Source organism: Chiloscyllium punctatum, chromosome 22 (assembly GCF_047496795.1).
Source record: "Chiloscyllium punctatum isolate Juve2018m chromosome 22, sChiPun1.3, whole genome shotgun sequence".
NCBI classification, from domain to species: Eukaryota; Metazoa; Chordata; class Chondrichthyes; order Orectolobiformes; family Hemiscylliidae; genus Chiloscyllium; species Chiloscyllium punctatum.
In genome coordinates, this window is record NC_092760.1 from 24,568,613 (window position 1) to 24,712,791 (window position 144,179).

The 144,179-nt window shown below is 44.1% G+C and overlaps 2 protein-coding genes across 3 annotated transcripts; both read right to left on the bottom strand.

The window, feature by feature from the left end:
• Nucleotides 1-8,468: 8,468 nt before the first annotated feature.
• On the bottom strand, nucleotides 8,469-52,344 carry fnbp4 (formin binding protein 4). 2 transcript variants are annotated; one of them, XM_072591901.1, is made up of 17 exons: nucleotides 51,972-52,344; nucleotides 43,764-43,859; nucleotides 43,307-43,437; nucleotides 38,541-38,751; nucleotides 31,827-31,971; nucleotides 26,999-27,107; nucleotides 26,490-26,813; nucleotides 25,650-25,884; nucleotides 24,573-24,694; nucleotides 24,316-24,420; nucleotides 24,063-24,196; nucleotides 22,975-23,153; nucleotides 18,872-19,206; nucleotides 15,958-16,117; nucleotides 15,428-15,663; nucleotides 14,090-14,250; nucleotides 8,469-8,853 (listed from the first exon to the last, which is right to left on the bottom strand). In XM_072591901.1, exons 1-17 carry the CDS (start codon nucleotides 52,072-52,074, stop codon nucleotides 8,763-8,765), a joined length of 2,877 nt encoding a protein of 958 aa, XP_072448002.1. In that variant the 5' UTR covers nucleotides 52,075-52,344; the 3' UTR covers nucleotides 8,469-8,762. The 2 variants fall into 2 exon arrangements, with proteins under 2 accessions (XP_072448002.1, XP_072448003.1); XM_072591902.1 differs by lacking the exons at nucleotides 38,541-38,751; nucleotides 43,764-43,859; nucleotides 51,972-52,344 and having other exon boundaries at nucleotides 43,307-43,440.
• Nucleotides 52,345-81,336: 28,992 nt separating this feature from the next.
• LOC140493880 (maestro heat-like repeat-containing protein family member 1) lies at nucleotides 81,337-86,199 on the bottom strand. Its single transcript, XM_072592874.1, has one exon. It carries the CDS (start codon nucleotides 86,197-86,199, stop codon nucleotides 81,337-81,339), a length of 4,863 nt encoding a protein of 1,620 aa, XP_072448975.1.
• Between the last annotated feature and the right edge of the window lie 57,980 nt (nucleotides 86,200-144,179).

Here is a 144,179-nt window from a genome sequence, read left to right on the forward strand (position 1 = left end):
TCCTGAACGGGGAGTCGACTTTATTTATTTTTATTTTTTTTTCTCTTAAAGAGGGAAAACACCCGAGTGGCCAGTGACAAGCACTGCCCTTCACATCAAAAGGGGGGGAGTCGACTTTAAACCGAGCCCCGAGGAAAGGCATTTAATTGATTACTCGAATAATCAATTATCCAAATGAAATAGTGCCCGTCCATCTTGTTTGGATAATCGAGGTTCCCCTGTACTTGATATCAGTAACGGTTTCTGATCCATACCATTGAATCGATTGTGTCAGTTCAAATTCATGTTTACCTTCCAGGTACAGTCGTATACCTGGCCTTATCTACCCCCAAGGGTTCCATCAACTTTTCACAGACGGTTAGCCAAGGGACTAGAAAGGCTTTCTCAACCTGGCTGCCAAGCACAATATGTAGACAAACTATTTCAGAAGAGGAGCACATTCAGCTCCTAGATGAATTCCTCGATCTGGTATGCAGGCTAGGATGTAAAATAAATCTGAAAATGTCACAAACTTGGCAGACTAGGGTTACATACTTGGGGTCGATAGTCATCCATGAGTAAAAGGAGAGACACCAAAAGCGAAACAAGACCATAGAACGACTCCCGCTCCGCCGAGATGTTAGTGCACTCTGATCTTTCCTAGGTTTAGTGGGATACTGCAGGAACCACATTGATGAGTTCACTACCAAGGCAGCCCCACTCTCAAGAGTTGCTGAAAAATAACGCTGCCTGGAATTGGACATCTCAACACACAGAGGGAATAACTGATTTAAAACACGCCCTCGCAACAGCACCTGCCTTACTAGTTCCCAACCCTAACTTACCATACATCCGAGAAGTTGCAGCTGTTTTATTGCAAGACTGGCAGGGTAGAGCAGGCCCAGCGGCCTATGCCTCCAACGTCTTACAGCCTATGGAGCAAGGGCTTTCCATATGTGAGTGACATCTCCTCAGCCTTTTAGGCAGTCCAGTACTTCAATTACATTATTTGTTTAAACCCACTGACTATGTCAACTGATCACACCCCAATCCAGCTCCGACTAGACGGCCAAATCAAAGATGGCTCCCTGGGTCAGATTTGAGCCGCACAATGGACTCTACTGCTTCAAGGTCAGGACAACATGGTCAGACAAACCAAGGTGCCCACCTTCCCAGCTGATAACCTACAATATGGGAGAGAGCCACATGACTCTTGACACATGAAACTAGAAAGGGTTCAGAAAAGATTTGCAAGGATGTTGCCAGGGTTGGAGGATTTGAGCTGTAGGGAGAGGCTAAACAGGCTGGGGCTGTTTTCCCCAAGCGTCAGAGGCTAAGGGGTGACCTTATAGAGGTTTTCAAAATTATGAGGGGCATGGATAGGATAAATAGACAAAGTCTCTTCCCTGGGGTCGAGGAGTCCAGAATTAGAGGGCATAGGTTTAGGGTGAGAGGGGAAAGATATAAAAGAGATCTAAAGGGCAACTTTTTCACACAGAGAATGGCACATGTATGGAATGAGCTACCAGAGGATGTGGTGGAGGCTAGTACAATTGCAACATTTAAGAGGCATTTGGATGGGTATATGAATAGGAAGGGTTTGGAGGGATATGGGCTGGGCGCTGGCAGGTGGGACTAGATTGGGTTGGGTTTTCTGTGCAGCATGGATGGGTTGGACCGAAGGGTGTGTTTCCACGTTGTACATCTCTATGACTCTATGACTGCCAAATCATAGCTACTACACACCCCACTGCCCTTTATACTTAAGCAGCAGGAGAAACAAAGCTGAATGATCACCAGGCAGACACAGAATCTATGTAGATGGATCCTCCACCATGGAGGATGGCAGTTGGATCACCGGCTGTGGGATATATATGACCAACACTCAAGGACAGCCACTAGTTGAACCAGCATTAAAATTCCCCAGCCACCGAAAGTGCCCAGGCTGTGGAACTAGCAGCTGTAGCCTACATAGTTGGCCATCCCGATCTGTTCCCTTCACCCACGGATATATACTCTAAAAGCATGTAGTATGCAACAGCCTCATTGAATTTTTTACCACGATGGGAAGCTAGAGTTTTTACTTCTGCCAATGGGAAACTCCTATCCTTATTAAAGTACGTACTGCAGGCCGCCAGTGGAAGGAAACATGACATAATTAAGGTTAGAAACCACCACAAAACACCTCCAAAGCGGATGAGTTAGCGAAGAGAGGTGCTCATGTGGGAGAATTCTGGCAGCGAAGCGAGCAGGTAAATGCAGTCACTGTCAGCTCAGCAAACATTGAGGATCTTAGGCAAGCAAAACACGGTGATGATTCCTTAAAACACATTGTGGGAAGAGTCTATCCAGAGGCTTCTGCCAACTGGAGAGATATCCTACAGGTACAGGATGGCTTAGTTTAGAAGCAGGAGTCTATGTAGTTCCAATACAAGACAGGAACCAAATCATGTATTGATAACACATTGGGCATGGGCATCAGGGAATCAAGGTCACGACCGAACAATTAAAAGAACTGTGTTGGTGGCTTGAATTACAGACAGATGTAGTACTCTACATAGGGAACTGCCTTGTCTGTGCCCAAAACAACCTGGACAGGTACGCCCAAAAGGGAGGGAACTGAGGCACATCCATCTAGTGGAAAGGTCCTGGACAGATTTACAAATTGTCTATACAGGTCATTTTCCACCATGTAAAAATGGATATACCTACGTCCTAATCATTATAAAGACTTTCACAAAATGGGTCGAGGCTTTTCCTGTCAGGCCAAAAGCAGCCAAAGCAACCGCACGGAAACTTACGAAATGCGGCCTACACCTCACTATTGAGACAGGTCAGGGAGCCCATTTCACCAGCTGAGTCATGCAGACTGTGATGACTGCTTGGGATAGAGCAGAAATTCCACTTTGCATACCACCCCCAATCTAGTGGGATCATAGAAAGGATGAACCGCACCCTAAAAGGGATCATCATGGAGATGGTGCTGCAGAACATTCAAACCAAGGACACAGTACTTCCATTTGTCCTCACGATGGTACGCAACAACAGCTCGTGATCCACAGAGTGTAACCCTCACACCCTGACGGTACACAACACCAGCTCGTGATCCACAGAGTGTAACCCTCACATCCTGACAGTACGCAACAACAGCTCGCGATCCACAGAGTGTAACCCTCACACCCTGATGACAGGCTGACCCATGAAATGAGTTGACCGCCTGTTTGGTCTCGACCTCACAGAACCTGCCCTCACTCACAAAAAAGCAGTGCAGCAGCTCACCGAAAATATCAAGACTACTCGGTTAGCAGCAGCCTTCAGGAAAATGAATAAGGCTTATTTTGACAGTAAAGTTAATCCTGTTGTATATCCCAGAGATCCACAACCCAAGTTCCCTTCTCTCCCCTAAATATTCAGGTGCCCACATCGTGATGGATAGGGTGAGCCCTTCAGTGTACAAACTTCTGCTAGCCACAGGGAAAACCGGTTAGTACCATATAAACCAGCTAAAAGCCTATGGCACTCAACACAACCACTCTTACCACCTTAATATATATCTGATGGATGACCCTGCCCTAGAACAGATGACAAGACCAAGGATAACTCCTGAAACATCCTTGCAGTCAGACGAAATGTATATTCTCCCGTCACGGCCACCAACTGCAGTTTCAAAGCCCAAGGGACCCCGGACCCTTTAAATGACTCAATGGCAGACTAACAAATTGGAATGACTCGCTACTAACTAACAACACTCCCAACAGGCTAGACCCGACATGACTCCCTGATAACCTCCTGACAGACAGGCAGATCGAACATCCCCGACTCACTATAACTTGCATCCCAAACAACCTACCTGCCCCATGGAGACGTGACGAAACAAAAAGGCTAGTATGGACGATGGAAGAACAGTCTAACTCAGACTGCCAAATGGTAATTCCAGGTGTCACCACTAGAGGGAATGACAGGACATGAACATGGGAACCCAGAGGATTCAGTATTGCCCAGAGACCCGAGGATTCACAACACACTGATGAGTCTCTGCGAGGTACCTATCTGACAAATGCACTCATTCACTAATGCGGGTGATGAAACAGCTCCTGACAGGCACCCAAGGTGAGATACAACAGTTTCTGATGGTCCAAATTTACATACATCTCACAGGTCTTTCAATTTAAGCACTGCTGCCTCACAGCACCAGAGACCCGGGTTCAATTCCCGCATCAGGTGACTGACTGTGTGGAGTTTGCATATTCTCCCCGTGTCTGCGTGGGCTTCCTCCGGGTGCTCCGGTTTCCTCCCAATGTGCAGGTTAGGTGAATTGGCCAGGCTAAATTGCCCGGAGTGTTAGGTGCAGGTGTAGGGGAATGGGTCTGGGTGGGTGCGCTTTGGAGTGGACTTGTTGGGCCTGTATCCACACTGTAAGTAATCTAATCTAACTCTTATTCCTGTGCATGCTAATAGGCTTAACCAAGTGATAGCTCTTCAGTTTCCCTGACTTTTGTTCACTTTGTCTTCACTTGTCTTTAAATCATCAGTCGTGCTGACCGCCTCATCTTAGTGCTTCAGACAGGGCGCCTTCTCCTTCACCTTCACTTGTTTTAAAATATTGAACACTATCACCACGTTGTAAATGCTTGGCGACACTGTAAATATTTGGTTCAGCTTGGTGAATATTAGTTACCATTGTTTGTACAAAATAGTCTTTGGTTTTTTATAACATTGGTTTGATTGTTCCATTTCTCATTTTGTATTTGGTCTTTTCTCCAAAGTATAAAATATTCCTCAGTTTCATAATGTTTGTTCAGTTTTCATTATGAAAATTCTCATTACTATTTTGTGCTTTTATAACAATTGTTTCCGTATGTATTTGTTTTGTGTCTGTTATAAATTTTTTTTATTATTGTAGTTTTATAACCTTTGTTTCATTGTTCCATTTTCTTGTTATAATTTTTTTGTATTTGCTTGATCTTAGTTAAGTGTGATTTCCTGATATGCTATCTGTAGGAGTCGAGTTGTTTAAGTATATTTAGCGCGTTGTTTGAGCTTGAATGATAGTGCAGTCACCGCAGAGAGAATGGCCTTTGATTAATTGATCCAGCACCTTTCATGTTCGGGATCAAGAGGATGGACTGTGGCTGCTCAAAATGCATTGATGATGGAGTTGACAAAAGCGGTCAATGACTAAAGCATGCTGGGAAATTAAAACAAGCCTTGACCAAAGTGAATGTGCTAATAACCAGAATCCAGACAGGCCGTAGCTACCAACAGACAATATGCAATCAACTTGGTAGCTACAGACCCTACAATACACACCCAAATTTGGGTTTGAGTAGAGTCCTCAGGTGATCGGCGACATCAAGGTGTGTAACATACACGGGGGCGCCTCACACCGTTATTTGGAGGAGGCTATGGGCACCCAATACCTCCAAGGACCACCTTGCCATTAACATGCCAACACCTAGTTGGGTCTGATCAAACCTGATCATCCATTGGTGAACAGTAAAGACCCTCCTAAAAGGGCACGAAGACTTTCAGGTATAAGAATCACTGCTCACCGCGGTAACTCGAGACCAACCACCAACAGGAGAAGGTACCCAAGATCATTGGGAGAAGATGAGATGACATCACCACGTGGAAAACAGCCAACTTCTAGTGTGGTAGTATACGATCGTCGAGAGTCAAGTTTAAGTACAAGATGCATTGGTGATGTAAACAGTTAATTAATAGTGTATTTTGTTGTAATGGGATTAATTGTGTCAAATAAGTAAGCATTATTATTATTATTATTATTATTATTATTGAGTCGACTCACAGGTCTTTTGCTCGACATGAGAGTTAAAACCAAGCGTGGCAGGAGCAACACTGGGAAAATGAATATCACTTATGGCTTGAAGAGTCCACAGGATTCAAGAGGCACTCTGTCTCAGCCAACAAACGCTCACTAGAGTATAGACTGCGATATATAAACCACACCCTCGAGCAGATAGTGTTAGGTAAACAGCACCCTTAGTGAGGACAGTGGTACACAAACCACCCCCAGATCAGGGACTGTGATATATAAACCACACCCTGATCGGTGACAGTGATATATAAACAACACCCTGATCAGGGACTGTGATATATAAACAACACCCTGATCGGGGACAGTGATATATAAACCACACCCTGATCAGGGACAGGGATATACCAACCACACCCTGATCAGGGACAGTGATATATAAACCACACCCTGATCGGGGACAGTGATATATAAACCACACCCTGATCGGGGACAGTGATATATAATTCACACCTGATCGGGGACAGTTGTATATAAACCACCCCCTGATCGGGGACAGTGATAGGTAAACAACACCGCGGTGGGGGACAGTGATATATAAACCACACCCTGATCGGGGACAGTGATCTATTAACCACACCCTGAGCAGGGAGATTGATATATAAACCACACCCTGATCGGGGACAGTGATATATAAACCACCCACTGATTGGGGATAGTGATGTAAAAAACCACACCCTGATCAGGGACAGTGATATATAAACCACCCCATCATTGGGGTACAGTGATATATAAACCACACTCTGATCGGGGACAGTGATATATAGACCACACCCTGATCGGGGACAGTGATATATAAACCACACCCTGATCGGCAACAGTGATATATAAACCACCCCCTGATCAGGGACAGTGATATATAAATGACACACTGCTCGGGGACAGTGATATATAAACCACCCCCTGATCGGGTACAGTGATATATAAACCACACCATTAACGGGGACAGTGATATATAAACCACACCCTGATCAGGGACAGTGATATTTAAATCACACCCAGATCGGGGACAGTGATATATAAACTACCCTCTGATTGGCGACAGTTGTATATAAACCATCCCCTGATCGGGGACAGTGATATATAAACAACACCCTGAGCAGGGACAGTGATATATAAACCACACACTGATCGGGGAGAGTGATATATAAACCACCCCGATCGTGGACAGTGATATATAAACCACACCCTGATCGGGGACAGTGATATATAAACCACACCCTGATCGGGGACAGTTGTATATAAACCACCCCCTGATCGGGGACAGTGATATATAAACCACACCCTGATCGGGGACAGTTGTATATAAACCACCCCCCGATCGTGGACAGTGACATATAAACCATCCCCTGATCGGGGACAGTGACATATAAACCATCCCCTGATCGGGGACAGTGACATATAAACCATCCCCTGATCGGGGACAGTGACATATGAACCACACCCTGATCGGGGACCGCGATATATGAACCACACCCTGATCGGGATCAGTGATATATATACCACACCCTGATGGGGGACAGTGATATATAAACCACACCCTGATGGGGGACAGTGATATATAAACCACACCCTGATGGGGGACAGTGATATATAAACCACCCGCTGATCGGGGACAGTGATATATAAACCACACCGTGATCGGGGACAGTGATATATAAACTACCCCCTTATCGGGGACAGTGATAAATAAACCGCACCCCGATGGGGAACAGTGATATATAAACCACCCCTGATCGGGGACAGTGATATATACACCACACCCTCGAGCAGATAGTGTTAGGTAAACAGCACCATTAGTGGGGACAGTGGTACACAAACCACACCCTGATCGGGGACAGTGGGGTATAAACCACACCCTGATCGGGGACAGTGGGGTATAAACCACACCCTGAGCTGGGAGAGTGGGGTATAAACCGCACCCTGAGCTGGGAGAGTGGGGTATAAACCACACCCTGATCGGGGACAGTGGGGTATAAACCACACCCTGAGCTGGGAGAGTGGGGTATAAACCGCACCCTGAGCTGGGAGAGTGGGGTATAAACCGCACCCTGAGCTGGGACAGTGGGGTATAAACCACACCCTGAGCTGGGAGAATGGGGTATAAACCACACCCTGAGCTGGGAGAATGGGGTATAAACCACACCCTGAGCTGGGACAGTGGGGTATAAACCACACCCTGAGCTGGGACAGTGGGGTATAAACCGCACCCTGAGCTGGGAGAGTGGGGTATAAACCACACCCTGAGCTGGGAGAGTGGGGTATAAACCACACCCTGAGCTGGGAGAGTGGGGTATAAACCACACCCTGAGCTGGGACAGTGGGGTATAAACCACACCCTGAGCTGGGACAGTGGGGTATAAACCACACCCTGAGCTGGGACAGTGGGGTATAAACCACACCCTGAGCTGGGACAGTGGGGTATAAACCACACCCTGAGCTGGGACAGTGGGGTATAAACCACACCGAGGGGTTACTGTGGTAAATAAACTGTACCCAGAGGAGAGACAGTGATATATAAACTGCCCCTCGGATCGCAGACAGTCAGGGGTGGATCGTGACTACATTTGGCCTGTGGTGTAACAGAAGCATGATGGGAAATGTACTTGGTACACAACATGGACCCAGAGTCAGAACAAAGAAATCAAGACCATTGTTTAAAAAAAAAGTTTTTATTGATGTTATGTACAAATGTACAGCACAGATATGAATCTGTAAAGGTGGATTAGCTCACAGCACGGATGCAATCACTTTAGTACATGAATTAATTTGTCGCTCAAATCTTTAAAAAAAATTTTGGCTGCATACAGACCACTAAATCTATTGCTCATGCACCAAGCTGTTCACAGATCCAATATCTCAGTCACATTGATTTACACAAATAAACAGTTCTTGTAGAAATGTAGAAAAATAGTTTACACAAACAGTAAAAAAAAACCTCAAAACATTAAGAACTTGAAGCCAGTTTTCTCCTCTTCAGTCGCTCTCTCCAGTCTTCTGGCAGTGCTTCAAAGTTAGCATTCTTCTCAGCCTGGCCACTACAGGAGCAAACATACACACCGTATGGTCACGGAAATGTCACGGATCAGGGACACGGCAGGACCACTGGGAGATAACACTGATCAGGGACAGGGCAGGATCACTGGGTGATAACACTGATCAGGGACAGAGCAGGATCACTGGGAGATAACACTGATCAGGGACAGAGCAGGATCACTGGGAGATATCAGGGATCAGGGACAGGGCAGGATCACTGGGTGATATCACGGATCAGGGACAGAGCAGGATCACGGATTATATCTCCCCTTAATCTTCTAAACTCCAATGAATACAATCCCAGGATCCTCAGCCATTCCTCATATGTTAGACCTACCATTCCAGGGATCATAGAACATAGAACATAGAACAATACAGCGCAGTACAGGCCCTTCGGCCCTCGATGTTGCGCCGATCCAAGCCCACCTAACCTACACTAACCCACTATCCTCCATATGCCTATCCAATGCTCGCTTAAATGCCCATAAAGAGGGAGAGTCCACCACTGATACTGGCAGGGCATTCCATGAACTCACGACTCACTGAGTAAAGAACCTACCCCTAACATCTGTCCTATACCTACCACCCCTTAATTTAAAGCTATGCCCCCTCGTAATAGCTGACTCCATACCTGGAAAAAGGTTCTCATGGTCAACCCTATCTAAACCCCTAATCATCTTGTACACCTCTATCAAGTCACCCCTAAACCTTCTTTTCTCTAATGAAAACAGCCCCAAGTGCCTCAGCCTTTCCTCATACGATCTTCCTACCATACCAGGCAACATCCTGGTAAACCTCTTCTGCACCTGTTCCAGTGCCTCCACATCCTTCCGATAGTATAGCGACCAAAACTGCACACAATACTCCAGATGAGGCCGCACCAGAGTTTTGTACAACTGCAACATGATACAACCTCAGGACTCCGGAACTCAATTCCTCGACCAATAAAAGCCAATACGCCATATGCCTTCTTCACCGCACTATTTACCTGGGTGACAACTTTCAGAGATCTGTGTACATGGACACCAAGATCCCTCTGCTCATCCACACTACCAAGTATCCGACCATTAGCCCAGTACCCCATCTTTTTATTACTCTTACCAAAGTGAATCACCTCACACTTACCCACATTGAACTCCATTTGCCACCTTTCTGCCCAGCTCTGCAGCTGTAACCTGCCACATCCTTCCTCACTGTCAACAACTCCTCTGACTTTTGTATCATCCGCAAACTTGCTCACCCAACCTTCTAACCCCTCCTCCAGGTCATTTATAAAAATGACAAACAGCAATGGTCCCAAAACAGATCCTTGTGGAACACCGTTAGTAACTGCGCTCCAAGATTAACCTTTACCATCAACTACTACCCTCTGTCTTCTTCCAGCCAGCCAATTCCTAATTCAAACCTCCAACTCACCTTCAATGCCATAACTCCGTATTTTTTGCAGTAGTCTACCATGGGGAAACTTATCAAACACCTTACTAAAATCCATATACACCACATCTACCGCTTTCCCCTCGTCCACCTCCTCAAAGAATTCAATAAGGTTTGTGAGGCATGACCTGCCCTTCACAAAACCATGCTGACTATCCTTGATCACATTATTCCTATCCAGATGTTCATAAATCCTATCCCTTACAATTCTCTCTAAGACTTTGCCCACAACAGAAGTGAGACTCACTGGCCTATAAGTTACTAGGGTAATCCCTACTCCCCTTCTTGAACAAGGGACCCACATTTACTAGCCTCCAGTCTTCTGGCACTATTCCTGTAGACAACGAGGACATAAAAATCAAGGCCAATGGCTCTGCAATCTCCTCCATTGCTTCCCAGAGAATCCTTGGATAAGTGCCATCAGGCGCAGGGGAGTTACCTATTTTCACCCTTTCCAGAATTTCCTACACCTCTTCCCTACATACCTCAAAGCCATCCATTCTACTTAATTGTGACTCAGTATTCACATCGGCAACAATGTCCTGTTCCTGAATGAATACTGACGAAAAGTATTCATTCAGTGTCTCCCCAATCTCTTCAGCCTCCACACGTAACTTCCCATTACTATCCTTGACTAGACCTATTCCTACCCTAGTCATTCTTTTATTCCTGACATACCTATAGAAAGCCTTTGGGTTTTCCCTAACCCTACCAACTAAGGACTTTTCATGTCCCCTCCTTGCTGCTCTTAGCTCTCTCTTCAGATCCTTCCTGGCTACCTTATAACTCTCAATCGCCCCAACTGAACCTTCACGCCTTATCTTTACATAGGCCGTCCTCTTCCCTTTAACAAGGGATTCCAATTCCTTATTAAACCACGGCTCCCTCACATGACCCTTTCCTCCCTGCCTGACAGGTACATACTTATCAAGGACACTCAATAGTTGCTCCTTGAACAAGCTCCACATATCAATTACGCCCTTGCCTTGAAGCCTACTTTTCCAAGCCACGCATCCTAAGTCATGCCTCACCGCATCATAATTTCCCTGCACCCAGCTATAACTCTTACCCTGCAGGTATCAGGGACACGGCACGATCACTGGGTGATATCACGGATCAGGATCACTGGGAGATATCACGGATCAGGGACACGGCACGACCACTGGGTGATATCAGGGATCAGGGACACGGCACGATCACGGGGTGATATCACGGATCAGGGACACAGCACGATCACTGGGTGATATCACGGATCAGGGACACGGCACGATCACGGGGTGATATCACGGATCAGGGACACAGCACGATCACGGGGTGATATCACGGATCAGGGACACAGCACGATCACGGGGTGATATCACGGATCAGGGACACAGCATGATCACTGGGTGATATCACAGATCAGGGACACGGCACGATCACTGGGTGATATCATGGATCAGGATCACTGGGTGATATCAGGGATCAGGGACACAGCACGGTCACTGGGAGATGTCACGGATCAGGGTCAGGACGGAATCACTGGGTGATATCAGGGGCAGGGACATGACACGATTAATGGGTGATAGCTCGGATCAGGGACAGATCATGTTCACTGGGTGATTTCAGGGGTGACGGACACGGCACAGTCACTGGGAGATGTCACGGATCAGGGTCAGGACTGAATCACTGGGTGATGTCAGCGATCAGGGACAGCACATTGCTATCTGAAGGCTTCCCATTTTCCAGCCATCCCTTTACCTGCGAACATCTGCCCCCAGTCAGCTTTCGAAATTTCTTGCCTTATACCAAAGTTAGCCTTTCTCCAGTTTAGAACTTCAACTTTTAGATCTGGTCTTTCCTTTTCCATCACTATTTTAAAACTAATTGCATTACTGTCACTGGCCCCAAAGTGCTCCCCCACTGACACCTCAGTCACCTGCCCTCCCTTATTTCCCAAGAGTAGGTCTAGTTTTGCACCTTCTCTTGTAGGTACATCCACATACTGAATCAGAAAATTTTCTTGTGCATGCTTAACAAATTCCTCTCCATCTAAACCCTTAACACTATGATAGTCCCAGTCTATGTTTGGAAGATTAAAATCCCCTACCATAAACTATCTTATTATTCTTGCAGACAACTGAAATCCCTACAAATTTGTTTCTCAAATTTCCGCTTCCCCTTTACCTTGCTTGTTAACTCCTTAAAGAATTCTATATATCTGTCAGGTATGATTTTCCCTCTATAAAGCTGTTCTGACTCTGTTTGATCACATTATGCATTTTTAAATGCTTTGCATCCTTTATAATACAGCAACAATTTCCCAGCCTTAGACGTTAAGCTAACTAGCCCCATGGTTTTCTGAAGCGCCTTGTTAACTTCAAGTACCAGTAGTCTATCCAATACTCTGCTGTATCCATTTTTGAACCCTTCCAGTGACTAGGTTCCCTCCTCTGTCATCATGGTGAGTTGCTACCTCTCTTTAGGTCCAAAGTACTTGTTTAACACCTCAGCCATGGTCCTGGCCCCCAGGTGTAAATTTCCTTTTTGTTCACTAATTCGCCTTAATGACCTTTTTATTCCCACACTTACACTATTTATATGGTCAGAGAAGTCTTTATGTTGGCTGCTAGTCTATTATCAGAATTCCTCATTGCTTCTGTTTGATTTTTCACCTCCCCATGCACCTTTAATACGTCTCTCGGTTCACACTGGTACTTTCTGTGACACTGGCCTTCAGCATACTTTCACTATCTCCTTTGTCACCCAGGCTCCTCTGGGTTTGTTTGCTCTGTCTTTCCCATTTCAGTGAATACATCTCATCTGTACTCAAGCTATCATTGTTTAATTACTGGTTTTCCTCCAACCTCTTGTTTAAGTCAATTCTGCTCAGCTCTGTTCTTGCCCCCTCTCTGCTAATTGATTTGCCTCACTCTAATTTTTTTAAATTACCTTTGATGCCATACACTGCCTAACTCCTAAAGACTGAAGTTCTCTTTGTGACTAATTTGCTACTTCCAAACAAAAAGAACCTCAACACACTCAGATGCCTCTGTACTGTGATTGTTCAGATACTAAGACAGCACTCTGTTGTACCACAGTCATTCTAGTCAACTGCAAACTGGTCAGCATAGACTCCGTGCCCATTTTCCCACCTGACTTTGGAATAATCCTGCAACCAGTAAACAACACATTGACTGGCTGAGGGATTTGGACCAAATTAGACTGGTTTTCAAACAACCCAGCTTTTCTCCTGAGCCTGGAGAAATTCTAGCAATTTTTTTTTGTTTTAAACACATTTTTAACTATTAATCAGCTCAAACGACTGAGAAACGTCCATGCCAATTTGAATCCTCAAAACTTGTAAGTTCAACAAAAATGGACCACATTGCATTACAAATGCCAAGTGCTGGCTGCCTTCTGAATCCTGATTCCAGAAGCATCCTGCTGCAGAGTAGCCAAACGGTATGAAATACAGACCAGAAAGCGGTGCTCAGCCCACAACCTGGTCGGTCATGATATCGCATGGTGAAGTAGCCCAAACGGCTAAACGGCCTGTTCCTGTTACTCAGTTCTACACCCTCTCATGTTAGTTAGTGGAGTAGCTGAATGCTGAAAGGACACCCAGAGTGAATGCTACAGCCAGGAATTCAGTACGAGGGGAAGACTCAGACATCACTGGGAGAGTCACATCTAGCTCAAAGATGGGTCATTCTCAGCTTTGAACATGGGCCAGGAAACTGTTAAAAGGTGTAGTCCTCCCTGCCATCCTCCAAAAGATTCTCCCCTTGGCCTTCAGGTGGCGATGTAGCGCACAGCACTCACCTGAGAAGCTGCTGCTGCTTCCATTCCTCAATTCGCTTTTGAGCCAGAATCGCTCTCTGCTCATCCTCACTGGAGCTCGAGTGCTCATCATCATCTAACTCCCGCTGAATGCTCTGCCACTTCTTCACCAATGATGGCATCTTCATTTTGCTTTTCTTATTCTGAAAGAGGAAAGTTTAGGAGTGAGGAACCCTGAATACAGCTATACAATGGGGCCAACTCTGATCAAGGCTAGCTCGAGGTAGCGACTAGCAACCTACTTCACTGATTTCTCCTCCCAGGTCATACTGAGGTCAATTGTATAATGTACTAATGCTCCAGCTTCGCGTCAATGAGGCATGGGCCTTAAGATTGCTATGACCTGATGACTCAGTAAACAGGTAAGTAGAGGTCAAGGCATGACGGTCACCATTCCAGATTCAACTTTGGTTAATTTTACTTGCTCTGCCTATGGACAAGGACATTATATACAGTTGGGATGTTACATGATTCAGTGCAGTGACTTGGGTGGCATGGCAGCTCAGTGGTTACCACTGCTGCCTCACCCTCAGGTGATTGCGCAAATTCTGCAATCCTCCCTGTGTCTGTGTGGGTTTGCTCTGGTTTCCTCCCACAGTCCAAAGATGTGCAGGTTAGCTGGATTGGCCATCCTAAATTGTCCATGGTATCCAGGTTAGCAATGGGAAATGCAGGGTTACAAGGGTAGTAGTGCGATACTCTGCGGAGGGCTGGTGTGGACTCGATGGGGCTGAATGGCCTGCTTCCACACTTTAGTGATTCTATGATTATGGGGATGCTGTTGCTGTCTGAGCTTTGGGGACAGAGGGGAAAACAGCTTGATGTAAATGAACACTTCAGGAAACAATTCAAATGTGCCAATTCCACAGAGTCAAATTGATCAACAAGAGTTTCAAAGGTTATGAAGGGCAACAAGGAAAACAAGTTGCAATTGAATCAGCCAGGTTCTTGCTGACTGACACAGCAATTTCAAAGGGCTGAATGGTTTACTGATAAGATCTTCACTGAGTTGTGGACAGTGAGGTGCTGAAGTTAAATCAGTCTCCTCAGGGCAGCCTGTGTATTAGGATGTAGGGAAGTGGATGGCAAAATTACACAATGAAGGATCTGTAGCAGAAGCCAAAGGGCAGATGGCAGCAACACTGCTCAATATTAAGATTGTATACTACATCAGCAACAACAAATCCTTTCAAGTCCTTCAATGGGTAGGCACTGACAGGGGTTCGGAGAGAATGCAACTGATGTTGGGGAAATCTATCTGCTCTCCACTAATTCTCTATGGCCCTCATTCATTGAACTGAGACAGACAAGCATCTGCACCTTGTCTTTCTTCACTTTTCTGCTCTTTTCCACTGCTTGAGTCACCATGTTAGTTGGCAGCACTTCTGGCACCTTAGGGAGTGGTGGGTTTGCCTGGGCAACTGGTACTTGGCGTTGAGGAATATGATGTGGCATCTGCACTGGTCTGGTCAGCATGGGCAATAGAGGGGGTGTTGGTGCAGGTACAGGCTGGTGCATTGGACGAATGGGTACCATCGTGGCCAGCATCTGGGGACCTGCAGTTCAACAAAGATGGAAAGCAGCAATCTGTCAGCATAATTATTAACTTTGCAATACTTTGATCCCCTAAAGCTCCCGGCTGAATTACATCAACCTCTATGCTCAAAGCCCTGACACTGCACACTCAGCACCTCTGCCCACTTGTCATTTGCACAGACTGTGTCCCATGCAGCCACCCCCCCCGTCATGCCCACTTACCATCTTCGCTATAGTGATAATACTTACTAGAAACCACCGTGCAATGTGCCAGTCCCTAATAACAATCACAAACCAGCATGCAGCTGTTTTACCTGCAATCATGGCTGACTGAGTGTACAGGACAGGACTGCTCCCAATGGTGATGTTACGAGGTACTGGTGCAGCCGTCAGCAGTGCCGCCTTCCTCTTGTTGCCTTTTGCAGTCTGACACGAAGCTGGTAAGTTCATACTTGTGTTCGAAGCAGAGTTACTCTGAAAGGGATGATGATCAGTTCCATGTTTATTAGCATTGCTGAGACTTCACTTGTTCAACTTACAGGCACAATCTTAGCTGAGTGATAGCTGCTCTAAGAAGTCTACCAATAAAACAAAAGTACCTAATATAGAACATACAACACAGAATAGCAGAGCATAGGAACAGGCCCTTTAGCCTACCAATTCTGTGCTGACCATGGGGCAGCACAGTGGCTCAGTGGTTAGCACTGCTGCCTCACAGTACCAGGGACCAGGGTTTGATTCCTGCCTCGGGTAACTGCCTGTGCGGAGCTTACACATTCTCCCCGTGTCTGCGTGGGTTTTCTCCGGGTGCTCCGGTTTCCTCCCACGGTCAAAAGATGGGCAGGTCAGGTGAATTGGCCATGCTAAATTGCCCATAGTGCAAGGTGGATTAGTCAGGGGTATATATAGGGCAGGGGAATGGTTCTGGGTAGGTTACTCTTCGGAGGGTCGCTTTGGATTTGTTGGGCCGAAGGGCCTGTTTCCACACTGTAGGGAATCTAATCAGGATGCTATTCTAAACTAACCCCATCTGCCTGCACATGGTCTGTATCCCTTTATTCTCTGCCTGCTCATGTATCTGTCTGAATGCCCTTAAATGTTGCTATCATATCTGCTTTTACCAACTCCCCTGACAGAGCGTTAGGTGCCTGGAACGCACTATGTTAAAAAATTTGCACACACATCTCCATTAAACCTTCCTCCCCCAACATGCCACATGGAATGAAGTTACAGAACCTGTGAGGATAGTCTATGTCTGACTCTCAAATCCATTGCAAATGACTTTCTTTGGCCAGATAGAGCCCAGTTCAAGACAGCTAATGTTCCTTTGTCTGTAACTGATTTTGCAGAATAGCACACAAGCTGATCTGAGGTCTTGGGTTTCTCTGATGTAATCAAACAAGGCTCGAGGAGAAAAAAGGAAACTGAGAAGAGGGTAGGCCCACTCAAGAACAAAGGAGGTGACTTTTGCATGGAGCCAAACAAGGCGAGTTCAAGTCCTTAATAAGTACTTTGCACCAGTATTAACCAAGGAGAATGGCATGTCAATATTAAAGTGGTGGTATTAGGTGCCTTGAAGAACATTAAGGAAGATTAGTTATAGAGCCCAATGGGATTTATCCCAGGATACTGAAGGAGGCAAGGGAAGAGATTACTGGGGTCTTGACAGAGATCACTGGATCCTCTTTAGCCACAAGCAAGGTTACAGAGGACTGGAGAACAGCCAATGCTGTTCCTTTGTTCAAGACGGGCAACAGGGATAACCCAGGAAATTATAGGCCAGTGAGCATTATATCAGCAAATTATTAGGGTTAGCATTTATTTGCATTTGGAGAAGAATGGACTTATTAGGGACAGTCGGTGTGGCTTTACACAGTGGAGGTCTTGCCTTACAAACATTATAGAGTTTTCTGAGGAAGTGACAAAGATGACTGATGAGGGCAGAGGATGTTGTCTACATGGACTTTGGTAAAGCATTTGACAAGTCTCTCATAATAGGCTGATCCAGAAGATGAAGTCACATGGGATTCATGGTGGGTTAGCAAGTTGGGCACAAAACAGGTTTGGTTATAAAAGACAGAGGGCAGTTGTGGAGGGGTGCTTCTGCTAACTGGAGATATGTGATCAGCCATGTTTTACAAGGATCAATGCTGGGACATCTGCGGTTTGTAATATATTACAATGACTTGAATAAAAATGGGGTTGTTCTAATTACTAAGTTTGCAGATGGTGGAGCTATGGATAATGACGAAGTTAGGATACAGCAGGATACAGAAAGTTGGGCAGAGAAATGGCAGATGGATTTGGATCTAGATAACAGTGAAGTGATGGATTTAGGAGGTCAAATGCAGAAGGAAAGTATACTGTAAATGGCACGAACCTTTGGAACATTCATTTAGTGAGACCTTGAGGTCGAAGGCCGTAGCCCCTTGAAAGTGGCAACAAACGTTCATGAGGTGGTGAAGTCAGTGTATGGCATATTTTCCTTCCCTAGTTCAGGCACTGAGTATAAAGTTGGAAAGTCATATGGTAGCTGTTGCCTGGATAGCAGCATATTCGCTATATGGAGAGGTTGGACAAACTCATTTGTTTTTGCTGGAGCATTGGAGGCTGAGGGGTGGCCTGATAGAAGTATATAAAATTATGAGCGGCACTGAATAGAGTGGATAGTCAGAGTCTTTGCCCCATGGAGGAAATGTCAAATACAAGGGGACATAGGGGGAAAACACTTAAAGGAGATGTGCAAGGAGTGTTTTTTTCCCCACACAGTATGGTGCAGGTCGTTCTGCTATAAAGTTGACAGTTGCATTCCTCTGTAACCTCACGCTGCAGTAAATGAGCTGTGGAGAACTGCTACAGAAAATCACGCTGTAGTAGATCAGTGATAGAAAAATCGCTATACCCGCTCAGTAGAAAGTTCACGTTATCCAAACGATGTCCACAATTCGTCAGTCACGTTAAAGCCAATTCGCGCTGATGAAGCGTGTGTGAAAAGCAGGATGATCTATAGGTGTCTGGAATGTGCTGCCCGGGAGGGGGCAAAAGCAGAGACAATAGCAGTGTTTAGGAGGTACTTACCTGAACAGGCAGGGAGTACAGGAAGACAGAACATGTGTTGGCAGATGGGATTAGTGCAGAAGGTATCAGTCTATCTGTTTTAGCTATTAACCAATGCAGCCTTCAGAGTAAGAAGGAGAATTTTTTTTTCAATAAACACTGCAATTTTACCTTCTTTACTGCTGGAGGTTGAACTGCTGTCACTGGAATGATGTTAAGAAGGGATCTTTCCAAACAATCTTCTTCTGTTCCCGGTGCTGGTGGCTCCTTACTCTCCACTTCCATCTCCACTTCCTGTATATCCCCATCATCACTGGGAGGCGGTGGTGGTGGTGGTGGTGGTGGCAGTGGTGGAGGAGAGGAAGGTGGAGGTGGAGGCGGAGGAGGAAGATCCAATGGGAGAGGAGGAAGAGGAGGGAGAGGAGGTTGGACACTGCTTTTTACAGCAGCGTTATTTGGCTGACAAACTGCAACCTGGCTGGCACATAGCTCTGTATGCATCGTACCTGAATGCAAGAGGAAACAGTTACACTGCAAAGAAGTAACTATAGAAAGAGCACAATTACTGTGATGAGTCACTCCTTCCTAGAATATCAGCAACCAATCGGGCTTGGCATCCACAGACAGGATCATCCTGAATTCCAAATACACAACCCATGTTCCAACCTACTCAACACGGTGTTTCCGCAATTCCTTAAACATCATCACTCCCTACGACACATTTCCAATTCAGAATTATAACACCTAGACTTCACTTGGAGGCAGTGGGGAAACTTTGCTTGAAAATTGAAAAACTACTTTTAAAATGAGCTCTAGATCTCATCACACAGATGCTGTGGTACTTCCATATCTACAAGGAATTGGACCATGGTACCACTGACATGGGCAAGTCCATTGCTTTACACAATATATATATATATATATATATATACACACATATATATATATACACACACACACACACACACACACAAACAAACAGTCCCGAAGCGGTTCTGGTACTTAGCTCATGTACTGAAGCATAAAGGCAGCGCGGTGGCTCAGTGGCTAGCACTGCTGCCTCACAGCACCAGCGACCTTGGTTCGATTCCAACCTCGGGTGACTGTCCGCGTGGAGTTTACACATTCGCTCAGTGTGTGTGAGTGTTTCCTCGCACTGCTGCCTCACAGCGCCTGAGACCCGGGTTCAATTCCTGCCTCAGGCGATTGACTGTGTGGAGTTTGCACGTTCTCCCCGTGTCTGCGTGGGTTTCCTCCGGGTGCTCCGGTTTCCTCCCACAGTCCAAAAGATGTGCAGGCCAGGTGAATTGGCCATGCTAAATTGCCCATAGTGTTAGGTAAGGGGTAAATGTAGATGTAGGGGTATGGGTGGGTTACGCTTCGGCGGGGCGGTGTGGACTTGTTGGGCCGAAGGGCCTGTTTCCACAGTGTAAGTAATCTAATCTAATCTAATTCAAAGATGTGCAGGTCAGGTGAATTGGCCATGCTAAATTGCCCATAGAGTTCAGGGATGTGTGGGTTAGGTGCATTATCCAGGGGTAAACATAGAATTGTAGGGGAATGGGTCTGGGTGGGATATTCTTCGGTGGGTCAGCATAGATTCGTTTGGGTTAAATGGCCTGTTTCCACACTGCAAGGATTCTATGGTTCTGAAGAAATTCTATAATGCACAACCAATGATGTGGGTGGAGATGTTTTGAGACACACAATAAAAGGGCAGGGAAAAAAAAAATGTAGAGAGCCAGCAGAGATTTAAAAAAAAAGCATCCAACACTGCTGCAGTAAGGTACTTTGACAACAGTGGTCCCTGGAACTTGTGCACACTATCTGGAGGGTGGTTACATGAGTTTTCAGACTTTGTACAGCTCATTAACTATTCACAAAATCTTATTGCTAAAACACTGATTCACACAATGCAGGGATTGCTAAAAAGATATGTTTATGGGGTAGTGTGAGGTGACTTCTTGAACCACAGCAGCCTATTTGGTGCAGAAACACCTACAGTACCAACAGGGAGGGAATTCTAGGATTTTGATCCTAACAAGCGAGAAATGGTAATATATTTCCAAGTCAAAACGGTGGAAGTTGTGGATTTGAAGTGTGCTGTTGCAATAGCTTGGCGAGTTCTTACAATCCATCCTGTAGATGGTACACACTGCTGCCAGTGCGTTGGCGGCAAAGCAAGGAAATATTGAAGGTGGTGAATGGGATGCCAACCCAGCAGGCTACTTGGTCCTGGATGGCATCAAGCTTGAGTGTCATTGGAGCTGTACTTACCCTGGCAAGTGGGGAACATTCCATTACACTCCTGACTTGTGCCTTTTTGATGGTGGTTAGACTTTGGGGAGTCAAGGAGGTGAGTTATTCACTACAGGATTCTGATTGGCTCTGGTGGCTACATTAAATAGCATGAGTAGTCCAGATCAATTTCCTGTCAATGGTAACCCCCAGGATTATTGATAGTGGGGGATTCAGCAATGGTGAAGGCATTGAATGTCATGGGGTGATGGCTAGATTCTTTCCTATCTGCCACACAGTTATTGTCTGGCACATGTATAGCATGAACGTCATTTGCTCATCATCGGTCCAAGCCTGGATATTGCCCAGGCCTTGTTACACTAGACATGAGCTGCTTCAGTATCTAAGGAGGCACAGATTGTATACAACACTCTGTAATCATCAGTGAACATTCCACTTATGAATTATAATGGAGAAAGGTCAGTGATGAAGCAGCTGAAGGTATTAGAGCTCAGGTCACTCTCCAGGGGAACTCGAACTCTTGCACTGAAGTGGTCGGGTCTTTAACTCTGAGCCAGGACATCCAGGTTCAAGCCTACTTGCTTTAGAGAATATCTATTAGGAGGACCTCTTGCAGTGATCTCCTACCGTCGAGAATACAGATATCCAGCAGGTTGATAGCAGCATTCTCGTTGCTTCCAGAGACCTTGTAGGTCCAGAGATCCTCCAGAAATCAGCATTTCAGTCACAGATCTAAACCTGACACTCTACACAAGAATCCCTTCTCTTGGAGGGAGGACTGAGGTGGCAAGGGCACAGAATTCACTCAGTGTTGGGGAACCTCAATGTCCATCACCAAGCCTACTTCCACTATTGCTCGGGTCCTAAAGGATAAGCTGTCTACAGTGGACAGCTAGTGAAAGAACGAACAAGATGGAAAAATCTACTTGACCTCATTCTCACCGGAGGTACCCGTCATGGATGCACCTTTATTTGTGAATTCATGGATTGTAGGCATCACTGGATAGGCCAGGATTTATTGCCAATTCCTAACTGTACCAGAGAGATCATAAATCAACCTCATTGCTGTGGGTCTGGAGTCATATGTAAGCCAGATCAGGTAAAGACAGATTTTCTTACCTAAAGGATATTAGTGATGGGTTTTTAATGACAATTGACAATGACTTGGTCACCATTAACATTTTATTCCAGACTTTTACATAAGTCAAACTTAACCACCCACCATGGTGGGATTTGAACTCATGTCCCAAGAACATTAGCCTGAGTTTCTGGATTACTAGCCCAGTGAGTGACATTACCTCTCCCCTGTCCATTACTGTAATGGTAGGAGGGATCACCGCACATTAAGGATACTGCCCAGCTCATTTCATCGCAGACTTAAAGCCAGGCCATCAACAGCACTGTATTCAACCACAACCTATAAACCTCAAGGCCGGGAATATCCCTAATCTATCATTACCGTCAAACCTGGTTCAATGCAAAATGCAGGAAAGTATACCAGGAGCAAGATCAAATACAGCTAAAAAAGGAGGTTTCAACCTGGTAAATCTACAACACAGAATCATTTGCAAGCCAAACAGAGAGAGCTAAGCAATTCCACAATCAACCGATGAGATCTACGGTCTGCAGTACTACCCCATGTTAAGTAGTGAATGGTGGTGAATTATTAAACAACCAACAGGAATAAAATGCTCCACAAGTGCCCAAGTAGATGATCCATCACTATTCACTTGCTGTGGTCACCAACATCACAGATGTCAGTCCTTTGACAAGTTGACTCACTGCACGTGACATGAAGGAACGGCTGAAGACACTGGATACTACAGAGGCTATAGGTCCTGAGAGCATTCCAGCAAGACTGAAGACTGACATTCCAGACAAGCTGTCTCTAGTCAGGTTGTTTCAGCTACAACCTTGGCATCTAACCAACAACATGGAACATTGCTAGGTATGCTCTGGCCACAAACAGCAGGACAAAGCCAACCAAGCTCAAGGATGACAGCAAAACCCCATACCTGTCGGATCACTTATTGAGGCAGTCATTTCTTTCACTGGAGCGTTGGGAGAGAACACGCTCTTGCCAGCATTCAGGCTCGAGGCACACTCAGCCGTTTCATCCTCCTCATCCACATCAGGGAACTCCCACTGTGATTGGCCCGTCTGCTCATTGAGATAGAAATAGCGCCGGTGCTCCCTACGGCGTGACAGAAAGGACACACTTAGTTTGGGGGCAGCTGCGGGCACACCCTGCCAGAGGTGGAAAAAAAAAGTTTTTTTTTGGGTCATCAGGAGGTTTCAAACCTCTTGCTCCTAGCTGACTAGGAAAAGCAGAGGTTAATGAAAACCTCACTATTCAATTTTGGTTTGTATTTTTAAATTAATATTCTGTGCCTTTTAAAAAATTTGGCCCAATTATCATTGTTTTTGGTGTGAGAAAACTGTTGCCTGATAACGGTGGCAGTGAGCAGGGTGTCTGATGGGTAACTCAGACATCCCCATTAATCTAGAAGCAAACAAGGAAGGAATTGATGCAAAAAATATTCTTCAAGCTGAAAAATAAAACAGTAATTTTTATATATGTATTAAAACACATTTACATATTTAACTGATACAGGAAACTGTAGTAAGAGAAAAGAAAATAATTCTGACCTGAGCTTCCGGCAATAATCTTGGTCTTCTCTCGTAGCTGCTGCTGGAGGCACTGTCCCTCTTTCTCTTGTGCAGTCGGCTCAGGAATTCCATCTCAGAAATTTCCAGCAAAGCGCAGACATTTCTTGCATGCGCATTCTCTCTCCCGCCCCTTTCCCCTTTATTGTTAATCCCTTACTCAACACAATTATATGAGCAGTCTATCTGTTCAACTTCAACAATCAAACCTCAGCAAGAGAAATGGCCAAATTTTGAGGATTACATTTTAGGCTGGTCCAATGATTTTGGTTTTGCTTTTAGGATTTGTATACATGCGGGTTCATTACCAAATTAGCAGTGAGCTGGCAGTCTGCAACTACTGTTGCCACGTCGTCATGTGGAGATGGGGAGGGGAGGTCACAGTTCGGTTGTCACGTGTCAAAGGTGAAAGGTGAAAAAGTAGAAGAGTGCGTACCTGTCCCAATGGCAGGACCAGCCTTTTGGGGATGCATTAGATTCATAGTGTTTAATCTGTAAATCAGCTTCCTGCAGTTTACGTTTCAGGTATTGGCCATTCAATGCTCCTTCTCGCCAGTCTGATATTCGAGTCTGAAACCCAAGACAGACATAATGGAATCACAGAGATATACAGCATGGACAAAGCAGCTTTCTCTGAACATGTCAAACAGCAATTCAGACTGTGTGGAATGAACAGTCAAGTCTCAAACCTCAATCTGGAGCAGCAGGAAGTGGAAGTTGGAGATAGAGTGCCTGTTAATTCCCAGGAATTCCAGTTTACTGGAGAGTGTGTTTGCCAATTCAGCGATCTGAAACTAAGAAGAGCACGAGTCAGCATTAATGTTCGAATATTTGCAGCTACCCACCCTAAGACCATCTCATCACACAATAAGGCAGGTAACAATCAGGGCAGTTAAACTACAGGGCAGCTAGAATGCCAGCACAGTCTGGACTTTGGCCTTCTCACCTTTAGTTCACCCCGGTCATCCTTCTCTTCTGGTGATTGCTTTGGTGCAGCTACTTGCTTTTCTGCAGGTCCTTCAAGATCCATGTCACTCTCCTCAGGATCAACGCCTGGCTTTTCAGGAACTGCAGAGAGAAGTCAGGTGGTAGGGAGTGGAATTGTGAAGCAGGAGCATAGACGAGTAGGTTTTAGAAATCATTCAATTCTCTGCTATACCAAAGTCACACACAACACTCAACCACTTTCTTTCAAACCAAGCCCTTCCTGCCTAAACCTATAACAACCACCCAAGCTATAACTGTCAAAACGACTGCTATATTGTGATTCCTGCTTAATTTCCTGCTGGTTTCAGGAGCAGAGTGAAATTAGTCCACTGTCTTGACTCATATCTAATGGGCAAAGTGGAAAAAAGTTTTAGTTAGTGCGAATCATTATGTTTGTTCGTTAGGGCCATAAAAATTGGTATGAAAGCATAATCTCTCATACTCATTTATACTTTTAAACAAAGCTTTCACAGGATACAGGGTGTTGTTGACCTATGCCAACATTTCTTGCAATTACCTAATTATGCCCAAGTAGGATAGTTGTATCCAAAGTGCTATTAGGAAGGGGCGGACTCATTAATTGCCCCTTGCCCCGAGAGTATTATGGCAAGGTATCGGATTATGGCAAGCTCCTTCTAAATGGTCTGATATGAAGAAACTGTGATCATTTCACTTTGAATCATGCTGAAAATGTTAAAGGTTGGATATATTAAACAATACAGCACTGTTGTGGCAGCTTTACAGAAACAACAGGATCAGGAGTTGCAATGGTGACCATAAATGCTGCTGGACATAAACCTGAGCTGGTTTATGAATGTCTGTATTTGCCACAGCTTGCTAGCCTGGTATTGTCCCATCTAGAGGGCGTACACAGCAACAAATGAAAGCACACTATATTGCTAGGGCAGCAAGGTGGACAGCTGGTGGGGTTTATGAATGCGGCCTTGCAGTGCTGACCACATTCTGGAGCAAGAGGCTTAGCTTCGTAGCCAGATCGGGGCAGGATTCTTGGAAAGAAGTTTCTCCAACCACTTACCAGTTTCAGGTCGGTGCGCTTCCTCTGGGGTGGTTTCATGCTCCGGGTTATCTGAAGTATGGCTGGTAGACTCGGGACTGAAGGTACGAACCAGTGCCTGCCACTTCCCTTTCCTGTGGACATGTTTGCTGTTCTCAGACACCTGTCCCTCCTGTGCTAATGTCTGGCTGCAATCAGAGCGAGGGCTAGAGCCAGTCAAACTGGCATCGCCCTCCTCCAGTGCACGCAACTCTGCCTGTAAGCACAGGGTACAAATTATGACCATTGATATAAAAAAGCAATTACAACAAAGTTATACAAAGCAACATTTGCTATCATTAATTTTTGTGGATGTTGTCCACGATGACCAGATGTTATAGCTGTGAAACTGAAAGATCATCTTCAGTGTCACTTCTTACTCTGGTAGACTTTGGCAAGCAGGCAAGCTCACTTTTATTCTGGGCAAAATTGGGACAAGTGTGATTATCGATGCATTTTTGAAATATGCTTCTGTACACTTGACCCTTCCAGATGTCCAGTCCCAGCAACAAGTCCATAATGTCATTGCACTGTTCAGATCAATTATTTCATTCCAAATTAAAACAAAGCGTAAACACTGGCTGATCCTCAGTGGCATCATTCACTGGATTGAGAGCAACACTTCAACCTCCAATGTTCTATTATGGTACACCACACACTACTCTGCTATAAATCAGAGAACTTCTTGTTTACTAAGTGGTTTCAAATAAACATGCAATTGATTGAAGATTACAAATGGTAGTTTAATTTTGCCAAGCATAAACATTCAATTTCTTTTTAAATTAAGACAATTTGCATCAATTCAACAGAATAAAAGTTCACCTTCTTTCTCTCCAGTACCAATTCCAATTCCCGGGTATACTCCTCCTCCTCTTCTTTCTCCACAGCCTCCTCTTCCTCTGTGCTCTCCAGGCCAATGTTCAAACTTGGACGATCCTCTTGAGCTGCTTCTTGTGCAGGTATGATGCTGCTGTTCTTGTTACTGTCCTCCTCAGCACCTTCTTCCTCCTGGCAAATTATTTTCTTCCGCCACTTCTCCTCAGCCTTCTTCACCTCCTCAGGGATGAGTGGAGCCAACAGAGACGCAGCCACACCAGAACGTTCCTCCTTCTCACTGGCCAGTGCAAACACGCTCTCGTTAACTTCCTTTGGAAGCAGAAAATCGCAGGTTGGTGACATGACACACAAAGGAACCAGAACGGTCGCAATTCAAAATTACCTGGACATCAGTGGCCCCACCGAAATAAATGCAGGCTTCCGCACAAGATTTTATTTTTGTTGCCCCTTTGCCCTGCAGAAAAGCAACAGGTATCACCTTATTTCACCCCTACCTTCTTCTTCAGGTTTCTGCCATCTGGCTTTGTCACAGTTTGGTCATGGTGATAGACGCCTGTGTGCTGATAACTACTCTCCACCTCGCCAGCGGACAGGGTCATGGAGCTGAAAGACAACACATGGTAACGCGTGTTTCCTCAAGGCACTTTTCAAACATTCTGTGGCAACACACCTTGCCTGAACTGGATGATCTTGCTAACCCCTTTTAAGATTTACTGTCAAACCCATACTGCTGCACATCGTGAAAAGGCTGTTCATTCTCTCCATATTATATAGGTAATCCTGACATAATCAGATTCTGTGGTTTCAATGTGCAAGTTCTCTCAGTTATTTAAAATGTTGGCTTGAACCCACTTGGAGTACATCAAGAAGAATGGATTGGCCTTAAAGAGATGGAGTACAGATTCACAGAATTAAACCATGGTAAAGAGAACCTAATTCTGTGGGTAGGTTGCAGACTATGCTTGCAGTCTCATGAATACAGAGATCAAGGACAATCTAATTGACAAGTTTAAAATGATGGAAGTGAAAGGATAAATTCTTTGCTTTGGTCAAGGAACACCAGAATGAAGAGACAGAATCTTAAAATTGGAGGTGGGGTGATGCGATGCTAAAAAATCTTTCCCCCAGAGTTCCTTCTGCCTACACAAAAACAAACAAACTGGGCTCAATTGAAAATCCAAAAAAGAATAGAGCAAAGCTATTCAGGAAACAGAGCAAGTAAATGACCAACTAAGGTGCAACATCCTTAAGGGGCTGAATGGTTTACTCCCATTATGTTCAGAGTGGAAATGGTCAAAAACCTCACCTGTCAGAAACCACACAGCTATAATAAAGAAGAAATCCAACCTTCCTAAGCTTTGCTGTAAATAAATCCAACTGTACACCTGGTCAGCATATTGCTCCTAAACACAGGATGTGAAACTTAAACTGGAGCTTTGTGACTGCAGACAGTGAGTAATCAAGGCACTGGGGTGGTGGCTCTTCCATTGAAGTTATAAGCCAGGACTTCTCGAAGTGGTGGCTGGAAACCCAAGTGGAGGCTTGAGGTGTAAACTTGTGGGCCTGCGAAACCTGAAGCAGTAATGGCTGCCAGCTTGCATGGATCAAGTTACACAGCCATGCTCCTGCTCTAACCTCCCACTGAGGGGTGGGGGAGGGGGTGGGGAGGCGGGGGAGCGCGTGACAATCTTCAAGCTAACTGAAGGGGTGCATTAAAGTGCTGTAACTATTGAACCAAAACCTCTTTCGTTGATTGCCTTTGCAAACAAAAATTTTGTTTAATCTCACACTGCTCTTCGAGTTTATTTACCGACTGTAAACTAATTTATTTAAATTTCGCTGACACCAATTTTCGTTTGTTTCACCCCCCCCCCCCCCGCCATCTTTAATACCTTCCTATAAACTTACAATCAAATTCTGATTTCCCAAAAATCAACCCTAAAGCACCACCTTGGTGGTGAGCATACTGTCTTAATGGCTAACCTTCAAAAACAACTGACTTGGAGTAAATACAAAGTAAATGTTCCTCTCTGAAGGCAATGGCACAAATCTTAGGCAAAGAATCCCAGAACTGCATAGATAAGGGGTGTTAGGCAAACGTGAGGACTGCAGATGCTGGAAAGCAGCGTCTAGATCACAGTGGTGCTTGAAAAGCACAGCAGGACAGGCAGCATCCGAGGAGCAGGAAAATCAACGTTTCGGGCAAAAGCCCTTCATCAGGAATGGAGGCAGGTAGCGTCCAGAGACAAATGGGGGGGGGGGAGAAAGAGGGGCTGGGGGTAAGGTAGCATAGAGTACAATAGGTGAACGGGGGTGGTGATGGGCAATAGGTCAGAGGGGAGGGTGGAGTGGATAGGTGGGAAGGGAGCTTGGCAGGTAGGACAGGTCATGAGGACAGTGCTGAGCTAGAAGTTAGGAACTGGGGTAAGGTGGTGGGGGAGGGGAAATGAGGAAACTGGTGAAGTCTCCTGCTCCTCGGATGCTGTGCTTTTCTAGCACCACTTTAGTCTAGATAAGGAGTGCTGCCTTTCTACTTGTACCAATGACAACACCCGTTGCACCATCATTTGAAGGAAACTGTGGACACATGTTCTTACCAGGGATTTTACTAAAAACGTCACTGCTCTCATGTGCGACTCACTCTACTACAGTTATGGCCCACAGATGCCCCCTGCCACTCACCCACCTCAGCACATTGTAAGTAAAAGGTAAAACTTAAAGCCACCCTAGTCCCATAGAACCATAGTGTTTCTCCCTCATGAAAAAGAAGGACAACGGTTAGTGGTTTAACTTGAGAGCCACCACATCTCAAGGTGGTTGAGAAAGTTGGATCTTCATGGGAATTTAATTGGTGTTACTCTGCATTACAAATCAGCTGTTTCACCAATTGAGCTAACTGATCTCAAGAAGAACATAAATATCAGCAGGCCAAATAATCCTTAAAGCCTATTCCAGATTCAAGTTGATCATAATCTAGAAATAAAATCCACTTACTGCTCCATCAAAATTCCATCAGCATCTAATCTTAATTGTAGTATGCTCATCAGATGAACAGTCAGAATTCATACTGGTATAGATTTTCAAAGCTTCACAAATGACCAAAGACATTTCTTGTGTTCAAAATGGCTGACCCTCCAGAGAATAAAGGCCCACCTGATCATTCTTTCCAAATTTCAGGAGCCAACCTAGTGAATCTTTGTTCCACCCTCTCTAAGGCAAGTCTATCCTCCCTTTGATTAACAGACCAAAACTAGACACTGTACTCCTGGTCTGGTCTCACCAAAGTCCTAAATAATTGCAGCAAGGCTAACACTTTCTGTTAAAGACCAATATCCCACTCGGCAAAAAATTTGTCCAATATTTACAAGTCTGTAACTGCAATTCATGGACATGAACCCCCATTTTTCTCGGGATACCAACATTTATATACCCAGAGTGGATAAGTTCATATCTCCACATTATCTCCTCGTCTACCAGAAATCCCAACAACTTAACCAGTGTCTTTATGGCCCCGTCAGTTATAATTCTGCACCCAGTTTTATATCAACAAACTTATATATACAGTGTCTACTTTTGCCCTCTGCCCAAGTGGAAACGTTTCATTATTTTACAGACCATCAGGTCACCCCTCAGCCTTCTCTTCGTTACCTCATGATCTAGATGGTGTGTACTACTAGGAGTATTTTACACAGCACGATGAAATGTGAGCCCCTCCTTGCGTCACTGTCTTGAGACCCTTCTCCATCCATTACTCTTGAACGGTGCATACATAGAATGGATAATCTTGGATTACCGTACAAAATTGGACATCATAACTTTTTCACACACTCTCCTTTGGGTCAAACAGGGCATCAGGATCAGTGTTTAAAAGAAAATAGCAAAATTAGAACATTAGTGAGTGACCTACTTTTAATGGTGGTTGGAAAATATGAATGATAAATTGGAAATATAAACCCAGATCTTGTAATTACAGGATTTAAAAGCTAAGTTATGATGTACAAGGTGGAATTGTCTTGTAATATCTTCACTCTGGAATTCTGATTGCCTTTATTAAATCGTTAATCTCTCCAGCACATTAGCACTTAAGGATTTACACTTTGAACAGAGACCTGATTGTGCTTGCACCAGTGCCAACTGTAATAGGCCACAATGAAGCAACTCTCATCCTAAAGTCAACCAATGAACCTGAATACCTCTCTTGACCATTTTCTACCTCTCGCTATTTAGTCACTTCCCTCACTGAAATTCAAGAGGGGGACGAGGAACAAGCCACTGTAGTGTTAAAGGAAATTATCCAACCCTTTAGGCTCAGTGACTCCAGCAAAATAAAAGAAGTCGTAAATAACAGGTTGCGTTGTAATTATTAACCTACAGCCTCCATGCAACCCGCAGAACGTTAATCGGTTACCTTCTGCATCGTCTCAATAGTAAACGGGTACAGAGATAGATGCAAGATCACCACTTGCACTATACAGCGACGAGCCACTGGTCGTATCACAACCTACTCTTGTGCAAATCGGCTGCTGGGCCCCCTGGCGAGACAGCCCTTCACATTTCACACTGCTAGGAGCGGAGACATCGCATATGGTTTCTTTGGTTAGAATCAGTGTAATATCAGCACTATAGTTCAAGTTGTGGCCCCTTCCCAGCTTCAATCCCTTACTCCTCTTGTTAAGTACTCACATGCTTGTCTGTCTTTGTTTCAATGCCCTCAATTTGGGCCATGTGTTTTGCTACTGCTGCATCTTCTCCATTACCGTGGTAAACTTTCTCTCATGGAAAGACACAAACGGATGTAAACAACTGTCAAATGTGCATTTCCGTCCATTCCACATGACTAAAAAAAAAACTCTGGCTTCCCACAGAGATCACACGCATTAAAATCAAAGCATGTGTCCAATCATGACATGGGATAAAACATCACAGAATTACAGGATTGGGTGGATGCAAAAGAATGCTCTTTCAGCTGAGCGTTAACTCGTAATCGTTGCAGTTGGCCCAACGCAGGGACAAGTCAGTGCCATGGAGATGCCTCAAGTTGTCCTACACAATACAGCGCACAACATGGCCATCACCCTTGGTCAATATCACCAAAGTGGGTGCAGTTGTGAGGGAAGGAGATGGACTTTACACCAAGTGCCAATTTTAAAGCTTTTCTTTAATTTAAAAATAAGGTTAATGCAATTCTATACTGTATAACACAAGGCATCCAACAATTGAAATCTTTCCATTTTGTGTTGACAAATAGCATTACACAAGAAACAGCACTGGAATGCTTCTTAGGTAGTGTGCTGGCAGAGTACATTGCAGTTAAGCACCTACCTGTGTTGGTACTGGAGCCCTTGGAGTTGAGCAGCCAGGTAGAGGGGCAGCTCCCATGTCACTTCATTAGTTTGAACATTCCAATAATAGTAGCAGCCAGTATTCTCATCCCACACCTCCTGCCAGTCACCCATATCCACATTAACTGTTCAGAGAGAGACAACAGCAGAGTCATTACAGCTACACATAAAGCATAAACACATCTACATCCAAGCATACAGTCCTCCAGGAGGGGCAGATGGTGGTTGACTTAGGGGCAGCAAATTAGTTAGGAGACCTAGGGAACATACTCCACTAGGTAGTATATAACTGATAATGTCTCCCAAACGTCTGTAATGGAGTTTCAGATGTTTAATGAAATTATTAATGATTTGTATGAAGGAATAAAGAACACCAAATTAGGTGGCACAGTAAACATGTACACAGGAGCATAAAATTGCAAACGGTCATTCATAGATTAAGTTTCTGGGTGAAACTTGCAGGATGGCATTTAGTATTTAGGGGAGCTACTGGCCTAGTGATATTATCACTGGACTGTTAATCCAAAGAACCAGGTAACATTCTGGAGACCCAGGTCTGAAATATGGTGAAGTTCAAATTTTAAAAATAAATCTAGAATGAATTAATCCATTGCCAATTGTCTGGAAAAACCCACCTGGTTCACTAACATCCTTTAGGGAAGGAAAGTGCCATCTTTATCTGCTCGGGCCTACATGCAACTTCAGACCCACAGCAATGCAACTGGCCCTTAACGGCCCTCTGGGCAATTAGGGCTGGGCAATAAATACTGGCCTAACCAATAACACCCACATCTCACGAATTAATTTTAAAAAATGGGAAATCATAGGATTCGTGTAAGAGTGTATTCTTCATGTAGTTTCCTAAATGTACCACAGGACCTACACAGTTGAGAGGTTTAAAGACCCAAATGTAAAAATACTAAAAACTAGTGGCTAGACACAAAGGTGAAGGTAAAAGGCTCCTGAAATGCTAGCCTTTAGTTCAAAGCAATTGGGTTACAAAAGGTATGCCCCATTAAACACTACATGGAATATTGTATTCAATTTATAAAGCAAGGTAGTTATATTGACCTTGGAGGGGTCCTATCCAGATTCACCAATGCTACTAGACTGAAGTGGTTGAACTGAGAAGTCATTTAGTGCAAGTCTGCATTCCCTCATGCATAGATTACTGAAAGGTGGTGCTAAACATACTTCAAGAATTTGATTAGGGTAGTCAGAATGAAATCTCTCCCTCTCTTAAAAGTAGGGAGCACTTTTCTACATTTGCACACAATACCAACCTGGCTGGTAGAATGCAGAAATCCTTCAGTGTGATTTAGGCAAGGTGAGTGAGAGGGTAAATGCATGGCAGATGATGAACATTGTGGATAAATGTGAGGTTATCCACAGTTGGCAGCAAAATCAGGGAAGTGATCTGAATGACAGAAGTTTGGGGAAGGGGGAGGTGCAATACTATGGACTTGTACACCAGTTGCTGAAAGCAAGCATGCAGGAGCAGCAGGCAGTAAAGATAGCAAATGGTATTGGCATTCATAGCAACAGCATTTGAGTATGGAGGAAGAAGGTCTTCTTGCAATTGTACAGGACTTTGGTGAGTCAACGCCTGGACCATTGTGTGCAGCTTTGACATTCTTACCTGAGGATGTCATTCTGATTATAGACAGAGTACAATGAATGTTTATCATACTGATTCCTAGGAAGGCAAGACTGATGTATGAAGAGAGATTGGTTTGGTTAGAACTAACGGTGTCTCCAATTGATGAATGTCTGACTTATGAACACTCATACTTACAAAGAGATGCTGTACAGGAGTTTAATTTCAAAACTCTGACATACGAACATTTCCTGTACTTATAAGCAGTGTCTTGCATTTTATTCCAAATTGTGCACAAATCAACTTGTGAACGGACTCAAAACCGTACCTCGTTCGCAATCTGGAGACTGCTTGTATATTCACTGGAGTTTAGAAGCATGGGCGAGGGGAATCTAATTGAAATTCATAAAATTCTAACAAAACTTGACAGGGTAAATGCAGGAAGGAAGTGACTGATGACTTGGGGAGTCCTGAACCGGGCTCACAGGACCAAGGAGAATCCTTTCACCCAGAGAGTAGTGAACTTGTTGAATTCTCTGCCACAGAAAATTGTTGAGGCCAAAATATTAAATGTTTTCATAAAATTAATGGATTATAGTTCTTAGAGTTAAAGGAATCAAAGGGTATGAGGTGAAAACAGGAACAGAGTATGGAGTTGGACGATAAGCTTTAATCATATTGAATGGCATCACAGACCTGAAGGGCCAAATGGCCTAATCCTGCTCCTTCTATGTTTCATAAGGCGGGTAAATCAGTAATTCTCCAAAACCTGCGGTGTTTGAGATGTTGGGGCAGCATAGTAATTTGAAAATTTCAAATTGGAAATTGCCATATTTTTATTACTTTCATGATCATTTTTATTACTTTCATGATCATTACTTTCATATCTAATGGAATGAGGAAAAAAAGTGATGGATGTATTAATTAGAAGTTAATTGGGTCTGAATTGTATATATAAATATGGAAAGGAGTGAGATTTACGGATTGTGGCTGAGTGAAATGAAGCGCTCTCATGTGGTCTTGAATCCTATTTAAATAGTTATCCTTTGGCATACTGAGGTATGTTTCAGGGTATGATTGCACGCCCCTATTTTCTGAAAATGAACTTTATTAAAATTGGAAGAATGCAGTTAAATTGGGGATCTAGGTTACTTCTTTACTAAAGTGGTAAATAGCCTGAGTACTCTTGTCACCACACAGAGGTAAGTTAAGATGCAAGGTGTTGGAGAATTGATCATGGATGAAGATTTAGACAGCTTGTTAACTTCCATACTTAAAAAGCTGATTTACTTAGGGCTAATGATGCATAGTCAGATTTGGACATATTTAGAAAGACTAAGGCTAGTAGCACCAATGGGTACATAACAGAATTCAGGAGGCTGGATGCAAGACTACAAAAAATTCATTTGGAAATTCCAAATTTAAGTTACTGGACTGTGCCAAAGTATCAAGTATGGACAGATCTCTTGACTGGAGTTAAATGTGAGGATAAATATACGCTGCTAGAATGTATGTTAGAAGCGCAAAAAATTCCCGGGCAAGTATTCCTTCCCAGCAGCACTCATGGCACAAAGGGGTCTATCGGTGATACAACACAAGTGGAGGACACAACATTAACAAATTGGTGAGGCCATCTAGGTATAGATCATAATTGACAGTTATAGTTCTCTTTTTGTACTATTAGAAATGAGAACAGCGATATTATGGAAAATTTTGAGAGGGGAACAATATTTGGGATTTACAATAAGCAAATGAACATTAGAGGCAGTCGGATTCAAAAGTACGACCATATCATGAACTACCCCTAACTTTGTTATAAAGTATTCAAAACCAAATATGAAACAAAGGATTCAGAGGAAGAAATTGGAGATCCAGATCAAAGAGACGGTGCTGTATTGGTCACAAGAAGCTTCAGATCAGTGATCAACGTATTGGATGCAGTTTTGCAATTGTGCAGCATTGAACAGCAGGTGCATATCTCCCATATGAACAACATGCTACTGAGACACTTAGTAAAAAGGATCAGGACAAAGTTGAAGAATTTGAGATTTCCACCAGTTTCAAATTTGCGACTGCTCACAAAATCTTTGAAAAGATGCCTACTCCTTGTAAAATAGCCAGAATTAATCATTTAATCAGCACGGATGAAGTGTTCAGTGAAATATTCTTGTTATTAAAGTAGATTATCAATGGAGAAAACAGATGCAACTGGATATGGAAGACAATAAAGCTCTTGTATTTGGAAATATCTGAATTTGCAATTTCCACAATCAGGACACTACTGTATTCCTTTGACGGAAAATAACTACTCCAACCGGGAAATTAAACAAGTGTTATGAACATTGGGGGATAGAAACTTAGGAAACGAAGGTAACTATATTAGAATTGCATATGCATGTTTGCACATGCTTTCTCAAAGATTAAAACATTTCGCAAAGAGTGCAGGAATAAGAGACGTGGAAGGCAATCAAGTTCTTAAAGATAAGTAATAACTGCAGCATTTACAAACATTGAAAGACACCATAACCACCTAACACAAATCTAACCTTAGCAAGAGATTTCAAGGAGATAGTGACCACAGATTTAAGAAAATAAATCATTTCACGTCATAGATTTGGTAATCAGATTTTGTCAGTCAACAATAGCATATAGTAAAGACAAAGTACTTTATCAAAGTACAAGATATAGATATTATGGATATCATGAACTACCCCGAACTTTGTTATAAAGTAGGTAAAAACAATGACTGCAGATGCTGGAAATCAGATTCTGGATTAGTGGTGCTGGAAGAGCACAGCAGTTCAGGCAGCATCCAAGTAGCTTCTTGGATGCTGCCTGAACTGCTGTGCTCTTCCAGCACCACTAATCCAGAACTTGTTATAAAGTATTCAAAACCAAATATGAAACAAAGGATTCAGAGGAAGAAATTGGAGATCCAGATCAAAGAGATCTGGATTCAGGTGTACGTCGAACTCACTAATGAACAATTCAGATGAGTGTGTGAATAAAGACATAATAGTTATGAATCTGACAGCAGAAAGCTCTAGTAGCAATGGAGTCTATGAAAGAAACCATGTTAAGAATTTGTTGCAGATGGCAGGAAGATGTACCTCATATCAGTTAGATTTTGACAGGAATTCTAAAGTTCCCTCAGTTATAAGTGATCAGCCAACAACTTGGAAATGGAGCTACAATGGGTTCTAATGTTTTCCAGAGCATTTGAATGCACTGTGGATAGGCAGAAAGCCCGCATTTGAGAGAGAAAGAATGGAGGGCAAAGAGAAGAACTCCCAAAATATGTATAGGAATGATTTGGAGATGCCGGTGTTGGACTGGGGTGTACAAAGTTAAAAATCACAACACCAGGTTACAGTCCAACAGGCTTAATTGGAAGCACACTAGCTTTTGGAGCGCTGCTCCTTCATCATGTGATTATGGAGTACACAATTGTAAGATACAGAATTTATAGCAAAAGTTGCTATAACTTTTTGCGATAAATTCTGCCCCTTACAATTGTGTACTCCACAACCAACTGACGAAGAAGCAGCGCTCCGAAAGCTAGTGTGCTTCCAATTAAGCCTGTTGGACTGTAACCTGGTGTTGTGTGATTTTTAACTTTATGTATAGGAAAGTTTTCTTGACCAGTAACATTCATGTCACTCAAGTGCCAGGCAATGACTGTCTCCAACAAGAGGAATGTAACCACTGCCCTAACCATCAGCTAGCATTACCACCACTGAATCCCCGCTACCAAGCACCTGGGGGGGCGGGGGTAACTACTGACCAGAAACTGAACTGGACCAGTTCCCCGATTTATGAATGCTCATAGTTACAAATGCAAATCCCATACAAGGTTAATTTTAAAGATGTGGCACATTAACATTCCCCATACTTACAAACAGCTGCTTTATACTGTCCTGCATTTTGTCCCAACTTGTGAACGGACTCCAGAATGGAACCCATTCTCAACCTGGGCACTGCCTGCCCATTGTCTGGCTACAAAAGCAGGTCAGAGGTTGAGGACCATGCACTCACCTCCTGACTCCTCAAAGCCTGCCCACGATTTATAAAGCACAAGGCAGGAATGTGATGGAATATTCTCAACTTGCCATTTCCATCAACAGTCAAGAAACCTGACACTATTCAGAATTGAACACCCTTTGATTAGCATCCCATCCACCACCTTCAATATGCACTTCTTTCAGTATCAATACAGCAGTGTGTAACATCTATAAGAAGCAATGCAGCAAGGCTCCTCATATAGCACCTGCCAAATCCAAAATCCTTATTTAATAGTATCAGCTGTTGTATAAATAGACCTCCAAAAAGATATTTAATAATATACCACAGCACAGATTTATTTGGAAAATTCGAAGCTCATTGGATTAAAGTCATAGCGGTACGGTGGGTAAGGAATTAGCTGAGGGATGGGAGGTTGAGCATAGCGGTGAAAGACATTCTTCTGACCAGACAGGTTCCATGGAGCTCCATTTTTGGATTATTATTTTCTTATTAAAGGGGCTAGCAGCTAGACAAAGGCAGCATAATTGCTAAATTTGCAAATTATTATCAAATTTGGGAGTATTAAATCAAGAGAGGGAACAGACCATGGTACTGGATACTAAGCATGCTACCCCCCCCCCCCCCCCCCCCCCCCCTTAAGGTACATTATTAAATGGAAAGCTGGGATGCTCCCCAGATGTTGAGGCAAATAGGGGGACACTGCTTTCTTTCAAATAAAAATACCAGCACCCAGCGGTCAGAGATTTAAAATAATTGTGAAGGGCAACAAGGAAAAATTCATCACCTAGTTTTTCAGATCACAACATAGTGCCTATAAATAAAGGTGGAATCAGATTCTACAGCAATGTTCAGAAGGCAGCTAGAAATATACATAATAAGGTCTAATTTGCAGGTTCACAGGGGAGAGGAATGGGATGAAATTGGAAATTTCAAGAAGGTGGAACAGGCTTGATAGGCTGACTGGTCTCCTATGCTCAGAAAAGTCAATGATGAACAGTTACAGTCATTGAGCACCATATATAATATTAATCAATCACAGACCTCCAATGTACTGGACATGTACCAATTACATACCTCCAGCAAGTGAGTACTGTGTATCGTAGTGCCAATCAGTTCCCACGTGACTGCCTTCCACTGTTGCATTCACTTCACTGCTTTTATGGTTGTTTGCAGCTTTCTGAGCAGTGGGTTCTGGTCGTGGTGGTGTGGGTGCTGGCAGTGGCGTCTCAGTGGGAGTAGCCACTGATTCAGAGACAGGCATGGGTGCTGTAATTGCATCAATCTCCTGCATTTACAGAAATACAAACATGACACTTGAACAAGCATTGATTCAGCCCACACTCAACCCAATGATGCCTTTCGGACTCAAAGAGTTCAATAAGAAACAGGAGGAGTAGACCATTTGGCCCTTTGAGCATGGTGTGCCCTTCAATAAGATCACAGTTGAACTGATCATGACCTCAACTCTCATTCCCATGCACTCTCATAACCCTAGACTCTCGGTAGATCAACAATCTAACTTAGAATTGAACACATTTAATGTTCTGGCCTCCACTGTTCTCTGGGGAAGAGAATTCCAAACTCAGATGACCCTCCAAATTTCTCCTAACCTCCTCGTCTTTAAGCAAGGAAAACAGGGCACCTGTCTAAATTCCCCCACAAGGGAAAATATCCAATCAGCATCCACCCAGTCAGTCAGTCAATCTTCCACAAAACCCATTTCTGATTGGCATCCAAAAACCAGGCCACATTTTCCCATGCAGAGAATCCTATACCCTTGATCCAGGATCTGCATTATAAGAAGGATTATGCATACAGATGGAAAAGATTGCATTATGTATGGAATGGCAGAGCAGACTTGATGGGCTGAATGGCCTACTTCTGCTCCTATGTCTAATGGTCAAGTTGTAACTGGATTCAGTCAGCCACATCTTTAGTTCTAGTCTTGAAAGCTGAGGATTTAAACTCCCCACTCTTAATGGATGGTCCTGAGGAGTGAGAGAAGCTGCACTAAACAGGGAACATACAGGTAACAATCAAAAAATCAACCCTATAACATCAAAGAACAGGTGTAACTAGTTGCCTATGTCTTTATTTTCTGTGGAACAATGATAGTGGAAGGTGATTGCCACTTTCGCCTGTAGACCATTTGCAGTGCAATCGGATATGAAACATAGTGAGATGCTTGAAAGAAGGAGTGAGGCATTTGTTGATCAGGATTGGAAATACTACATCGGACCCTGATTGAAGAAAATAATAAGTCACTTGCCTTTAGATGATGAGCTCCCCCTTTGAATTTCCTGGCTAGAAGCCATCCCAGTTGACGCAGTGTTGGTGAACCCAGATATCCATGGCGACAGGAGTGGGAAGTATCAGTGTGGCAACCACACCCCCTTTCTCATTAGTAAATGGCACATTCTATGATTTAAGGGTCCTATCACCATTCTGAAAGCAACTGAAGGGGTAGTGCCTTGCCTGCCAGGTAAATGGCTCAACTCCAATCTATGCTACTGCAACAGCTATCTTATCAGAAAATTGCAAATACATCAACAATTTAGCATAACAGCCTTGCTCCACAGGACAAAGTACAAGTGAAAACAAATGCACAGGTGAAAGAGTGTCTAGCATAAAGTGAAAAACAAAGTGCTATGTAAAGAGGTAGGGTGGAGTCTCTGTTACGCCAAGCCTGTGGAGAACCTGGGTAATCATTTTTTTCCCCACTACCTGAGGACCTCTATAGGCTACAAACACTAATTTGTGACGATCAATTCTTGTAATCACTTCCATGAAATGCATTTATCACCAGGACACGCTTGACACTCTCAAATATTATAAGAATGAAATTGAACAGCCACTTCTCCGACCACTACACTGTAGAGGAGTGCCAAAGGGCAAATACATGCTGCACATTCAGGATAGTTCAGCAAAACAAAGGCTCCATCATTCTTTTCCATGTGCTTGTGGCATGTGGATGTCACTAGCTGGGCCAGTATTTACTGTCCATCCCTAACTGCCATGGAGAAGATGGTGGTGAGCTACCTCCTTGAACTGCTAAGGCCTTGTGGTGTAAGGAGACCCATGGTGCTAAAGTTCCAGGATGTTGATCTGTACCATATATTATACATGTCAGGATGGTGAAAGCTTAGAGGAGAACTCAAAGGTGGTACTGCTATTGTCCTGCTTGATGATAGTCATCGAGCGTTTGGAAGGTGCTGTCTAAAGAGCGCCAAGTGATGTAACGCAACAAATCTTGTAGATGGTATGCACTGCTGTTACTGCACATTGGTGGTGGACGGAATGAATATTTGTTGATGCAGTACCAATAAAGGTAGGCTGCTTTGTCCTGAATGGTGTCAAGCATTCCTGACTATGCCTTGTCGATGATGGACAGGCTTTGGGGAAGTCAGGAGATTAGTTACTGACACATAACACCTACAACTTCTAATTGATCCTAAAGACATGTCAAAACATGTAATAGGCTCAAGACCCAGATTCATTGAAACTTCTCTTTGTCAAGAATAGTCACCTTGATTGCTGAAGTACCAGAATGAGTTTTATTAGTTCAGAAAAAAGAGACAATGAATGTTGGCAATTTGAACTAAAGGGAAAAACTGAAATTGACAGGGAATGAAATTCCATCTTGACATGTGGAAACATGGGGTGGCTGATCAAGGACTGGAGATAAATGTAATAATTTGCTTTATCTGCCCAGAGCTATATTCCTTCCTCCAGCGTGCACAAACTTTCAGAATTAGAACCATAGGCACTTGTTCACCTTCTCTGTCACAAGTGCAAATCTACCAGACAGAAGTTTAGAGCACAGACAGATTTGTTAAGGGCCAACTGTTACAAAGCAAAACGATCAAATCCCTGTGAGGCTTATGAATTCACATGCATTTGAACATGGACAAGGGCTTACAACAGTGACTCATTATCTATACAACATTTCCTGACAATAAATTTCCAACAACTAAAACCAAAACATAAAGTCTATCAGGAACTGGCAGTCATTCTCCAATTTGTGGGAGTTGGGAGCCATGGAGATGGCAGGCTGGTTGAGGTGGAAGAGCAGTGCAGCAAGTAGGTAGGGTGGAAACAAAGAAGAGGAGGGAGAAACAGTTTGCTCTTAGTTTAGGGAGAGAAATGGAGAGAGATATATAGGTGGCAAAAACCCGTTCTTGCATGGGCTTTAAAAGTATCAGTTATTTTTTAAGAAGCGTCTTAAAGAATGAAAACAAGAGTTGTGAAAATGTTTTGGGAGAAATTTCAGAGCTTAAGGTACCAGCTGAAAGAATGGTCATCAAGGGTGGAGTGATTTGAGATACTGAGGACAGAATTAGATGAGTACAGATTTTTCAGAAGCTTGTTAGACTGGACTAGCTCTCAAAGACAGATGAGATAGCGGAAGAATTTGAGAAAAAAAAGTAAAGAGTTTAAAAACAAGGCACTGCTTAACCAGGACCCAAAGTAGATCGGCGAACATGAGGTGGTGCATGAATAGAACATGACAATTTAGGATATCAAAGTTAAAAAATCACACAACACCAGGTTATAGTCTCACAGGTTTATTTGGGAGCACTAGCTTTCGGAGCACTGCTCCTTCATCAGGTGGGTGTGGAGAATAAGATTGTAAGACACAGCATTTATAACCTGCTTAACTGCTGGCTTAAAGTGAACAGGATCTCCAAGAAGATCGCACATATCGAAACAGACATCAAGTTCCTACAGAAATGCAGGCAAGCAGGAAAGGCTATAAATTCTGTGTCTTACAATCTTATGCGCCACAACAACCTGATGAAGGAGCAGCGCTCCGAAAGCTAGTGCTTCCAATTAAACCTGTTGGACAATAACCTGGGCTTGTGTGATTTTTAACTTTGTATACCCCAGTCCAACACCAGCATCTCCAAATTAGGATATCAAAAGCAGAATCTGAATGTTGCTGCAATAGAAACCGTGCAGCCAGCTAGGAGTGAGCTGGAATAATTGCAACTATGGGTAACAAGGCAAATGAGGGTTTCAACAGTGGGAAAGCAAAGAAAAAGTTAGAATTACGTTACAGAAGTGGGAAAAGGTGGTCTTAGTAATAGGTCTCTGATTGGTTGAAGTATGACGTCAAGTTTGCAAACAATTTGGATATTGGGCAAATGTTCCCATGGTTTAACAACAGCAGGAAGTAGTGGGGAAAATCAAAGCGGGGGTTGCTAACATACATATGCAAGTTAATGTGCTTTTGGATGACATTGATAGCATGAATATACCGATGAGAAATAGGAAGGTGGCGAAGTTGGATCCTCAGGGAAAACCAGAGAACTATACAACAGAAACAGAAACCATTTTACAGACCTGATCAATAAAAATGGAATGAGAACCAAGTATGTGCAGTCCTTCCTAGCTAAAACAGGAGATGCGTACTGGAGCAGGATAAATTAGGAGGCAAATCACAAAGCTGAAGGAAGGAAGAGGATGGCAGGGAGATATCGGAAGTGACTTCTGAATATGACTAAACTTTTATTGACACTATTCTGGCTAAGGAAATCTGACTGGGAGAATTCAAAACTTGCCATGTTCGAAGACTAGACAGGAATGAAATTGGAAATGTGCAGTGGTTTGCATTGACAGAGCAATCTAGGATTAACTTTTTGAGGAAGGATTGATGTCAGCTTGTCCAGAGAAGAGAGGGATAATACCTTAGAAGAGAAATCCCTCAAACTTAATTAACATAGGATGTAGGAATGGAAGCTGGGCGAAATTAGGGCTGTGCTCAGGGTGGGGGCGTTGAGTAGAGAGGAAGAGAAGACGCTGGCTGTGCGCGGAGCTTGCAAGGTCAACCTAATCCTCACCGCCATGAAGTTCGCCAATGTGCTGTCGATATCTGCAGGCTTGCCAGTCTGTGGCTCTGCCTCTTGTGGCTCAGTGTCAGGACCATCTTCATCCTCGCTGTCTGTGTAAGCTCCGAGTAAGCCCAACCCACCTGCAAGCCAGGATTACAAATAAAAACAGTTATCATCTGTGGCTTCTTCCTCCTCTCACCCACTACAGGAGTCAGCAACAATTTGCTGGCAACAGTTCACATTGAGCAGTTCACCTTAGATGTGAACTGTAGAACAGAAATGAACCAGGACAGGTTAAGTGAGTGATCAAATGACAAAAAATGGAGTGCAATATGGACAAGAATAAGTGCTGAAAATGAAAAACGTTTAAAATGGCTTATAGGGTAGATAGCTAAACAATTTAATTGGTGGTGCAATCTTGATACAACAGCTAGACCATTCAGAAATGTAATCAGGAAGTAGCTACCTGTAGTCCGGACTGCAGGTTCCTTCGCTGTCCCATTATCTGTATTGTTTGAACTCGAATTAACAAATAATTGATCAGATGCATCCTCTTGTTCATCTGCAGAAAAGGAAGGATATTACTGAAGGAGGTGGCAGTCACTAAAATTAACAGCTAGAGGGACTCGTGGTGAATAACATGCTTCTCGAAACTTTAAAGAACTTGCAGTAAATAAACGTCTCTGCTTGCTCCAGAGTCCGAATCTCCCCGTGGAGTTCAATGTCTATTCTGGGGAGAATAAAACAACCATGGGGCAGGGCCACAATGAGAAAAAAATACTAACTGGACACCCAGCAGCTTTTCTCAAAATACCCAAAGCAGGCACAGAATGACACAGCTGTAGTAGCTAGAGGGACAGGTAAGATCTTTGACAACCCAAAATGCAGCCCAGCGAGTGTACGTTTTCCACTGAAACTCAGCACGGTTCACCCCAGCAGCAGCTGGAAACACAGCTGTTCATTTTAAACACATAATTCATTCAAATTTGTTTGCAGTTAGAGAGCAGCAAAATAAAACATTGGGCACGAGAATAGGTACTGAAACAAGAAGCAGACAGCAACCAGCTATAAAGAAAGCAACCAGTATATAATTATCATCCCCACTTGATTCATTTTCAGCTGGGTTCTTGAGGGGTAACAAATGTGGGGATGGAAGCTCACACAGCCAAGGAACCAAAGGTTAAGAGAAACGCACAGTGTTCTGCTGAAGATACAGCTAAGCTGCCTGCAGGCCGGTACCGGCTTGGTTGAATGGGTAGTAATCCATAAATCAGTGGCATCACAACATCTGATGATCAGCACTGGTATAGAAACAGGAAGCTGCCATCAGCATGAATTAAATGCCAAAGAGCTATTGAAAATATACACCAGATTAATTTTTCATTGCAAATTTTAATTATTAAATGTATTATCAATGAAATAATGCCTGGAATGAAGGGGTTAGCAGACAGGTCTGAGCTGCAGATCAAAAAGTGAAGCTTAATTATGCTGCTGGGAATGGGAAGACAGGAAGCCACAGCTCAGAATAGAATGGTCTCTCTAAACAAGAGAAGTACACAGCACTAGGCATCCTTAAAGATGACTTGAAGGTCAAGAGTAAGTCAGGAGTTTAAATTATATGTACAATTTTCAGATTTAAACAGTTAAGAATAACAAGTTTGCATTTAGAGCCAAGAGATATACAGCACAGAAACAGACACTTCAGTCCAACTAATGCATGCTGACCAGATGTCCTACATTAAATCCAGCCCCATTTACCAGCATTTGGCCCATATCCCTCTAAACCCTTCCTATTCATATACCCATCCAGATGTCTTTAAATGTTGTAATCGTAACCAGCCTCCACCACTTCCTCTGGCAGCTCATTCCATACATGTACCATCCTCTGCCTGAAAAGTTGCCCCTTAGATCCCTTTTAAATCTGTCCCCTCTCACCCTAAACCTATGCCTATTAGATGCAGGTTTGCTCGCTGAGTTTGAAGGTTCATTTCCAGACATTTTGTCACCCTACTAGGTAACATCTTCAGTGGGTCTCCGGGCTTAGCACTGCTGATGATTTCTGCTTTCTATTTATATGTTTGGGTTGGTGATGTTACTTCCTGTTCTTTTTCTCAGGGAGTGGTAGATGGGGTCTAACTCGATGCGTTTGTTGATAGGGTTCTGGTTGGAATGCCATGCTTTTGGGAATTCTCGTGCGTGTCTCTGTTTGGCTTGCCCTGGGATAGATGTGTTGTCCCAGTCGAAGTGGTGTCCTTCCTTATCTGTATGTAAGGATAGTAGTGAGAGAGGGTCATGTTGTTTTGTGGCTAGTTGATGTTCATGTATCCTGGTGGCTAGTGTTCTGCCTGATGTCCAATGTAGTGTTTGTTACAGTTCTTGCACGGTATTATGTAAATGACATTACTTTTGCTTGTTGTCTGTATAATGTAATTTACAAAATACCGTGCAAGAACTGTAACAAACACTACATTGGACATCAGGCAGAATACTAGCCACCAGGATACATGAACATCAACTAGCCACAAAACAACATGACCCTCTCTCACTACTATCCTTACATACAGATAAGGAAGGACACCACTTCGACTGGGACAACACATCCATCCTCGGACAAGCCAAACAGAGACTCGCACGAGAATTCCTCGAAGCATGGCATTCTAACCAGAACTCTATCAACAAACACATCGAGTTAGATCCCATCTACCACACCTGAGAAAAAAAAAGGAAATTACATCACCAACCCAAAGAAATCCAAACATATAAAGCAGAAATCTTCAGCACTGCTTTACCCAGAGGCTGAAGATGTTACCTAGTATGGTGACAAAACGTCTGGGAATGAACCTTTCAGCTCAGCGAGCAAACCTACATCCAGAACCTCAACCTGAGCTACAAATCTTCTCAAAACTTGCAATGCTTTCTAGTTTTGGACTTGCCCCACCGCAAGGAAAAGCCCTTGTCTATTTATCCTATCCATGCCCCTAAAGATTTTGTACACCTCTATAAGGTCATCCCTCAGCCTCTGACACTCCAGAGAAAACAGCCTCAGTCTAATCAGTCTTTTCCTATAGCTCAAATCCTCCAACCTTGGTAAATGTTTTCACAACATCCTCCCTACAGGAGGGAGACCCGAATTGCATATAGTATTCCAATAACAGCCTAACTGCAACATGACCTCGCAACTCTGATAGTCAATGCACTGGACAATAAAGAAAAGCATACTAAATGCCTTCTTCAATGGCCTATCTACCTCGGACTACACTTTCAAGGGATGAAGAACCTGCGCTCAAAGGTCTCCTTGTTCAGTAACAAGCCCCAGGATCTTACCATTAAGGTGAGTCCTGCACCGATTTGCTTTTCCAAAATGAATCTAAATTTATCTGAATTTAGAATTTATCAGAATTTATCTAAATTGAAATCCACCTTCCATCCTTGGCCCATCTGATCAAGATCTCGTTGTACTGAGGTAATCTTCTTCACTGTCCACTACACTTCCAATTTTGATGTCATCTGCAAACTTATTAACCATATTTCCTTCATTCACATCCAAATCATTTATATAAAATGACGAAAAGCATTGGACCCGGCACCAATCCTTTTGGCATACCAATGTTCACAGGCCTCCAGTCTGAAAAGCAACCCTCTTCCACCACCTTTTGTCTTCGAGCCACTTATCTACCCATACAGTTAGTTCTCCCTGTATTCCATGTGATCCAACCTTGCTAATCAGACTACCGTGAGGAACCTGGTCGAACACCTTAAATGAAACCCATATAGATCATATCGACCGCTCTGCCCTCATCAATCCTCTTTTATATTTCTTCAAAAAAACTCAATCAAGTTTGCAAAACATGATTTCCCATGTACAAAGTAATGTTGAAGATCCCTAATCAGTCCTTGCCTTTCCAAATACACACAAATCCTGTACCTGAGGATTCCAACAACTTGCCAAACACTGATGTCAGGCTCACTGGTCTAGAGTTCCTTACCGTTTCCCTACCACCTTTCTGAAATAGTGGCACCACGTTAGTCAACCTCCAGTCTTCCGACACCTTGTCAGTGGCTATTGATGATACAAATATCTCAGCAAGGAGCCCAGCAATCACTGCCCTAGCTTCCCACAGATTTCTAGGGTATACCTGATCAGGTCCCAGGGATTTGTCCACCTTTATGTTTTTTTAAGATGTCCAGCACCACCACCTCTGTAATATGGACATTTTTTCAAGATGTTGCTATTTACTTCTATCTTCCATGTCCTGCTCCAAAGTAAACACTGATATAAAATACTTGCTTAGTATCTGCCCCAGCTCCTGCGGTTCCACACATTGGCTGCCTTGCTGATCTTTGAGGGGCCTATTCTCTCCCTAGTTAGCCTTTTGTTTTTAACGCATTTAGTGTCAGAGATGTACTGCACGGAAACAGACCCTTTGGTGTAACCCGTCCATGCCGATCAGATATCCTAACCTAATCTAGTCCCATATGCCAGCATTCGGCCCATATCTCTCTAAACGCTTCCCATTCATACGCCCATCCAGATGCCTTTTAAGTTGTAACTGTATTGTCGAATCCCTTTGGATTCCTGATTAAGAACAGGCCACAAGTTGCATGGAGATGGATTGAGGTGAGGAGTTTATTTTAATATACATCGCCTACACTTTCAGTCTGTACCTGGTACTGGAAAGGCTAAAAGTATTTCACTGTCAGCAAGTATAAATGAGCCATGCTTAGAGCTCAGTATCTTTACATTCATACACAGGGATCCATGCTCTGCAAAAACAGAAAGGAATATGTTCAAACCTTATCCGTCTTTTAAATTTCCAGGAGTTTGGTAAACTTCTCGTTTCCCGCTCCATGAAAATACCTTAGCTAACCAGTGCTAACTTGTCAACCTGACTCTCAGCTTAAAATAAAAGCTTTGCTCTGTATCTCACCCCGTGGTGTACCTGTCCTGAGTACTTGATGGAGTGCGTCAAGGAATGTTCACTTTTAGTTTTAAAGAGTAGAGGGAACTTTGTCGTTATTTTAAGAGTTGAAGGTATTTTACTCTGTATCTAACCCAGTACTGTACCTGTACTGTGAGTGTTTGAAGGGGACAACGTAGTTGGTTACTTCCCAATTTAAAAGAGTAAAGGAAGGTTTACTTTCTGATTAGAAGCAACTACACTGCTTTTACAGCACTGCGAGATATGGGAATTGATAGATGCTAGTATGATCAGCACAAATTTAGCTCAAGGAATATCAGTTCAGAGTTTGAGCTGGATGCTGAGCTGCAGGTATTGCAACTCATCAGGGAGGGGCAAGGTCCGTGCATATTTTGTCCCAAGTGCAGTCACAGCCCTAAAGTCATCTGATTGGGTCAGTGATCGGGAACAGGGGAGTACGGGCAGCATGGTGGCTCAGTGGTTAGCCTCACAGCACCAGGGTTCGATTCCCACCTTGGGACCACTGTCTGTGCGAAGTTTGCACATTCTCCCCGTGTCTGTGTGGGTTTCCTTCGGGTGCTCCGTTTTCCTCCCACAGTCCAAAGATGTGCAGGTCAGGTGAATTGGCCATGCTAAGTGCCCATAGTGTTAGATGCATTGGTCAGGGGTAAATATAAGGTAGGAATGGGTCTGCGTGGGTTACTAGATAAAAACAATGACTGCAGATGCTGGAAACCAGATTCTGGATTAGTGGTGCTGGAAGAGCACAGCAGTTCAGGCAGCATCCGTGAAGCAGTAAAATCAACGTTTCGGGCAAAAGCCCTTCATCAGGAATAAAGGGGGTTACTGTTTGGAGGATCGGCGTGGACTTGTTGGGCCAAATAGTCTGTTTCCACACTGTAAGGAAGCTAATCTATGGCTGCAGCTGTGATGGGGATAAGACCTTGAAGGGCGGAGCCTCAATCTTTGCAATTGTCCAATAGGCTGAGAGATTTTTCAGATTTGAAAGCAAGAGTGAGCCACAGAATAGATTAGCTAAATAACCATGACACATCACACAGAAAGCCATTCAAGTGTAGATAGAAAAAAAAACTTAGCCGCAGAAGGGGACAGAACAGTGAGGGGTACTTACACTTTCCTGAAACAAACAGCATGAGTCCAAATGGCTGTGTTGCCTCACAGACTCAGGGCTTTATAGAAAGGAGAGAGAAGACAGCAGGCGTGGGGGATTTCAGTAGAGTAGAGGAATAGACAGGGAAAGAAGAGGATGCTGGTGAGTGGACTGTATTTGAATGCATGTATGTAGCATTTGAAATAAAACAGATGACAGTCATCTTTGTATCCTCTGGCCACAGGTGGGGTCCCAGAGGACTGGACAATGTCTCATTGTTTAAAAAGGGTAACAGAGATAATCCAGGAAATTATAGGCCTGTGAGCCTCAAATAGGAAAATTATTGGAAAAGATTCTCATGGACAAGATCTATAAGCGTTTAGTATCATATGGACTGATTAGCAATAAACAGCAGCATGGTTGTGTGCAGGGGTGGTCATGCCTCACTAACCTGATTTAAGTATTTTGAGGAACAAATAGTTGATGCTGCCCAACCTCATCCAGCACCACCCGCCACACCACCCCCAACCAACACCACCCGCTACAACACCCCCCCCGCCTGTCCCCAACCCCATCCAACACCACCCCCATCCTACTCTCGCTCTCCGTCCAACACCACTCCCCACCGGCCGACCCCTGTCTACGCCCCTGCCTCCATCAGCCCCCCTCCCCCTCCGGAGCAGCCAGAATGAAGACCAACAGTATGTCTGCTGCTGCATTTGGGGGATAAGTCTCCAAATAGCACACGCGTGTGCGCGCGCACGCACACAACTTTTTGATAAGTTCCATCTCTGCTCTGTACAGGGCAATGTTAGAGGGAATATCTGGGGAAAGGGGATTTCAGGGTTCACCCCTACGTAGAACTCCAGAGAAAGTGTGGGTAGAGAGGGAGGGCAGGTGGTCAGTCATTTGGAGACGGTGCCTGGGGTCCCATTGATGTCCAGGACTTTTCGTGGCAGCACTTCAGTGAGCCAAGCTCATTCTTCGATCAGCATTAGAAACACATCTTTGATGTAACGTTTCTATCGGGACCTCGAGATCTCCTTCGGATAATCAAGGTTCTTCTGTAAAGCCTTTGACCAGGTTCCTCATGGCACACTTATGCAAGAGGTGAAGTCACATGGTATCGGGGTGAGCAGGCAGGTTGGATACAGAACTGGCTTAGTAATAGGAGACAGAGGGTAGTGGTGAAAGAATGCTTTTCACAATGGAAGACTATGACTAGTGGTGTTCCACAGGCATCAGTGCTAGGACCTCTGTTGTTTGTGAGCTACATAAATGATCTGGAGGAAAACCAGTAGCCGGTCTAATTTGTAAGTTTGTGGATGATACAAACATTGGTGGAGTTGTGAGGTGGATTGTCAGAGGACACAGCAGAATACAGATCAGTTGGAGGCATGGGCAGAAAAACGGCATTTGGAGTTTAATCCAGGCAAATGTGAGGTGATGCATTTTGGAAGGTCAAGTATAGGTGGAAATTATACAGTGAATGTCGGAACCCTTAGGAGTATTGATATGCAGAGATCTGGGTGTGCAGATTGACAGGTCACTGAAGATGGGAGTGCAGGTAGATAAGGTAGTAAAAAATGGTCCTTACCATGTTTGCCTTCACTGGAAGGAGTATTGTGGATAGACAAGTTATGTTGCAGCTTTGTAGAATTTTAGTTAGGCCAAACTTGGAATATTGTGTAGTTCTGGTTACCGCACTACCAGAACAATATGAATGCTTTGGAGAGGTTTTTCAGGATGTTGCCTAGTATGGGGATTTTAGCTACGAAGAAAGGTTGGATAGACTGGATTTGTTTTCACTGGAACACAGGAGATTGAAAGGCTACCTGTCAGAAGTTTAAAAGATTGCAAATGGTGTGGATAGAGTGGAAAATTAGGCTTTTCTAAGGGTGGAGGCGTCAATTACTAGGGGACACAGGTTCAAAGTGTGAGGGGAGAAGGTTTAAAAGAAATATGAGGGACACATTTTTCTCACAAAGGGTGGTGAGTGCTGAGAATGCACTGCCAGAGGAAGTGGCAGAAGCAGATATAATAGTGGCATTTAAGAAACACCTAGACAAATACATATATAGGAAGGGAATAGAGGAGTACAGATCCTGTAAGTGAAGACCAATGGCAATGGTAAAGGCAAAAGGTGTCAACCCAAGCTTGGAGGGCCTCAGGGCTTGTTCTTGTGCTGTGTTGTTCTTTGTTCTGTGAACCAGCGGTGTGAATAATAAATCAGAATGTTTTGACAGCCATAAGAAACATGGCTGCCGGATGAATGAGTTGGAAACTGGGCAAAGGATACAGGAGCTTTAGGCACCAAAGCAAGAAAGAGAGGTGTAGGGATGGCTCTGTTAGTTAAAGTCACGAGTACAATGAGAAAGATGACCTTAGTTCAGGGGAGCAGGATGGAGGTGCAGGTTTGGGTAGAGCTGAGCAATCAGAGCCTCATGTCAGTGGTGTATAAAGTGGGTGGTATATTAACCCCGTGTTTATCAGTGGACAATCCGAGCAGGCTTCAGCCCTGTTCTGGATGACAGCAGCAGCCTCTGAGGCATTGCCAGTTACTGGGGTTTCCCCACTCCCCTCCTCCCCTCCCCCGCCAAGCCGGGGCTTCTCCTCCCGAGGCCCAGCCTCCTCCACAACTCACCCTCGGAGCCCGAGCCGCGCTCCTCCTTCCTGTGGCCAGGCTCCAGCTGTAAGATGGGGCGTCGCCGGCTCTGTGGCAGATTGATCCGCGTCTTCTTCCCCATCGAACCGGCTTCCGAGGTAGGCCGCAGCTCGGCGTCTCGCAGCCGGGGCTCGGATCGAGCCGCCGCTACTCTCCTGGCCCTGGCCCGGGGACCGCCCCCCTCTGTCCTCGGTCTCTCTCTGTCGCCTGATCCGGCCTAGGCCTGCCCACCGCCCTCCTCTCTCTTTCCTGGCCCGGCCTAGGTCCCGGTCCCCCTCTCCCTCTCCAGGCTTTCTCCTTTCCCTCCACACGGAGCTGACAGCGTGGTGACGTCAACGCGTCAATGGGGGTGGAGCGCGGCGCCGCGTAACGTCAGGACTCCTGCGGTCGGGGTGTGGAGACCCCGTGCTCCCGCGGTCGGGCTGTGGAGACCCCGTGCTCCCGCTGACTGGGAACCGTCGCCATCGCTGACCCGGAGGTAATCGGACAGTGAAAGGGGTCAAATCAGAGAAAAGGAAGAGTCAGCCAGGACCAACAACAACACCTGAAAACAGCAGGGAGAACAACACTACAATGTATTCGACAAAAACGGATACCCCCGCAATTTCATCAACAGATGCCTAAGGGAAAGACAACCCCAAAGGACTAGCCACACTACCATACATCAGGAGCATTTCTGAACTGACAGCCAGACTACTGCGACCACTAGGACTCATAACAGCACACAAACCAACAGCCACGCTCAGACAACAACTCACCAGAACGAAGGACCCGATACCCAACATGAGCAAAACTAATGTAGTGTACAAAATCCCATGCAACTCTGCACAAAACACTACATCGGACAAACAGGAAGACAGCTAACGATCCGTGTCCATGAACACCAACTAGCCACAAAACGACACGACCAGCTATCCTTAGTAGCCACACACACACACAGAAGACAAGCAACATGAGTTCGACTGGGACAACACTACTATTATAGGACAAGCCAAACAGAGAACAGCCAGGGAATTCCTAGAGGCGTGGCACTCATTCACAGATTCAATCAATAAGCACATCGACCTGGACCCAATATACCGGCCACTGCAGCAGACAGCTGGAACTGACAACCGGAAGCGGCAGATTCAAACCACTACAAATGGCGGAGGAAAGATCACAGAAGCGCTTCACAAGAGGCTCCCAAGCACTGAGGATGTCACCTAGACAGGGGACGAAATGTCTGCAACACAAATTCCCAGCTCGGCGAACAGAACCACAACACCTGAATAGCTAGAGTGAGGTTGGAGCCTCTGTAAGGCAGGCACGCCCAGAGGGTCATGGTAGGTTTATTCGGTGAGAGAAGAGGAACCACCTTGCCGGAAGGACGGTTGGTTAGCTCAGGTAGCTGGAGGCTGCTCTCTGATGCTGAAAGCATAGGCTCAATTCCCACCTTCTCAACCCCGCTCCTTGCCTGGCTCGAGCAGCCTTCAGTGAGTCCCAGATACCAGCCAGAAGAACATTAATCTTCTATCACTAACTTTAAAACTTAATGCCCCGGGCCGTTGACTTGAACCGTGAACTGCACTTTTCCATTGGAATCAATGTTAAAGGCGAGGTTAGGATTATTTTCGTCGAGCTGAACAAATGAAACAATTGTAATACTCTTCTGTACAGTGCAATTCTACCTGAAATAACTTGCAAAACCAAAAAAAATAACAGAAATAGTTTGTAAATTCAAATTGACGACAGTTGCCAAGTTTCCCTTAAGCAATCTCTTCATTTTAGGAATGATTGGGCTTTTAAATCCAGCACATAATCTGCAGATTCTGCTAGGAGTGAATAACAGGTGATGCTTTAAAGGTCTGTATTGGTGCCATACCAAATAAAATCTCCTTTTTTGGTTTATCACTGAGTTGCTGAAGATGTTTGTCATAGACACGAGGAGTAGGCTATTCAGCCCTTCAAGTCTGATCTGCCATTCAGTATCATTGAGCATGATCCTCCATCTCAGTCCCATATTTCTGGTTTCTTTCCATTCCCCCAAGATCTTTGATGTATAAATAAAAACTGAAAGAACTGTGCCTGCGGTAAATTGGAAACAAAAACAAATTGCTGGAAAAGCTCAGCAGGTCTGGCAGCATCTGTGAAGATAAATCAAAGGTAACATTTCATCTGGTGACCCTTCCTCAGACCTGCTGAGCTTTTCTAGCAACTTCTGTTTTTGTTTCTGATTTACAGCATCTGCAGTTCTTTCGGTTTTGTTTCTCTGGAACTGCTTGAGCATTTCCAGCAATTTTTATTTTTGTTATTTTTGATGTCTAGAAATGTTTCGGTCGCTCCCTTGAGTGTTCTCTGTCCACAGTTTCTGGTAGTGAAATATATGGGTTGATCTTTCTATGATGAAATTTCAGAGTTATCCAGCATAGAAATAGGCCCTTTAGCCCAACATGTCAATGCCAAATTATACTCATCCCATTCTCTGCACTTGATCTGTAGTTTACTCTGCCCTGGCCATTTATGTTCTCATTCAAATGATTTTTAAGTGTTTCAATAGTAACTGCTTTCACTATGCACTCAGGCAGAATGGTCCATATTTCTACCAACCTCTGGCTGTTAATTTCTCTGAACTCTAAACCACTTTCTCCTCGCCTTAAACCTGTGCTCTGTAGTCTTAGCCATGTCTGTTATGGGGAAAAGATTCTCATGATCCACTCTGTCTATGCCTCTCATAATTTTGTACACCTCAATCAGATTCCCCCTCTGTTCCAAAGAAAACAAACCCTGCCTATCCAGTGAATCCTCCTAATTGACTCTTTTCATTTCAGGCAACATCCTGGTGAATTTTCTGTGTACCTTTTCTAGTGCAATCTCATCCATCCAATCGTGTGGCGACCAGAACTGCACACAATATTCTATTTGTGACCTAACTAATGTTTTCTCACCTTAGTCCTTCTCTGTTATCCTGAAACTGTAACCCTTGGTTCTAGACTCCACAACCAAGGGAAGCATCCTTCCTGTATCTTGTCTTTCCAGCCGTGTTTTTAATTTTATATTTTTCAGGCAGACGTCCTCTCATTCTTGCTTGAAAAGTGTGGTGCTGTAACAGCGCAGCAAGTCAGGCAGCATCTGAGGAGCAGGAGAACTGATGTTTCAGGCATAAGCCCCCTCATCAAGAATGTGGGGATGGGAGGGGGCTGAGAGATAGATAAGAGGATGGGGGAAAGGTAGCTGGGAAGGTGATAGGTAGATGCAGGGGGGGCGGGGGGGGGGGTTGTGATGGTGTTAGGTCAGAGCGGAGAGTAGAGTGGATAGGTGGGAAGGAAGCTGAACAGGTAGACAGTTCAAGAGGGCAGTGCTGAGTTAGAGGGTTGGATCTGGGATGAGGTAGGGGAAGGGAAGATGAGGAAACTGGTGAAATTGATGTAGATGCTGTGTGGTTGGAGGGTCCCAAGGCAGAAGATGAGGCATTATTCCTCCAGGCGTCGGGTGGTTTAGATTTGGCAGTGGAGGAAGCCCAGGACTTGCAGAGTGGGAGGGAGACTTGAAGTGGTCGGCCACAGGGTGTGCATTTGTCCCAGAGATGTTCTCTGAAACGTTCTGCAAGTTGCTGTCCTGTCTCCCCAATGTAGAGGAGACCACATTGAGAGCAACAGACACAGTAGATAAGGTGTTTGGGTGTGCAGGAAAATCTCTGCCGGATGTGGAAGGATCCTTTGGCGTCTTGGATGGAGGAGAGGGGGGAGGTGTGGGTGCAGAGTTTACATGCAAGGGAAGGCGCCAGGAGTGGAGAGTGGGTTGGTGGGCAACGTCAACCTAACTAGGGATTTGCAGAGGTAATGGTCTCTGTGGAATGCTGAAAGTGGTGGGAGGGAAATACATGGTGGTGGTCTGACTATCAGTGGCAGAAATGGAGGACAATCTGTTTTTTCCAGCTCCACATTTTATTGACTCTGACTTTCCAGCATCTGCAGTCCTCATTATCTCCAATCTCCTTCTCAGTGGACCCTTGGTTCCTTAACATCTCTGGAAAATGGTTTGTGTACTGTTTTGTGAAGACGAAACCAAAATATGTGTTCAATTTCTGCTACTTCTTTGGGGGTCTTCTTTGTCATGGAGTCATACAGCATAGAAAGCTTATTTTCTATTTTACCTCTCTCGATCTCAACCTGTTCGTCCACTTTTGCTGAATTCGGGTGGCACGGTAGCACAGTGGTTGGCCTCACAGTGACAGAGACCCGGGTTCAATTCCCACCTCAGGCGACTGACTGTGTGGAGTTTGCACAATCTCCCTGTGTCTGCGTGGGTTTCCTCCGGGTGGTCCGGTTTCCTCCCACAGTCCAAAGATGTGCAGATAAGGGGAATTGGCCATGCTAAATTGCCTGTTGTGTTAGGTGAAGGGGTAAATGTAGGGGTATGTGTGGCTTGCGCTTCGGCAGGTCGGTGTGGACTTGTTGGGCCGAAGGGCCTGTTTCCACACTGTAAGTAATCTAAGCTGGTTCCAGTCCTCTGGCTTGATGGTTTTTCTGGCTGATTTATATACTTCCTCATTCCATCTGATATGACCCGAATTTTGTTTGTAAGCCATGGTTGAGCAATGTTTCTTGTTTTATTTTTGCACCCACTGAAAGTAAATAATTATTGTAATTCATGCACATGTTCCTTAAATATTATCGGTTATCTATACACTGCCGGTTCTTTTTGTAAGGTTGCCTACTCCACCATTGCCAATTTGTGCTTCATACTTTCATAGTTTCCTTTATTTAGATTAAGGACCCTACTTTCACATTCAATTTATTCACATTTATATCATTTTATGGTCACCCATTCCCAAAAGATCCTGCATAAAAGGCTGTTAATTAATCCTTTCTGATTGCAAAGTACCCAGACTAGTCTAGCCTGCTCTCTAGTGGGTTCCTCATTGTATTGGTCTAACATAATATTGTATACATGCCAGGATATCCTCTTCCACAGAATTATTGCTGGTTTGGTTTTTGCGATATATATCAAAAGTCACCCATGATTACTGTTGTACCCATTATGCATATGTCTTGAATCTGTTTAATGTCTTTTCTTACATCCTGCTTTTATTGGGACCTATAGACAACCCTTGCCAATGATTTCTGCTCCCTGAGATTTTCTAACTCCATCCATACATTTTCCACATCATGATCCTTTCTCCTTTATTACAATACCCCTGGATGTTCAGTTCCCATCCTTGGTCAACCTGCAGCTTTGTCTCTGTAATTGCAACTCATATTGGCAGCACGATGGTTCAGTGCTTAGCAGTATCTGTGTGGAGTTTGCTCATTCTCCTTGCGTTTGTGTGGATTTCCCTCGCTTGCTCTGGTTTCCTCCATCAGTCCAAAGATGTGCAGGTTAGGTGAATTAGCAATGCTAAATTGCCCATAGTGTTCAGGGATGTGAAGGCTAGGTGCATTAGTCAGGGTAGATGTAGAATAATAGGGTAGGGGAATGGGTCTGGGTAGGATACCCTTTGGAGGGTCAGTGTGGACTTGTTGGACCAAATAGCCTGTTTCCACACTGTAGTGTTTCTATGATAAATGTGAATATCTATTTGCGCTGTTAACTCACCCGTCTTATTGTGAGTGCTTTGCGCTTTAATACAGAATACCTTTACTTGTCCTTTTAATTTTATTAGTCATCTTTGCTTTATTTTGCACAGTTATCCCATTTTTTGCTCGTCTTTTTTCTGCCTTCACCATTCACTTCTTACTTTCCTGTCTTTTATTTCTATCCTTGCTTTTCCCTTCTCTGTCTCCCTGCTCAGATTCCCATTCTAATTTAAACCCCACTGAGAACATTGGTTCCACTTCTGCTGTATCCTATTCATACTGGTCCTATTTTCCCCATGATCTCATGTCTCAGGAATCTACACTTCTCTGCAGTATACCATTTCTTCAGCTGTGTACTCATCTGATATTTCTACATTCTCCAGCATTAATAATTTTGAGATTTTATGTCCTAACTTCCTATACTCAGCACAGAGTCATAGAGATGTACAGCATGGAAACAGACCCTTCGGTCCAACCCGTCCATGCCGACCAGATATCCCAACCCAATCTAGACCAACCTGACGGCACCCGGCCCATATTCCTCCAAACCCTTCCTATTCATATACCCATCCAAATGCCTTTTAAATGTTCCAATTGTACCAGCCTCCACCACTTCCTCTGGCAGCTCATTCCATACACGTACCATCTTTTGTGTGAAAAAGTTGCCCCTTAGGTCTCTTTTATATCTTTCCCCTCTCATCCTAAACCTATGCCCTCTAGTTCTAGATTCCCCCACCCCAGGCCAGAGACTTTGTCTATTTATCCTATCCATGCCCCTCATGATTTTATAAACCTCTATAAGGTCACCCTATAGCCTCCGACGCTCCAGGGAACACAGGCCCAGCGTATTCAACTTCTCCCTATAGCTCAAATCCTCCAACCCTGGCAACATCTTTTTAAATCTTTTCTGAACCGTTTTAAGTATCACCACATTCTTCCAATAGGAAGGAGACAAGACTTGCACTCAACATTCCAAAAGTGCCTAACCAGGGTCTTGTACAGCCGCAACATGACCTCCCAACTCCTGTACTCAATACTCTGACCAAAAAAAGGAAAGCATATCAAGCACCTTCTTCACTATCCTATCTACCTGCGACTCCACTTTCAAGGAGCTATGAACCTGCACTCTAAGGTCTCTTTGTTCAGCAAGAAGAAACCTGAATTGAAAGGCAGAGTGTATAGGTATAACCATTTCTCCACTTTCATAGTGGCAGGACAAAGCACCACCTAAACAAAGCTTGCCTGCACCATCAAAGGTTTGGAAAAAAGACCATTCCATTCTGCAGCTGATCAAAAAATAGTGAACGGTGAAGGTCAAAATCTATTCTTTTTAGAAGTTACAGATTTCAGGAACACGTATTATTATTAATGGCAACAAAACTAATTTTGAATTATAAATGGGGCAGCTTTTTCTATTCTTTAAGATTTCTATTTATGGTACAAACATAATACCTACAACTGTGTTCCATTCAACTTCGGGGTTCAGGAGATATTGCAATCAGAGTGAAATGGTACAATGAGGGCAATATTATCAATACTTCTGTATTATTTCTGTTCATGATAAGAAGTGGACTTTGCTGGCTGAGTCAATATATTGATTGCCTATCCCGATACACATTTGAGAAGGTGATGGCTGTTTCACTGACCAACAGCCATATGTTGGCTTGGGCAGAAAGAGACATAGAGAGATCTACGAGGATTTTGTTGGAAAGCTATAACATATGCACAATATTTTTACCTTTCCCTTCTGGACCTTTTCCCTGTCCAGAAACTAAACACTCATAAGGAAGAGCTGTTTTTTTTTCTTTGTAAATAAACCCATCCCCAATTAAACAATCACCAATTAAGCAGTTACAATCTGAGTCTACCAGAGGCAATGTTACAAAAACCAAAACAAAAAAAGGGGAAAACAAGGGAGTGGTCTCAATAAAAATGCTGTTGGTGGGATAATAATATACCCTATGGTATCAAACTATTTCTAAAGGCTTCAGGTTTGCCAGTGGACACTATGAAGTCCCTATCCAAAGACATGAAATTGAGGCAGGCCAGCAGGAATTATGGCCAACGTCATAGCCTCCTGTCTGAATCTGTCAGTGTCTATGTGAGCCACGCCCTTGAGACGGTCCTTTGACTTGCCTGCCTGCCTTCTCTACACCAGCTACTTTAAGATCTTTACTACAGGCAAGTGCAACCAAATAGAAGGTTTTTAAAAAGATAATTAAACAGGAGGTGCAACCTTCCATAATCTATATACATGTGGTCCACTGATTGCACGACACTGCAAAACAAAAGAACTCAGCTGCCCTGGTGGGATTTGAACCTGTTCCCCAGTGAGTAAACCTGGTGTACTTGACTCCCGATGCTGTAGTGTTTCCTCAGCATGCAACTCTGAAGAAGATATGAATGAGAAATTCAGTTCATTGATTTTCTCTTCATGAAATTGTGCTGGGCTGGATGCTGGAGTTTTCTCTCTTGACTCAGTTTTTCCTGGATCAGTTGAATCCGTGTTCCGAGGAGTAAGTATCAGCAACAATCTGCCTTAATCCATTGATGGTGACGCTACAGTTAAGAAAACACACCAATGCCTCTACTTCCCCAGAAACCTAAGGAAATTTGGCATAACAACAATGATTTTACCAAATTTTATAGATGTACCATAGAAAGCATCCTAGCCAAAAGCATCGCAGCTTGGTATGGCAATTGCTCTGCTTAAGACCATAAGAAATTACAGAGTTGTGAATGCAGCTCAGTCTATCACACAAACCAGCCCTTCCTCCATTGACTTCTCCTATACTTCCAGTTGTTTCGGGGAAGCAGCCAACATAATCAAAGACCTCTCCCACCTTGGTTATACTCTCTGGCACCCACTTTTATTGGGCAGATGATACAAAAGTTTGAAAACGTGCATCAACAGATTCAAGACCAGCTTATTCCTGGTTGTTATTAGACTCTTGAATGGGTCAGTCATAGAGTTGATCATTCTCTGCACCTTCTCTGCGGCTATAACACTATGTATTCTGAAATCTGATCTACTAACTTGATATATAAGGTATGATTTGTCTGGATAGTACCCAAAACAATAACTTTCACTGTATCTGGATGCATGTGACAATAATAAATGTCTACAAACTTGCTTGAGTTTTTTGAAGAACTAACAAAGACGATTGATGAATGCAGAGCGGTACATGTGATCTATATGGACTTCAATAAGGCGTTCGACAAGGTTCCCCATGGGAGACTGGTTAGCAAGGTTAGATCTCATGGAACACAGGGAGAACTAGCCATTTGGATACAGAACTGGCTCAAAGGTAGAAGACAGAGGGTGGTGGTGGAGGGTTGTTTTTCAGACTGGAGGCCTGTGGCCAGTGGAGTGCCACAAGGATTGGTGCTGGGTCCACTACGTTTCATCATTTATATAAATGATTTGGATGTGAGTATCAGAGGTATAGTTAGTAAGTTTCCAGATGACACCAAAATTGGAGGTGTAGTGGACAGCGAAGAGGGTTACCACAGATTACAACGGGATCTTGATCAGATGGGCCAATGAGTTGAGAAATGGCAGGTGGAGTTTAATTCACATAAATGCTAGGCGCTGCATTTTGGGAAAGCAAATCTTAGCTGGATTTCTACACTTAATGGTAAGGTCCTAGGGTGTGTTACTGAACAAAGAGATGTTGGAGTCATAGAGATGTACAGCATGGAAATAAATCCTTTCCATGCTGACCAGATATCCCAACCTAATCTAGTCCCACCTGGCAGCACCCGGCCCATATCCCTCCAAATTCTTCCTATTCATATACCCATCCAAATGCCTCTTAAATGTTGCAATTGTACCAGCCTCCACCACATCCGCTGGCAGAGTGTAGGTTCATAGCTCCTTGAAAGTGGAGTCGCAGGTAGATAGGATAGTGAAGAAGGTGTTTGGTATGCTTTCCTTTATTGGTCAGAGTATTGCGTATCGGAGTTGGGAGGTCATATTGTGGCTGTACAGGACGTTGGTTTGGCCACTGTTGGAATATTGTGTGCAATTCTGGTCTCTTTCCTATTGGAAGGATTTTGTGAAACTTGAAAGCGTTCAGTAAAGATTTTCATAGGTGTTGCCAGGGTTGGAGGATTTGTATGATAGGGAGAGGTTGAATAGGCTGGGGCTGTTTTCCTTGGAGCATCAGAGACTGAAGGGTGACCTTATAAAATGATGAGGGGCATGGATAGGATCTGGACTGGGGTGGGGGAGTCCAGAACTAGAAGGCAGAGGTTTAGGGTGAGAGGGGAAAGATATAAAAGATACACAAGGGGCAACTTTTTCACACAGAGGGTGGTATGTGTATGGAATGAGCTGCCAGAGGAAGTGGTGGAGGCTGGTACAATTGCAACGTTTAAAAGACATCTGGATGGGTATATGAATAGGAAGGATTTGGAGGGATATGGGGTGGGTGCTGGCAGGTTGGCCTAGATTGGGTTGGGATATCTGGTTGGCATGGACGGGTTGGACCGAAGGGCCTGTTTCTGTGCTGTATATCTCTATGACTCACTCCCTAGGACCTTACCATTAAGTGTATAAGTCCTGCTAAGATTTCCCAAAATGCAGCACCTCATACCAGAAGCATACCAAATGCCTTCTTCACTATCCTATCTATCTGCGACTCCTCTTTCAAGGAGCTATGAACCTGCACTCCAAGGTCTCTTTATTCAGCAACACTCCCTAGGACCTTACCATTAAGTGTATAAGTCCTTCTGCCACTTCTCAGCCCATTGGCCCATCTGCTCAAGATCCCGTTGTAATCTGAGGCAACCTTCTTCGCTGTCCACTACACTTCCAATTTTACAAACTTAATAACTATACCTCTGATGCTCACATCCAAATCATTTACATAAATGACAAAAAATAGTGTATCCAGAACCGATCCTTGTGGCACTCACTGGTCACTGGTCACAGGCCTCCAATCTGAAAAGCAACTCTCCACAACCACTCTCTGTCTTCTATCTTCGAGCCAATTCTGTATCGAAATGGGTAGTTCTCCCTGTATTCCATGAGATCTAACCTTGCTGACCAGTGTCCCATGGGGAATCTTGTCGAATGCCTTACTGAAAGTCAATATAGATCACGTCCACTGCTCTGCCCTCATCAACCGTCAATCAAGTTTGTGAGACATGATTTCCCACACACAAAGCCATTTTGACTATCCCTAATCTGTCCTTACCTTTCCAAATACCTGTGAATCCTGTCCCTCACAATTCCCTCCAACAACTTGCCCACTACCAATGTCAGGCTCACCTATCTGTAGTTCCATGGCTTGCCCTTGCCACCTTTCTTAAATAATAATACCATGTTAGCCAGCTTCCAGTCTTCTGGCACCTCACCTGTGACTATCAATGATACAAATATCTCAACAAGAGCTTCCCACAGAGGTCTAGAGTACACCTGATTGGGTCCTGGGGATTTATCCACCTTCATGGGTTTCACGACATCCAGCACTTCCTCTTTAATAAGGGCATACTGATGCCGTACAGAAGCACCTGTCTATTTCCCTTACTAATGTGTCTGTATCACTATAGTCCTGTCCCTCTTCTTCCCTCTTGTGCAGCAGATGGACCTGCTAGTATTCCTGAGAAATTGTGTCCTAATAGTATCCAAAATGATAAATCTTCAGGAAAACTAAAGTATTTCAGTGAAGATGGCTTTGAGTGATTAAGAGCCTTGAGGTTGGGCATTTTGTTTTTGCATCTCTTGTTAGTGGACTTCAAAAACCTTTTGAGGAGATTGCTCGTTTTGAATTGAAGGTAGCAAGGTCCTGGTGGGGTTAATAGGATGAGGACCTGGGTCAGCAGCAGATCTGAAAAATGTATTTGAGGACTGTGGGACAGTTATCCTTTGCATCCCCTTCATTATAGAGTCATAAAAAGTCATAAAGCAGTCCCAGACTATTCAACCTCTCCTTAAAGCTCAAATCCTCCAAGCCTGGCAACATCCTTGTAAATCTTTTGTTCGAATTCACAGGAGTATGATCATGACACTTGTCCCTAAAGCAACCTTAGGTATAAGTAAATCATCAGTCGTTTTCTGAGGGCCAATCATTTAGATTTTTACAAACAGTTTGGCCGTTGTGGTGACATTGATGCTTTCTACAAGGTGACAGAGTAAAATGTCTGTTCAGCACTTGCTGTCTCTACGTGTACATCTTCAGATTCTGGTCTATCAATCACTTCAGGTACACACCTCTGGTTGGAACCCAGGTGGTCTTTATTGAAGTTTGAAGATGCTCCTTGCACACAGTCTGCTTGGGTCCATGCACAGCTCTTTGTAGCTGCATTGGCTTCTGTCTTGTGCACTGCCTCTGCCAACCACCTTTTTTGCCACATTCCTGGCAACATTGGTTGATAGGAAATCACACCTTCTACATGTTTGGGTGTTCCACAATTCTTCGAAGAGAAAGTGAGGACTGCAGATGCTGGAGAAAGAGACAAAAATGTGTTGCTGGAAAAGCGCAGCAGGTCAGGCAGCATCCAAGGAATAGGAGAATCGACGTTTCGGGCATAAGCCTGAAGAAGGGCTTACGCCCGAAACGTCGATTCTCCTGTTCCTTGGATGCTGCCTGACCTGCTGCGCTTTTCCAGCAAGACATTTTCAGCTCTGTTCCACAATTCTGTCGACCACTGAGTTTGTACTTAGTCCCTGCATGCTTTGTTGATCCATGAAGCTTGCTTTGTACTTACATCTCATTGTAGCTGTTAATGGCATAATTAAACTTGCTATTTGCTCTGGCACTGTGCTTTCTGTTCTTCTTATTCTGTGTGATATTGTGACTGTAACAGGAGCAGTTTGCTGGTGATCACGTCCCACTACTTCATGAGCCGTGACTAAAGTATACTTCTCTTATTTAATCACCAAAATACGGAAGTTGTTTCTCTTGGTTACTGTTACCCAGGACAAAGGAGATTTTCACAGGTTTCTGTAATAAGCTGTAAAAAAAGGACTTGTTTATTATAAAGAAACTTATCCTTACAATAACTGGCAAAACTGGTTAACAATTAAGTTACTAATCATAGAAACATAGAAAGTTGGAACAGGAATGAGCCATTCAGCTCATCGAGCTCACTTTGCCATTCAGCATGATCATGGCTGATCCCATAACTCAGTACTACATTCCTGCTCTCTCCCTGAATACCTTGACACATTTAGTGTTTGACCCCTCAGCCATTATCATCATTATCCAGTCTGTCCTACCTGTCAGAATTATATATGTTTCAGTGAGACCCTTGGGAAAAAAAACTAATGGATAAAAAGACTGATATACCCCCTGTTCCTGATGGATTGCATTCTTGGATTTTAAATGAAGGAGCAACAATGATGGTGGATGAAGTGGTTGTATTTTTTCAAGAATCTTTAGGTTCTGGAAAATCCCCAGAGGGTTGGAAAATTGCCAATATGCTATCTTTATTCGAAAAGGGAGGGAGATTAAAAAAATAAATGACCATAGGCTTAATACCTGTTAGTTTCAAATGTTAAGAGTTTATTATAAAGAATGTAATAGTAAAGCATTTATAAATAAATAATATGATCAAGCAGATTAAGCAGTGTCAGCATGGCTTCAGGAAGGGAAAATCATGCCTGGCAAATATATTACAGACGTCTAAGGATGGATATACTGGCTTTGGAGGCAATCCAGAGAAGGTTCACCAGGTTGATTCTGGATGTGCTTGGTTAAAAGGAGAGGTTGAATAGTTTTGTTTGTGTTTACTGGCATTTGGAATACAGGGAGGATATCTTATTGATTCTTAGTGGGTTTGACAGGTTAGGTGCAGAGGTGTTTTTCCCGTTTGGTCCTGGATTCTCCTGTGAGGTCATAATCTCAGCAAAAGGGGTCATCCATTTAAGAGAGAGGTTCAGAGGAATTATTTTTCTCATGGTGTGCTGTGGAGACTGGGTATATTCATGGCTGACGGACACATTTTTAATTGATAAGGGAATCAAAGGTTATGGGGATAACGCAGGAATGTGGTGTTGAGATTAGTCAGATCAACCTTGGTATTGTATGCTGGAGCTGACTTGATGGCCGAATGGTCTACGTCTGCTCCTAAATCCTATGTTGTTATGTTTTATCCCCTCTCATTCTTCTGAACTCCAGTGCATACAGGCTCAGTTGACTTGATCTCTCTTCATAAGTCAAACCTGGAATAATTTTGGTGACCCATCACTGCACTTCTTCTGTGGTAAGTATATCTTAGGGGTACTTGAACTTGAAATACAGAAACTTAACACACGGTGCAAAAGATAATGGAATGTTGGCTCTTATTTCAAGAGAGTTGGAGTAAGGAAATCTTAGTGCAGCTGTCCAAGGTGCTGGTGAGACCATATCTGGAATACTGTGAGACGTTTTGGTCTCCTTATTTAGAACATAGAACAGTACAGCACAGTATAGGCCCATTGGCCTTTGATGCTGTGCTGAGCTTTTATCCAACACTAAGATCAAACTAAATTACATACCCTTCATTTTATTATCATCCATGTGCCTATCCAAGAGTTGCTTAAATGTCCCTAATATATCTGACTCTACTACCACCACTGGCAGTGAATTCCCTTCACCCACCACTCTCTGTGTAAAGAACCTATCCACAACATCTCCCCTCCTTCCTCCAATTACCTGAAAATAATGCCCTCTTGTGATCGCCATTTCTGCTCTGGGGAAAGAATCTCTGACTATTCACTCAATCTATGCCTCACATCATCTTGTACACACCTATCAAGTTGCCTCTCACCCTTCGTTCCAATGAGAAAAGCCTTAGCTCCCTCAACTTTTTTTCATAAGACATGCCCTCCAGTCTAGTCAGCATCCCAGTAAAGCTCCTCTGCATCCACTCTGAACCCTCACATTCTTCCTATAATGAGGCAACCAGAACTGAACAGAGTAATCCAAGCATGGTCTAACCACAGATCTGTAGAGCAACAGCATAACCTTGTGGCTCTTAACCTCAATCTCGCTGTTAATGAAAGCCAACATATCATACATCTTCTTAACAACCCTATCATACTGGGTGGTAACTTTGAGGGATCTATGGGCATGGACCCCAAGATCCTTCTGTTCCTCTACACTGCCAAGAATCCTGCCTTAACCCTGTATTCTGGTTTCAAACTCAACCTTCCAAAGTGAATCACTTCACACTTTTCCAGGTTGAATTCCATTTCTGCCATCTCAGCCCAGTTCTGCATCCTGTCAATGTCCCATTGCAACCTACAACAGTTCTCCATAATATCCACACCTCCACCAACCTTTGTGTCATCAGCAAACTTACTAATCCACCCTTCCACTTCCTCATCCAAGTTATTTATAAAAGCCACAAAGAGCAGAGATCCCAGAATAGATCTCTGCGGAACGCTGTCACCAAGCTTCAGGCTGAATTCTTTCTATCTAACAGCACCCTCTGTGTTTTATGGGCCAGCTGATTGTGTATCCAGATGGCCAGATTTCCCTGTATCCCATTCTTCCTTACTTTCTGAATGAGCAGAGCTTATCACACACCTTGCTAAGGAAAGATATCCTTTCATTGGAAGCAGTTTAGAGATGGTTCATTCGGATGATCCTGGTTAGGAGGGATTGTCTTATGAACAAATGCTAAACAGGTTGGGACTCTACTCACAGGAGTTTAAAAGAATCAGAGGTGTTTTCATTGAAACATATAGGATTTTTAAAGAGCAAGTTAAGTGCTGAGAGGATAGTGATTTTTGAGTAGATTTGTAGCTCAGCTTGATGATAAATCTGTAAGTTCGCTTGCTGAGCTTGAAGTTTTGTCTTCAGATGTTTTGTCACCATGGATAGGTAACATCATCAGTGAGAGTCTCCGGTGAAGCACTAGTGGCATGTTCCTCCTCTCTATTTATAGGTCTTGATTTCTTAAGGTGGGTGATGTCATTTCTGGTTCTTTTTTTTTCAGGGGAATGTAGATAGAATCTAAATTGATGTATTTATTGATGGAGTTCTGGTTAGAATGCCATGCCTCTGAGAATTCTGTTATGTATCTTTGTTTCGCCTGTCCTAGGGTGTGTGTATTGTCCCAGTCAAAGAGGCATCCTTCTTTGTCTGTATGTATAGAAACTAGTGATATTGGATCGTGTCTTTTGGTGGCCAATTGGTGTTCATGTGTCCTGGTGGCAAGTTTTCTACTTGTTTGTCCAATGTAATGTTTTTTATGGTTCTTGCATGGTATCTTGCAAATTACGTTGGTTTTGCTGGTCGCTGTTTAAGTCTGTTTGTAGGTTTGTGGGCTACCATGATGCCAAGGGGTCTGAGTCTTCTGGAAGTCATTTCTGATATGTCTAATGTAAGGTAGTGTGGCTATAGATCTCGGTTGCTTTGTGTCTGCTTGTTTAGGTTTGTTTCTGAGGAATCAGCGGATTGTGCTCATTGGGTGCCTGTTTTTCTTGAAAACGTTGTATAGATATTTTTCTTCTGCTTTTTATAGTTCTTGGGTACTCAATAAACACCTCAGAACATACCACCAGCCCTTCACCAGAGACTCTCACCAATGATGTTACCTAGTATGGTGACGAAACATCTGAAAACAAATCTTCAAGTTCAGTGAGCTAATTTACAGACTTGCTGAGAGAACGTTTCGCTTCATTCTAACATCTTATATGGGACTTTACTCAAAGCTTTCCAAAAACCTAAATAAAATACATGCACTGGTTCAATCTAACCTATTCTGCTTTTTATGTTCTGAAAAACATCTCTGATAGATGTGTCAAGCAGTATTTGGAACCAAGTTATTTTCCCCATTGCCAAACAGAAATCCTTTTGCTACCAGCTTCTTGAAAGTTAGTTCCTATGACTGATACAGCAACTGTGTACTGTGTACTGAAACAGCAACTTCAGTTCAGGGAGTGTTACTAGGTTACTGTCAGCACTTAGGCTCCATTTCTTCCAAATCCAAAATTGTCAAGCAATTATAGAACATAGAACCCATCTTTTCAAAAGCTTTGTGTCCTGTTGCACTTATTAAGTTGTTGGGCGATTTCATTTTATTCCAGAATGCCCAAACATATTCCAGTTCCTCCTGCTCCTTAAACGTGAATGTGAATTCCTGCCAGTAAGGGTTTCCTACACTTTGGTCACAAGTTGAAAACTCTTGCCAGCTATTTCTTTGTCAAAACCTGAGTAGGTGATGGTGCTTCAGCACACTCTTCCTCTTTGGCTTGTTGATTCTTGAGCTGCATTAAGTACTTGCTGGACAATTCCACTCCTTGGAATTCAAGTAATTTCACCATATATATTAGCCTCAAACTTCATCAAAGCTAGATTCCCTCAGCAGGGTGATGATTTAATGTGGAACCTCAGGGACAGTGTCCTGAAATTCTTTTTTGCCTCTGACACCTTTGCCCCAAAGTTTCTGCCACAGATTGTTTAGGCATGTCAATCTGATTAAGTCCCACGAATCAGTGTTTGAGGATTTTAAATCTGCGTCAATTTCCCTCACTGGTGCATTCTTGCCATGAATTGGTAGGAGGTACTGCAGCGATAGTAAGTCTTGAATGCTGCTTTTGCTGTCTGATCCATTGGTCGTGTCAATTTGGGTAGCAGGAAAAGCATTGGTGAAGTTTTCAAAAACTTAATTGAGTTGATGGGAAGACCTGGGGAAATTATCCAATAATGGCAATATTTTACAGTACAGATTTTCTCTGGCACAACATGGAATGGCATACTTAAGGAACTAAAAAACCTATTACCTAGGCTTTCTTTTTTCAGTGTTAAACAACACATCAGTGCTCCTTGGAATCACTCCACAAAGCCCATGTTTCCCTGGAGCGTTGGAGGCCTTACAAAATTATGAGGGGCATGGATAGGGTAAATAGGCAAAGTCTTTTCCCTGGGGTCGTGGAGTCCAGAACTAGGGGGCATAGGTTTAGGGTGAGAGGGGAGGGGAAAGATATAAAAGAGACCTACGAGCCAATTTTTTCAAACAGAGGGTGGTATGTGTATAGAATGAGTTGCCAGAGGATGTGGTGGAGGCTGGTACAATTGCAATATATAAGAGGCATTTGGATGGGTATATGAATAGGAAGGGTTTGGAGGGATATGGGCCAGGTGCTGGCAGGTGGGACTAGATTGGGTTGGGATATCTGGTCGGCATGGACGGGTTGGTTCGCAAGGTCTGTTTCCATGCTGTACATCTATGACTCTCTGACTCTATTCAGCCGCCCCTCATAGCTCAACATCCTTATAAATCTTTTCTGAATTCTTGTAAGTTTCACAACATCCGATAGGAAGGAGACCAGAATTGCAAGCAGTATTCCAAAAGTGGCCGAACAAATGTCCTATACAGTCACAATATGACCTCCCAAATCCTCCACTCAATACTCTGACCAATAAAGCTAAGCATACCAAAAGTCTTCTTCACTATCTTTTCATCCTGCAGCTCAATTTTTAAGGAACTATGAATCTGCACTCTCTTTGTTCAGCAACACTTCCCAGGACCTTGCCATTAAATGTGTAAGAGGGCAATGCTTCTTTTATATTCGAAGTTTAGAAAAGTAAAAAAAAATCCTCTTTTTAAAGGGCTTTGTTTTACATTGCAGAAGTTTATTTTTTGAAACGCCGACCTCCTTAAAAGAAGGAATTTTGTTTTTGTTTTGGGGAGTCCTACAGGTGATTGACTCTGGAGATGTTTTACTCTTCAAGGAATTTGTTGAAGGCGAGTCATTTTTTATTCAGTTTATCAGCTAGGTGATTGATTTTACTTAAAATTTACATATTTGATGTAATTTTAGTTTTTTTTCCATTTTAACAATATTTTCTGTAGGTAACAAATGATAGTGTTTATATCACGTGTTATTGAAAGTTCCGGTTTTTAGGTTTAATGTTATGAAAGGCAAATGTGAGGTATAGAGTGAGATAGATAGCAGATTTTGAAAAGTTATTATACTGCAGGGTCAGTCAGATAGATGGGTGACTGTCAGAAAAGGTGAGAAGGTAATTCAAAAGTCTCCAGTGGCTATTCTTCTATCAAATAGATATTCAGTTTTTGGTACTGTTGAAGGGGATAGTCTCTGAGGAAAACAGAAGGGGCAGTCAGTTATTGGGCACTAGGAGTAATTCTTATGTTAGGCAGCATTTGACAACATTTAATAGAATTCTTGTTATAGGGAACTATCCTGTTAGGAGGAAAAACAGGAGATTCTGTGGCAGTGAGCGTAAATTTAGGATGGTTTGTTGCTTTCCTAGTACTCAGATTAAGGACATTTCTCAAAGTTTCAAGCAGACTGTTAAAGCTGAGATTGAGGAGCCAGAAATTAATGTACATGTTGGTAGCATGACATTTTTAGGGAAAAGATTAAAGTATGATTAAAGATTAAAGTAAGGATTAAAGAGTGAATTGAAGAAGTTAGGTAGAAGATTAAAAAATAAAACCTTAAAAGTGATTTCTGGTTTATTCCCAGTGTCAAACTCTAATGAGTTAAGGAACAAAAGAATAAAGGAGATAAATTAATGGCTGAAGCAGTGGTGCACTTTTTGAGGGATTCAGGCTTTTGGACAATTGGAATGCCTTCTGGGATAGAAAAGTCCTGCTCAAAAAGGCTGGTCTAATCAGTGACTCAGTGGTTAGCATTGCTGCCTCACAGCACCAGGGTCCCAGGTTCAATTCCAGCTTTGGGAGCATGTCTGTGTTGAGTTTGCACATTCTCCCTGTGTCTGTGTGGGTTTTCTCCCACGTTCCAAAGATGTATTGGCCATGCTAATTAGTCAGAGGGGGTTGGGTTGCTCTTTGGAGGGTCGGTGTGGACTTGTTGGGCCAAAGGGCCTGTTTCCACACTAAACTAGAAAGGGACCAATATCTCAGCAGGGAGATTTGCTCATAGCATTAAGGGAGACTTTATATTGATGGACAGGGGAATGGAGGAATTCTAAGTAGCCGTGAAAATAGAAAACTTGATGGAAAAGGTTCTGAATGTGACAGTAAGAAAGGCAAGAGAGAGAGAGAGAGTATGGAGTAACTCTGAAGAACTAAATTGCATTTATTTCAATGTAAAAGATCTTACAGGTAGGGCTGATGAACTCAGGGCATGTTTAAGAATATCAGATTGGGACATCATAGTTATTAAGGACATTTCTCAATGTTTCAAGCATATTGTTAAAGCTGAGATTGAGGAGCCAGAAATTAATGTACACGTTGGTAGCATGACATTTTTAGGGAAAAGATGAAAGTAGTACAGAGTGAAATGAAGAAGTTAGGTAGAAGCTTAAAAAATAAAACCTTAAAAGTGATCTCTGGTTTATTCCCAGTGTCAAACTTGAATGAGTTAAGGAACAAAAGGATAAAGGAGATAAATTAATGGACACGACTGGCAGTTCAATGTTCTGGGTTTTAGATACTATAGGAAGGATACAAAAAGAGGCAAGAAAGGATTTAGGGTGGGGGGCGCATTTTTGATTCAAGAAAGCATTACTGTTGTGACGAGAGATATTTCTGAAAAATCATCCAGTAAAAGTATATGGGTAGAAACTAGAAATAAAAAAAGAAAGATCACATTGATGAGATTATACTCTGGACCCCCCAACAGTATGAGGGAAATTGAGAAACAAATGTGTAGGGAGATCTCAGATATACGTGCGTATAATAAAGTTGTAATAAGGGGGGATTTTAATTTTCCACACATTAACTGTGGCTAAAGATTTGGATGGTGATGAATTTGTTAAATATGTTCAAGAAAAACTAGATATTCTTTTGGGTAACAAGGCAGGGCAGGTGACTGAAGTGGGGGAACTCTTGGAATCTAGCGATCATAATTCGATGAGTTTCAAAATGGTTATGAAAAAGGATCAGTCTTCCATAAAAGTTAAAGTTTTTAATTGGAGTAAGGCAAATTTTAATGATATGAGTCAAGAACTTTCAGAAGTTGGCTGGAGAAGACTGTATGTAAAGGAATGATTAAAGGGAGGCTTTCAAGAGTGTGATGAGGAGAGTTCAGAGGCATTACGTTCCTGTTAAAGTGAAGGGTAAGGCTGGTAAGATTAAGGAACAATGAATGAATAAAGATATTGAGGTTCTAGTCAATAGCCATTTGGATACAGAACTGGCTCAAAGGTAGAAGACAGAGGGTGGTGGTGGAGGGTTGTTTTTCAGACTGGAAACCTGTGACCAGTGGAGTGCCACAAGGATTAGACCTGGGTCCACTACTTTTCATCATTTATATAAATGATTTGGATGTGAGCATAACAGGTATAGTTAATAAGTTTGTAGATGACACCAAAATTGAAGGTGTAGTGGACAGCGAAGAAGGTTACCTCAGATTACAACGGAATCTTGATCAGATGGGCCAATGGGCTGAGAGGTGGTAGATGGGGTTTAATTTAGATAAATGTGAGGTGCTGCATTTTTGGAAAGCAAATCTTAGCAGGACTTATACACTTAATGGTAATGTCCTAGGGCGTGTAGCTGAACAAAGAGATCTTGGAGTGCAGGTTCATAGCTCCTTGAAAGCAGAATCGTAGGTAGATAGGATAATGAAGAAGGCGTTTGGTATGCTTTCCTTTATTGGTCAGAGTATTGAGTACAGGAGTTGGGAGGTCATGTTGCGGCTATACAGGACATTGGTTAGGCCACTGTTGGAATATTGTTTGCAATTCTAGTCTCCTTCCTATCGGAAGGATGTTGTGAAACTTGAAAGGGTTCAGAAAAGATTTACAAGGATTTGGACAGGGTTGAAGGATTTGAGCTATAGGGAGAGGTTGAATAGGTTAGGGCTGTTTTCCCTGGAGCGTCGGAGACTGAGGGGTGAGTCATAGAGTCATAGAGATGTACAGCATGGAAACAGACCCTTCGGTCCAACACGTCAATGCCGACCAGATATCCCAATCCAATCTAGTCCCACCTGCCAGCACCCAGCCCATATCCCTCCAAAGCCTTCCTATTCATATACCCATCCAAATTCCTTATAAGTGTTACAATTAAGTGTACCAGCCTCCACCACTTCCTCTGGCAGTTTATTCCATACACGTACCATCCTCTGTGTGAAAAAGTTGCCCTTAGGTCTCCTTTATATCTTTCCCCTCTCACCCTAAACCTATGCCCTCTAGTTCTGGACTACCCAACCCCAGGGAAAAGACTTTGTCTGTTTACCCTATCTGTGCCCCTCAGCCTCCAACGCTCCTGGGAAAATAGCCCCAGCCTGTTCAGCCTCTCCCCATAGCTCAAATCCTCCAACACTGGCAACATCCTTGTAAATCCTTTCTGAACTCTTTCAAGTTTCACAACATCTTTCCGAAAGGAAGGAGATCAGAACTGCACGCAATATTCCAACAGTGGCCTAACCAATGTCCTGCACAGCCACGACATGACCTCCCAACTCCTGTACTCAATACTCTGACCAATGAAAGAGAGCATACCAAACGGCTTCTTCGCTATCCTATCCACCTACACCTCCACTTTCAAGGAGCTATGAACCTGCACTCCAAGGTCTCTTTGTTCAACAGCACTCCCGAGGACCTTACCATTAAGTGTATAAGTCCTGCAAAGATTTGCTTTCCAAAAATGCAGCACCTCGCATTTATCTGAATTAAACTCCATCTGCCACTTCTCAGCCCACTGGCCCATCTGGTCACGATCCTGTTGTAATCTGAGGTAACCCTCTTCACTGTCCACTACACCTCCAATTTTAGTGCCATCTGCAAACTTACTAACTCTACCTCTTGGGCGAGCATTCAAATCATTTATATAAATGACAAAAAGTAGAGAACCCAGGTCTGATCCTGTGGCACTCCACTGGTCACAGGCCTCCAGTCTGAAAAACAACCCTCCACCACCACCCTCTGTCCTCTACCTTTGAGCTAGTTCTGTATCCAAGTGGCAAGTTCTCCCTGTATTCCGTGGGATCTAACCTTGCTAATCAGTTTCCCATGGGGAACCTTGTCGAACACCATACTGAAGTCCATGTAGATCACATCTACTGCTCTGCCCTCATCAATCCTCTTTGTTACTTCTTCAAAAAACTCAATCAAGTTTGTGAGACATGATTTCCCACGCACATAGCCATGTTGTCTATCTCTAATCAGTCCTTGCCTTTCCAAATACATGTACATTCTGTCCCTCAGGATTCCCTCCAACAACTTGCCCACCACTGAGGTCAGGCTCACCGGTCGATAGTTCCCTGGCTTGTCCTTACCACCCTTCTTAAACAGTGGCACCACGTTAGCCAACCTCTGGTCTTCTGGCACCTCACCTGTGGCTAGCGATGATACAAATATCTCAGCAAGAGGCCCAGCAATCACTTCTTTAGTCTTCCACAGAGTTCTAGGGTACATCTAATCAGATCCTGGGAATTTATCTGCTTTTATGCATTTCAAGACATCCAGCACTTCCTCCTCTCTAATATGGACATTTTTCAAGGTGTCACCATCTATTTCCCTACATTCTGTATCTTCCATGTCCTTTTCCACAGTAAATACTGATGCAAAGTACTCGTTTAATATCTCCCCCATTTTCTGCGGCTCCACGCCAAGGCCGCCTTGCTGATCTATGAGGGGCCCTATTTTCTCCCTAGTTACCCTTTTGTCCTCAATGTATTTGTAAAAACCTTTTGGATTCTCCTTAATTCTATTTGCCAAAGCTAACTCATGTCCCCTTTTTGCCCTCCTGATTTCCCTCTTAATTACGCTCCTACTGCCTTTATACTCTTCTAAGGATTCACTCAACCTATCCTGTCTATACCTGACATATGCTTCCTTTGTTTCCTTAACCAAACCCTCAATTTCTCTAGTCATCCAGCATTCCTTATACCTACCAGCCTTCCCTTTCACCCTAACAGGAATATACTGTCTCTGGATTCTCGTTATCTCATTTCTGAAGGCTTCCCATTTACCAGCCAGCCCTTTACCTGCGAACATCTGCCCCAATCAGCTTTTGAAAGTTTTTGCCTAATATCTTCAAAGTTGGCCTTTCTCCAATTTAAAGCTTCAACTTTTAGATCTGGTCTATCCTTTTCCATCACTATTTTAAATCTAACAGATTTATGGTCATTGGCCCCAAAGTGCTTCCCCACTGACACCTCAGTCACCCTACCTCTTGCATTACACCTCTTCCCACCATACCTCTTGCAAAAATGCCATCCGGTATTCCCAATTCCTCCACCTCCGCCGGATCTGCTCCCAGGAAGACCAGTTCCACCACAGAACACACCAGATGGCCTCCTTCTTTAGAGACTGCAATTTCCCTTCCCACGTGGTTAAAGATGCCCTCCAACGCATCTCGTCTACATCCCGCACCTCCGCTCTCAGACCCCACCCCTCCAACCGTAACAAGGACAGAACGTCCCTGGTGCTCACCTTCCACCCTACCAACCTTCATATAAACCAAATCATCCGCCAATATTTCCGCCACCTCCAAAAAAGACCCCACCACCAGGGATATATTTCCCTGCCCACCCCTTTCCGCCTTCCGCAAAGACCGTTCCCTCCGCGACTACCTGGTCAGGTCCACACCCCAAACAACCCACCCTCCAATCCTGGCACTTTCCCCTGCCACCGCAGGAACTGTAAAACCTGCGCCCACACCTCCTCCCTCACCTCTATCCAAGGCCCTAAAGGGGCCTTCCACATCCATCAAAGTTTTACTTGCACATCCACTAATATCATTTATTGTATCCGTTGCTCCTGATGCGGTCTCCTCTACATTGGGGAGACTGGGCGCCTCCTAGCAGAGCGCTTTAGGGAACATCTCCGGGACACCCGCACCAATCAACCACACCGCCCCATGGCCCAACATTTCAACTCCCCCTCCCACTCTGCCGAGGACATGGAGGTCCTGGGCCTCCTTCACCGCCGCTCCCTCACCACCAGATGCCTGGAGGAAGAACGCCTCATCTTCCGCCTCGGAACACTTCAACCCCAGGGCATCAATGTGGACTTCAACAGTTTCCTCATTTCCCCTTCCCCCACCTCACCCTAGTTCTAAACTTCCAGCTCAGCACTGTCCCCATGACTTGTCCGGACTTGTCCTACCTGCCTATCTCCTTTTCCACCTATCCACGCCACCCTCTCCTCCTTGACCTATCACCTTCATCCCCTCCCCCACTCACCCATTGTACTCTATGCTACTTTCTCCCCACCCCCACCCTCCTCTAGCTTATCTCTCCACGTTTCAGGCTCACTGCCTTTATTCCTGATGAAGGGCTTTTGCCCGAAACGTCGATTTCGAAGCTACTTGGATGCTGCCTGAACTGCTGTGCTCTTCCAGCACCACTCATCCAGAACCTCAATCACCTGCCCTGTCTTATTTCCCAAGAGTAGGTCAGGTTTTGCACCTCCTCTCGTAGGTACATCCACATACTGAATCAGAAAATTTTCTTGTGCACACTTAACAAATTCCTCTCCATCTAAACCCTTAACACTATGGCAGTCCCAGTCTATGTTTGTAAAGTTAAAACTCCCCTACCATAACCACCCTATTATTCTTATAGATAGCTGAGATCTCGTTACAAGTTTGTTTTTCAATTTCCCTCTGACTATTAGGGGGTCTATAATACAATCCCAATAAGGTGATCATCCCTTTCTTATTTCTCAATTCCACCCAAATAACTTCCCTGCATGCATTTCCAGGAATATCCTCCCTCAGCACAGCTGTAATGCTATCCCTTATCAAAAATGCCACTTTCCCACACCCCTCCCCCCACCCCTCCCCAACCCCACCTCCTCTCTTGCCTCCCTTTCTGTCTTTCCTGTAGTATTTGTATCCTGGAACATTAAGCTGCCAGTCCTGCCCATCCCTGAGCCAGTCCCATGTTCCTAACCATGCCCTCAGTTCATCTTCCTTCCCTGTTCGGCCCCTTGCCTTGAAATAAATGCAGTTTAATTTATTAGTCCTACCTTGTCCCTGCCTGCCCTGACTGTTTGACTCACTTCTGTTCTCAACTGTACCACTCTCAGATTGATCTCTTTCCTCACTATCTCCCTGGGTCCCCCCCCACCTTACTAGTTTAAATACTCCCAAGCAGCTCTAGCAAATCTCCCTGGCAGTATATTAGTCCCCTTCCAATTTAGGTGCAATTCTTGTACAGGTCACTTCTAACCCAAAAGAGATTCCAATGATCCAAAAATGTGAATCCTTCTCCCATACACCAGCTCCTCAGCCATGCATTCATCTGGTCTATCCTTCTATTCCTGCCCTCACTAGCTTGTAGCACCGGGAGTAATCCAGATATTACTACTCTCGAGGACCTCCTTTTTAAATTTCTGCCTAACTCTCTGTAATCTCCTTTCAGAATTTCAACCTTTTCCCTTCCTATGTCGTTGGTTCCAATGTGTACAATGACCTCCTGCTGGCCCTTCTCCCCTTGAAGACATTCTGCACTCTCTCTGAGACATCCTTGATCCTGGCACCAGGGAAGCAACGCACCATTCTGATTTTTTGCTGCTGGCCACGGAAACGTCTGTCTGTACCTTGGAATAGAGGGTCCCCTAACACAGTTGATCTCTTGGAACCCGAATCCCTCGTTGCATTACAGCCAGTCTCAATACCAGGGACTTGGCTGTTTGTGCTACGCTCCCCTGAGAATCATCACCCCCCTGCATTTTCCAAAACAGCATACCTGTTTCAAATGGGAATAGCCACAGAAGACTCCTGCACTAGCTGCCTACCTCTCTTACCTTTCCTGGAGTTGTATGACTGTATCTGAGACTTTACCCCCTTCCTATAACTGCCATCTATCACATACTGTTGCTGTTGCAAATTCCTCATTGCCTCTAACTGACTCTCCAACCGATCCATATGATCTGATAGAGTGACCTTATAGAGGTTTATAAAATCATGAGGGGCATGAATAGGGTAAATAGACAAAGTCTTTCTCCCTAGAGTGAGGGAGTCCAGAACTAAAGGGCATAGGTTTAGGGTGAGAGAGGAATGATATTAAAGAGACCTAAGGGGCAACCTTTTCACGCAGAGGGTGGTGTGTGTTTGGAATGAGCTGCCAGAGAAAGTGGTGGAGACTAGTACAATTGCAACATCTGGATGGGTATATGAATAGGAAAGGTTTGGAGCGATATGGGGCGGGTGCTGGCAGGTGGGACTAGATTGGGTTGGTATATCCTGTCGGCATGGACGGGTTGGACAGAAGGGTCTGTTTCCATGCTGTAGATCTCTATGACTCTGTTCTGTAGCAGAGCCAACCATGGTGCCACAAGCCTGGCTGCTGTGGTTTTCCTGAGAATCCGTCGCCCGCAATAGTATCCAAAATGGTATGTCTGTTTGAGAGAGAAATGACCACTGGGAACTCCTGCACTGCCTACCCCTGTTTACTCATCTTCCTCATTGTCACCCAGTGGTTTTCTGCCTGTGTAGCCCTTATACTCAGTATGACCAGCTCCCTAAATGTGTTCCTCAGCATCATGGATGCTGCATAGTGAGTCCATCCAAAGCTCCAGCCGCAGAACCTGGATGTGGAGAGAATATTTCTTTTAATGGGAGAATCTAGAACAAGGAGTAATAGTTTAAAAATAAGGGTGCGTCCATTTTATAAAGAGATAAGGATAATATTTTTCTCTCAGTGCATTGAGGCTCTTTGGAATTCCCTTCTTCATAGGGAGTGGGGGATGCTGAATCTTAAAATACTCTTAAAGTGGAGATAATTCGATTCTTGATTCTCACAAGGATGAAAAATTATCAGAGGTTCACCCGAATGTCGAGTTAAGGTTATTAGGTGGTGGAACATGCTCTTGTTTCTTGTAACTGCTATTTGTGTAATTCATTTATACTGTTCTGAACTCTACGTGTATTTAAGTAAAGCACTGTTTTTATTTATCAGTTGTTCCTACTTAGACTCTATTTGCTGTGCTTTTGGATATTTTCTGATCAGTCTGATCAGAGATGTTGTTAAGCACCAGTAGAGCAGGTGGGGCCTGAACTAAGGTCCCCTGGCTCAGAGGTTGGACACCACCATGAGCTCAGCTGCTTATTTTTAGGCTTAAAAAACTCTGTCCCTTTCTATCTCACTTTGGATACTGTTGCTGGCTTTCCAAGGACCCCTTGTTTTGTAAGCCTATGTTATGCCTCTTCTGAACCATCCCCATTCAATAAAGCAGTCTGTACAGGTTCTGAGAAGAATTCAGTTAAAAGTCACACAACACCAGGTTTATGTGGAAGCACTAGCTTTCAGAGCGCCACTCCTTCATCAGGTGGTTGTGAATGTTAAGATCATGCTCACAGAATTTAAAGCTAAAAGAATCCAGTGTCATGGAGATGTGATACAGGAAACAATCTTAGATTAAGACTTTCATCTTTTATAATGGGATATGCTGGTTTCTGTTCTTTGATATGTAAATCCCAGAGCTACATTTAAATTACATTCTCAAGATAGCTCAGCTTTTTAAACAGTAGTTGTGAAGTCTGTTTGAATCCCAATGCTGTGTCAGACTGATTAACCCTTTGTATAGTTTTACAGGCAAAATAAAATGTAATTCTGCGAAAACAAATTCAGCCCGTAAACTTATATGTGTGCGCATGACAGAGTGACAGATTGAGTGTGTGCATGTGATAGAGTCTGTGTGTATAGAAATGTGGGTGTGTAAGCTTGGTTAAGTGTGTGTGTGACTGATGAGAGGTGTGTGTGTATCAGTGTATGTGTGTGCGTATGAGAGAGAATTTGTGTATGAGATTAGATTAGATTAGATTAGATTCTCCCGCAGTATGGAAACAGGCCCTTTGGCCCAATAAATCCACACCAACCCTCCGAAGAGTAACCTACCCAGACCCATTTCCCTTTGACTCGTGCACCTAACACTATGGACAACATATCTTTGGACTGTGGGAGGAAACTGGAGCACCCGGAGGAAACCCACGCAGACACGGGGAGAATGTGCAAACTCCACGCAGTCACCCAAGGCTGGAATTGAACTTGGGTCCCTGGCTCAGTGAGGCAGGTGTGTGTATGTGTGTGTGTGTGTGTGTGTACCCCAGTCCAACACCAGCACCTCCAAGTCATGAGAAGAGTTCCATACGCTTCAAAATAGAGATTGTCGTTAAATCAAAGTTAGCCACTGCATAGTTAAAGACTGACCTATAATTATTATAGGATAACAGGATCTCAGTTTATTTCCAATACAAAAATTACAAAATGTCATTCAGATAAAGTCAATCATTTTTTGTAAGGAGATGGAGCAGAGTCAGGGTCTGTTTTGTGGAAGGTGTGGAGGAAGATCAGGGTCTGTATTATAAAGTGGTTGGAGGATGATCATGACCTTTGTTTAGAAGAAGCTTGAGGAGGATCAAGGTTTGTATTGAGTTAGCTTGATAAGAGTCAGGGACTTAGTGGAGGAGACGCTGGAACAGGATCAGCAAACAGTAAGGAATTGTCAAGTGTCTGTGGTATAGGGAAACTGATGAGGATCACCGTCTATGTTTAGGAGATCAGGGTCTGTGTTGAGAAGCTGATGAGGATCAGGGTCTATTTTGAGGAGAGGCTGACGAGGATCAGGGTCTGTGTTGAGGAGAGGCTGACGAGGATCAGGGTCTGTGTTGAGGAGAGGCTGACGAGGATCAGGGTCTGTGTTGAGGAGAGGCTGACGAGGATCAGGGTCTGTGTTGAGGAGAAGCTGGAAGAGGATCAGCGACTGTGCTGAGCAGAAGCTAGAGGAAGAGCAGGGTCTATGTTACTAGGCAATTTGAGGAGAAGCGGTGTTGAGAATCTGGCAAATGTTGAGTGTTTCGGTGAGAAGCTGATGGAGGAGGATCAGGGTCTGTTTTATTGGGAGGCTGAAGAAGTATTCAGGAAATTGGAGGAGGATCAGGGTCTGTGATGGTCAGCATCCACCTTAATATTTATATTTTTTCCACCATGTGATTCTTTGAGCAGGTTTCGAATGTTCTTCTGGATGTTGGAAAAAGAATGCTGAGAGGGTAACTGCATTTGCTCGGATCTGTTCTTGTTGGTTGGTGAAGAAGGATATACAGTCTGTGACGTAGGTGTGGATTCTATCAGGGACATCTTTTATGAGTTGTTTGGAAATGTCCTTTAGGAATCCTGTGTAGTTCAGGGTTTCCTCCCCTAAATGCTTGTCAACCTTTGAGTATGCATCAGCTGAGGCAATGAGGGGAATTGCCAATCGAAGTGTTGAGGCACATGATCTTGACACTTCCTTACTGTTTCCACCCAGGTGAAGCAACAAAGAAACAAGGTGAGAATGTACTTGTTGGTGGAAGTAGGTTCTGGGATCTTTACATGCACACTTGACTAAGCGCCCTAATACAATAAATGCTTCAGCCCGCACCTTCTCACACTTGGCTTCAAAGAATGGTTCAATGCCAGTCATGATTTTCAGGACGAAAGGTCTGATGGTATTCGGTCTCAATTGCTCCAGATGCTTTGAGAGGCATAACAACACCTCGAACATGAGCAGGTCATTGTCATTCTCCCCAGTTTCCATCAGACCGGTCATCGCACAGAGCACTGGCCGAGAATATTTCTCGAGTCGGTGAGGAGCTCCAGTTGTAACATTGCTCATGCCTCGGACACACAGAAACTGAACAACTGAAGATGAACTATACAGGCACCTCAGCAACCTGTTCATCAGGGTATCTGTAAGCTGAAGCTGTGAGATCTGTGGAGACCTTAAGAGTTCTCCAAAGAAGGCAGCCACAGTAACTTTCTGACACTCTTCTACTGTCAGGATGAGAGCTGAGAGTTGCACAACAATCCCTGTCAGATTAGAAGCAGCATATCGGACCATTGCTTTTGCCAGCAAAATAACCCCTCTGTGGGACTTGCGTAGGTCCATCATCTGATCCCATCCCCCATTTTCTTGCATGAAATGCACCACTTGATGATTATTTGACATATTCAGCAGGTCCATTAACATCTCGACACAGTTCACACAGACATCTTTACTGCTCAATGACTGAGGTTCTGCTGAGAAATCTCTCTGTTTGGATTCATGATGGGGAACGAAAACCTTGGGCAGGCGAACTTTGATGGAGGAGCTGTGATGGATGAGCAGGGTGCTGAATAACTGGGGGAACAGCTTAATGACAACCTCTCGTGACTCGGGTGTGGTTATCATCTCATACAAAGCACACACGGCTGCCAGAGATTCGAGAGTTGAATACTGATCCAGATTTTCAGTTAAGGGGGATGTTCTCCTTTCCCCAGTTGGCAACTGTTTATTCAGTATATTCAGCAGCTCTTTCATTGTATTCATGGAACATTCCGGCTCCTCTGCCAATGTTCTCCAGATGTCACTGACATACTTATCCAAAGGAACAGGGAAAGTGAGGAGACAAGACACAACTGTTGATGTGTTGTGTGCGGTTAGAATGGCAATACTACGTAGGACAGAAAACTTCACTGCCTCTGAAGGGACTGACTGTAGCTGAACTCTCAGCAGGTTAAGTATCTCAGAGACCTGGTCCCGAAGTTCACTCCCACGCCTTTTTATGATGGTTTTGAGGAAGACAGCAGCTGCACTGGAACAGTTGGGCTGATGGTCAGTCAGTCCTTTAAATGCTGCAAAAAGTAGATTTCGTAGTTGGTCATGGGGCAAAGAGTTTGAAATGATCTCACTGATCTGACTGGCTGTTTGAAAGAGGACTGAATGGTCAGTGTTGACAAATGCTTCTCGGACAGATTTAAGAATGTCTAATTGCTCTTGATGCTGATGCAAATTGGTGCCTTCATACGAGAACTGAATAGACAGGATGATGTGTAAACTGTCCATGGCCAGTTGGCCAATGGATGGTGATGGATCTGCACAGCGCGGCATCACTCGTCCAATCAAAGTCCCCATATTATTTAACGGCACTACATTTTTAACATCGAGATTCTCCAAATAACAGTTCAGGAGCTCGAAGGTTGTGATCATAGCCCTCTCACGTACATAGTCCTTTGTTGACATGATCCACTCTTCCAGCTGTGTGAATATGGACTGAAGACCATCAGGGGACAGATCTTGAAGTAATATTTGCTTCAGAAGGTCTTGCAGAGCAGTCAGGGTTTGTTTATAAAGTGTGGCTCTCTCCTTGATGTTACTATCAGTCTCTTTGACCTCATTTAGTTCTGAAGGGGCCAAGCTGAAAGTACTTAATAGGCAGGTCTGAATAAGTTGCAAAGTGTCCTCTTGGTCACCGTGTAGCTGTACAAGATACATGCAGGCAGACATAGCTAAAAGACGCACAGGGTTCAGCAGTACTTGTGATACCTCAGCCTCAATAAGATCCTGCATGTATTTCAAAAGTTGTCTTTTCCCACTGAAATGGAAGGGAACTCTTTGATGAATTGACTGTAGAGACCTGGCTATTAGAGTCACGGTTTTTATTAGGCTTATCCTTAGTGTGAGATCCTTGGATTCAGACTTTGTCCCCTGAACACCAGTCATAAACTGGTTAACCACAGCAGGCAGAATGTGGCTTTCGACTCTGGAGAGCACTAGTTCCTCAGGTGAATAGAGGGCCATGTTCCCATAGCACAGAACCAGTGTGCTCTTCACTTTATCCAGATCCACCTCAGGCTTATCCCTAAGAATATTGAAGAAGTTACTTGTGTTCTTTAAGCTGTTTGAATTGGCAAACTCTTCCAGGGCACTGAGTGTATCATCAAAATGGGTCATAGCACAGAAACCAATGGCAGCAGCAGCTCCTTCTCTCTCTGCAGTCTCACTGTGCTGAACATTGAGTAGCATTTGATGAAGCTTCCCCTTTATGTTTTTATGAGGAACATGATGGAGCACTGTGCCAAGAGATTTATAAAGAAAACCTTTCTCTTGTGGGGAGTGATGGTCAGTGTGGATTTGTTTGCACATTTCATCGCTCAGCTTACCTGTCCATTCCTCGTCACCAATGTGATTGAGAGATCTGGACAAGAACAGCAAGAGTTTCTTCTCCCATTCTTGCTGGGGAAGAGATTCCTCTGAATTCTGCAGTAAATAATCAGCTAGGGAGGGAAGTTCCTCTCCCCACCCTGTCACTGTTGCTGGGTGGATATTGAAGCTCAGGACTTGCAAGAGTCTCAGTGCAGCAGCTCCACGGCCTCCTCCCTGATATGGACAACAGCACACAATGAGGAGCCGGGCTAGCAGTGCCTGGGCTTTAGGGAGGTTGGTTTCTTCACTGTATTGAACTGATAAGCTTTCATTGCCAGTTTGCAATTTCCTTTTCCCAAGCTGTGCTAAACAATTGCAGATTGTTGTTAAAGCTTGCGTGTATTGGGTCATTGTGACACACTCTAATAAGAATGGCCAAAGAATATCCTCCATCTTCACTGAATTTGTGATCATAAACATCACTGTTTCACATATTGTAACTAAATCTTCATCTGTAACTTGATCTAGGTGTTGGTCAGATGCTACTGGGGACCCTGAACGAACAGGTGTGGCACACTGTCGGATGAGAAATTCCACCATTACCTTTCCTCCTTTCGGCTTGAGGTAACCTTGTTGGGCCATGGCACATATTACCTGGGCAATGATCTTCTTTTCCTGATTGCTGCCCTTGTCCAGGAGAGTTGGTTTTATTGCAGCTACAATCTGAGCTGCCTTCTGTTCAATGTGTGGGGATGCTGAGCTGATGAGATGTCTCAGTATACTGAGTGTGCCTACTCTGACTTGCTGGTCAGTATTCTCTAACTTAGTTAAAAGAAAGTTGATCAATGCATCTGTGTAAACTGGGGCCAGAACTGTGAAACAGCGAAGGATCTCTGAGTGGTTTTTCATAGCAAGTTGGTTATTAAAGTCCACTGAAAGGCAAATCTGCTGATGCAGATTATTCAGCACATTGTCTACCTGTGTCTTCAGTTTAAGACACCTCATCTCTGTGGCAATATTTAGTACCTGGTAGAGACACTCTGTGATTGAACAGTGCCCCCCTTGTTTTTTAGTGAAAGACAGAAGGCTTCGGATGAGCTTGGGCAGCTCTTCCTCCAGTCGGTCCTTGGGTAGCAGGGAGCTGATGTAGCCTAGAGCTTCCACTGTTGGGATGTTCAACTTGGAATGCTCCTTCTCAAGCCACATTTTGAACAACAGACTGTAGACAATGTTGATCTCGGTGGAAAATGTCGTTTTGATGGATGTAGGGTCTAAGCCTTTCTCCTTTTCCAGATAGATCAGGATGCTTTTGCTAAAACTACCCATTGCTGAGGCAAGTACTGATTTCAAATCCTCATCTTTCACTCCAATAAGAACTGGAATCATGGTTTCCATGATAGATTTGAGAAAAGGCAGCATGCCTGACACATTTTGTATTGACATTTTGCTCAAAGTCTTCACCATGTACACGTGGGGAAGATGTCCTTGTTTGAAATTCTCCATCGTCAACTGAACTACTTCATTAATAAATCTGAAGCTCATGGCAACCAGGAGATTGCTTGCAGCTTCCTGGCTGTCAGCTTGTGCTCCTGTGAATGTCATCCAGAGCGTAGCCACCGAAATAATTTTCTGTGCTAATGCTTGGCTTATTTGGTCAATGGTGTCCTTGACAATCTTTGTCACGCTGTCTAATATGACAACCCCTTGTGGGCCTGTCAGTGTGGTATGTTTGGATAGATAGTCGTGGCAACTCTTTAACACTGTCTCTGGATGGTAACAACCCAATGTATGGAGGGTGTTTGAGATTTTCTCATGACCATATTCACCCTCCTCTGCAGTCAGGTTCAGCAGGGCAACTGAGAATAATTCCACACTGCTATTCATTTTAGGAATTTTTTTCACAACTTGGGACTGGAGGGCTCAAATTGCTTAATTCAGTATTTACAAAGATTATTAATGACCTTTTACTAAAAGGTGCGTCCTTTCGGAATTATACCCGTGAATTCTCTGATATATTTCTAAGCAGATCAATCCAGATCTTTACTCCGAGTTCTAATCTCTGCAGTTCAGTCCGAAGGATCTAATTGCCCAGTTATATTCTGTGTCTAGTGATCAATTAAAGACTATCTTTCTTCATTCACTCAGAATGGAATCTACTGGACAAAATGCCTGCTTACGTTCTCAATGCTCCTTCTCTTGAGTAATTAGTGCTGTTCCTTTACACAGTATTTCCAAGCATATCTCCATTATTCTTCCCAGATTTGAAAGGATAGGATAAAAGACAGTCGTTTTAAAGCTCTCGTCCCACCACTCTCTCCAATACAAATGTACATTTGGTGTCACTTTTCTGTGTTTTATTTCCCCCATTCTTCCTGTTTCTGGGTTGTTATGGTTTTCATTGTGAAGTCACCTGACACAAGATAACCTCCTAGTCTTGAGCTGACCCTGACTCGCTTTCCCATATGAATGCCACCAGTTGATTGTGACTCTTTTAAATGGTGGTGGTTAGAGTGAAGGAAGACCAATCTGACAAGGCAACAACTACATACCCTAGCAACACACTGGATGGTACAACAGTTTGTTTTCTAATGTACACCTTTCTGTGCCACAGATTTCAAAGCACTGACACCAGAGTACATAGAAATACACTTCCTCTCTGCTTCTTGCTGGAACAAAAGTCTGAACCATCCCCACCCATCACCGCCCTCCTCCAAATGGCTGAGCTTGTCTTCACCCTAAACAACTTCTCTTTTAACTCTTCTCATACTCTTCAGGTCAGAGGGGTAGCCATGGTAACTTGCGTGGGCCCTGGTTATGCCTGTCTCTTTTTGGGTACCTGGAACATTCTCCACCCACAACTCTTTCTGTGATATATCAATGGTATCAACAGTACAGCTTCTCTCTCTCATCCAGAATTGGAAAAGTTTGTCAATTTTGCTTCCAATTTCCATCTGCCCTCACTTTCACCCAGTCCATCTCTGACTGCCCCCTTCCCTTCCTCGACAACATCCCTGTTTCTATTTCTGGGGATAGACTGGTCACTAATATTCACTATGAACCCACCCACTGTTATCTGGAGTATACATCGTCACACTCTGCTTCCTGTAAAGACTCTATTCCATTCTCTTAATTCTCTGTTGCTTTTGTTCCAAAGATGCTGACGTCGACAAGGGAGCCTCTGAAATGTTCACCTTCTACTTCACCTGAGGATTCCCCAGCACTGTTGTTGACAGGGCCCTCAAGCAGGTCCAACCCATCTCCCACACTTTAACCCTCACCCCTCTTCCTTCCCACAATGGCAATAGGATTCCCCTTGTCCTTACTACCATCCCACCAGCACCCACAGCCAGAAAATCATTAGCCACTCTTTCCACCATTTCCAGTGAGATGCCACCACCAGACACATATTCCCCTCCCCTCCCTTGCTTGCCTTCTGGATTGTTCCTTCCAGGACACCCTGGTCCACTCTTCCTTCACTCCCAACACTCCCCCCAACAGGGGCACCTTCCTTTGTAATCACTGAAGCCGTAACATTTGCCCATTTACTTCCTTCCTTCTCAGCATCCAAAGGTCCAAACATACCTTCCAGCACTTTTCCTGCACTTCACACAACGTTGTCTACTGCATTCGCTGCTCACGATGTGGTCTCCTTTACATTGGGAAAACAAAACATAGTGACCACTTCGCAGGCCATCTACGTTCTGCCTGCAAAAATGACCTTGAGCTTCCAGTTGCCACTTCAACACACCACCCGGTTCCCTGGCCAAATTCTCTGCCTAAGGATTGCTGCAGTGCTCTCAGTGTGAGCTGGAAGAACAACACCTAATTTTCCGCCTGGCGAGCATGCAGCCTTCTGGATTTAATAACTTTATTGTATCCAGAGTTCAATAATTTTAGGGCTTCAGCTCTCTTATGTCCTCCCCTCTAATCCCACACACCACGGCACGGCACGGCGGCACAGTGCTTAGCACTGCTGCCACACAGCACCAGAGACCCGGGTTCAATTCCCACCTCAGGCGACTGACTGTGTGGAGTTTGCACGTTCTCCCAGTGTCTGCGTGGGTTTCCTCCGGGTGCTCCGGTTTCCTCCCACAGTCCAAAGATGTGCAGGTCAGGTGAATTGGCCATGCTAAATTGCCCGTAGTGTTAGATTAGGGGTATGGGTGGGTTGCGCTTCAGCAGGTCGGTGTGGACTTGTTGGGCCGAAGGGCATGTTTCCACACTGTAATGTAATCTAATCTCTAACACCAGGCCTTGTGATCGCACAGTCTGCTATTACACACACAACTAACATTCCATTAACAGCTATTCACCCTCCTAGCCAGATTATTTTCCACTCCTTTGTCTGTCCAACTATTCTTCTCTCTCTTTGGGCTCTATCCCCACCTCTCGTTTACTCCTTCTGCAACCACCCCACCCCACCCCCACCCTTTGCATATGAACCAACATTGTGCCAGTCGTGAGGAAGAGTTGTTGGATCTGAAGCATTAACTCTGATTTCTCTTCACAGATGCTGCCAGACCTGCCGAGCTTTTCCAGCAATTTCTGTTTTTGTTTCTGATTTATGGCATGTTCTTTCAGTTTTTATATGGAAATTTGGTTTTGAGTCAGATATTTCCAATAAACTGATTAAAATTGAAGTCTTGATCAGATCAAAAAGTAATGGTTACTTCTATACCCAGGGAGAAAGTGGTATTTAGTTTGTTGCTCTGAATAACTATTGGTTGAAAAGAAGTGTCAATATCGTTAAGTTCAAACTCGAAAGACAATGTCAAGTTTAGGAACAATCTTTTGTTAAAACCTATTTACTAGCTCAGTGACTATGCCATCTACTGAGGTGATGGCATAGTTCTGAACTAGTAATCCAGACAATGTGGGGTAGATTAGATTACCGACAGTGTGGAAACAGGCCATTTGACCCAACTAGCCCGCACTGACCCTCCGAAGAGTCAGCCACCCAGACCCATTTCCCTCTGACTAATGAACCTAATTTGCGGAGTGGACTCGATGGGCTAAATGGCCTTAATTCCACTCCTATGTCTTATGTCTTATGGTCTAACACTATGGGGCAATTTAGCATGGCCCATTCATCTGACCTGCACATCTTTGGACTGTGGGAGGAAACCGGAGCACCTGGAGGAAACCCTCACAGACACAGGGAGCTGTGATGAGAGACCTCCAACAACCATTATTTCCTTGCTATCTGCCAGGTATGAATTACTCAAACTAGATCAGAGCTTCCCCCATGATAGCTGGACCAGTTTGGTGAGGGGTGAAACAACTTCTGGAGCACAAGTCTTCAGTACTATTCCCAGAATGTTGTCAAAGCCTATGGTCTTTGCAGTATCCAGTCCCTCCAACCATTTATTGACAGCTCATGGAGTGATTCAAGTTGTCTGAAGACTGGCATCCGTGGTGCTGGGATTTCTGGAGGAGTCTGAGATGGGTCATCTGCTTGGCATTTCTTGCTGAAGATTGTTGAGAAAGCTTCAGTCTTATTGCTTCCTCCAAATGATATTCAATACGACGGAGTACTGTTTCCTCAGCCAAGAGAGAGCAGGACATGCAGGTTTCGACCTGATGCTATGAGAGTCCATGCTATCCAGAATCAATCCTGAACTCTCAGGGCAACACCTTCCTGATACTATGCCACATGGTACAGGAATACCCAGGGACGGCGGGTACATAGTCAGACTCATGAAATTACACCTTCCAGACAATGTCAGGCTGATGCTTGACTAATTTGTGAGACAGCTCTCCCAATTTTGGCACTGGCCTCCCGGATGTTAGTAAGAATGACATTGCAGGGTCTACAGGACTTTGTTTGACGTTACTGTTTCTGCTGCCTTACTTGATATAGTTTAGTCCAGTTTGTTTCAGTCCTTTTTTTTTGAGATTTCTAGTGATTGATTCAACCGTGTAGTTTGCTAATCCATTTCAGAGGGCAGTTAGGAGTTAGCCATATTGCTGTGCTCTGAAATCACAGAGATGGATGACAGTTTCCTCTTCCCTAAAGGACATTAATGAATCAGATGGGTTTTCAGTCATCATTCAACTTTTAATTCCATATTGAAATTTAATTCAATCTTCTGCAGTGCTAGGATTCCAGGGGCCCAGGATATTGGGCGGCACAGTGGCTCAGTGGTTAGCCTCACAGTGCCAGGGACCTGGGTTCAATTCCAGGCTCGTGTGACTATCAGTGTGGAGTTTGCTTTGTGCTCCAGAAGTTGTTTCACCCCTAACCAAACTGGTCCAGCTATCATGGGGGAAGCTCTGATCTGGTTTGAGTAATTCATACCTGGCAGATAGCAAGGAAATAATGGTTGTTGGAGGTCTCTCATCACAGCTCCAGGACATCTCTGCAGGAATTTCTCAGGGTGGTATCCCAGGCCCAACGATCTTCAGCTGTTTCATTGATGACCTTCCCTTGACCTAAGGTCAGAAGTATGGATGTTTGCTAATGATTGCACAGTATTCAGCACTATTTGCAATTCCTCAGATACTGAAACAATCCATGCAGGAAGATCTCAGTGTCCACGCTTGGACTGAAAAGTGACAGGCAACCTTTGCATCACCCAAGTGCTAGGCAATGACCATCACCAATAAGTCCCAAGCAAACTGTTGCCTCCTTGACATTCAACAGTGTTGCCATCACTGAATACTCCTCTCTCTACTTCCTGGAGTTACATTGATCAAAAACTGAACTGGGCTGGCTATATATATATACGGTGGTGAGAAGGGCTCTGCCTGTGAGATCCTTTATGCACACCCAGACTCTCTGCCACACCACAAGCTGCCCTCGAAGTAGCTGCCGGGGGGACGAGACTGTCACACATCTTCTGAAATGTGCCTAAGCAGAAGAAGTCTGGAGAGGAATGCAGTGGTGTTTGTCGAGGTTCGTCTCGAGCAGCACCGTGATGCAGGACTCCGTGCTCTACGGCCTGTTCCCCAGGATGCACACCAAGACGAACATCAACTGTGCCTGGAGGATCATCAACTCAGTGAAAGATGCTCTTTAGTCTACCCGAAACCTGTTGATCTTCCAGATGAAGGAGCTGACCCCCGACTGAGTGTGGCAGACTGGCACATTCCAAGGTCCAGGACTACGTGTTGAGGGACGTGCTGAGCTTGGGGCAGCTGCAGCCAAGGCGCGGTGGGGAAAGACCACCGTGTAACATCTGCCTGCCTAAGAACAGGTGGCCCACGCAGTAAGTGGGCTCGGCTGATGCCTCAGTAGAAGAGCTGGATAGTAAATGTACAGACTTGTATATAGGGAAAATAAATTTCGATGTCTGTATGTGAAGCAATGTAATGTGTGCACAAGAATGACATGACTGATTGTATAGCGATCCAAATAATTTTATGAATAAAGTTTATTTTTGAAATAAAAAAAAGGCTACAAGAGCAGTCAGATTCCACCTATCCACTCCACCCTCCCCTCCTTGACCTATAACCTTCATCCCCTCCCTCACTCACCCATTGTACTCCATGCTACTTTCTCCCCACCCCCACCCTCCTCTAGCTTATCTCTCCACGCTTCAGGCTCACTGTCTTTATTCCTGATGAAGGGCTTTTGCCCAAGATGTCGATTTCAAAGCTACTTGGATGCTGCCTGAACTGCTGTGCTCTTCCAGCACCACTAATCCAGAAAGAGGCTAAGAATACCACAGCGAATAACACCACTTTGTGATTCTCCACCGTCCACAAGGTACAAATCAGGAGTGTGATGGAATACTCCCACCTTGCCTGCATGAGTGCAGCTCCAATAACACTCAAGAAGCCTGACAACATTCAGGACAAAGCAGCCTGCTTGATTGGCCCCACATCCACAAACATCCACTCCCTCCACCACCAATACTGTACTCAGTTTCAGCAAGTGTATACTATTTTCAAGAGGCACTACAGAAATTCACCAAAGCTCCTTGGACAGCATCTTCCAAACAAATAACCGAGAAGGACAGGGGCAGCAGATACATGGGATTATGAACCCTGCAAGTCCCCCTCCAAGCCACTCACTACCCTTACTTAGAAATACATCAGTGGTCCTTCAGGCCAAAACCCTTGAATTCCTCCCTGACTGCATTGTGGGTGTGCCAACACCACATGGTCTGCAATGGTTCAAGAAACCAACTCATCACCACCTTGTCAAAGGTAACTAGGGATGGTTAACAAACACTGGTCCAGCTAGTAGTGCCCATGTCCCACAAATGAAAGAAAACATTTGTTATTATTGTATAATGTTGAGCACTCTTTATGACTCCTCAGATAGTCAAAGTCCGCATCCTGTTGTAGCAAACTCTGGACCACATCCAAGATTGGGCTGACAAATTAAAATTAACATTCATACTGTTAAAACACCATGCATTGACCATGTCCAACCAAAGAGAATGTGATTTTCTTGTCTTAACCCTCAATAGCGTTGACGTCACTGAATCGTACACTATCAACATCCTGGGAGTTACCATTGACCAGAAACTGAACTTGACCAGCCACAAAAATACAGTGGCTACAAGAGCACCTCTTGGCTTCTGAAAGCCTGTGTCCCATTTATAAGGTACAAGTCAGCCATGTGATGAAATACTCCCCGTGGATTGGTTGAGTCCAGCTCCAACAGCACTCATGAATCTTGACACTGTTGATGATTTTCGGAGCCTCGCAATAACAGTTAGCTAAGTTAGGCACTCGATGATTAGTAACTGATTTTCTTACAGTTTGTTAAATTTGTTAAGAAACAGCCATTTATATATGATGCATTAGTTCATAGATAAACAAAGTAAACAAACATGACAATTGGACATGTTTTACTGATATGAGAGGACAAACATGCTGTGAGAACAGAATGTGTCAATCTCGTTAAGATGGTGCAAGCAGCATCTTGCTGTCTAGGGAACTCATCCTCCTGGCCCGTCTTCCATCTGAGGAAACAACTCTCTGCAGATTGCCAGTTGAGAGTCAATGAATTTATAAAGAGGACACAATTATGAGGAGGAGGTGCAGAGTGATAGATAGATGAAGTGAGTTGGCAAAAATGGTAACTGGAGTGTAACGTAGGTAAGTGTGAAGTTCTGCATTCTGGGAAGAGAAAAGACAAGCAGAATTTTATTTGGATGGAAAGAGACTGCAGAATGCTGCAGTGCAAAGGGAACTGTATGTGCAAGTATAGTAAGTGACTAGATAACCACATGGAATGTTGGCCTTTCTTGCCTTTAATGGAGATGGAATATAAGAAGGAGGGATGTCTTGAAACCACTGTACAAGCTACTGGTGAGACTACACCTGGAGTACACCATGGAGTTTTATCCTTGCTGCAGCGGGATTTACTTGCTGTTATGATGACTTCATTTTCAAGTATGAAAGGATTCCTAATTTTGATTTTCCAAAGATGTCAATGAGAGGGCAGTGGATCGTTTTATCTAATGAGGTATTTCTTGAAGAAGAATCACAATGGACTAGAAACATTAACTCTGTTTCTCGCTTCACAGATGCTGCCAGACCTCACAGAGTCATAGAGTCATAGAGATGTACAGCACGGAAACAGACCCTTCGGTCCAACCTGTCCATGCTGACCAGATATCCCAACCCAATCTAGTCCCACCTGCCAGCAATCGGCCCATATCCCTCCAAACCCTTCCTATTCATATACCCATCCAAATGCCTCTTAAATGTTGCCATTGTACCAGCCTACACCACATCCTCTGGCAGCTCATTCCACACATGTACCACCCTCTGTGTGAAAAAGTAACCCCTTAGGTCTCTTTTATATCTTTCCCCTCTCACCCTAAACCCATGCCCTCTAGTTCTGGACTCCCCCACCCCAGGGAAAAGACTTTGTCTGTTTATCCTATCCATGCCCCTCATGATTTTATAGACCTCTATAAGGTCACTCCTCAGCCTCCGACGCTCCAGGGAAAACAGCCCCAGCCTGTTCAGCCTCTCCCTATGGTACAAATCCTCCAACCCTGGCAACATCCTTGTAAATCTTTTCTGAACCCTTTCAAGTTTCACAACATCTTTCCATTAGGAAGGAGACCAGAATTGAACACAATATTCCAACAGTGGCCTAACCAATGTCCTGTACAGCCACAACATGACCTCCCAACTCCTGTACTCAATACTCTGACCAATAAAGGAAAGCATACCATATGCCTTCTTCACTATCCTATCAACTTGCGACTCCACTTTCAAGGAGTTATGAACCTGCACTCCAAGATCTCTTTGTTCAGCAACACTCCCTAGGACCTTACCATTAAGTATAGAAGTCCTGCTTAGATTTGCTTTCCCAAAATGCAGCACCTCGCATTTATAAAAATTAAACTCCATCTGCCACTTCTCAACCCATTGGCCCATCTGATCAAGATCCCGTTGTAATTTGAGGTAACCTTCTTCGCTGTCCACTACACCTTCAATTTTGGTGTCATCAGCAAATTTACTAACTATAGCTCTTATGCTCACATCCAAATCATTTATATAAATGATGAAAAGTAGTGGACCCAGGACTGATCCTTGTGGCACTCCATTGGTCACAGGCCTCCAGTCTGAAAAACAACCCTCCACCACCACCCTCTATCTTCTACCTTTGAGCCAGTTCTGTATCCAAATGGCGAGTTCTCCCTGTATTCCGTGAAGTCTAACCTTGCTCATCAGTCTCCCATGGGGAACCTTGTCGAACGCCTTACTGAAGTCCATATAGATCACATCTACTGCTCTGCCCTCATCAATCCTCCTTGTTACTTCTTCAAAAAATCAATCAAGTTTGTGAGACATGATTTCCCACGCACAAAGCCATGTTGACGATCCCTAATCAGTCCTTGCCTTTCCAAATAAATGTACATCCTGTCCCTCAGGATTCCCTCCAACAACTTGCCAACCAACCTGCTGGTCTATAGTTCCCTGGCTTGTCCTTACCACCTTTCTTAAACAGTGGCACCACGTTAGCCAACCTCCAGTCTGCCAGCACCTCACCTGTGATTATCGATGATACAAATGTCTCAGTAAGAGGCCCAGCAATCACTTCCCAGCTTTCCGCAGAATTCTTGGGCACACCTGATCAGGTCCTGGGGATTTATCCACTTTTATGTGTTTCAAGACATCCAGCACTTCCTCTTCTGTAATATGGACATTTTTCAAGATGTCACCATCTATTTCCCTACATTCTGTATCTTCAATATCCTTTTCCACAGTAACTATTGATACAAAATACTCATTCAGTATCTGCCCCACCTCCTGCGGCTCCACACAAAGGCCGCCTTGCTGATCTTTGAGGGACCCTATTCTCTCCCTAGTTACCCTTTTGGTCTTAATGTATTTGTAAAAACCCTTTGGATAAACCTTAACTCTATTTGCCAAAGCTATCTCATGTCCTCTTTTTGCCCTCCTGATTTCTCTCTTAAGTATACTCCTACTGCCTTTATACTCTTCTAAGGATTCACTTGATCTATCCTGTCTATACCTGACATATGCTTCCTTCTTTTTCTTAGCCAAACCCTCGATTTCTCTAGTCATCCAGCATTCCCTATACCTACCAGCCTTCCCTTTCACCCTGACAGGAATATACTGTCTCTGGACTCTCTTTATGTCATTTCTGAAGGCTTCCCATTTTCCAGCCGTCCCTTTACCTGTGAACATCTGCCTCCAATCAGCTTTCGAAAGTTCTTGCCTAATATCATCAAAATTGGCCTTTCTCCAATTTAGAACGTCAACTTTTAGATCTGGTCTGTCCTTTTCCATCACGATTTTAAATCTAATAGAATTATGGTCACTGGCCCCAAAGTGCTCCCCCACTGATACCTCAGTCACCTGCCCTGCCTTATTTCCCAAGAGTAGGTCAAGTTTTGCACCTTCTCTAGTAGGTGTTGAATTTCTCTCGCACTTGCTATTGTTATTTCAGATTTCCAGCAATAATTTGCTTCACTAAAACTGCTGGGTTTGATTGCTTGAATTGAACTGACTTCAGGGAAAACACTTTACTGTTTTCACGACTGAGTTTTATGTGGTCCTTTTTAAACTGCAGGCTTGCAGATGTTTTTGCATTTTAGTTGGGGGAGCTTACTGAAAGTAAGGAGCTGTTCAGCTCGTGTCTCCTGTTTCTGAAGCACCTTTACGGCAAGTCTATTGGGAAAGCTAATTGTCCTCTTGCAATGTGTGTTTCCTGACCATGCTGCACCTAGCCATATCCCTGACACATCCACCGATATCGGTGACACAGTGTTTCCACATTCCAGAACCTTAGACTAATAGTCATCCAAACATTCCAAGGCTTATCCTTCCCTTTTTTGCCTTCAAGAACTGAAGTCTCATTTGCCAAATGTTTTTTGTTTCTTTGCAGAGAGAAACCTGTTCTTTTACGTTACGTTATGAGTAAAGATTGATATTTTCATATCACAAAGTAATTGTGTTAAACAATTTGGCATCTTTATTGAATAAGTTTTGTTTCATTAAAAAAAAATGTTGTGTTTATGTAAGAAACTTGACTAATGGACCTCTTCATTTTAATATAGTGAAAGCCATATCAGGAATTGAGTAAAACAATTAAATTTATGTTGTGGTCCCTGGGGTAGTAGGACTAGAGAAAGACAAAGCACTAATCTCATTTCAATTATAGTATTGCCTATCCCCACTGGAGTTTGGAAAAAGAGAGCTGATCTGATTGGGAAGTATAAAACTCTGATGGGGTCTTGACAGCCTGTATACTGAGTGGATATTTCCCCACGTGATGGATTCTAGGGAACACAGTTTCAAAGTAAGGCATCTCCCATTTAAAATGAAAATGAGGAATTTCTTCTCTTGGAGAGTTTTCATTTTTGTAATGTGGTCCACCAGGGGGCAGTGGAGGCTGCTTTACTGTGTGTATTCAGTGCCGCATTGGACAGATTTTTCATCAATGAGTGAGTTAAAACAGTAGAGTTAAGGACAGAATTATAGTTGATGATGGAGTGGGTGTGAGGAACTAAATGTTTAACTGAGTTTTTAATGTTCTCATTGATCCAGCAGGTTTTCAGGACCATGACATTCACGCAGTTCCCAGTGAGTACATCAATATCTGGAGACTTGGCTAGATTCTGGCCCTGGGTGTATTGGTGCATGTGGAATGTTTTCACCAGCCCTTAGCTGTCTGTGCGTTTCCAATTCTCAGTCCTTCTGTACTCCAGGATTCTAATCGCTCCATGACTATGTCAGTCCATGAGCTTTTGAATTCTTTTCCTGAACCTCTGCAATTCTCTAGCCTTCTTTTCTCTTTAAGGCATGCCTTTATGATTTTGGTGACTTGTCTTTATTTCTTTGGTGCTTGTTTCCATTTGATTCTCATCCTGTAAGTTTTACTGTATAAAATATATTATTTTGGGCACAAGTCCCACCTGCTCCTGGAGCTGTGACCAGGTTAACCAGAAAATATAAATTGACAGTGATGTAATATTAAAAGGAAACCAAAAGGGGGCGCTGATGGTTCAATGAGAGAGTTTGAGGTGACCAGAAGAAAGGATTTGGAGATGACAGGGAAGTGGAGTTGATAGTTCTATTTACACCAACCAATCCTTAAATTATGCAGATTAACAGTAGGGCTGATACTGTGTCAGTACTAGCTCTCTAATAGTAAACTTGTTTCTACATGAAAGTCAGAGATTCAAACACAACATCAGAGAAGACAGTATGTAATCCAGGTCATCACTTCAGTGCAGACGGAATTTTCGCTGTTTTAGGGCAGTACTGAGGGAGCACTGTATTGTTTTGGGGCTTTCGGGGGAGAGGGGATGCATGGTGTGTGGATGTATCCTCATTTCTACTCAACTATTGAATGGCTGAGGTTCTAATCCAATTCCACTTTGCCATCACTTGATTTCCAAAAATCTATTGAACTCAGGGCTGAGGATCCCCTGCTCCATGGAGCAAAGATTTCCAAAGAAGCAATTCCTCCTTATCTCAATCCTAATTGTCCAATCCTGAGTCCAGTTCAAGACTCCTCGATCAAGCCAACAGCATTTCACCTGTTCATCCCACTAACATATTTATATATTTCATTGACCTCTTCTTTTACTGAACTCCAGAGAATATGAATGCAATTGTTGTGCACTCTAAGGCAATGAGGTCTATCCAGATTACTCCAGTTGTGTTCCATCAAAACCCTTATAATTCAACTTCCTTGGAAATGAAAGACAGATATGCAATTTGCCCTTCTCATTGTTTCCTGATTTATGTGATTCATGTACGAGAATTCCTAACTCACTCTAAGGATCAAGATTTATTGGTCTCCCATCTTTGAGATAAGTTTTGATTTTTCATTGTTCTTTCTGATAATTTCCTAGCACTCTCTTCACCACCTTATCCTATCCATTTTGTGGTCTCTATACCTTTGCAGCCTTGTAATGTCTTTGTAATAGGTTATATTTTTCAACTACCTCTGTATAATCAGCAATAGGTCAGAGGCTAGGACCATTGCAGCAAGTAACTCACCTCCTGACTCCTCAAAGTCTGTCCACCATCTACAAGGCACAAGTCAGGAGTGTGATGAAATACTCCCCACTTGCCTGAATGGGTTTAGCTCCAGCGGTACTCAAGAAGCTTGACCCATTCAGGTCAAAGCAGCCCACATGAGTGGCATCATATCCCTAAACATCAAATAGCTCCACCACTGATGCTCAGCAGCAGCAGTATATATGTACTACCTTCAAGGCTGATTAGATAGCACTGCCCAATCCCATCTAGAAGGACAAGGGCAGCAGATATATGGGAGCACAATCCCCTGAAAGTTCCTCTACAAACCACTCACCACTCTGACTTGGAAATACATTGCTGCTCCTTCAGTCTTGCTAACGGCATTGTGGAATTTACCTCCAGCACATGAACTGCAGTGGCTCAGCGGGCCACCTTCACCTTCTCACGGTTAACTGTGGAAGGCCAGCAAAGGCTGGCTCAGCCTTGGATCCCCAAATCCCGTGAGTTTATACAATTAAAAACAAGGATCTCAGCAGATTTTGAAAGTGAGAGAAGGAAGATTTAAAGAAGAAACGGTTTCATGGAGAGGGTGGTTCAATGTGGAATGAACTGCCAGAGGAAGTGGTACAGTTACAGGTACAGTTACAACATTTCAAAGCCATTTGGACATCTATAAGAAAGATTTGGAGGGATGTAGGCCAAATGTAAGCAAGTGGGACTAATTTGGGAAATTTGGTCAGCATGGACAAGTTGTACTGGTGGGTCTGTTTCTGTGCTGTTTGGTAGTATCTGGTAGTATCGATGAAGAGACTTAATATGAACTTTAACTGTGTATTTTATACTTTGTTCACTTTTCCAAATCATTGATTTGCATTATAAATAGCTGAGGCACAAATACAGTTCTTTGCAGCACTCCATTGGCTACATCCTGTCATTCCAGGAGGTCAAAGAATGAATCAATCTTGCTTAATGGTCCAATTAGAATAAGCAGCCATAATAAGGCTGGTGACTGGCTTCATTCATAAAGCCAGTGGAGCTTTGAGTATCTCTTGAAATCAGGAACAACAGAATATTTTCCCCAGGGCTTACAACCTAATGGTCATTAACTTATTTAGTGAGCAATGTCAGACAACAGCAGTCTTAAACTCAGGCAATTCGCACTCCTTTGCTCCTGCCTAATGCTGACATATTTTGCCCTCCCCTGATTTAGTACCTATCCACAAGGTCCTGACTTACCTTAAAACTTAAGGATTTGTGATCACTATTTCCAAAATGCTCTCCTACGGAAAGGTCAAGTACCTGGTCAGGCGCATTAGCTAATACAAGGTCTAGTATGGCCCTTCCTTGAGTTAGACTATCCACATACTGTTTCAAGGAACCCTCTTGGATGCACTTCATAAATCCTACCCCATTGAAGCTTCTGGCTTTAAGTGATTCCCAGTCTGTACTGCGGAAATTAAAGTCACCCGCTACCACTACCCCGTTGTTATTACATCATTCCATAATTTGCCTAAATGTTTGTTCATCAATGTCTTCTGGCTGTTGCGGGCCCTAGAGTATAATCCTATCAGAATGATTGTGCCCATCTTATTTTGAGCCATATCCATAATTGCCTCAGTGGATGAGCCCTCCAGTATGTCCTCTCTGAGTGCAGATGGAACATTCTCCCTGATAAGTAATACAACTCAACCTCTTTTACCTTCCCCTCTGTCTCCTCTAAAACTATAAAACTTTGGAAGATTGAGCATCCTCTCCTGTCTCTCTCTCTCAACCAGGTCTCTGTAATGGCCATGTCATCATAGTCCCATGTACTGATCCAGGCTCTAAGCTCATCTGCCTTACCTAGAGTACACCTTGTGTTGAAATAATCACACTTCAGCCCATTTGTACCATGGTGTTCATTTATCTGTCTCTGCTTTATCTGTTTCATTTCTGTCTTAGCTTCCCTCAATCCCTGGGAGAGGCAAAAGGGCTTTTGATGCACAGAGGATCTGCTAGAGGAAAGACAAGAACTGTGTAGAGTGATGCAGATGACCAAGATCTCTGTCCATCCAATAATGGCATTGATTGTTCCATGCCCCTATGCTCCAATGGACGGGATGACAACTATTCTCTCTTCCAGGATTATGTACCTGAGCATCTCAGTGACCTACAAGCCCTGAAAAGTATCATCCGTGTGCAATTACAGAAATTCAGTCTGCCAGATTCCCAGACCTCCAAGCGTAAAACTGATATGTCTCTTTTCCACCAACAGATGCAACTTTAGGGTGACATGCCCATGATAGAGCAGCAATGGGAGTCTGAGCTTGCTTCGAAGACAAACTTAATGTTGGGGAAGAATCTGGCTGCTGTTCTTGAATCTCTGAGATACTGCGGAACAGGTCCATCTGCATTCATCTATGTTTGCCATTATAAAACATGGCCCAGTGCCAAAACTAGAACTTTCTCCAGTTAAGGTAAGGGGCTGTCAAAAGTGAGTGTACAGCAGACAATGATTTCTAACTGTAATTTTTTTTAATGATTTGGAGATGCCAGTGTTGGACTGGGGTGTACAAAGTTAAAATCACACAACACCAGGTTATAGTCCAACAGGTTTAATTGGAAGCACTGGCTTTCGGTGTGCCATTCCTTCATCAGGTGGTTGTGGAGTACACAATTGTAAGACACCGAATTTATAGCAAAGATTTACAGTGTGATGTAACTGAAATTATACATTGAAAAATACCTTGATTGTTTGTTAAGTCTCTCATCTGTTAGAATGACCGTGATAGTTTTAATGGCGTCTTTGATTAAAATCTCAGCTCTGAATGTTTCACTTGCCTTGTGACTTGATCACATTTGCAGTGACTAATTAGTTCTTTCTTTTCTGCCTGCAGCTTTCTCAGGCTATCGCCTACAACTCCATCGAGACATCTAATGTTTGCGTTTGCAAGGAGCAAGTCTGGGTCCATTGTTATATTTTTAAAAAATGCATTTGAACAGACTCAGAAAAAGGGAACTTGAGCAGGCAAGCCATGTTTAATGGTGGATTGAGTGGTGGTGGTTCCTGGAGGGGTGGTTAATGGCAATAATTGTTTTCCTTATTTATTGCATTAATGGTCTTTTTATGTTGTGCACTTCCCTTTGATAATGTATTATCAATAAAAATAATTTTTCAATAGCTTCTTAAGTAAGCGGCACAATTGGCATTACAAGATGCACCTTCAAACCCCCATCGATACAAATTTTTTGTAACACCCTAGGAAAATATGGAGAATTTATTAGGACAGCAGTTGTACTGTAGAGTCATGGGCAATGACACTTACTGCTGCAGAGTCCCTCCATAATCAGTATCATTGGTTTGATGACCATTGTCACCACCTGTGTTGGTGGTTCCAGTACCAAATACCATAGTACACTGGTCTGCTGCTCATAGTTTTTCTCTGTGTTTCTTACAGAGTCTGGGAGAGGGTGGCTGGTTGCAGGGAGTCAAGATTAGAGTAGTGCTAGAAAAGCACAGCAGGTCAGGCAGCATCCAAGAAGCAGGAGAATTGACATTTTGGGCAAAGGCCCTTCATCAGGAATGAGGCTGGGAACCTCAGGGGGTGGAGAGATAAATGGGGGGGGGGGAGGTGGGGGGGGGTGGTGGGACTGGGGAGAAGGTAGCTGAGAGTGCAATAGGTGGATGGAGGTGGGGGTAATGATGATAAATCAGAAAGAAGGGTGGAGTGGATAGGTAGGAAGGAAGATAGGCAGGTAGGACAGGTCATGGGGACAGTGCTGAGCTGGAAGGTTGGAACTGGGGCAAGGTGGGGGGAGGGGAAATGAGGAAACTGGTGAAGTCCACATTGGTTAAAGGATCCCAAGGCGGAAGATGAGGTGTTCTTCCTCCAGGCGTTGGGTGGTGAAGGAGCGGCGATGGAGGAGACCCAGGACCTGCATGTCCTCAGCAGAGTGGGAGAGGGAGTTGAAATCTTGTGCCACGGGGCGGTGGGGTTGATTGGTGCAGGTGTCCCGGAGATGTTCCCTAAAGCACTCTGTGAGAAGGTGTCCAGTCTCCTCAATGTAGAGGAGACCGTATCGGGAGCAACGGATACAATAAATGACATGTGTGGAAGTGCAGGTGAAGCTTTGATGGATGTGGAAGGCTCCTTTGGGGCCTTGGATGGAGGTGAGGGAGGAGGTGTGGGCGCAGGTTTTTCAATTCCTGCGGTAGCAGGGGAAGGTGCCGGAGGGGAGTGTGGGTTGTTGGGGGGGAGCGGGGGGTGGGGGGGGGGGGGGGGGGTGCGTGGACATGATGAGGAAGTTGGGAAGGGAATGGTCTTTAGAGAAAGCATTGCAGAGAGTGTCTGGGAAATGGATGTTTTGATCAGCAAGTCTCAGAGAGAAGGCAGTTTATTACAAAGTCTAGGAATAATGGGACTGATGCAGAGAGCATTTTGAAGGAGGGATTCGGTCCAAAACATTTGGGCAAAATTCAGCCTGGTCGTCCATATTATTCCTAAATTTCTCCTTTCAATAATCCACGCTACTGCTTTGTGTTTACCTGTCTTCTCTTTGATGTGAAATGTTTTCCCTGTTCATTGGATGAAAGGTTGTGTCCAGGTAAAGAGACCTCACATAGAAAACCTGAAAGCAGTACAGTACTCTGAAGATACAAGACAGAATTCTCCTGCTGCTAAGTTGGCATTCATTTTAAATATAGAAAAATGGGGACGAGATTATTGAGCGATGATGAGACGGACTTTGTATCTCTACTGATATAAATCAGTGAGCAATGTTAGCATCTGATGCAGTCTGAAGGAATGTCTGTGACCCTCATGGAATGAAGGAAAAAGTGATAGGTATATTTTTGAGAAGTTTGAATTGGTTGAATTAGTGATAATAATCAATGTGTCAGCTTTATGGGGGGTGAACACTATAGTTTTTAAGGAGTATTTAGATGAACACATCAAATCCCTGAGCACTTAAGGCTATGGGCCAGGTTCTGGGAATTGTGATTAAAATAGACAGGTACAAGATTACTGCCACTGGCGTGAAGTTCCAAATGGCCTTTCACTGTGCTGTAATTTTCTGACACTAGGTCGTCTGCTGCATGCTGGAGGTTTTCATGTAAGTCTCCCATTGTTGATTCTTGATCTTCTGAGGAAGTGATTTTGCTATTTGGAGTTTGTTCTTCAAGGTAATCTGCAACTGAGGTAAAAAGATATTACTTAACCCCACCATCAGATGTCACCCTGTTGGAGTTAAATCTCGTGTTTTGAGGAAGAACTCTGACATCTGCTATAAAGAGAAAAAAACACTGGAGAAACTAAGCAGTTTTAGCAACATATGTGGAGACAGAAACGGGGTTTCTGTTTTGGATTCAATATGGCTCTTTTTTGGAACTCAGTATCTGTTTCGATTTGCTTTCACTTTGATATTTGTAATGATCGTAATGAGGTCCACCAGGTGAGTTCCCTGATTGGAGCTGTCAATCTGCTACAATCAGGGAGCCCCGGCTGACAGATATAAATAGGAATGCACAACCTCAAAAGCCCATCCACATCTCACTTGGAATAATACATTGCTTCGTAACATTCAAAAACTGAACCAATCAAAATAAACATTTGGTTAAATGGTCACTTAATTCGAATTGATACTCGCACAGCTGTATCAGTGAATGCAGAACCAGTCTTTAGCAAAGTTCACTCTGGACTCCAACCCTTGTTTGCCTAAGACCTTGGCTAGACTGAGACCCTCTACTGGGGAACCTTTACAGATTAAGGGTACAACTTTGGTTCCAGCCTTGTATGAGAAGCAGCTGATTGTAGTAAAATGCTCAGGCCCAAGCTTTGAGAAAGAGTCACCTAGACTGGCCCAACATTTTCCGATTAGAAAATGGCTACCTGAGAGAAGTCCTAATTAAATACCTGGAAGGTTATCCGGAAAGTCTAGGGGCTATCAAAGGAGTCAAGGCCATCTTGCATGTCGACCAGGAAGCAATTCCACAATTCGACAAGGCCGGCCCAGTTTTATTTGCCTTAAGTAGAGGCAGAATCAGTGCCTAGCACTGCAGCTTCACAGTGCCAGGGATCCAGGTTCGATTCCAGCCTCGGGCGACTCCCAGTGTGGAGTTTGCACGTTCTCCCGTGTCTGCGTGGGTTTCCTCCTGGTATTCCGGTCTCCTCCCACAATCCAAAAATGTGTAGGTCAGGTGGATTGGCCATGCTGAATTGTCCATAGTGTCAGCTGCATTAGTCAGAGGGAGTTGGGTCTGGGTGGGTTGCTCTTCGGAGGGTCGGTGTGGACTTGTTGAGCTGAAGGGCCTGTTTCCACGCAGTAGAAAATCCAATAACTAATATCTAATAAATCAGGAGGCTGGAAAGTGAATGGATCATCAAACCAGTCCATCTTGCAGAATGGGTAACACTGGTTGTACTGATTGTAAAGCCTGACTAAGCGATTCGCCTTTGTGGAGATTTTAAACAAATGGTGAACCGCGATTTGCAGCTGGATAAATACTCAACCCCTTGAATTGAGGACTTGCGCTCAAACCTGGCAGGAAAGCTGTCTGCCATGAAGATGGACACAAGCCATGCATACCTGCAATTGCTTTTAGATGAGGATTCCCAGAATTGTACTATAATTAGCATAGTTAGCACACATGGCATTCCAATACTGTTTGTACCAACATGCGAGACTGCCATTTGGGGAATCATCAGCCTGTTGCAGTTCTCAGCAGGCGATAAAGGAACATTTTACAAGGTCTACTTCGGGTGGCCATTTTTTGGGATGATATGCTGATAACAGGGAAGACTAATAAAGAATACTTCGAAATCTTGGACATAGTGCTTCAATGTTTCTCCAAGGTGGGGGTATGCCTTAGGAGGGAAAAGTGTGTGATCCAGGTACCTCAAATGACCAACTTGGGCTACAAAGTTGACAAGACCAGGTTACACCTGTTAGAAGATAAAGTGAAGGTGCCCTGACTCCCAAGTCTGTACTAGAAATTAGACCTTTCCTTGGATTGCTGAATTATTATGGCGAGTTCTCCCTCCATTCAGACACCCTTACCTCTTGGTTCTCATAACGAAGACATAGCCTTTAGGGAAGTGAGGAAGCAGCTATCATTGTCATTAACATTGTCATTAATGTGTATCATTGACACATTAAGATCCCAAAGTGAGATCTGGTTGATGACATGTGTGGTCTCCCCTTATAGTATCAGCATAATATAGGTTCACAGATGGTCCAATGGAGAGAAATACCTAATGGCATGTGTTTCGCAGACTTCGGCTGATGTAGACCACAGATAAGCCCAGATAGAGAAAGCAGGTTTGGCGGTCATCTTTGGTGTGAGAAAGTTCCACCAATATCTTTACAGGTATAAATTTGTAATAGCAACAGACCACAAACCCCTGCTAGGGCTATTCAAAGAGGACAAGGCCATGCCGCCCATAGATTCAGGTTGGTTTCAGTGATGGGCTCTCATAAATGCATACTAACAAGTTGGAACACCATCTGAGAGGACAAGTAGCAAATGCGGACACCTTGAGCTGCCTCCTGCTGGCAGATACTGGTGGTGCTGCCACTGGAGGGGACAGTTCTGGTTTTAAACTTTCAGGTCACCGCTGACAATATCCGACTATGAACACAAAAAGATCCAGTCCTGGTAAAACTAAAACAGCTGATGGTGATGGGGGGGTTGCCATCGCAGTGAGAATGAAACCTCTCTGGACCCGGTTAAACCAGATCACTGTAGAGGTCAGCATTTTATTATTGGGGAGCAAGAGTGATTGTCCTGAATAAAGGGTGTCGCCAGATACTGGGTGAACCTCACCCGGGTCATCCAGGGGTGTCCAAAATGTTGGTGAGACGTTACATATGGAAGACAGACATAGCCATGTTGGCAGGGCAGTGCCCAAAGTGCCAACAAGGACAAAAATTACTGCCAGCAGCTAACTCCCCCCCCCCCCCCAATTTGTGGGAATGGTCAGGTATACCCTGGACTCAGTTGCGTGTTGACCATGCTGACCCTTTTGTGTGCTGAACATTCTTAGTCATTGTGTGTGCCCACTCAAGGTGGATGGATGTGCATAGAATTCATTAATCAAACAGGGGGATGACAATAGAAAAGCTGCGAGCACCTTTTGCAACACACACAGGCTCCCGGAAGTGTTGGTCACAGACAACAGACCATCATTTACCAGCAGAGAATTTGAGTATTTCCTAAGGTTGAATGGCCTTTGTCATATAAGGAGTATCAATCGTCCAATGGTCTGGCAGAACGAACAATCCAAACTTTGAAGGCAGACTTAAAGAAACAGCCTAAAACTTCATTCGATACCAAAACTGTCCTGGTTCCTATTTGATTATCAGACCACCCCTCACACAACTACAGGGATAATTCTAGCGGAGTTGCTAATGGGGGGGGGAAGACTCAGATTAAATCTGATCTTTCTGAAGTGGGGTGGGGGCTGAAAAGCCATTAGGAATGCCAATGGCAGACACAAGACTCTTCTAAGAGAGAGAGAGAGAGAGAGTTTACTTTGGGGAATGACGTTTTGTGCCAAATCCATGGAAATGGCCCTGCATGCGCAAAAGGCATGGCCAACGCGAGTTCAGGTCCAGTGATGTACAAAGTTCGGGTAGGTTAGGCTTTCTTGAACAAGCACGTGGACCACATTGAAAGCTACAAATTTGCAAATGACAGGACCAAAACATGCCCGTCCCCTCAGTTCACCCAGAAAGGCCGTTGGAACCCATGAATTCTCCCCCTGCATCTTGGGTTAAAGAAACCTCAGAGTCTGAGCTGGACACATGAACGTTGCAACCTCTACACCTTTATCGCCTGTAGAGGATGAATTTCTTCTGTGATGCTCCAAACGCAGGAAGTGGGCAACTATCTGGGACATGCTGCCCATATCCAAGGCTGAGTCAGAGAAATGTATATTGGGAGCAGCTGTTTGAGGATAAATCCACATTTGATATGTGGGAAACTTTTAAACAGAGGTTAATTAGAGTGCAGGACAGACATGTCCCTGTGAAAATGAGGGATCGAAATGGCAAGAGTATGGAAACATGGATGACAGGTTAATTTGTGAAACTAGCTAAGAGGAAAAATGGAAGCAGACATAAGCTCCAGGTGACTGAAAACAGACGAAGCTTTGGAAGAATATCGGGAAAGTAGGACCAACCTGAAATGAGGACCTAAGAGGACTAAAAGGGGTCATGGAATATTTTTAGCATACAGGATTATGGAAGATCCAAAAGCTTTTTATTCATATATAAGGAGCAAGAGGGTAACTAAGGAATGGGTTGGCCCACTCAAGGGCAAAGGAGGGAAGTTATGTGTGGAGTCAGAGAAAATGGGTGAGATTCTTAATGAGTACTTTGCTTCAGTATTCACCGAGGAGAGGGACATGACAGATATTGAGGTTAGGGATAGATGCTTGATTACTCTAGGTCAAGTTGGCATAAGGAGGGAGGAGATGCTGGGTATTCTAAAAGGCATTAAAGTGGATAAGTCCCCAGGTCCGGATGGGATCTATCCCAGCTTGGCTGAGGGAATCGAGAGAGGAAATAGCTAGGGCCTTAACAGATATCTTTACAGCATCCTTGAACACAGGTGAGGTTCTGGAGGACTGGAGAATTGCTAATGTTGTCCCCTTGTTTAAGAAGGATAGCAGGGATAATCCAGATAATTACAGACCGGTGAGCCTGACGTCAGTGGCAGGGAAGCTGCTGGAGAAGATACTGAGGGATAGGATCTATTTACATTTGGAAGAAATGGACTTATCGGTGATAGGCAACATGGTTTTGTGCAGGGAAGGTCATGTCTTACCAACTTAATAGAATTCTTTGAATAAATGACACAGTTGATTGAGGGAAGGGCTGTAGATGTGATATGTGTGGACTTCAGTAAGACATTTGATAAGCTTTCCCATGGTAGGCTGATGAAGAAAATGAAGTCACATGAAGTCCAAGGTGAACTAGCTAGATGAATAGAGAACTGGCTGGGCAACAGGAGATAGAGAGCTTTGGTGGAAGGGGGTTTCTCAAAATGGAGAACTGTGACCAGTGGTGTTCCTCAGGGATCTGTGTTGGGACCACTGTTGTTTGTGATATACATAAATGATCTGTAGAAAGGTATAGGTGATCTGATTAGCAAGTTTGCAGATGACACTAAGATTAGTGGAGTAGCAGATAGTGAAGGGGACTGTCAGAGAATACAGCAGAATATAGGTAGATTGGAGAGTTGGGAGGAGAAATGGCAGATGGAGTTCAATCCGGACAAATGCGAGGATGCGTTTTGGAAGATCCAATTCAAGAACAAACTGTACAGTAAATGGAAAAGCCCTGGGGAACATTGATGTACAGAGGGATCTGGGTGTTCAGGTCCATTGTACCCTGAAGGTGGCAACGCAGATTGATAGAGTGGTCAAGAAGGCATGCAGCATGCTTTCCTTCATCAGACAAGAGTTGGCAGGTCATGTTATAGTTGTGTAGGACACTGGTTTGGCCCCATTTACAATACTACGTGCAGTTCTGGTCACCACATTACCAAAGGATGTGGATGCTTTGGAGACGAGCAGAGGAGGTTCACCAGGATGTTGCCTGGTGTGGAGGTCATTAGGTATGAAAAGAGGTTGAGTAGATTAAGATTATTTTCATTAGAAAGACAGATGTTGAGGGGGGGCCTGATTGAGGTCTATAAAATCATGGGAGGTATAGACATAGTGGGGTCTATACTTGGGGTCATGAGTTCAAGGTGAGAGGGGAAAAGTTTAAGGGAGATCTGCGTGGAAAGTTCTTTACACAGAGGGTGTTGGGTGCCTGGAACACATTGCCATTGGAGATAATAGGGGCAGGTACGATAGTGTCATTTAAGTTGTGTCTAGACAGATACATGAATGGACAGGGAGCAGAGGGGTACAGATCCTTAGAGAATAGGTGACACGTTTAGATAGACGATCTGGTTTGGCACAGGCTTACAGGACCGAAAGGGCTGTTCCTGTGCTGTAATTTTCTTTGCTCTTTGTTCTTTGAACTGGACCCAATACAGAAACACACCAGGAGAGGCTACAAGAGAAAAAACAGGCCTACATTCCCTGACTTAGAGTGGGAGGAATGTAGCAGTTGTATCAAGGTCAACTTGGTAGACCTCAGAGAATATAAATTGGGGTTGTTAACCTCGTCCAGTCAGGGAGCTCTGGCTGAATGATGCAAACAGAGTGTCAGAGGTTCTGTTCATCCTGAGAGTTGGCTGTGAGGAAGCCAGTGAAAGTGAGGACTGCAGATGCTGGAGATCAGAATCAAGGTTAGACTGGCAATTTTCCTGCTCCTCGGATGCTGCCTGACCTGCTGTGCTTTTCCAGCAACGCTCTAACCTGTGAGGAAGAATAATGTCATGTACTATGCATATGTAAATAAAGGTTGGCTTGGCAATGGGATATGTGGAGTTATTTCAATATCTACTCATTGTTGTCCCAAATGAAACTGACATTTATCTCTTCAAATCAGAAGTGGAGTTGATCTCATCTCAGGGAGGAAGTGAGGACTGCAGATGCTGGAGATCAGAGTTGAGAATGTGGTGCTCTGCTTTTCCAGCACTACGCTCTTGATCTCATCTCACCCAGTTCCACTTCGGTCACTAACGCTGCAGTCACTTGAATCTGAAAATGCATGTGGTCTCGAAACAGTAAACTTGCATACAGCACAAGTGTTAATCCTTAATGATGTGAGCTGACATTTCTGTTATTTGACTTGTGTCTCAAAGTCTTTGCCTGCACGACTGCACAGTCTATGGAAAGTCATGGGGTGCGCAACAACACCCTATTAAGTGGGAGGATTTAGCCAATTCAGCTGCCAGGGTCAGCAGACCATTAGAATAGAGCTTCAAGGTGAATAAGTATTAGGTTCTTGAAGAATTTACGGTCAGCTTGAAGCTACAAAAGTCTGAGTCATTCTGGGAAGAATGCTTACCCCATGGGAAAGAGGAAGGAATCACACAGAGATGAGTCATAATGCTGTCAGTTCCAATAAAAAGGGGCTGAGTGTCATTTGAGATTGCAAACAGTTGAGGACATCTTGCATTGTTATATTCTTTCTCTCCGGAAAAGCAACGATCTTTGCTGCAAACACATTTCTCAGCATTAATTCTGCCAAATCTGACCTTGTGGTTTAAATAATATGAACACATTTTGGTAACACAGAGAGAGCAGACCTATCACTATACCACTCCCTTGTCCCCTAATCAACAGGACTACATTAGCCTGACAGTTCCACTTAATCTGATCATAAAGCATCCTATTAACCCCACACTCCCCCTTACCCCAATTATGTAGACCCCCACAGCCCCCTCTTATCCCAATCATAAAACACCTACTTTATCTCCACACTCCCCCTTATTCTAATTATTAAAAAAATCTCTTACACCCCACATTCCCTTAACCCATTTTATAAAACAATCCAATACATCCCAGATCTCCCCCTTACTCCAATCAGAAAGCACCTCATTAATCCCACACTCATTTTACACAAATTGCAAAATACCCAATTACCCTCATAACCTCCTTACCTCAATCATAAAACCATGCATTCCCACTTACTCCAGTCATAAACAATCCCGAATTCCCTCTTACACCAATTATAAAACACACAATTACACAATTCCTTTACCCTAATCATAAAACACCTCATTATCTCTACAATAGGAGTCATAGAGTCCTACAGAACGGAGACAAGCTCTTTGGCCCAAATTGGTCCATACCGACCAAAATGTCCATCCAAGCTAATCGCACTTCCCTGCACTTGGCCCATGTCCTTCTCAATCTTTCCTACCCATGTAATTGTTCAAATGCCTTTTAACTGTTGTTAATGTACACACCTCAACCGCTTCTGCTGGCCGCTCATTCCATATGCATACCATCCTTTGTGTAAAAATGTTGCCCCTCAGGTTCCCTTTTATTCTTTCCCCTCTAACCTTAAACTAGTCCTCAATTCCCCAACCCTGGGAAAAAGACTGAGTGCATTCACCCTATCCATGCCTCTCATGATCTTATACACTTCTATAAGATCCCTCCTCAGTCTAGTACACTCGAAAGAAAGAAGTCCTAGCTTGTCCGACCTCCCCCTATGACTCAGTCCCTTGAGTCCTGGCAACATCCTTGTACATTTCTTCTGCACTCTTTCCAGTTTAATAACATTCTTCCTATTGCAAGGTGACCAAAATTGAACACAATACTCCAAGTGCGGCCTCACCAACGTCCTGTACAACTGCAACATAACTTCCCCACACGTATACTCAATGTCCTGACTGATAAAAGGCCAGTGTGTCAGAAACTTCCTTCACTGCCCTGTCTATCTGTCTCTCCACTTTCAGAGAACTGTGCACCTGAACCCCAAGGTCCCTCTGTTCCACTACACTCCTTAAGGCCCTACCATTCACCATGAAACTCCTACCTTGATTTGACTTTCCAAAATGCAAGACTTTGCACTTATTTATATTAAACTCCATTTGCCATTTCTAGGAAAACGTCTTGCTGTAATTTCTAATAACCTTCTTCACTATCCACAATACAGCCTATTTTAGTGTCATCTGCAAACTTACTAATCAAACTTACTTGTACATTCTCCTCCAAATCATAAAATGCCTCATTTCATCACATACTTGCCTTACCCAAATCATAAGATATCCCATTTTACCATATACTCTTCATACCCGAATGAACAACCTATTACTCTGAAAACTCCCCCTTAATCCAATCATAAAGGATTCCCATTAATCCCATATGCCCTTTATCCTAATCATAAAACACGGTGGCACAGTGGTTAGCACTGCTGCCTCACAGCGCCAGAGACCCAGGTTCAATTCCCGCTTCAGGCTCTGTGTGGAGTTTGCACATTCTCCCCGTGTCTGCGTGGGTTTCCTCCGGGTGCTCCGGTTTCCTCCCACAATCCCAAAATTTGCAGGTTAGGTGAATTGACTATGCTAAATTGCCTGTAGTGTTAGGTGAAGGGATAAATGTAGGAGAATGGGTCTGGGTGGGTTACGCTTCGGCGGGTCGGTGTGGACTTGTTGGGCCGAAGGGCCTGTTTCCACACTGTAAGTAATCTAATCTAAACCTCATTATAACCCATGCTCCCCCTTATCCCATCATCAAACACAGCATTATCCATACACTCCCTCTTACCCCAATCATAAAACACCAAATTACCCATATCATTCCTCCTTACCCAATCATAAAGCATCCTTCACCCCCACAATCAGCAAGTTATAAATCCAGAAACTCAGCAAATGTTCTGGGTACCAGTTTCAGCTCCACAGCAGATGGTGAAATTAGAATTCAGTAAAGAATATCTAGCATCTACTGTTGACCATGAAACCATTGTCGATTATCAAGATCAATCAATTTGGCTCACTAATATGTCTCAGGAAAGGAAATCTGCCATCTTTACCTGGTCTGGCCTCCATATGACTGCAGCCCCACAGCAATGTGATTGACTTTTACCTGCCTTCTAGGCAATTGGGGAGGGGCAATAAATGTTGGCCTTGCCAGCAACGCCTTCATCCTGTGAATGAATTTTGAACTGTTGGGTGATAGCTCCTGTGATTCTCTTCGTTGTTTCTCACAGCAACCTGGGATACAATAAATCATTGAGACGTAGGGATTTATCAACTGCTAAACCCACCAAAACCTCCAACACCTCCTCACTCCCTGTATTAATCTACTCAAGAACCCTAACTTTTTCCTGGTTATTCTCTTCCTCTTGATGTACTTGTAGAATATCTTGGGATTCTGCCTGATCTTGCCTGCCAATGGTTTTTCATGTCCCTTCTTTGCTTTCCTAATTGGTTTCTTAAATTCTCCCTGTACTTTCTATACACCACGAAGGCCTGTATTGATTTGTTCCCTTTGTACAGGTCATAAGCCTCTCTTTTCCTTTTTATGCAGTCCTGAATGTTCCTAGACCTCCATGGTTCTCTGGCCTTGTTGCTCTTACATTTCACCCTAAAGGGAGCATGTTGGGTCTCTACTCTCCCCAATTCCTTTTTGAAGATCTCCCACTGTTCTGCTGTAGTTACACCCTCCAGTAGCTGTTACCAAACTATTTTGGCCAGATTCTGCCTTATTTTAATCAAACCTGCCTTGGCCCCATGCAAACCCAGTCTTTTTTGTAGGTCATCGTTTTCCCTTTTCGATAACACTATCACTAAAATGCTCCCCCACTGCCATCTCGGATGCTTATCTAGTTTCATTCCCCAGAATTAGATCAAGCACTGTGTATTGTGCCTTGCCTTCCATTTAACCCATGAATATTTCTTTTTGACATAATTTTGACCGCAAACAGGAGTTGGGTTTGGATGTTGGCACGATGATTAAAGCTCTCAAAAGTGGCGTCGGGTCGGAAATCCAAAACGATTCTGTCCAAGGGTCAGGAGTGTCAGTACTTGCAGGAAGGGGTTGTGAAATGGATCCTGTTGGGTTGGATGTTTTGATCAGGTGTGGAGGGTTTTCAGGGGTCCCAGAAGTATAAGGGATTGGGAGAGATGTGGTGACGTCCTTTACCAATCAGTTTGAGTAGAACTTTACTAATCTTAATCTTTTCTGGGTAACTATTATTTGAAGGGAATTGGGATCCTCCAAATTTTCTGAATTTTTTTTATTCACTGGGCCAGCATGTATTACCCATCCATTGTTGCCTTTGCGAAAATTAGATATTAAGGTTTTTGTGGGTTTTCTATGCCCATTAAGCTCTTCATTTCTTGGGAAATTCACATGGAATCTGCTGAGCTTGGCCATTCTGAGGAGTCCTGAGACAGTTTCAGTCTGCACTGGTCCAACATCCATCTGGTCATCGAACTAGCTGGCCCTGTTTATCTAAGAGTCACTCATGAAAGTTTGAGCCTGCTTTGAACAAAGAACAAAGAACAGGACAGCACAGGAACAGGCCCTTTGGCCTTCCTGCACTGATCCAGATCCTCTATCTAAACCTGTCACCTATTCTCTAAGGATCTGCATCCCTCTGCTCCCTGCCCATTCATGTATTTGTCTAGGTACATCTTAATTGACGCTATCATTCTCGATCCTACCCACCTCCACTGGTAACGCATTCCAGGCACACAACACTCTCTGTATGAAGAATTTTCCATGTGTATCTCCCCTAAACCTTTCCCCTCTCACTTTGAACTTGTGACCCCTAGTAATTGAGTCCTCAACTCTGGGAAAACAGTTTCTTGCTATCCACCCCTGTCTACACCTCTCATGATTTTGTCGGCCTCAATCAGCTGCCCGCTCAATCTCCTTCTTTTCAATGAAAATCATCCTAATCTACTCAACCTCTCCTCATAGCCTGTACCCTCCATACCAGGCAACATCTTGGTGAACCTTCTCTGCTCCCTCTCCAAAGCATCCACATTTTTTTAGTAACGTGGCGACCAGAACTGTATGTGGTTGAATAACTGTAACATGACTTGCCAACTCTTGTACTCAATACCGTCCGATGAAGGAAAGCATGCCATATGCCTTCTTGACCACTCTACTGACCTGCGTTTCCACCTTCAGGGAACAATGGACCTGAACACCCAGATCTCTCTGTACATCAGTTTTCCCCAGGACTTTTCCATTTACTGTATAGTTTGATATATATGGTAGATGCCCTTCCAACAGAAATGCAGTGAAATAGAAATATCAGTATAAAAGCTCAGGAAGCCCAACTGGAAAGGAACATCATTTATTGTTGAAGACCAAAATAAAGCCACTATTCGTGGTGTCAACAACTTTGATTAGATTACTTACAGTGTGGAAACAGGCCCTTCGGCCCAACAAGTCCACACCGCCCCGCCGAAGCGCAACCCACCCAAATCCCTACATCTACCCCCTACCTAACACTACAGCATGGTCAATTCACCTAACCTGCACATCTTTGGACTGTGGGAGGAAACCGGAGCACCCAGAGGAAACCCACGCAGACACGGGGAGAATGTGCAAACTCCACACAGTCAGTCGCCTGAGGCGGGAATTGAACCCGGGTCTCTGGCGCTGTGAGGCAGCAGTGCTAACCACTGTGCCACCGTGCCACCCACATCGACTAGTCCTAGACTCGGGCAGCAAGTTCTGCAGACCTATCCCTGGTCTGCTTTTTTAAAAAAATCAACATTTTCAGAAGTGTTCTGACACATCTCTGGTACAGGTGGGACTTGAACACCAGGCCCTCCTGGCTCAGAGTAGGGACACTACCAATGTACCAGCAACAGCAGTTCTGAGTTTGCTGAAATCTGCGATTATGCGGGACTGCTGAGTATATAGTACCCTCTATCCCAGATCCCTGATGGAAAATGGGAGTACTCCCGCATAGAGAGGCCTCTGGGTCTGCTTTGCTTTGCCTCTGTATAAGTTATCACACACAACCGAACAGCTTTCCTACCACCAAATCACCAGTATTTTTTTTATTATCTATTAACCACCACCCTGCAGTCTGTCCTGAACCACCCACATTGATACGACAATCAAGAAGGTATAACAACACCTCTTCTTCCTCAGGTGGCTAAGGCATGTCCCTAAGGATTCTCACCAACCTTTACCGAGGCACCATAGGAAGCATCCTAGTCAGGATGCATCATGGCTTGATACAGCAACTACTCTGCCCAGGACCATAAGGAACTACAGAGTGTTCTGAACACAGCCCAGCCCACCACACAAGGCAACCTTCCATCCTTTAACTCCATCTACACTTCTCACGACCTTGGAAAGGCAGCCAATATCAAAGACCCCTCCCATTCCAATTAAAATCCCTTCTAATCCCTTCAGTCAGGCAGAGGATACAAAAGCCGAAACGCATGAACCAATAGGTTCAAGGACTTCTTCTTCCCCGCTGTTATTAGACTTCTGAATGGGTCTTTCAAAATTTCAAACCTAATGCTGATCTTGCTTTTTGTGCACCTTCTTTGCAGCTGTAACTTTGTGTTACTCGCTCTGTGGTTCAGGACAGACTGCAGGGTGGTGGTTAATAGGTAATTCAGGGTATTCAGATTTGGTGGTAGGAAAGCTGTTCGGTTGTGTGTGATAACTTATACAGAGGCAAAGCAAAGCAGACCCAGAGGCCTCTCTATGCGGGAGTACTCCCATTTTCCATCAGGGACCTGGGGTAGAGGGTGCTCTTTACTCAGCAGTCCCACATAATCGCAGATTTCAGCAAACTCAGAACTGCTGTTGCTGGTACATTGGTAGTGTCCCTACCCTGAGCCAGGAGGCCTGGTGTTCAAGTCTCACCTGTACCAGAGATGTGTCAGAACACTTCTGAAAATGTTGATTTTTTTAAAAAAGCAGACCAGGGATAGGTCTGCAGAACTTGCTGCCCCAGGCTAGGACTAGTCGATGTACACCACGAATAGTGATCTTCAACAATATCACCCCATGATCGTCATGTGGTAAGATCTGCCTGCGTTGCATGCAAAATAAAACTTCTCACTGTACCTAGGTACATGTGACAATAGTAAATCAAATCAAATCAAATTATTAGTTTACATGAGAAGCCCATTATGGACAATGCGAACCATCAAACGTGAGGGGGTTGTGAGAGGAAGAGGGGCAGACATTCGGCAGATATGACCCTCTCCACAGTCGACAGCTCGCTGGAGCTGTTAATGGCCAGCCATGAGGAAGTCCTCTGCTCTGCCCAGACCCCTCCATATCAGATGCCCAAAGATCAGGAATGTAGGAATCACAAGCACAACAAAAGATGTTCTAAATAACTGAAAAGGGGACACATTTGCCCACAACCGATATGTGCCTGGTCCCCAGACTCCATGACAGCAACAGTTGGACTGGGAGTCCCTGGGTCTGCTTTTACTTAGTTTTTTTGCTTATTTTACCCAACACTGAATGACTTTCCCGCCACCAAAATCATTGTCTTTTTTGCAATTTTTTTAAACTGCTAATCACCACCAGTAAAAATAGTGCCAATTCAGTATTTACATGCAAATCATCAAAAGTGAGGGGATGTAGGGAGACAAGGAAAGGGCTAAATCAAAATGGAGTGGGGGGGGGGGGTAGGGTCTGCCTTTAAAGGGCTCAGGTGATGAGTTCCTTTGCTTATTATCAAGAGAACTCATATTCAATGAGCTCCATGGCGAGATTAATTAATGATTCTCCACTGGAGACATTATCACAGTGAGAATCTTTAAGCCAGTAGAAAAGGGCGGGAAGAACAAAAGAGAAGATCTGTATTAGGGTGGAGGCCAGGAATGTTCAGGTAACAAAGAACAAAGAAAGGTACAGTACATGGACCGGCCCTTCGGCCCTGCCAAGCCTGTGCCGATCATCATGCCCTCACTAAACTAAAAAAGAAACCTTCTGCCCTTATTCAGTCCATATCCCTCTATTCCCTCCCTGTTCATGTAACCATCCAGGTGCCTCTTAACCGTTGCCAATGTACCTGCTTCCACCACCTCTTCAGGCAGTGTGTTCCAGGCTCCTGTGTGAAAAACTTCCCTCGCACATCTCCCTTAAACTTTCCCCCTCTCACCTTGAACCTGTGTCCCCTTGTAATTGAAACTTCAGCCCTGGGAAAAAGCCTCTGATTATCCACCCTATCCATGCCTCTCATAATTTTGTAGACCTCTGTCAGGTCTCCTCTCAGCCACCGACCTTCCAGTGAAAACAATCCTGGTCTTTTTAACCTTTCCTCATAGCCAATGTCCTTGAGACCAGGCAACTTCCTGGTGAACCTTCTCTGCATTCTCTCCAAAGCTTCCACTTCTGTCTGGTAGTGTGGTGACCAAAACTACACAAAATACTCCAAATGCAGCCTAACAAGGGTTTTGTACGGCTGCATCATGGTTTGCCAACTCTTGTACACCATGCCCTGGCTGATGAAGGCCAGCATGCCATATGCCCTCTGAATCACCTTGGCCACCCGTGTTGCCACTTTTAGGGAACTGTGGGCCTGCATACCCAGATCCATCTCTATGTTAATGTTCCTAAGGGTTCTGCCATTTTCAGTATAATTCACACCTAAATTTCATCCTCCAAAATGCATCACCTCACATTTGTCTAGATTAAACTCCATCTGCCATTTCTGTGCCCAAGTCACCAATCTACCTTTATCCTATCTGCAACTCCACCAACCTTTGTGTCATCTGCAAACTTACAAATCAGACCACCCGCATTTTCCTTCAGATCACTTATATATACAACAAACAACAGAGGATCCCTGTGGAACACCACTACTTAGCAGTCTCCATTCTGAAAACCACCCTTCCACCACCACCATCTGTCTTCTATGACCAAGCCAAGTTTGTATCCATCTTGTCAACCCACCCTGAATCCCATGTGATTTTCGCTTATGTACCAATCTACCATGTGGGACTTTACCAAATGCCTTCCTAAAGTCCATTTGCAGCAGTGGGAGTGGTGAGAGCACGGGCCAGGGGGCTGCCTGGAAGGGAAATTTCCCTCTTAAGGACTTATCTCGTGAATAGGCAGACCAAAGGCACAACAGGAGTGGATGCGGACATGGGGAATGCTGGGTATGTGAACTGATATATTTGGATTGTGGCTAAACATGAGACACTACATGTGTAGTGTCTCCCACCCATCCTTCTCCAATCAAAACAAAAGACCATGTGTGAAGGGTTGGTAAAGTAAGGCTTTTTTTTCCCATTTATTCAACCTCTCTTGTCAATTTAGAGCAGAGGGGATGGAAACTAGGACAGTTGCATACTCCTCTTGCAGGATGTGGAAGGTAAAGGTGTCCCTGTTGACTTCACCTGGGAGAAATGCACCCTAGGTGGAAAGCCTATCAGGAGACGATGGCTCAGTGAGGCGGCATGGGTGGCTCAGTGGTTAGCATTGCCACCTCACAGCGTCAGGGACCCGGGTTCGATTCCGTCCTTGGGCGATGGTCTGTGTAGAGTTTGCACATTCTCCCTGTCTCTGCATGGGTTTCCAATGGGTGCTCCGGTTTCCTCCCACAATCCAAAGATGTGCAGGTTAGGTGAACTGGCCATGCTAAATTGCCCGTAGTGTTCAGGGGTGTGTATATTAGGTGCATTTATCAGGGAAAATGTAGGGGAATGGGTCTGGGTGGGATACTGTTCGGAGGATCAGTGAGGACTTATTGGGTGGAAGGGCCTATTCCACACTGAAGGGATTCCATTCTATTCTATTAACTCCAACTTCTCACAGACTGCATTAGGGAACTGCAACTGGAGCTGGATGAACTTCGGATCATTTGGGAGGCTGAGGGGATAATAGAGAGGAGTTATAGGGAGGTAGTCCCACCTAAGTTACAGGATAAAGGCAGCTGGGTGGCCATCAGGAGAGGGGAAGGGAATAGGCAGACAGTGCAGGGATCCCCTTTTGCCTTTCCCTTCAATAATAAGGACACCGTTTTGGATACTGTTGGGGGGAGTGACCTACCAGGAGAAAATGACAGCGACCAGGTTTCTGGCACTGAGCCTGGCTCTGTGGCTCAGAAGGGAAGGGGGGAGAATAGGAGAGGGATAGTGAGTGGAGATTCAGTGGTGAGAGGAACAGACAGGAGATTCTGGGGTCACGAGCGAGACTCCTGAATGGTGTGTTGCCTCCCGGGTGCCAGGGTCAGGGATGTCTCAGATCGAGTCTATAGGATTCTTAAGGGGGAGGGAGAGCAGCCAGAGGCTGTGGTACACATCAGTACCAATGACAGAGGGTGGGAAAGGGAGGAGGACCTGAAAAGAGAACATTGGGAGTAAGGTTGGAAGCTAGAAGGCAGGACGAGCAGAGTAATAATCTCAGGATTGCGACAGGTGTCATGTGCTAGTGAGGCTCGGAATAGAGAGCGAGTGCAGATAAACATGTAGCTGCTGGGCCGGCTTAGGAGGGAGGGCTTCAGATATGTGGATCATTGGGATACCTTCTGGGGAAGGTGGGACCTGTACAAGAAGGATGGGGGCTGCAGCTGAACTGGAGGGGCATCAATATCCTGGAGGGAGGGCATCAATATCCTGCTCGAGCTCTTCGAGATAGTTTAAACTAGATTGGCAAGGGGGTGGGAACCAGCGCTACAGATCAGATGATGGAGTAGGTACTGAACAGGATGCAGTGAATCTCTGAGGAGGGATAGGAACTTGATAGGGCAGCCAGTGCGATGAGTTGAAATATGTCTATTTTAACGCAAGAAGTATCAGGAATAAGGGTGACAAACTCAGAGCATGGATCAGCACTTGGAATTATGATGTTGTGGCCATTGTGGAGACTTGGATATCACAGGGACAGGAATGGTTGTTGGATGTTCCAGGGTTTAGATGTTTCAGAAGGAATAGTGAGGGAGGTAAAAGAGGTGGGGGAGAGGCATTGCTAATCAGGGATAGTAACACAGCTGCAGAAAGGGAGGTCATCGAGGAAGGTTTGCCTACAGAGTCAGTGTGGGTGGAAGTCAGAAACAGGAAAGGAGCAGTCACTTTACTGCAGATCCCCACCCCCCTCCCCTCCACTCCACAAGCAACAGAGACACAGGGGAGCAGATAGGGAGGCAGATTTTGGAAAGTTGCAAAGTAACAGGGTTGTTGTCACAGGTGACTTTAACTTCCCTAATATTGATTGGAACCTCCTTGGTTCAAATAGTTTGGATGGAGCAGTTTTTGTCAGGGTTTCTGACTCAATATGTAGATAGGCTGACTAGAGGGGAGGCCATATTTGATTTGGTGCTTGGCAACGAACCTTGCCAGGCGTCCAATCTCTTGGTGGGGGAGCGTTTCGATGATAGTGATCACAACTCCCTGCCCTTTAATATACTCATGGGGCAGGATAGGAGCAGTATGTGGAAGTATTTAAATGGGGGAGGGGAAATTACAATGTTATTAGGCAGGAACAGGTGTGCTGAAATTGGGAACAGGTGTTCTCGGGGAAATGCATGACAGAAATGTGGAGGTTGTTAAGGGAGCACTTGCTGATAATGCTGGATAGGTTTGTCCCACTGAGGCAAGGAGGGGATGATAGGTTGAAAGATCCTTGGGTGACAAGGGATATGGAACATCCAGTCAAGAGGAAGAAGGAAGCTTACTTAAGGTTGATGAGGCAAAGATCAGACAAGGCCTTAAAGGGTTACAAGGTAGCCAGGAAGGAACTGGAGAAGGATGTAGGAGAGCTAGAAGGGGGCATGAGAAAGCTTTAACAGGTTGGATTAAGGAAAATCCTAAGGCATTCTACACTTCTGTGAGGAACAAGAGAATGGCCAGAGTGAGGGTGGGCCGATCAGGAATAGTGGAGGGAACTAGTGCCTGTCATCAGTGGAAGTAGGGGAGGTTCTTAATGAATACTTTGCTTTAGTATTCACTACTGAGAGAGACCTTGACATTGTGCGGATAGCATAACAAAGACTGATATGCTTGAACAGGTTGATATTGAGAAGGAGGATGTGTTGAAAATGTTGAAATACATTAGGATAGATAAGCCCCCTAGGCCAGACGGGATATACCCACGATTACTACATGATGTGAGGGAAGAGATTGCTGCACATTTGGCAATGATCTTTATGTCCTCACTGTCCACTGGAGTAGTGCCAGATGATTGGAGCTTGGCAAATGTTATTCCATTGTTCAAAAAAGGGAATAGGGATAATCTGAGGAATTACAGACCAGTCAGCCTCATGTCTGTGGGGGGCAAAGTATTGGCAAAGTATTGATTCTGAGAGACACGATTTCTGATTACTTAGAAAACCATAGCTTGATTAGAGATGTTCAGCATTGCTTTGTGAGGGGCACATTGTGCTTCAGAAATCTTATTGAATTCTTTGAGGATGTGATAAAACACATTGATGAAGGTGGATCAATGGATGTGGTATACATGGATTTTAGCAAGGCATTTGTTAAGGTTCTCCATGGTAGGCTCATTCAGAAAGTAAGGAGGTATGGGATGCAGGGAAATCTAGCTGTCTGGATACAGAATGGGGTGGCACGCAGTTTCAGTGGTTAGCTCTGCTGCCTCACAGCACCAGGTACCTGGGTTCAATTCCTGCCTCGGGTGACTGTCTGTGTGGAGTTTGCACATTCTCCCTGTGTCTGTGTGCGTTTCCTCCAGGTGCTCCGGTTTCCTCCCACAGTCCAAAGCTGTGCAGGTTAGGTGCTTAGTCAGAGGGAAATGTAGAGTAATAGGATAGGGGAATAAGTCTGAGTGGTATACTCTTCGGAGAGTTGGTATGGACTCATTGGGTGGAAGGGCCTGTTTCCACACTGTAGGGATTCTATAAATTCTGTTCTATAAATAGAATAGAGGGTGGCGGTGGATGGAAAGTATTCAGCCTGGAGCTTGGTGACCAGTGGTGTGCCTCAGGGATCAGTTCTGGGACCTTAGCTTTTTGTAACTTTAATAAATGACTTGGATGAGGAAGTGGAAGGGTGGGTTAGTAAGTTTGCTGATGACAGGAAGATTGGTGAAGTTGTGGATAGTGTGGAGGGCTGTTGTAGGTTTCAATGGGACATTGACAGGATGCATAACTGGGCTGAGAAATGGCAGATGGAGTTCAACCTGGAAAAGTGTGAAGTGATTCATTTTGGAAGGTCGAATTTGAATGCAGATTACAGGGTTAAAGGCAGGATTCTTGGCAGTGTGGAGGAAGAAAGGGATTTTGGGACTTATGTCCTTATATCCCTCAAATTTGCCACCCAAACTAATAGGGTTTGTGTACATTGTGTTGTCTTTCATTAGCAGGGGGATTGGGTTTAAGAGTCACGAGGTTACGCTATAGCTCTATAGAGCCCAGGTTAGATTATACTTGGAATATTGTGTTCAGTTCTGGTCACCTCATTATAGGAAGGATGTGGAAGCTTTAGAGAGGATGCAGAGGAGATTTACCAGGATGCTGCCTGTCTTATGAAGAGAGGTTGAAGTGGAGTGAAGAAGGATGAGAGGTGACTTGGTTGAGGTGCACAAGATAGCGTGGATAGTCAGAGACATTTTCACAGAGCAGAAATAGCTATCACGAGGGGACATAATTTTAATGTGTTTGGAGGAAGGTTTAGGGGGAATGTCAGAGGTAGATTCTTTACACAGAGAGTGGTGGGTGCGTGGAATGTACTGCTAGTGGTGGTAGTAGAGTCAGATACATTAGGAACATTTAAGCAACTCTTGGCTCAGCACATGGATGATAGTAAAATGAAGGGTATGGATGTTAGTTTGATCTTAGTGTAGGATCTTAGAGGGCTGAACTGTACTGTGCTGTACTATTCTATGTCCTATGATCTAAGCTACATCCATGGCCCTTCCCTTATCAATAATCCTTGTCACCTCTTCAAAGAATTCAATCAGGTTGGTGAGACATGACCTTTCCTGTACAAAACCATGCTGCCTGTCACTAACTCGTCCATTTTCTTCCAAAACGACACAAATATTGTCCCTCAGTATCTTCCCCAAGAACTACCCCACCACGGACGTCAGGCTCACTGGCCTATCGTTTCCTGGATTATCCCTGCTTCCTTTCTTAAACAAGGGAAACAGTGCTGGCTAATCTGCGGCCTTCCGGAAGCTCACCTGTGGTCAAAGAGGGTAACAGAAGATTCGATGATGCAGTAGCCAAAGACAGTGGGAGTGGGTATTGTGGAGAATCAAAAAGGGTTATGTTTCTATCTTCACAGATGCTGCCTGACCTGCTGAGTTTCTCCAGTTTGTTTTCTTACTTCAGATTTCTAACAACCACAATATTTTGATTTGTATTCTTGGAATTCCTATATATATATATAGACACTGTAAGTAATCTAATCTAATTATAAAAGGTGCATTAATATCTTCAGTGAAAGGGGAAAACAGAGGAGGATAGTCTTCAAACTAGGACCATTGGGAGTCAGCAAAGTCGTGTAGTTTGTGACTGCATTACGTTTATAGAAAGTGGGTGGCACGGTGGCACAGTGGTTAGCACTGCTGCCTCACAGCGCCAGAGACCTGGGTTCAATTCCCACCTCGGGTGACTGTCTGTGTGGTGTTTGCACATTCTCCCCATGTCTGCGTGGGCTTCCTCCGGTTTCCTCCAACAATCCAAATGATGTGCAGGTCAGGTGAATTGGCTCATGCTAAGTTGCCTGTCGTGTTAGGTGTAGGGGAATGGGTCTGGGTGGGTTGCTCTGTAGAGGGTCGGTGTGGACTTGTTGGGCCGAAGGGCCTGTTTCCACACTGTAAGTAATCTATTCTCATTATATGAGCGCAGGTGAAAATCCAGTTAATGTCTATGACCTGACATTGGTGACTTTGTGAGGAGGGTTGCCAGTGGAAGCAGGTACAGTTACACTTAACAGACAAAAATGCATGCAAGTGGAACAAGTTTAGTTTAGGAAATTTGGTCGGCATGGACAAGTTGGACGAAGGCTCTGTTCCCATGCTCTATGACTCTAACAGCTCCCTCTTAGTCAATGGTGCGTAGCTGACGCATTTCAATTAAGCTTTGGTAAGTGATTCTAAAACGAAACGGAACCAATTTCAAGGTACTGCCTACAATCACAACCCCCTTTCCCCCTCAAAACGCCAAGATGACAGATTCACACAAATACAGATAATGAGCTCAGAAAGATGTTCAGTGAGCAGTGACAAGTTTCAGTGAATGGCGATTTTTTTTTTTAATATTCCAAGTTGCTTTTTTTTTCACTGATGCTGGTTTCTGATTTCGAGGATGAGACTTTGGACACAGAGAGGGAAGAGTTTTGAGTATCCTTGCTACCATGGGTCCACGTTGCTTTCTCTCTCTTGCTTCAAGGCTGCTGTGGACATCTGGTTCCTTTGCAAATTCTGGTGCCTGCGTCATTGTTTCATTTGAAGATGGATAGTTATAGGCAACATTTCACCTCAGTCTGCAGGTTTCGTGTAAGTAAAACAAGAAATGAAAATTAAAATGGTAATTCTGAGGCAGCCAGTTCTGAATATTCCATCTGGGTGGCCTGAGCTTATCATGTGCTCACAGCAACCATTTGAGAACAGCAGTGAATTTTCAAACCATTTTTAGCCCTTGAAAATCTGGCATTAGAGTCAAGTGACGAAAGTTGAATATTGACCAGATACCTTCAGTGTGATATTAACAATTAAAAGCCCAAAATAATATCCAAATAACAGAATTTCATCCTTTTGTTTAAATAAAGTTAAACACTCCACATAAAATCAACAGCTTAAGAGAAAGAGATTTCTGAATAGACTAAAAAGCATTACATTGTGATAGTACCATTCCTGGACCCCATATTGTTTCTTCTCTTTAAAAAGTCCTGCATTTGGGGCAGCACGGTGGCTCAGTGGTTAGCACTGCTGCCTCACAGGACCTGGGTTCGATTCCAGCCTCGCGGCGACTGTCTGTGTGGAGTTTGCACATGAGGTGTGTGGGGGTGTGTGTGTATGGGGGTGGTGTATGTCCGTCTGTCCTCCGGGTGCTCTGGTTTCCTCCCACAGTCCAAAGATGTGCAGGTTAGGTAAATTGGCCAATGCTAAATTGCCCAAAGTGTTAGGTGCTATAGTCAGGGGGAATGTGTCTGGGTGGGTTACTCTTTGGAGGGTGTGTGTGGACTTGTTGGGCTAAAGGGCCTATTTCCACACTGTAGGGAATCTAATGTAATCAAACTGTTTAATTTTGAGATTTTCTTTATCAGTTCCCTTGATTGATTCACCTGAACTCTCTCCTGCCCTTTTGAGTTGAAAGCCTATCTACAACCTTTGTTATAGGGGTAACTCCCTTTTTCCTCACTTCGCCTATTAGCACTCATGAACTGTAACCTTAACTGAAGCATAGAAGATAATCAGAGGGTTCGATAGGGTGGACAGTGAGAGCCTTTTTCCTCGGATGGTGACGGCTACCATGAGGGGACATAGCTTTAAATTGAGGGGTAATAGATATAGGACAGATATCAGAGGTAGTTTCTTTACTCAGAGAGTAGTTGGGGCATGAGGCAGCCTGCCTGCAACAGGACTAGACTCGCCAACGTTAAAGGCATTTAAATGGTCATTGGATAAACATATGGATGAAAATGGAATAGTTTAGGCTTCAGATTGGTTCCACAGGTCGGTGCAACATTGAGGGCTGAAGGGCCTGTATTGTGCTGTGATGTTCTATGTTCTATGTAACCACTTCTTCCCAGAATATTCACTGAGTCACATATTCAGCTCTCTGAAGCCAGGCATGTCACTGGGTATAGTGTCACAGGTACGGTGCTTTCCTTGGGTCTTGAAGAAGCTGAGGATCTTCTAGTCTTAGGATTAGAAGCCATGAATTTAGCTGTCCAGGTCCTGCACGTTGCCAATTCCTCCCAAAGTTACCTTACCTCTGAGCTTTTCCTCATCCTCAGCACTGGCAATGGGGAAACCAAACATTCTGATCGACGGTAATTGGTTGCACTCTCCCCTGTGACTGAATGGTGGAATGGTGGAATGGTTTGCCATTTGCATGTGTTTCCACATGTGACGGACCTGCTCCTCACTCCGAGGGTAAGCTTACAGGATGCGTCCATCACTCACACTGCTTCATGTGGTCTAGCTGCTGTTACCCATGACACGTATCCCAAGTTTAAGCTTAAATCAAATACCTGCACTTCATTGTGACACTGTAGCAAGAAAGTGGTATTGAATGATTTCCTGCTTCAGTACTGTTGGAAGAAGATAGTTTAAGTCAAAGCGTTTCGTCTTGCGCTCATCAGGACAAATCGCAAGAAATACCAAAATTAAAGAGGAGCAACATTTTTACACTGTCTGAGCAAAGAATGCTGACTGGATGGCAAATGCACTCTGATTGGTAGAGGTGTTGCTATGGAGAATGCAGCAACTTGCTGATAGGAATACAGAGGTCCCCCTGAGGGGGACACGTTCCAAGACCTACCGCAGAAGCATGAAACCCCTGGAGAGAAAATCCATTCATATAAGTGGGGAATTTACCTTCCCAGCAGCCCCCGCTCCCTGGTTCTGGAAGGTTCCTGATATGTTCGGGGCGTGGTAAACCACTGGTGATGAAAACTGCTGAAACTGGATTCGTGGATACAGAGGTCACCCTGTACCCCTATACATCTTGTGAATCATCCGGAAGAGTGCGGGATGAAAATCTTGCCAAAATCTGTCTATTTTCAGCAATATTCAAATTCTGTATGACCAAATGATGATTTTCTATTTCTGATTTGTGGCTTTTTAACCATGTCCCCAATGATTTGAGTTAAAATTCTGGATTAAAAAGCTGAGTGACTGTAAAAACCTAGCTGTTGTAATGTCAGACAGCAAGGAATAGCCCAAACTGGTCTATGCTGACCAAAAATAACCCTTCAGGTTCGCTTTTATTCTTTCCCCACTACACTTAAACTGATGCTCTCTAGTCCTTGATTCCCCAACCTTGGGAAAAAGACTGAATGCATTCACCCTATCCATGCCTGTCATGATCTTATACACTCTATAAGATCCCCCCCTCAGTCTCCTATGTTCTAAAGAGAAAAGTCCTAGCTTGTCCGACCTCTTTTAGATTAGATTATTTACAGTGTGGAAACAGGCCCTTCGGCCCAACAAGTCCACACCGCCCCGCCGAAGCGCAACCCACCATACCCCTACATTTACCCCTTACCTAACACTACGGGCAATTTAGCATGGCCAATTCACCTGACCTGCACATCTTTGGACTGTGGGAGGAAACCGGAGCACCCGGAGGAAACCCACGCAGACACGGGGAGAACGTGCAAACTCCACACAGTTCGTCGCCTGAGGCGGGAATTGAACCCAGATCTCTGGCGCTGTGAGGCAACAGTGCTAACCACTGTGCCACCGTGCCACCCATGAATCCAAGCAACATCCTTGTAAATTTCTTCTGCACTCTTTCCAGTTTAATAACATCCTTCCTATAACAAGGTAACCAAAACTGAACACTGTATTCCATGTGTGGCCTCATCACCATCCTGTACAACTGCAACATAACTTCCCAACATGTATACTCAATGCCTTGACTGATGAAGGCCAATGTGCCAAAAGCCTTCTTCACAAACTCTGTCTACCTGTGACTCCACTCTCAGAGAACCTTGCACCTGAATTCCAAGGTCCCTCTGTTCCATTGCACTCCTTAAGGCCCTGCCATTCACCACGAAACTCCTACCTTGATTTGGCTTTCCAAAATGCAAGACTTTGCACTTATTCATGTTAAACTCCATTTGCCATTTCCCAGCTCACTTCCCCAGCTGATCAAGATCCTGCTGCAATCTCTGAGAATTTTCCTCACTGTCCACGATACCTCCTATTTTAGGCAAACTTACTAATTATGCCTTGTACCCTACTCATCCAAATCACTGATATAGAGAGCAATCAGGGCCCTGCACTGATCCCTGAGGCACTCCACTAGTTACAGGCCTGCAATCCGTCAAGCATCCTCCCACTATTACCCTCTGCTTCCTACCATCAAGCTAATTGTGTATCCAATTTGCCAGCTCCCCCCAGATTCCATGCAATCTGACCTTCTAACACAGCCTACCATATGGAAAGGCCTTACTCAAATCCATATAGACTACATCTACCGCCCTGCCCTCGTCAACCTGTCATCCTTACCTAGTCTCTATTTCCTCTGTGAAGTGGAGTAGCAAGGCAAACAGTTTGTTAGTTAACAGAGTTCCATGAAGCACATCAAAATAATTAGAGATGGGCAATAAGTGCCAAGATTATCAGCAAAACTCTGGAACTGAGAATTGTGTCTAAGCGATATAATCCAATGAATTTAAAGAACTATCAAACAGTTCTCAAGCTCTCAGTAATGCTACTGCTTTCCTTTTCAACTTCTTTTGACTAATGACTCTTTTTCTAAACTCTGTACGATTTGCAACGAGGTACTTGTACTTAAGATGGCCCCATTAAAAGGCAGCCATTGTGAAACCTTTTCACTGTACTCCTGTAGTTCTGTACTGGAATGGAAGTGACAACAAAGGATATTCATTATATTCATTATTCTTCTTAAAAATGAAAATTAAGGATAGAGAGTACTTAATATTTGGAGGGACTAAATTGTGAGATGATGATAGATTAAATGATTGTATTATTATTATAATATAGTAGATTAAGGGGCATGAGGCAAGGGATACTACAGTAGATAACTCACCTCCTGACTTGCCAAAGCCTGTCTGCCAACTACAAGACACAAGCCAGGAGTGTGATAGAATGCTCCCTATTTGCCTGGATGAATGCAGCTCCAACGGCACTCAAGAACCTTGACATTATTCAGGACCAACCAGTTCTTCAACATTGTGTGTATCGCAGATAAAGTGTTCTGAGTAGCTCACTGAGGCTTCTTAGACAACACCTTTTACCCCATGACCCACACCACATAAAAAAATACAAGGGCAGCAAATGCAGGGGACACCGCCACCTCCAACATCCCTTCCAAGCCATCCACCATCCTGACTTAGACTCATTCAGAGTCATTGGGTCAAAATCCTGGTGCTCTCTCTCCCTGTCAGCATAGTGGATTTACCTACAGCCCAACCACTGCAGTGGTTCAAGAAGGCTGCTCACTATTACTTCTCCAGGGTAGTTAGGGATGGGCAATAAATGCTGTCATAATCAGTGATGTCCACATCCCATGGGAAAACAAAATATACCTGCTAAGTTGTCAGGTGTTATATCAGGAAGCACTTAATTCATGCAAAAGAAAGTGGAAAACTGGAGCTCTCTGTCAAAAAGATGTTTTAACGTAAAATTTTAAAACTGATTTGACAGATTTTTTTAGGGTAATTTAAGGTGTTTCAACATAAAATTTTAAAACTGATTTGACAGATTTTTTTAGGGTAATTTATTAGAGATCATGGAAGCTAGATGGAGTTATGATAGGCTTTTACCTGGGATCCAAGATGGCGGCAATCTGAGACGATCGCACTGCAGAGCTTCGCATCGCAACACAAGCAGGACGAGCCTTTAACCCGCCCAACTCCAGAAAGATCGTGGAGTCCCAAAAAACTTCTAAAAAAAAATGATGAAATGATAAAATAGCAAAACATATTCCAAGAACTTCAGTGACATTTTTGTGTTCCCATATTGGTAAATTGGTAAATTTAGTGTTGGAGGATGCAGAGTGCTTCAGTGTGATTTGGACAGTTTAAGACTGTGGGCAAAGGTATGGCTGATGAATCATTTTGTGGGTAAATGTGAGGTCATCCATTTTGGCAGCGAACACAGGAAGGCAGATTATTATCTGAAAGGCTTTAAATTGAAAGAGCTAAATGTGCAATGAGGCCTGAATAGCTTTTTTACACCAGTAGCTGAAGGCAAGCGTGCAGGTGCAGAAGGCAATGAAGAAGGCGAATAATATGTGGGCCTTCATCGAGAGAGGTTTTGAGAGAGATGTCTTGCGGCAATTGTGCGAGATCTTGGAGAGATCACACCTGAAGTATTCTGTGCAATTTTGATCTCCTTATTTGAGAGAAGGAGATTTCTGGTTTTAAGGAGTGCAACAAAGATTTATCAGACTGATTTCCGAAATGGCAGATATGATGTGTGTGGAGAGACTGAGTCGATTAGGAGTTTAAAAGAATAGGTGTGGAATGTCATAGAAACCTCTAAATTGATCTAACAGTACTAGGCAGGATAAATTCAGGAAGGAAATTCCCAATGGCTGGTGACTCCAGATCTGGGGTCACAATCTAAGTCTGAGATGAGGAATTCTCCGCCACAGAAAGTGCTTCAGATCAAAACAGCGAATATTTTCAAGTAGATGATCGACGTAGTTCTTTGGGGTATAGGAATCAAAGAGAATAGGGTGGAAGCAGGAACTGGGTACTGAGTTGGATGATCAGTCCTGATAATATTGATTGGTGGAGCAGGCTGGAAGGTCGGTATAGCCTACTCCTCTTATTTTCCACGTTTCTATGTACTGAGAGATACTTGGGTAACTGGACATAGTTTAGGAGTGGGCGTAATATAATGATAGTCTGCAGTGATTATAGCAACTGCCTCCTGCTACAGCATGCATAAAGGGTCAGTTAGGTATAATATATAGATTAGATTCCCTACAGTATGGAAACAGGCCCTTTGACCCAACAAGTCCACACCAACCTCTAAAGAGTAACCCACCCAGATTCATTCCCCTAGCCTGTATTTACCCCTGACTAATGCACCTAATACTATGGACAATTTCGCCTTCCAAATACCTAACCTGCACATCTTTGGACTGTGGGAGGAAATACACACAGACACAGGGAGAAAATGCAAACTCCAAATAGACGGACAGCCAAGGCTGGAATTGAACCCAGGTCCCTAGCACTATGAGGCAGCAGTGCTAACTACTGATCTACCATGCTACCAGTATATGGATATGTGTGGCAGACAATTCCTAGATTAACCTCCCTGTAAATTGGCATTGTGGATGTGTGAAAATTGATTTCTGTATGGGTAACTCTTCGGAGATACATTTTGATTGGATGATAAAGAGGCCACACCTTCCTTGGTGAAAAGGCATAATTAGATTAGAGAGGTGAAAGAATCAAGGGCAAAGTACCACTAAAGTCAGCAGAGGTAGTGATGCAGGCTGTTCAAACCATATAACAAGGAAGCCTCTTGTTTGGAAGTTAGCAAATGTAACGCCACTAGTCAAGAAAGGGGGAGAGAAAATAGGGAACTAGAGGCCAGTTAGCCTGACATCTGTCATTAGGAAAGTGATAGAATCTATTATTATAACATTGCATGTAGAAAATCAGATTCAGCATGGTTTCACAGAAGGAAAAGAAATACTGCACAAGACAAGGGATATGGAATCAGGGATGATATATTAGCATGGAAGCAGATTGGTTAATGAACAGGAAGCAGAGAGTATAAATAAACAAGGTTGGCAGGTTGTGAACAAAAAAACCAGTTGTGGGTTTTGATCAGTGCACATGCCACAAGGATCAGGCTGGGTCAATTCACAATCCACATGATTGATCTCAATCAGTATGGGAATCAAAGGTTACCGGGAAAGGACAGGAAAGTGGATGTGAGGAATGCCAGATCAGTAATGATCCTATTGATTGTTCAACTCAGGCTGAACAGCCAATTGGTATTTCTATTTGCTATGGACAAATAGCATGTTGGCTTTTATTGTGAGGGTATGGGCCAGAATAAGAAAATCTTGCTAGAGATGTATTGGGCTTTGGTGAGACCACCTGCACATTCATGGGATCATGGATGTCCCGGACCATTCTGGAACTGGTGGCGATTAGGTGCTGGCTTAAACTAAACTAGACCCAGTTCCAGAATTTTGTCCCAACAACATTGAAGGAACAGTGGTATATTTCCAAGTCAGGATGATGTGTGGCTTGGAGGGGAACTTGCAAGTGTAGGTGTTCCCATGTATCTGCTGTCCTTGCACTTCTAAGTGGTAGAAGTTGTGGGTTTGTCGTCAGGTAAATGGAGTCAGGGAATCGAGTGATATGTGGACAGGGTGGCAAAATGGTATTGAAGTCAAAGATCATGCATCATCATGTAGAGTAATCGAGCAGCTCCTGCTCCTATCTTTTTTTGTTCAGATGTGCTACGAACAGAACTGCAAATCAAAGAAGTTGTTTTAAATTTGTACAGATTCTTAATTTGACCACATTTACATTCATGCAAATAGTGGGGCGTTGGGACAGTGTGTTGGAAAACAAGCTTCGCTGTTTCTGGAGGTGTCCCAAAAGTTAAAAAATTTTAAAAAGCATGCAAGATTATTCAATTTCCTGTCTTTTACTCCGACTTTGATGGGAAGCATGGACCTGGTTTCTGTACGTAACAAGGATTACTTTTTTCTTGCAAAGAAATAGATTCTAGCTACAGATAAACAATTCTAAGCCACTGACATGTAATTCTACTAATTAAAACCCTAATCCCCTTATAAAACTATCTCTCCACACATATGTACAGAGAGGAAGAAAAGGGTGTTATGGGCAGAGGGAAGGAGTGAGAAGACAGTCCAACGCTCTATATCCTCGGGGTTTGCCGAGATTTTCCTTTTTGCTTGTCATGTCGCTGCTCTTGGAGCTTCCTTTCCAGATATTTTCAGTTGTTTGAAGGAGGCTCAGGGTGAGAGGTTCACATTTATGAAGCTCGGACCTACTGGCTAAAAGGCACAGCCAGCAGCAGCAGATAAGGGGAAATAAACTGGTTTTCTTCAGGCTGTGGGTGTTTTTGTTTATGACAGCGAAAAGGACAGCTTTTACAGAGGTCTGATGGCTTCTTACCAAATATTCGTTTTCACAAGCTGTTCAGTAACCTGGGAGCCAATCATGTTGTTGTTGGCAGGTAGAAGGCCTAGTCTTCAACAACTGGATACCATTCTACAGACCAATCAGCTATGTGTTGCTGTCTTAATCTCCATGCATACATGAATGGTATGGTGGCTCAGTGGTTAGCACTATTGCCTTACAGTGCTAGGGACCTGGGTTCAATTCCACCCTTGGGTGACTGTCCGTGCAACATTTTTTCACCCCAGCCCGGACGGAATTTCACATTGGCCCCAAGGTCCCGTACTTCCCACGGGAGCCTGTGCCCACAACCTGAGCTGCCTCCTGAATTTTAATTTCGTCCCTTTCAAGGATGTAAAAAGGCGGGCCCTGTATCGACTGCTGCTGCACACCGTCCACCTCTTCTCCCTCATCCACCATCCGGACACACCTTGGCATGCCCATTTGCCACCGGGCGGTGGGGATGCTCAGTGGAGGGCTCTCTACGCGGGAGTCCTCCCCCTTTCTCTCGGCGATCTGGGATGGAGGGTGCTGCACACAGCAGTCCCCTGCAACTGCAGATTGCGGTAGTTCACGGACTCCCAGCCCAACTGCTTGTTCTGTGGTGCTGTGGAGTCCGTGGACCATGTATATATTGGGTGTGGGCGTTTGCACTCCCTTTTTGATTTTCTCAAAAACCTTCTCCTCTGCTTTTGGCTGCACTTCAGTCCCACGCTCCTGATCTTCGGGCACCTGGTACGGAGGAGGGAGGGCAGGTCCGAAGACCTCCTCGTGGGTCTGCTCCTGGGCCTGGCCAAACTGGCCATCAACAGGTCCAGGCAGCGGGCCGTGGAGGGGGTCGTTAGGGCCGACTGCCTGCCCCTCTTCCGCGGTTACGTTAGAGCCTGGGTGTCCTTGGTGAAAGAGCACGCGGTGTCCACCAACACCCTGGAGTTGTTCAGGGAGAGGTGGGTGCCGCAGGGAGTGGAGTACATTATTTCCCCCTCCAACTCTATTTTGATTTAGTTCCTGTCCTCCCCTTCACTGTTTGATCACACAGCATTGCCCTTTGATGTGAAGGGCACTGCTCGTCACTGGCCACTCGGGTGTTTCCTTTCTTCCTGGTGGTGGAAACCGAATAAAGATTTGTGCACCTTGTGTCTCTCACTGTGTCCCACACCTGCACACACACACCATGGGTGCTGGGGAAAGAATAAGCACTACCGCAGTTCAGCGGTAGTGTGGGGGTAAAAGGAAAAAAAAAGAAAAAAAAAATCTCCATGCATACACTCCACTGTTTTCCAGTAATATCCCCTAATACTTGAACAAACCCCAGTGTAAACGGCATTTACACTGAATGTTCGGCAATTTGCTTTTACAAAGTGCAACAGTGATTTTTGTAAAACTTGTTTTTTAAAACTTAATTGTCCATTTTAGTCCATCAAAAGAACAGAAAAATGTCTTTACAGCATTGTGAAAATGCCATTAGATTACTTACAGTGCAGAAACAGGCTCTTTGGCCCAACAAGTCCACACCAACCCACTCCCCTAATACTATGGGGCAATTTAGTATGGCCAATTCACCTAACCTTTGGGATTGTGGGAGGAAACCAGAGCACACCCATGCAGACAAGGGGAGAATGTGCAAACTCCACACAGGGAGTCACCTGAGGCGGGAATTGAACCCAGGTTTTCTGGTGCTGTGAGGCAGCAGTGCTAACCACTGAGCCACCATGGCAAGACAGTAGCAAAAATGCAAGCTAGATTTACAAGGATGAGGCCAGAGCTGAGAGTTTACACTGATCAGGAATTATTAACTAATTGGTCTCTTTTTTCCAGCTTAGAGAAGGCTGCAATGTGATTGATTTGATTTGAAGTGGATTGATATGATTTCTGTTGAAAAGATGTTTCCACCTAAGTACAATTCAAAATTAGAATCCATAAATATACGATATTCACAAATACATTTAAAAAGAAATTGAAGATAAGCTTTTAAAGCAAAGAGTAGTAAAAATGTAGAAGGAGTGGTTTTACTGAATAGCTTAGATACTCTTATGGGCAAGCCAGAAAAGGACATAGGGAAGAAAGGATTGGATGGATATGATGATTTGGTTGGATGGTAGACTGGGAATGTTAACTAGATCCATGCATGAAGTTAAAGCATCAAGAGATTACAACAGGATCTTGATCAGATGGGCCAATGGGCTGAGGAGTGGCAGATGGAGTTTAATTTAGATAAATGCGAGGTGCTGCATTTTGGGAAAGCAAATCTTAGCAGGATTTACACACTTAATGGTAAGGTCCTAGGGAGTGTTGCTGAAGAAAAAGACCTTGGAGTGCAGTTTCATAGTTGTTTGAAAGTGGAGTCACAGGTAAATAGGATAGTGAAGAAGGCGTTTGGTATGCTTTCCTTTATTGGTCAGAGTATTGAGTACAGGAGTTGGGAGGTCATGTTGCAGCTGTGCAGGACATTGGTTAGGCCACTGTTGGAATATTGTGTGCAATTCTGGTCTCCTTCCGATTGGAAGGATGTTGTGAAACTTGAAAGGGTTCAGAAAAAACTTACAAGGACATTGCCAGGGTTGGAGGATTGAGGTATAGGGAGATGCTGGGCCTGTTTTCCCTGGAGCGTCGGAGGCTGAGGGGTGACCTTATAGAGGTTTAGAAAATCATGAGGGGCATGGTTAGGATAAATAGACAAAGTCTTTTCCCTGAGGTGGGGGAGTCCAGAATGAGAGGGCAGAGGTTTAGGGGTGAGAGGGGAAAGTTATAAAAGAGACCTAAGGGACAAAGTTTTCACGCTGAGGGTGGTACATGTATGGAATGAGCTGCCCGGGAAGTGGTGGAGTCTGGTACATTTAAAAGGCATCTGGATGGGTATATGAATAGGAAGGGTTTGGAGAGATACGGGTGCTGGCAGGTGGGACTAGATTGGGTTGGGATATCTGGTCGGCATGGATGAATTGGACCAAAGGGTCTGTTTCCGTGCTGTACATCTCTATGACTCCATGACTGTAAGCGATCAATGACAGGGAGATTATTAACTTGTTCACCCTTCTCCTCATACTCCCCTGTCTCAGCTTCCCTCTCCAAATACACATTTGGAAAACAAATTTAAATTAAATCAATTAAATTCACATTTAAAAAGGTGATGGTGCCTTAGGAGATGTATTTTAATTAAATGTTCCATTCACCTTACACCCATGGTGGCCACCATTTCCTGAAGGCCTCAAGCATGTCAAGTTGATAACATCTCCTCTCTCTCAAAGGCTGTGGACGTAACCACAGACAAGTGGCAGGCTGTCAAATGTAACAAACCCTTTCCTGGCTCCCTGACTGGACTTACTGAGAGTGAACTTGATCAGGTCCAAGAGCAAACCAACAAGGAGATCCTATGATCTGACTACTGGGTGACCAAAAACCAGGAGCATGTGGCTGAACTACAACCACAAAGTAAGTAGCAGCCCCGTTCAAACAATGGGAAACGGGCTGGAATCATCAACTAGTCTGATGCATGGAACCTGGACATTGCAAAGCCATCGCAAATACAGGCAATACATGAGACTGTGAGCCATCTTAATCTCTTCATGCATGCACTGTCGGATTGTCCATGCGAAGTCCCCAATGGTCAATAGAGTGCACCCATGTAAAGAGACTTCCACTGAGAACGGCCACCTCTGAAGAGCAGAATTAAATGCTATGGGGTAGGCAGTTACCAAGGTGGAGGGTATGCAGCAGCAGCCTTCCTGAAATGCTGGAAACAGTATTCCTGCATTTGACCAAGTGTGGCATCAAGGACCACTAATGAAACTGGGATCAAAGGGAAATTGTTGGAGTCGTAGGGTGGCATGGTGACTAGCACTGCTACCTTACAGCGCCAGGGATCCGGATTCAATTCCAGCCTCGGGTGACTGTCTGTGTGGCATTTGCACATTCTCCCCGTGTCTGTGTGGGTTTCCTCCCACAGTCCAAAGATGTGCAGATCAGGTGAATTGGCTGTGCCAAATTGCCCATAGTGTTAGGTGCATTAGTCAGAGGCAAATGAGTCTGGGTGAGTTACTCTTTGGAGGGTCGGTGTGGATTGGTTGGGCCGAAGGGCCTGTTTCCACACTGTAGGGGAATATCTGGTACATAGGAAGATGGTTATGGTTGTTGGAAGTCAGTCACCTCAGCTTCAAAATTAGAAGTCATAGCCCAAAGGTTAATTTGGAATCACAAGGCCTTGCCCTCCCTTAAAGGAGCAGCACTCCAAAAGCTTGAGATTTCAAATAAACCTGTTAGACTATAACCTGGTCTTGTGCGACTTCTGACTTTGTCGATCCCAGTCCAACACCAGCACCTCCACAGCTCAGCTTCAGGACATTGCTGCAGGAGTTCCTCAGGAGTATTGTCCTGAACCTAACCAACTTCTCCCCATCATCAAGTCAAAAGTGGGAATATTGGCAGTGACTGCACAAAGTTCAGCACCATGCGCAACTTCTTAGATAATGAAACAGTCCGTAACCAAATATAACAAGGCCGGGCCGATATCCAGACTTGGGTTGAAAAGTGCCATCACACAAATACCAGGCAATGACCATTTCCAATAAGAGACAATCTAGCCATCACCACTTTACATTCAATGGTGTTACCATCAGCATTGATTGCACAATTTATGAATATCCACGCCCCCCCCCCACCCTGCTGATACTGAAGCAACCCATGTTCAAATGCAGGATGACCTGGAAAATATCGAGGCTTGGGTTGAAAAATCACAAGTAACATTTGTGCCAGGTAATGTCTATCTCCAATAAGAAACAATCTAACCATTGCCCCTTGACAGTCAATGGCATTACCATCACTGAAACCACTACCTACGTTACTGAAGCTCTTATCACTAGAATCCCCCAAGATTAACATCCTGGAGGTTATCACTGAACAGAAACTCAACTGGACTCACTGTATAAATATAATGGCTAAAAGGGCAGGTCCGAGACTAGGAATGCTGCAACTAATAGCTCGTATCCTTTCTCTCTAAAGCCTGTCACCTACAAGGTACAAGTGTGAGGGAATACTTCCCGCTTGCCTGGATGAGTGCAGCTCTAACAATATTCAAGAAGCTTAGCACCATTAAGGACAAAGCAGCCACTTAATTGGCACCACATCCATAAGCATTTACCTCCTCCACCACCGATGTTCAGTAGCAGCAGTGTGTACAAGATGCACTTGAAAGAACTCACTAAGGCTCCTTCAACAGTACACTCCGAATCAACAACCATTTCCATCTAGAAGGACAAGGGCTGCAGGTACATGGGAAAACCATCACCTGGGAGTTTCCCTTCAAGCTACTCGCCATCCTGACCTTGGTCATAATCCTGGAATTCCCATCCTACGGGCATTATGGATCTACCAATGGCACATGGATTCCAGCAGTTCAAGAAGACAGGTCACCATCAACGACTCAAAGGCACCGAGAGATGGACAACAAATGCTGTCCTAGCCACCGGTGCCCAGGTTTCAAATTGGAATTAAAAAATGGGCAGATAAATGGAGTAAGGCTGCAGATCAGTCATGATCTCACAGGTTTGAGGGGCTGAATGGCCTACTTCTGTAACTATAATCCTATGTATCATACATGAAGAGTTAAATGAACACCATCTGCTCATATGTATTGCCTTTAAGTAGTGTTCTGGTATTTATAAGCACTTATGTTATTTCCCAATCCAGTTTACATCTGTTCAGCTGGCCTAGCTGAAGGGTCTCCCTTCAACTGTGCAAACTGAAGGCTGCTCTCTGATGGATATCGGAAGGGCTGTGAAAGAAAGGCTGAACCACTATTACTTGCCCCTAGTAAAAATGTACCTTCTGTGGGTTTATACAAGAGGTTGAGGCTAAAAATGAATCCCATATCACTGATGCTAAAGTAACTCAAACAGACCCTAAAGCTGATTTCAACCCTAATTTGACTTTGATCTCTAAATAATCCAGCCTTTACCCAAAATCTAACCGTAGTTTCTTTGCATCGGATTTTCACTGTCCCGCTGTTGGTGGCTGGGTGTTTGGGTGTTTCAGCTTTTAAGTCTGGAGTTCCCTCCATATCTCTCCTTCTCACTCATAGAATCATCGAACCCCTACTGTGTGGAAACAGGCCATTCGGCCCTACAAGTCCACCTCGAAGAGTAACCCACCCAGAACCATCCCCTTTCCTTATTACTCTACTTTTACCCCTGACTAATGCACCTAACCTACATATCCCTGAACACTGTGGACAATTTAGCATGGGCAATTCATTTTACGAGCACATCATTGGAATGTGGGAGGAAACTGGAGCAAACTCACGCAGACATGGGGAGAATGTGCAAACTCCACACAGAGGCTGGAATCAAACCCAGGTCCCTGGCATTGTGAGGCAGCAGTGCCAACCACTGAGCCACCATGCCACCCCAAAATCATTGGCAGTGGTGGGATGCTGAGATGCTGCTTAAACCATATCTCTTTTACCAGGTACTTGGCATATATCCTACGAGAGCCAGAGAATCATCTATGGCACAAGAAAAGGTCACTTCATTCGTTGTGTTCATGCCAGCTCCCTGCAGAGCAATCCAGTCTACTCTACTCAATCCCCTTGGCCGCACAGGTTTACTACCCTCAAGTGCCCATTGACCTTTTTAAAAATTATCAATTGATTTCAATTGAGTCACGATTGTGGGTAATGAGTTCCAGGTCATTAACATTCACTGCATAAAAGTAGTTCAAAGTAAACTTACGTAAGGCCTTGCAGAGATGATTTCCCTGAGGATGGCTCTCCCCAGAGCTGCCTTTGGGAGCCAAGTCTCTGACAGGGTGTTGTCGTTTTGCTGGGGTTAGCGTTGGTCAGCCTGTGGACTTTGTGGTGAGCTAGGGGATAGCGCAGGAAGCTGCATCTGTTGAGATAAAGCTGCCAACAGAACGACCGTGACCAGCTGTTAAAAACACCACTCGTTTTGCTTTTATTTTCAGCCCAAGATGCAGTTTTATTTGATTGCGCTTGGGTCAGCATCAAAATGATGTTTATCGGAATTTAACACCCTCACGGCCAGCATCAAGATAACCGTCATGAAAACATGAAGTCGTCAGTAAAATTAAACTAATCTGCAGTGCCAGAACCATCCCTGAGCCCACATAAGACCATAGTGATGGGTGTTAAATCTGAAAATATCAATGCTAAAATATTCAACTGTGTTACTGCCTGAGGGAGAGAAAATCCTTCCATACCCAGAATCAACCTAGTTAATCTTCGCTGGAGCACCTCCAATGCCAAGATATCCTTCTTAGAAGAGTGCACCAGAACTGCTCACAATATTCTAGCTATCATCTGACAGGTCCCTTGTATAGTTTTAACAAGATCTCCCTACTCCATTCCCTTTGAAATAAAACCAATATTCCATTTGCCTTCCTTATTACCTGCTGAACCTGGATGATAGCCTTTGCTGATTCATGCCCAAGGAATGTCCTATTCCCTCTGTTCTGTCACGTTTTGCAATATTTCCCCATTAAATAATATTTAGCTCCTCCTTATAAAGTGCATAACCTCACATTTCCCCACATTATATTCCATATTCTAAGAATTTGTCGACTCACTTACAGGGCTGTATTGCCCTGTAGACTCTTTGTGTCATGCTCAGCACTTGCCTTCCCACCTAATTTTGTGTCATCGACAAACAATACATACTTATGTAGCACATTTACTTTTCCTCATCCATATTGTTATGACGTTGAAGGCGTGTACTATACCTTTTGGAGAGAGCGAATGCTGTTTTGCACTGAGAGCTTAACAACACCTGTCATATGATTGATAGCAGTCTCAGAGTGTTCTGGAAATTGAAAATATGTAATATTTGACTGTGAAATAGATACCTGAATTGGTTGCTGTTTTGACAGCAATTCAAATCTAACCAATCAGCTTAAAATATACCCCAGGATTCTAAAACCCAATCGAGTTTGAATTTATTGTTTTGTCAACATGCAACTGTCATTGGAGCACTCTCTATCAAAGGTACCTTTTCAAATTAAAAATATAAACAGGAAAAGAAAGAAGATGACCCAGGGAGATAACGGCCGGAAGAAGAGAGACTATGACGATGACAGCCGCTGTATGGATTTGAAATTAAGTTGATGTAATTTTAATCAGTGTTTCTTTTTGAACCAGTATATTGTTATAGAGTTGGAGGCAGGTAATAAACAGTTAAGAGAAAGGGGGTCTTAGAGTTGTGAATAGTTGTTTCATGTTCACTCTTAGAGTGAAGGAATAAATTGATATTTCCATTAAATAGTGAAATTTGGGAGTTCTCTTGTCACTCATGTTTTGATAGATTACGTGGAGAGGTGAACTTTTCTGGGTGTTTGGTTGGATTAGCAAAGGGGTTCACTGCTTTGTCATAACAGTCTGGGGGCTCTGGTCCATGATTTGGACAAGTGTAGACAGAAACAGTTTGACATTTGGACAGATTTGGAGTATAAAAGATCCTAGCAGATCGAAACACTTGCTGATTAGTGATCTAGCTCTTTAAATAAAATGTAGATGAGACAATTTGTTTAATTTCGGTTTCTTTTGGTTGATTAAATTGAAAGTGAGGCGAATGACTCTTAAGATTGCCAAAGAGATTCTGGGGTTTGAAGATGATGCCCAAATTAGCAAATAGTTCAGAATTTGGTCGAACTAGGGACAAAAGGAATTGGAATAGAGTTATTTAAGCACTTAGGTGTGTCAGAGAAAGACAAATGCAGTAGAGTTAGAAAAACATGAATTACAATTGAGGCAAATGGAATTACAAGATAAAGAAAAGAGCCATGTGAGAAGAGAGAGAGAAAAGGGAAAGAAAGAGAGGAAAAAAGAGTGAGAGAGAAAAGAAAGAGGGAGAGAGAGAGAGAGAGAGAGAAGAGTAATGGTTCTTAGCTGAGCAAAGAGAGAGAGAAGGAAGAGAAAGGGAGAGAGAATTTGAATTTCAGAAGTTGGGAATTAGTCAGGAAAGACAAGTTAACAGGATGGAAATGAAGAGAGAAGGTACTCGTATATACAAATATGTGAAAACACTGCCATGTTTTGATAAGAAAGATGTTGAAGCCTTCTTAATTCATTTGAAAAAAAGTGGCTAGGCAGATGGAGTGGTCAGAGAACTTGTGAGTAATGAGGTATTTGCAGCGCTGTCGGATGCGGGGTCAAGAGATTATGCAGATATCAAACAGGCTATTTTGAGTGCTTATGAATTTGTACCAGAAGCATATAGACTGTGGTTCAGAAACATAAAGAAGGAGTCAAATGTGACTATTGTTGAATTCGAAAGAATTGAACAGAATAATTTTGATAGATGAGCGCAGGCCTTAAAAACAGTTAAGACCTATGTGTCTCTAAGAGAGGCTAGTCTGCTGGAGGAGTTTAAAAACTCACTTCCAGAGATGGGCGGCATGGTGGCACAGTGGTTAGCACTACTGCCTCACAGCGCCAGAGACCTGGGTTCAATTCCCGACTCAGGCGACTGACTGTGTGGAGTTTGCCCGTTCTCCCTGTGTCTGTGTGGGTTTCTTCCGGGTGATCCGGTTTCCTCCCACAGTCCAAAAGATGTGCTGGTCAGGTGAATTGGCCATGCTAAATTGCCTGTAGTGTTAGGTAAAGGGGTAAATGTAGGGGAATGGGTGGGTCGGTGTGGGCTTGTTGGGCCGAAGGGCCTGTTTTCACACTGTAAGTAATCTAATGATAAGAATTCATGTGGATGAACAGAACGTTCAAGAAATGAGAAGAGCAGCAGAGATGGCAGATGATTATACATTGACGCATCAGGCAAAGTTTAGCTTCCGGCAAGACTTTCATCCTGTGAGGGACAGGAATTGGGAGAAGGGGAGATCCTACACTACAAAACAAAGAGTACAGCACACTGGTAATTGTTTACCACAGGTGAGAAAAGAAGTCCAAGAGGGTGATAAGGAATTGAAAGGCCTTAGATATTCCCACTGTGGTAAACTGAGTCACGTAAAGTCACAGTGCTGGTCATTAAAGAAAGGCATTGTGGGAAAAGATGTGGTAAAAGAGGCTACGCCAGTGGCATTAGTGTAAGTAGTAAAGGAAACCCCCCAAGAAAAGTCAAGGAGATGCAGGAGAGTGCACAGCCCAGGCAGGGGCTGAGTGTGGATTTTGGGGCTGATCTCTATAAAGACTTTGTCTCTGTTTACTCAGAAAGATCAGGGGGAGAAAGGGAAAGAAATTATAATTTTGAGAGGTAAAGGATCTAATCAGTCCCTGAATAGTAAGAAATGAACACATTTACACTCTTTCTGACCTGTTATCCAAGAGAGTGGTAATTTGTGAGATAGATGGACAAAAATTTAG

Coding starts and splice junctions, on each gene's coding strand:
- fnbp4 (XM_072591901.1), bottom strand. CDS start 52,074: ATGGGGAAGAAGACGCGGATCAATCTGCCACAGAGCCGGCGACGCCCC. Junction 24,421..24,572: donor ATGACCGGGGTGAACTAAAG/GTGAGAAGGCCA, acceptor TGCTCTTCTTAG/TTTCAGATCGCTGAATTGGC. Junction 14,251..15,427: donor GAAAAGTGAAGAAAGACAAG/GTGCAGATGCTT, acceptor TTCCTCTTTCAG/AATAAGAAAAGCAAAATGAA.
- LOC140493880 (XM_072592874.1), bottom strand. CDS start 86,199: ATGAATAGCAGTGTGGAATTATTCTCAGTTGCCCTGCTGAACCTGACT.